Source organism: Xenopus tropicalis, chromosome 2 (genome assembly GCF_000004195.4).
Source record: "Xenopus tropicalis strain Nigerian chromosome 2, UCB_Xtro_10.0, whole genome shotgun sequence".
Lineage (NCBI taxonomy): Eukaryota > Metazoa > Chordata > Amphibia > Anura > Pipidae > Xenopus > Xenopus tropicalis.
Genome location: NC_030678.2, coordinates 109,315,892 through 109,460,070, shown reverse-complemented (window position 1 = coordinate 109,460,070; position 144,179 = coordinate 109,315,892). Strand labels below are relative to the sequence as shown.

The 144,179-nt window shown below is 38.9% G+C and overlaps 2 protein-coding genes across 6 annotated transcripts; both read left to right on the top strand.

Annotated features, from left to right (window-relative positions):
• Positions 1-29,390: 29,390 nt before the first annotated feature.
• gcc2 (GRIP and coiled-coil domain containing 2) lies at positions 29,391-66,912 on the top strand. The gene is made up of 23 exons (XM_002937664.5): positions 29,391-29,494; positions 36,545-36,601; positions 36,971-37,055; positions 38,236-38,303; positions 39,347-39,451; positions 40,369-43,392; positions 45,293-45,365; positions 46,696-46,796; positions 47,875-47,973; positions 50,025-50,144; positions 50,770-50,934; positions 52,238-52,342; positions 55,303-55,465; positions 57,526-57,626; positions 57,724-57,801; positions 58,067-58,204; positions 58,895-59,016; positions 59,587-59,763; positions 60,332-60,549; positions 62,819-63,004; positions 64,020-64,159; positions 64,792-64,993; positions 66,455-66,912. Exons 1-23 carry the CDS (start codon positions 29,489-29,491, stop codon positions 66,523-66,525), a joined length of 5,604 nt encoding a protein of 1,867 aa, XP_002937710.3. The 5' UTR covers positions 29,391-29,488; the 3' UTR covers positions 66,526-66,912.
• A 12,655-nt stretch (positions 66,913-79,567) lies between these two features.
• Positions 79,568-139,598, top strand: lims1 (LIM-type zinc finger domains 1). Of its 5 annotated transcripts, none has more exons than XM_012956571.3 (11): positions 79,568-79,705; positions 122,955-123,114; positions 126,464-126,530; positions 128,267-128,387; positions 129,445-129,594; positions 132,390-132,540; positions 133,866-133,958; positions 134,130-134,178; positions 134,634-134,709; positions 135,820-135,995; positions 137,265-139,598. In XM_012956571.3, the coding sequence occupies exons 1-10, from the start codon at positions 79,641-79,643 to the stop codon at positions 135,959-135,961; spliced, it is 1,074 nt and encodes a 357-aa protein (XP_012812025.1). In that variant the 5' UTR covers positions 79,568-79,640; the 3' UTR covers positions 135,962-135,995; positions 137,265-139,598.
• Positions 139,599-144,179: the final 4,581 nt, after the last annotated feature.

Here is a 144,179-nt window from a genome sequence, read left to right as displayed (position 1 = left end):
TGAAAAGGGACAATCAGGTTTAGGAAATTTTAAGTAATTATTTACAAAAGCAGACCAATTAGTAAAAAAGGATGACCTTAAGGTCATTAATATATTTCTTTTGTGTCAGTATCACTTTAAATCACATGAAAAAAAGCCCACCTTGTTAAAAATCATTATGTTTTGTAACACAAATTGGTGGCTTACAGATTCTTTTACCATATTTCCTTAATAAACTAGTGTAATAAACCTAGTATAAATATAAAAATTATTGAGGAATTCCTTCTATTGCTGGTATTGGTCATTTATACACAAATGTGTACATTTTGACAAATATATTATTTTATGACATAATAATAGAAGCAGTGTACAGCTATTTTAAATGAATTAATGTTACGATCAACAAGATCAGGAGCACATGCTGCCATCTACTGCTGCTAGAGAGCTTTGGCTAAATGAAATTAAAGTTAAAGCATAGCTTTCACTTTCACTGCCATTGACCAATAAAACTCCAAGAGAGGAATGTAATAAAAGTCAATAATGAAACAATTATTCACATTGCAAAAATGTATGCCTCTGTACAAACACATCTGCCTTTGCGCAAATTTTATTGAGCTTTGCGAACGCGGAAACTGTTTAGAAACCACTTCTGACAGAGGGAGAAAGCTTGGGAATGTTATTGTTTGCGACAGTGCGCTGTGCATGTAATAAAACTTCTTTGCTCCAAAAGATTACGCCACCTTCAAGCATGCCTTAGAAAGTTTGCAAAGCGCAACTAATATTCACAATGCATTAACAGTCTAATGAACAATATTACATTGCAAAATGCAATTTTTTTTTCTTATTTGTGCATCTTTTTTCCGTTTATGACTTTAATTACATTCCCCCATTAGTGTGTTGATTTTAGGAATCATGGAATAACTTACACCCATGCTGGACTGCGTTTGGCATTTACTTGGATTTGTTACATACGTATTGGGTTAGCATTGTACCCTTGCCCAGTTAATATATTAGATTCTAGCGAAAAACAGCAGCTTCTGTATAAATTCCTCTTCTACTGCAGTAGGATACTGTTTATATGTATGTTTAACTTGCTTTATGCCTGAAAAGATAATATCTATAAATTACCTTAACGATCCTTTCTAACATAGTTCATGTTTAAAAAAGTATGATTAATCTATTTCAGCAACTCATACATACACTAGATTCCAGCAAATATTTTTACTTTTATCACTAAATACCAAGCTTTCTAGAACTGTACTGGCATGATATGCAGCAGGAACTACAGGACCATCTCCACTGACATATCACCCAGCAGAAGCTTACTGGTCCTCTTAAATCTGGACTTGTGAGAAAAAACACAAACAAAAAATGTCCTATTATCATCCTTTATTTATATAGCACCAACATATTCCACAACAGTTTGCAGATATTATACATCATTCAAATAATTGTTTAATACTATATATTTTAGTTTTGCCATCAAATGTCTTCTGCAGCCTTCCCTGGAAGTGTAGGAACTAGAAAGAAACATTTTTGAAAGAATGTCTTTTTCTTGACCCAAGCTAAACCTCTGATATACAGCTTGAGCGGCCTTAAAAAACATCTGTGTCTTTGCAGTTAGTGAACATGTTCTGTGTGGTGGCTGTACATTAATCATATACCTGATTTTCCTAGTACACATATGCAAAAATGCCATATATTATATCTTTAACAACGAGGCACAAGTGCTGCTGATACCATAAGAATGCCCAATGGGTCACAGCCTCAAGGATGTTTCCCATTAATATTAATTAATTCATTATTTCACCATAGGGCTACATATCACCTATAACATTTATCATTTTATTTATTTATAAATTATGAATCCAAAACCTCTCTCGTTTCTGGAGTTGTAGATATAGAATACCCATCGTCCAGGGTTCCCTCTTCAGAAAATAAAAGTGCATAACATTGCTAATATAAGCAAATTTGTAACAACAAGAAAAACACACAATCTTCAATATAGGGGATCCATATTGGAAACAACATGCAAGATGACACATGTGCTTATAACCTCTTTACAACACCATAGCCATCCCCTTTAAGAAAAAATGGTTATATAATACTGGAAATACTTTCTTTAAGCAATGCTTCCTTTTAGATAAATGCATACAGGTCATATTGTGAATCCAAAACTTCTCTCATTTCTGGAGTTGTAAGGCTGATGCCACACGTGGCGTTTTTACGCTGCGTATTTTCTCAGCCTAAAAACGACGCACAAGCCACACAGCCCCTGAATATGGAGTTTTTCAGCCTAGTACTGGTGACGTAGCAAATCCCATTTCCATGGTGCTAATAGTGCGAAATAGTAAAAAACGCTACGTATTTCCGCTAGGTCTGGCAGCTGCCTTTGTGTATACATAGGAATAGCTTGCTGTGCAAATACTGGCGTATTTCGGCAAACGCTTGAAAAATCCGTGCTAAGGCGTTTTCTAGCGCATTTACGCATTGTGTGGTTTGCTTTGAGCCTTTTCACGTTATTTCAATGGATGATGATATTGGGCGTTTTTCAGCCGCTGAGAGAATTAGAAAATACGCAGCGTAAAAAAGCCACGTGTGGCATCAGCCTAAGAGTCTGTTTAACTTAAGTGATTTTTTTCTTTCAAGATCTTACAGAAAAAGCCATACAATGCAGCAGTCGATTGGTGGTCATTTGGCATCACCATCTGCGAAATGTCCACTGGAATGTCTCCATTTGACAAGGGTTACGGTGAGGAGCTCCAGTGTTCCCTTACATCATGTAGGCCTAAAATACCTAAATAGCTAGTTCTAATAGATCTGCTGAAAAAGGTAGGTAATAATAGATAGAGGGATAGAGGTACAGTATTGTAACACAAATATGGTTATGCCCCATTACTGCTCCATTGCCTTGGCTAAAATTAAATTAAAGAATTTGATGTTTTTTAGAGTTTATCATCTTTGCATCAACTTTTGGATATGCAGCAACATGAGCACAGTAAATAGAACTTGACTTGAAAATGCATTTAAAATCCACATTTTAATTATTTGCCATTATGTGTTTTGTTTTTTCATAATTTACATTGTTCTAGGGATAGGCTTACACTGCCAAATTATTGCTAATCAAGAGCTTTTAGAGTTGGGCTGAAGGCAATGCACCAAAAGACAAGTTCTGGAATATAACAAACCGATTAGAAATGCGAATATCTAACCTACAAACCTATAATTTCAGCAATATTTGCAAGTCATTTGTAAAATGTATCCTTTGATGCTTTAGCTCCTTTAAAGAAAATCCAGAACAACGAATTGGTGCATAAGGAGACATCAGGCTCCACCCATTCTATGAGTCAATTGATTGGGTGGAGCTGGAAGAAAAAAGATCCCAACCAACTTTTCAGCCTGAAGTAGTAAGTACATAATTTGTGAATACCAATTAGAAATGATTGTAGCCCTGGGAGAAAACACTGACTAGTAAAGTAGGTGGATCAGAAAGCAGCGGGTTACACTTTTATTTAAGCATTAAACAAACAATTCTCCATAATCACACAGCCATGAGAAACCTATTCATATAAGAAAGTGATATGGCACTTCCATTCCTAATGGGCATTTCAATTGTAATCTTTATTAAACAAGGATGTCACATTCATGGCAAACTAAAACACCAACTGCTCCAGAATTTAAACCGTACATATGGACCTCTAAAAGCAAATACAGCAACTACTTTTTCCTTATAATAGATATTTTGTAACATCTTGACTAATATAATTTATTTTACCTTTAATGCAGCCATCAGCTGAATTTTTCAGGCCGTATGATGGAAAGCCCCCGCTGTCATATCTTGACTTCTCGTTTTTACAGTCCTCCTGGCTGCAGTAGGTACGTATTTTTATATGTAATCCAGCCAGTAATACCAACATGCTATTCCATCTAGCATAGGTATATAAGATCAAAGGACAGGGGCATATATGTGGGCTTCAAGATCAGCGTCACTTGCGGCACAAAGGGCATATCATCTCTTGCCTCTCTGGTTGCACCATCAGCTTCTCCTTCTTTAGTAACATCAGATTGTGGAATCCTGCAGGGCAGTGGCTCATCTAAATACGGTAAGTAAAGGGGTAAGTATAATATATGTGAGCGAATGGTGCGTGACTGTGTGAGAAAATGTGAGATTACGAAAGGCTAAGGGTGTAACAAGAAGGCGAGCAGTTGCTAAGATCGCAGCCTGCTTTGCCTTCCTGCACATCATGTCTATAGAACCCATACCTGTTAGTTATGCATATAGTTCTGTAGTTTTTCCAGGTCTGGGGTTTTTTCCCTATCTGCAGGCCCGGATTTGTGGAAAGGCCACAAAGGCCCGGGCCTAGGGCGGCACAAGTTTAGGGGCGGCATGCCGCCCCGCCGCAACAGAATTTTTACATTTGGCTCCCATACGGAGCAGTCGGGACCTCTCCCCCCTGCTCCATATGGGAGTTTAAATGTGCGAATGCGCATGCGCATTGATCGCGCATGCGCACTCAGGGGGAGAGGGCGCCGCGTGATTGCGCATGCGCACTCGTGGGGGGCGGCCTCGGGGCGCCACAAAGTTAAATCCGGCCCTGCCTATCTTAGGCAAATTGGCAGCTGCTTCAGATGGGGTTTTTTTTTACCTTCGCCTTGAAGTTTAGTAATATTAGTTAAAGTTAAATGAGCAAAGGGTGGGACTCATAGACACGTGCAGTTTAAGATTCTTTTGTCTTTGTGTTTTGTGTTACAAGTGAAATGACATCTCACTAAGGGGAATCAGTGGCAATTTATTCACATTGGATCTCCCCCGAGGCGTTACACCCAGCGTGAATGGTATGTGAATGCCAGTAACAGAGTTGAAGCCTTGACGTGCCGTTACTGCTCACATGTAGAAACGTGCTAATTCAACCAATGGTATAACTGTGAGTGAAGTGTTGTTTTATTACCAGAAGTTGAGAACTAGATTTAATTAGGTCAAAACTGTGTTGTGATAACATGGGTGTGGTTTGAAGTGGGTGCAGTTTAAAAAAAGGGGAGTGGTCAAAACTGGCCTCTATTATCGTCCCTCCACCATGCAGGACAGAAAAATTCCAGCCCTCGGTACCACAGGAGTTGGACAGCACTGTTGTAAACTATAAAAAATAGTAGACGCAATGTTCTCTACAACAAGATTCCTGTTGCCTCTTTATTGTCAAAGACACCACAAGGTTATTGTTGTCAAATACAGTAGAACACTGTGGAGACACTAGGTAGGCAACTGCTGAAATGGACACTAATGTCCTCGAGGTAGTCTGGGAGCAACTGAAGAACTCCTCTTAAAGGCCACCAGCTAGTGGTCTAGGTCCTTACAGCAGAGATAGTACAGCTATCAATCCTCAGGTGGAGCACAAAACTGCTCTTTCTAGCTATGCCACTCTTCTGTATCTTACCTACACTGTACTCTGGTCCTTGTTGACATCAAGCATATATCTACCTGGGGCACAAGATGGAGATGAAAGAAGAAGAAAAACTAACTTTCTCCAATCACTATATTAAAGTGTGTCACAGGAAGTGGTTACCAGGGTCGAACTGGGCTGGCGGGACCCCAGGGAAAAACCTGGCGGTCATAGGCAGATTTTCCATAAGGCTAGGGGAGGCTAAGCCTCCCCAAACCTGCTTGGCACATTAAAAAAAAAAAAATAAATAAATAAACCTTACTCCGTTTCTGCACTGTCCTGGAAATCTGTTTCTGCAAGCCCGTTTTGCTGTGCTCCGATTGGATCTTTCTTCTTGTGGATTCTCCAATCAGAGCACAGCTTTCTTGACAGACAGTAAAATTGACCAATCAGAGCACAGATGCACACAGGGATCAAGAGATTTTGCAAACTGGAACAGTACAGAAATGAAGACTGAAAAGAAGAATCTGCAGGCTGTAAACTTTACCTAAGAACCAACTCTCAACTTTTGCTGCAGTTTTCATCCCACAGGTACTATACAGTTCTAAAGAATCACTAGCTGACATTAAATTGTTTTTTTGCCTGACCTGACATCTATAATAATTTATAATCTATCACCTACCCTAACAGATGGAGGGTAAGTTAACTCTTTCCCACTGAAAAAGCTCATTGTGTGTTTATATATTTGTTGTTGTTTTTTGCACTTACTATTTTTTTTTTATTTTTGTCATTGTTTTGTTCTTTTGTAGTTACAGTGGGGCCAATGTTGTGTATCAGGCCAGTGTTATAGTGCCAGGGCCTGAATATCTGCCGTCCGTACCCACTGTGTTTCACTGTATATAATGTGCTGGTTTTGTAAATACGGACTGCGTCTCACTGCCTATAATGTGCCTGGGGAGTCAGTACCCACTGCCTTTCTTGCTATAAAACTAACATAAACACAACTAAAGGGGTGGTTCAGTTTTAAGTTAACCTTTAGTATGTTATAAAATGGCCTATTCCTAGCAACTTTGCAATTGGTCTTCCTAATTAATTTTTTTGAATAATTTGCCTTTCTCTTCTGCCTCTCTCAAAATGGGGGCCAAAAAATATTGCTCTGTGAGGCTACAATTTTATTATTATTATAATTTTGTATTACTTATTTTTCCAAGTAGGCCCCTTAACTATTCATATTCCCATCTCTTGTTTAAACCACTACCTGGTTGCTAGGGTAAATAAGACCCTAGCAACCACATAGCTGCTGAAATACCAAATGGAGAGCTGCTGCTGAACAAAAAGCTAAATAACTGAAAAACCATTACAAATAAAAGTGAATTCGAATGCAAACTACAAATGTTTGCAGATCCACTCACAGAAGTGCACGTATGAATACTTTTACATCCTAAACATTTTAGGGTAAAAAAAAGCCCCCACCCGCACTTTTGTACAGTATCCCTGGGAGTCAGTGGGAACGGCAAGAGGTAGTTGGGAGGTTAACTTTTTTCGCTAGCAGCGAATCCACTAAGTCTCACATTAGCTGTAGGTCAGTCTGTGTAAGGACCATCTTTAGCCTCCCCAAACAAAAAAGTCACCCTCCGCCTATGCTGGCGGTCCCCAGGCCTTATGGGCCCCGCCAACCCAGTCCTCTCCTTGTCCCTGGCGGAACTTTCTGCGGGCACCCTCCATCCTCGTTTGCATCAATAAAGAGGCGTGGGCCCCATACACCAATGTTCAACAGTGGTGGTCACTAACTCTAAAGGGCTAACAACATGGATATGTAAATGAGATAACAGATACAGAGGCTTTTGCATAGGGACTCTATGGGTCCCTACAGAAGCATTCCTCCTTTAAGCAGAGACCTGCAGCCAGAGTGGAACCAGGGCACAACATAACTCTCTAACTAAACTGAACATTACAAAGTTATCAATTTTATTTTCTGCATTTCAAAAAATAAAATTTATAAAATCTGTTATAAATGCACATGTACTGTTGGTAAAAGGGAGTGACCCGAGTGTGCCAGAACTTCCCACATCATTTTTACACTAAGCCATGCAACAGAATTGGGCTTTGTACATAAGTACCATATATGCCTCTCAGATGTTTACATTTTTTTTCAGTTTTTCAATTGTGATTTGTTTAGTTTTTGCAGTTATGAGTGAAAATAAGTGAAGAAGACAGGAAGAATCTGAGCATTGTATAACTATACAACCACATCTGATAAATGCTGGAAGTTACAGTCACCATCTGGAATCATACCGTGGCGTTCACAACAGATATAAATTTGCTCTCTAATTCCAAACTAAAATCCCTCAAGCACAGTTGGGCACGCTAGAAATTCAGGTTATAACTAAAAAGTTAAAATAAAAACTATAAAAAAACAGTTAATCCCATGCTATCCAAATGGGAAAACAGTCATTCTGGAGTTTACATTTTATTGCATTGTGTTAATATTTTTACTCATTTACTAATGCAGCTCAAAACAGCTTATAAAATTGGGTCCACTTAAATGTTATTCGAAAAAGGTACTGGCCTGGTGAGGTGTGATGTCCCAAGCTCCTTTTGCATTCCACCACTAGATGGCGCATATAGGTTCAAAAGCCTAATTGTTCTGTCATGAATTTTATGGTATAGTTTTTATTACATTGCAAATTATTTATTCTACCACTTAAAATTGTATTTTGAACAAATTAATGTATTTTTCTTTAGTTGTAATATGAAGTTAGCTGGGACATCATCAGGTACAAGGAAGCAAAGAAAGCATGCAAAAAGCTATCAGGCAAGCTAAAATAGAGATGGAAAGGGGCATTGCAGCTCGGAGTAAAAGGAATCCAAAATTATTTTGTAAATATATAAATAGTATAAAATGAAGCAAGAAGGGATGGGAACCTTATTATCACAGGTGGTCAGTTGATTGATGAGAACAGGAAAAAAGCAGAAACCTTTTTATCTGTCTATACAATTGAGGAGCCAGCTAATAAAGGCTTCCCTTTTAACAGACCCAATTTTAGTAATATAACTACTGATGCATGGGTCACTCAGGAGGAAATTCAAAAGAGACTTGAACATGTAAAGGTAAACAAAGGTCCAGGACCGGATGGGATTCATCCCAGGGTATTAAATGAGCTGAGTGCTGTGATTGCCAAACCTCTTCACTTAAGTTTTCAGGTGCCCTGAGGTCTGGCATGGTGCCGAGAGACTGGCGAATTGCTAAGGTGGTGCCATTATTTAAAAAGGGATCCTATTTTCAGCCTGAGGTGTGCATAGAAAGTACTTTTTCTATTTTTGCGGATGATACTAAATTGAGCAAAACTATAAGTTCCATGCAGGATGCTGCCACTTTGAAGAGCGATTTGACAAATTTGGTAAACTGGGCAGCAAAATGGAAAATGAAGTTCAATGTTCAAAGTTATGCACTTTAGTAGACTTGTATACTAAATGGTAGTGTGTTGGGGGCAGGGCCGGAACTAGGGGTAGGCAGAAGAGGCACCTGCCTAGAGCACAACAGTGAGGAGGCACTAGGCAGGTAACACTTTTGCTAACCCCTAGTCGCCATAGCTGATTTCCCATCACTCCCCCACTTCACAGTGTGTTCTTTATTACTTAATTTTGGTGTTTCTACATGCCACATAGTTTTGTAATGTTATGCATACTAAGCATCAAACTGTTCAGTTGACCCTTGCCATTCATATATATGATGTTTTAGCTTTATATCGCTTTTTGGACAATAAGAGGCTGCAAATCTAAGCCTTGGTCGTGATTTTTAGAAATGTAATAAATAACGCTAACTTTACCAAAGCTTCGAAGTTTGGAGTAAAAGGACATATTTACCAATTTTAATTACATTAGAATGTTTACTTGTGTCCAAAAAATATAGGACTTACTGGGGTAAATTTGCTGTTAGTGGTTCTAATGACACAGTCATTATGTCACAGTAATATGCAGAGAGTGTTATTTTACAGCACATTCACATGCGCTATTCTCATTATGGGGTTGCATACTGGCCATCAAACTATTCAGAAGACCCATGGCATTCATATCAATGATGTTTTATCTTTGTATCTAAATACAATTTATTGAGAGACTTGATGCAGTAAAAGTCCAATTCCATAGTAACAGCTTCCATAAATAAAAAATGCATAATAGTTTATATCAAGATATAGTTTAACTAGATCTCATACATCTAATTAAAGCAAGTTTACCACAGTCCCAATAATATTAATATTTTATCTAATCTAGAGAATATGCCAGATGTGATGAAATGTAAAGTATATTCTACATGAAGTTTCCTTAGGGTTATATTTCAGGGCCTTGGTTCTGATTCTAAACATTGATTGTAGCATTAGGGCTAAATAAAACAGAAACTGAAAATGTCAAAATAAACACATTGCTACAGATCATTACAAAGTCCTTTAAACCCACTGTCAAGATTATCTACTGGCCTTGTAAAAGTATCACATTTAAAAAGAAAGTTTAAAGCCTATGGCACAAAAGGCATTTTGATCACAGCAATTGTCGCATCAAGCAAAGCACCCACTGCTCAATTCATTCTGACATTATCAGTACTACTTCTATTCCATAATACATGCCAGTATAGTTCAGGAGTTGCAAATAGTAACAGAATACCCTGGATTTACTTGCACCTAATGAACACAGTGCTGCAGAATGCAGGCATTCATAGGCCAACACAGATCTCTGCACTCCATTCTCATACCTCCCAATTTTTGAACAACATTCACACACCCCTAAATACCACTCCCATTTGGCAGATTATGTAAAGTTGAACAAATTTCTGGGGGTTCTGGGGTCTTGTTCTATGTTATTACAGTTTTGCTAATGAAGGTGAGATTGCCCTTTAAGATGCAAGTCTCAGTTCCCCCAAGAGGCCTGTTTATCTTTTTAGTTACAATTGTATCTAAGTGCAGGCTCTGCCAAAAGCCTCCTTATCTAATTAAGTTTGACCACGGGCTGTTAAAATCGGGATAGTTGGGAGTTATGCATTCTGGAGCACAGAGGCCTCCACTAATCTATTCACATGGTGTAAATTGCAAAAAGCATAGATAGTATGATGATAAGATGATAAAACTACAGATATTTAGCATATGCAAAAATATATATACAAACATAAAAATAGTGTACAATACATACCACTTGACAAAGCCTTGTGCCCAGTGTGCTGAAACGTTAGAGAAATTCACACTTGCCCAAGAGTATCTGCTTTCTAGTAGTCTATCTTTCTGTGTTTTGATCCTGACTGTATATGCAGACCAGTTATTATAGGTGCATGTTATTTTTTTCCTGACAGAAATAGAAAATAGAAATATTTACAGGAAAAGGGAAATTCGAAACTCAATTATTGTTCAAAGTTAATTACCGCATAACATTTCACAATGCTATAGGTTAAGTAATAAGTAAACACTTTTTAATTAGATGACATAATTTGCTTTAAAGGAGAACTATAAGTATATTTTTATCAAAATGGTTTATTTAGATGAAGCAGGGTTTACGTATGAGCATGTTTATGCAATCTATTTTTATAGAGACTTCATTGTTTGGGGGTTTGTTTAAAAAAAAATCTACAAACCAGTTCACTGCCCCATGTGGCCTTTGGTTTAGAGGTGAGCCCTAGTACTCTGATGGTAACAGGATTTACTGCAAGGGAATGGGTTGAAACTGCTAAAGTGGAAATCAAATTAGCATTGAAGGATCAAGTTGAAATGGGCAGGGCACAGCAGCATTTAGCAAGGCAGAGACAGTTTATGTTGTCACTGTTGCTTACTGCTCAGGAAACCAAACGGTAAGTCATATTTGCTCACAATTCTATAAATGTATCACAAATACACTTTTATTATTTAGGACAATTCCATTAGACTACTGCCCTGGATGAAAGAACAGTTATTGAAAGAATAACATCTATGTCTTTCAACTTGACCATTCAGTCATGAGACTTTCTATTCATATGGGAACAAGTTGTTTATGCATTTAAGACATGCCATATATGTTTTTCCATTCATTTTCAGAAAATTAAATAGTTTTTGTTTGCTCAAATATCATATCAGGATTAGGTAGTGATGTGAGCTGCAGACAGACAGACATTAAGGAAATTAAAACTGATCTGTGAACCATGCACTTTCTAGTAACTATTGTAGATATAATAAATGTCCTTTAATGATAAAAAATCTAGCTGTGTCAAGGGAATTCTATAAAGTGTTGCCTGAGAGTTCAATTAGTCTGTAGGTGATTAAAGATGAATGAATGATGTGCCTATCATACAGCTTCGAGAGTAGGAAAAAAAATCAACTTTGTCAACCCTGTAGAAGTCATTTTTTAAAGATAGCCTTGGCAATTTAAATGCCAGAACTAGATGGACATGAAATGTAATTCATGTTACAGTAACAATGTGTCTGGTTTCACAATGATTTATGGATCTGTCCCTGTATTTATTCTTAAAGCTCTCTTATGTGATATATATATACAACCAGTTTCTTTTGGTTTTACAATAAAATTAAAAATACTCCTTATTTCTTCTTTATGCTTTCCTAAATCTATTTCTTAAAATACACCAAAACCATGTCTCACTAACAGAATGTAAAGTAGCAAATTATATTTTTCATAGAAAAAGATTTTAAAGCCAATATTGTACAGTATATTTAAAGCAAATACCGTATATACTCGAGTATAAGCCGAGTTTTCCAACACTCAAAATGTGCTAAAAAAGGAATTCTCGGCTTATACTCGAGTCAAGTAGCTGCGCATCTGCTGCGCAAGGCTGCAGGCATGTTGTGCCGCCGATCAACCCCCCAGAGCCCCCCCCCTGCGTCGCCCGAGCACTCTCAATCCAACAGCTGCATGCTGGCATGTCACACGCACGCAGAGGGGGGTTAGGTACTTGCGCGCGATGTACCAGCATTCGCTGCAACTGATGTTCCTGTACCTAGTCTGTATGACTGTGACAGCTCGGGCCAGCGTCCAGCAGCCCGACGTGGACTGGTGGATGCCGGCAGCGCGATGGAGGACTGTGAGTACTCGGGGCGGGGTGTTGGTTGCCGGCGGCGCGACGTCGGACTGACAGTACTCGGGTGACGTTGTGCGCCTGTGCTTTGGTTCGCTGTCACTTCCGGCTAGAGCGCACGGATCCCGGGACTGGGCCTCACATTTGCACAGGTCGCCACCATGGCCCGGGATCTCTTCAAGCTGCTCATAATCGGAGACAGCGGTAAGAAGCATTTGAGGGTTGAGGGGAATTTGCCATGAGCTGGGGAGGCCTGGGAGGGATACGAGCAGAGAAAAGCAGCACAGAGTGGGATGTTGTAGAATTTGCATTCATTTCTCTTTCATTATTTAGCTGCACATTTGTCACTGGCGCTCTTAGCAATGCTGCTTGTGTCAGCTCCTATGTGTGTGTGTGACCCGGCAGCGCCCAGTAGCTGCTCTTGTGCTGGGCACTGTGACGTCAGTTGGCTTGCTGAGGACACACGGGAGGGGTAAGGAGAGAGTGCTAGGGTGACACACGGGAGGGGTAAGGAGAGAGTGCTAGTGTGACACACGGGAGGGGTAAGGAGAGAGTGCTAGGGTGACACACGGGAGGGGTAAGGAGAGAGTGCTAGGGTGACACACGGGAGGGGTAAGGAGAGAGTGCTAGGGTGACACACGGGAGGGGTAAGGAGAGAGTGCTAGGGTGACACACGGGAGGGGTAAGGAGAGAGTGCTAGGGTGACACACAGGAGGGGTAAGGAGAGAGTGCTCGGGTGACACACAGCGGGGGGGATTTTGACAAAGGATTTTGACAAATCCTTGTGATAATTCCTTTTTAGGTCATTTTCTTTATATTTGCTTATTGAAACTTAGCAGTAGCGGCTGCACCCTAGGCTTATACTTGAGTCAATAAGATTTTCCAGTTTTCTTAGGTAAAATTAGGTACCTCGGCTTATACTCGGATCGGCTTATACTCGAGTATATACGGTACATACATTTCTTTGATACCTACTAACCCCACTCACAATCCTCTCTTTGTAAAATGCTATGGTTTCTCTCAGAAAGAAATAGCATGCACTGATATATATCTGGTAATACACATATATATATATCCAAAAAAAGACCAGCAACACCGAGTTATATTCCAAAAAGATCAATCCTGTATTAAAAAAGCATGAACAGCCAACGTTACCTTTCGGTCCCCATCGGGACCTTTCTCGAGGCCTTAAAAAAGGTCCCAATGGGGACCGAAAGGTAACGTTGGCTGTTCATGCGTTTTTAATACACAATTGATCTTTTTGGAATATAACTCGGTGTTGCTGGTCTTTTTTCGGATATTTAAATCATTTACCTTGCACCCGAGGTAAGAGCTGAAGCAGAGTGCCACCCTGGGTTCGCTATATATATATATATATATATATATATATATATATATATATATATAGTGTTTACAGTGTTTATATACAGTCAAATGGTGCACTAATAAAAACCATAGATGTGTGGGTTGCTTAAAATATAGTAAATAGAAAAAAAGGTTGGCACAACACAGAACTTCCCATTCAGTATCAATGATTTATTTAAGAAGCGCATTACAAAAAGTAATGTTTGTCCCCACTCCAGCATTCTTGTCTATATATATTATATATATGCACAGATTGTACTTTACAAAGGTTACAAAAAAGAAGGTACTTTATCAACATCAAAAAATAGTATCTGCATCATGAGCCAGTAGGGAGGGTAAAGGGAGTAGTAATGTAGAGTGCCCCGATAAACCTTAGGCCTGGGAGCCTGAATAAGAATTAAGTTTTTTTTTTTCAAATAAAAACAGCCTTGCCAATATTAGTGGCCCCAAACTTCCTTGACAAGAGAGAACCTTTCATACCCCCTGTGACATTAGCTAGGGCTGCAGTATGTAGAAGCTTAGTAATGAAGTTGTCTTTAATCTACTTTGAACCTGTGACACTTACAATTTACCAGCACTGGGCAAATTTAAAGTTGGACAGTAAGCCAAGGCAACCCATCAGTGATTAGAATTTTTCAGATATTTACAAGTAGAACAATGATAGCAAAAATGTTATTGATTGTTATGGGTTACTGCCCTGGTGTACATTTGATTTATGATTTGATAAATGAGCTCCACCTATCTCAACCAATTTAATTTATACTTCCTGGAAAGCTGGAGGTGCTGCTCAATTTTCTAGATTCAATCTGCTCTCAGATTTAAGACTTGGTTCAGCAATGCAGGCAGCAGGTCAGAACACCAGAGGGTAGGTGAGGGCATATATGTGCATGTGAGTGTGCCTGCATACGTATGTGCATACATGTATAAGTAACCATACTCAGGTAGTTTGTCAGCTGTGATCCTGATGGGCCCCATGTATCCAGACCAACACTGAATTCAGTCCAAGCTCTTCCAATAGCCTCATGTCTAATGATAAATGTCTGTTCTGATAAACTCTTTATTTAAAGTCTTACCCCCATATGTAATAAAAGACATTACTGTTCCCAGGAGCAGTAACCCATAGGTACCAATAAGATGCTTGTTTTTAAACAGGTGACCAAAAAATTCTACCTGCTGATTGATTTCTATGGGTTACCGGGCAAATTTAGTGCTTTATTACATAACCCAATTATACTTTGAGAATAGAAAGTAGAATAGATCAAAACAAGTAGCACACGGAGCCTAATAGTATGTAGAAACAAAAATGTATGGGTAAAGCAGTAAGCTTGTCACCTGCAATGTATACTTATTTAGCAGAGCCTAACAGAAATAGAAAGAAAAGAGAAGAAAGACAAGCAGAAAGGGAAAGTGGATGATAAGGACGTTGAGAGGAAAAACAAACAGAAAGACAGAAGAGAGAATTGAAAAAAAATAACAGGCAGAGTTGGGCCCCAGACTGGATAGGCTAATGGTTACCATAGGAATAATTATAGCAGAAGCAGACCAGCCAGCTACTGCCACCTCAGAGGCATTGGGCAATAGGTGGGATTGCTTTCTTTTTGCAATAAGAGGTTAGAAGAATGCACTGGCACCGAGTGCATCTATATGGAAGCACAAGGGGTGACTTTGGAAGCAAGTACTGTTAATGAAAGCCATCAATTCCAGCAATGACTGCCTTCATTTAGACTAGAGCAAACTGTGGTTGCTGTCATATATCAGCCCTCCAGAGTTATTGACCTAATTTTAATTATATTATAATCAGGGGTGGGCCAAGCCAACCAGGCACCCTAGGCAACCCGGCCAGCCACCTCGCCCCTGCGCCACCCCCACATGCACGCACAGTGATGATGTCATGGGGGGGAGCCGCACTGAAGTAGCAGATGGGGCAAAAGAGTGCCTACTCCTAGTTCTGGGCCAGATTTGAAACTTTTGTGGCCAGCTAGGCTATGTTTGAACCAGCTGCATCAAGCAGTTTCCCATTATATCATCTTGTGCAACAACAGAAAAATCCTTAGCAGAAGAGCAGCAATAACATGCTGATTTTCAATTTCTGTACTTCTACAGCGTCTTTTACCATCAGATAACGTTCATAACACTGTAAAGAATTTATGATGTTGTTTACTATTATCCTTAATATAATTATGGGGCCAATTACAAATGGGAATTATGCATGTTTGTATCATCTACTGTGTCTTAATTTAGGCCCATGTGGTTTATGTCATTCAATTAACTGCTGTATGTAATGTACTTATTTGAAACAGACAGAAAACAGGCTCAAGTATCAGCAATTCATGTGCAGCTTACATGAAAACAAGGCCTCTATATCATGCAAGACAGTCCAGACTAGGAACACTGACAGCTGGCAAGAAAATTATGTGTTTTTTATAGAATTACACTTAACATCCTACTATATGGCATGACTGATTTTACTGGTATAATACCTGATTCTGTAATATAGCTATGCTATGACAATCTGTAAATCATAAAATATTATTTTAACAATGATAGATGAAATGAGTTGTAGGGTCCCATAAGGTTAACAGCCCTTATTGCTTTAATCTATTAACTACTAGTCCTACTGTTACTAGGCAAAATTATTTGATGCCACTTTGTTGTTATTTTACATATGTTTTTCTGTTGGCTCAGGCTTTATGGCCACTTCCTGCAAACTGTAATATAGTGTTTAGCAGGGGAAACTTCCTCTATGGCCTTCCTCTCTTGATCTACATGGTTGTATTCCAGGGAGCCTGGGACCAACATGACCAAAAAGCATCTAGCCCTAGAGAAAATCAACATCTCTAGAGATGGGGAGCAGGGACCTTGTGAATGAGGATTAGTCAGTGTGCAGGATATATTTGTAAGAGCATGTTCTATGAACATGATGCAGCTTAGGTTAGATAGAAAGAGCAGCTTGTTTGCTCCAACTAGGAGAAATACTGGGAAGTAGTTCTCCCGGAGGCTTTGCTGCCTTAGTGAAGAGCCAGCAGCAGTGGCAAGAGAATCAGGATATACTTTAATCACTGACCCAGTTCTGCTGTTGGGATCTGGGCCATTTGAGGTGGAAGCCCTAGAGACTTTGTTTTAAATTCCCCAATTGGTCTCCACAGTAGTGTTACAAAGCTTGGATCTTTTTATGACTGTAACTGACATTTTGCTGCACTACCCTAAAGCTGTGAGTATTATAAACCCTGCCCTGCATTGTTTTGCCCAAATACTTTATTATTGTCCACTGGCAGCGGAGAGGTGTAGTGCAACCACATCATTCTCATATACGGTTCCACATAGCAAAGGCCCATCCTAAGAAAGAAAGGCCAGCGTACCCTATGCTGGACATTTTGCCTCTTTCAGCCAAAAAGAGGTTACAATATTTTATACTCCTATAGATTGGTAAGTACTGTACATTACTCTGTAATGTAAACCGATCAGTGCAAAGACAGGAGTATATATATACAAGGGTATACTAGTTTCTACAATATGTGCCAAACAGCTATACATAAAAAAACACAGGATCCGTGGACAAGGAATTTAGTGATGAAAAATGAGTCTGTTTTGACAGTAGGAGGAAAGAGATGCAATAGCTCTACTGGAGATGATTTTCTTTTACTCCACACTTCTATAAGTATTGTAACGGTACTGAATGCAGGTTTATCTGTGTTCTGCATGAGCAATAGAATATAGCAGGGATGACCTTCTGAAAGTCTCCTGTTAATAGTTTGTTTCAGAGAGATAGGGCAACATGTTAGCATAACTCTAGAAAAAAAGAAATCTTGTTTTATGACACAGAACCCAGCAATTAGGGTCAGTTATTTGTAGCAGCTAATGATATATTAGATTTTATTGTCAAAGTGCAGTTTGAATAATAAGATGTCTGCTTTCTTACCATATGGCTGCACTACATGTTAGAGGTCTTATTTGAATAAACATGCCACCTTTACTAAGTTCTTCATGTTGTCAGAGCAATAAATATGTCTACCATAACAAAAGCATGGTGGCTCAGTGGGCAGCAATTCTGCCTTCAGTGCTGTGGTCAGGGCCGGATTTAAGTTCTCGGTGCCCCGAGGCCGCCCCCCCCCCGAGTGCGCATGCACGAACGCGCGTCGCCCTCTCCCCCCGAGTACTCATGCGCGATCAACTCGCATGCGCAATCGCACATTTAAACTCCCATATGGAGCAGTGGGGAGAGGTCCCGACTGCTCTGTATGGGAGCCAAATTTAAAAATTCGGTTGCGGCGGGGCGGCATGCGCCCCTAAACTTGTGCCGCCCTAGGCCCGGGCCTTTGTGGCCTTTCCACAAATCTGGGCCTGGCTGTGGTCCTGAGTTACATTCCAGCTTGGGCCTTATATACAAGGGGTTTGTATGTTCTCCCTTTGTCTGTGTTTCCTCCCATTCTCCCAAAACATACAAGCAGGTTGACTTGTGATAAAAAAATGACTGTAGTGTGAATGGGATAGGGACTTGTAAGCTCCACTGGGCAGTGTTGTATGTACATTTTTATTTATAAAGTGCTACTTATGTATGCAACAATAATAGATAAATCCAAAGTATGATAATAAATACAAATAAATACAAGGTTCAGTTGCAATAAGCTAAGAATCAAAGAGACTAGAGACTGGAGGTCCCTGCCCCATAAAGCTTACAATCTAAATGGTGTAATATAAAAAGCAGGAAAAAAACAAAAGAAAACCAGGACTAATGAAAAAATATACAGGTGTGGTACATGTTATCCAAAATGCTCAGGACCTAGGGTTTTCCACATTAGGGGTCTTTGCTTAATTTGGATCACCATATTTTAAAGCTAAATTACCATATTAAAAAAAATTTGAAACATTTAATAAACCCAATAGGTTTTGCTTCCAATATGGATTAATTATATCTTAGAATCAAGTTTAAGACACTGTTTTATTATTACAGAGAAAATAAATAATTTTTAAAAATGACTTGCTTAAAAAAGACTCAGTGGTTGATGGCCTCCACGTAATTCAGAGCTTTTTGGATAATGGGTTTCCAGATAAAAGATTCCATAAAATTTTCAATGTAATTGGAAGTACAACCAACTTTTCTCAATATATGTATACATGTACTCTACCCTCGCTCTGATTGATTTTAATAATAGAAGGGCAAGGAAAGCCTGATTCACTAACAGTATGTTTTGGAATTATTAACAAACCTGCAACCAATATAACTGCACCACAAATTCGAGCATATGTATTTGTTTGTATATATATATATAAGACCCCAATCCTAATCTGAGGTGCTGGTAACATCTGCATTAATTGGTGCAACTGCAGTCAGTTTGGAACAGGAGCAGGAACAGATCCACACTGGCAATCTGTGGATTCTGGCAGATGCCAGTGGGGTTGCCTAACTATATGGACAATGAATACCATCTGGCCTAGTTTTCAAATGTTGTCATATTTAGGGATGCACCAAATCCCGGATTCGGTTTGGGATTCGGGCCGAATTCAGCCTTTTTTTGATGGAGTCGGTTTTGGCCGAATCCACGGTCCTGGCCTAACCGAATCCAAATTAGCATAAATTAGCATATGCTAATTAGAATCCTAAAATGGGGGAAACATTTTTAGCTGCGCGTGCGGCAACTTTTAACCATTCGGTTCGGGATTCAGCAGAATCCATCAGGGTGGGTTCAGGCATACCTCCCAACATTTGAAAAATGAAAAGAGGGACAAAATTTTTTGGCCACGCCCATTTTGTGGCCACGCCCCAATTGCCACACCCCATTTTTAAAATAGTGCCCACGATGGTCCAATAGACAGCACCCCATAGAAAGTACCCTCCATACACAATGCCCCCATAGAAAGTGCCCCCATACACAGTGCCCCCATACACAGTAGCCCTCCTTACACAGTGCCCCCCCATACAGTGCCCCCAATACACAGTAGCCCTCCTTACACAGTGTCCCCCCATACAGTTCCCCCCATACACAGTGCCCCCCCATACACAGAGCCCCCCATACACAGTAGCCCTCCTTACACAGTGCCCCCCCATACACAGTAGCCCTTCATACACAGTGCCCCCCATACACAGTGTCCCCCATACACAGTAGCCCTCCTTACACAGTATCCCCCATACACAGTAGCCCTCCTTACACAGTGTCCCCCATACACAGTAGCCCTCCTTACACAGTGTCCCCCATACACAGTAGCCCTCCTTACACAGTGTCCCCCATACACAGTAGCCCTCCTTACACAGAGCCCCCATACACAGAGCCCCCCCATACACAGTGCCCCCATACAGTGCCCCCCATGCACAGTACCCCCCCAATTGCCCCCATAGTGAGTACCTCATACATAGCGGCCCCCATTGGGGCCCCCATAGACTTCTTGGGCTCCTGCTCCTTACTCGGCTCCTCGTAAGGCGGCGACAGGTCCTTTTATAAGGTTGCGCCCGTGCGTACGTGTGTGTAGCCAGCGCATCCCACTGGCCTGGATAGTTTAATGAATTCATTCATTAAATTCATTCATTGAACAATCCGGGACAGCGGGACGCGCTGTAAAAACCGGGACTGTCCCGCGAAAAGCGGGACAGTTGGGGGGTATGGTTCAGGGGTTCGGCAGAACCCAAAATAGTGGGTTCAGTGCATCCCTAGTGATATTGCTCTAAAAAGTAGCAGCATCCTGCATGGAACTTATAGTTTTGCAAAATGTAGTATTGTCAGCAAAAATAGAAACAGTACTTTCAATGGCCACCTCCAGGTCATTAATAAACAAGTTAAAAAGCAAATGTCCAAGGACAGACCACTGCAGTACTCCACTAACAACACTGGTCCAATTAGAAAAATGTTCCATTTAACACCACTCTTTGTAATCTATCCTTCAGCCAGTTCTCTAACCAAGTACAAATATTATGTTCCAGGCCAATATTCCTCAATTTTATAATTAACTTTCTGTGAGGTACTGTATCAAATGCGTTAGCAAAATCCAAGTAGATGACATCCACTGCGAAGCCACCATCACGGTTCCTGCTCACCTCCTTTTAAAAGGCAATTAAATTAGTTTGGCAAGATCTGTTACACACACCCATAAAGCTCCAAATTACAGAAGGGTCATCTCCTGTAGACTCCATTTTAAATAAATAATTCAAAACCTTAAAACATATTTTCTTTTTCTCTGTAGTAATAAAATGGTACCTTGTACTTAATTCCAACTAAGACATAATTGATCCTTATTGGAGGCAATACATCCCCACTTGGATTATTTATTGTTTAAATGATTTTTTAGTAGACTATGGGGCAGATTTATCACAATTTGAGTTTAGAGCTTTATACATACAAACTCACCCATGTTCTATTCATTCCTATGGGATTTTTTGAAGCATATTTATCAAATGGTGAGTTTGTATGCATTAAACTCTAAACTCACACTTTGATAAATCTGCCCCTTAAAGTATGGAATAGATCCCATACCTGTAATTATGACTTGCAGTGTATTCAAGTATACTATCCACTCATTCAGATCTCTATTCATTGAGATCTGGCATGAAGAGAATGGCGAATTGCTAATGTTGTGCAATTAATCAAAAAGGGATCCAGTTCTCAGCCTGAAAACTATGGGCCTGGTAGTCTGACAACCATACCCCATACCTAGCTTAATCACTCCTCCAGCCTCTTAGCCATTCTTTCATTTAGTACAGTGGACTCCCTTACATTGAGGTGCAATCGGTCACGGCTACTGCCATTACTGCATTTAGCTCCTGCTAAATGTATTTAGTGCACGCTGTCTTCCTAAACTTGCATGTCGCACAAGCAAAACTTCAGAAAAAATGTACAATGAAGGACCTTTCCTTAATCTTAGAGCCTAGATCCCTGAACTCATTCATTAAGGTCCTCCACCCACCATTAATTTTGTCATTAGTGCTAATATGTACCAAGACAGTTGGGTCGTGCCCAGCCCCAGCCAATAATTTGTCAACCCAATCAACCATATGCCAAATCTTGGCACCAGAAGGACAGCAAACTGTTTGCTTGTAGGGATCCGGGTGAAAGATTACCCTACATATTACCACTTTGCTAATAATTGAATCCCCTACAACCACAATCTGTCTAGGCTTAGCTCTGCTCTTTTCCCGCCACTACTAGAAAAACTGGTCTACCAGCTGTCAGAAATATCAGCCCCAGCCATCCACCAGCCTGTTAGTAAGCTGATGTCATAATCAGTCATTATTTATTGGGCCTGTGGAGGGCTGGTTAAACCTTTGCATACCTAAAATGCCAGGGCCTATTTTGAATCCCAGTCCAGACCTAGCAGGAAGGACACAGCAGCGCTGAGCGGTACTATATGAAAATGCAAAGAGCAACCTTTGATGCAAGTACCTTTAATAAATAGGGTTTAACATACAAGCAATTGCTGAATTGTGAAAATGCAACTGGGGTATTGGACTTAAAAGAGCCCTATTTTTTCTACATCTGGATGGCATAAAAACATAGCACAAATTTTTCTTTTCTGCATTTTCCGTTTATTCCACGTGTTCTTTATAAATAAATGACATCTACATGCATAAATCAAAGCATTTTCTGGAAGGCCTGGGACATTTTCCAAATATAGAAGGCAATCAGTAAATAAGGACTGTATGTTCCTGTCTATTTGTTGGATGAGAAGGACTCTACATATGCACCAAAAAAAACCTTTAATTTCCTGCTGAAGGTCAAAGAACATCATTATTCCAAAGCTTCTGTTACATTATTTGTATTGTGGATGTTAAATTTCCCCTGTCTACAAATGTTGAAAATTATTTAAAGGGATTGTTAACCTTTGTAGAAAAAAAAATGGATTTTGTAACACGCTAAGGGGCACATTTATCAATGTACGATTAAGCCCGAATACAAAAAAATTCGTATTTTTTTCGTAAGTTTTAGAACTGTGCATATTTTCTACAATATTTTCATTAATTTGTGCGACTTTTTCATTCTTTGTGACAATTTGTCCGACAAAATCGTATTGTCGTGTTGAGTACAAAAGTTTCGGATTCATTCAAGCTTCGGCATTGTGACTTTCCTTGGGCCAGGTTGGAGCTGCAGAGTGTCCAATTGAGTCCTATGGGAGGCTTCCAAAATCATGCACTGAAGGTTCAAAGTCTGAAAGATTTTCACGCCGTTTACGATCGTTCGGATACGAAAATTTCGTATCACCATTCGGATCACCATTCGCAAAGGATTGTTTCAATGTGGAAATTTCAGAACTTTCGGATCGTAAGTAAGAAATTTTCGTATTCCAACGAAAATAATTTTTGTGATCATAAGAAATGATCAGATTTCGTGAATTGTATTCGTACCTTAGTGAATTGGCCCCTAAGAGCATTGTCGGTGGTTTAATAAGATTTTAACATTGAATTGAACAACCCCTTTAAGACTGTTCTTTAACAGTTTATTTTCCATCTATTGTAAAGCAAGGGGGCACTGAAAGTAGTACCTGGATTAAAACTCTTTACAGTAGACTGAATTAAAAGTTTAGTTACCCTAAACTTTAATCAGTATAACTGGGTAAGAAATCACCGGCTCAACAACTCAGTTTTATTTTGTGTTACAATTTAACTACTTCCTTTTAGTCTTGTATATAAATCAACTAAGTGTGAGTAATTGTTTGTGTACAAAAGGATCTATTAAATATTTAGCCAACAGAACTATTGTAATGAATAGAAAGTAGAAAATTGATTTCAAACAAAAAATAGTTCAGTTTATTAATACATTAACAGTGACAAATTAGAGGTATCGCAAATATGTTATAAAGTATAAAATAATGTGGATCCCATATCTTTTAGATTGAAAGCAATTTGGAAGGGCCCTCTTTACCTTTTATCAGTTGTATTCTTGAATGTAATTCGTCTATTCAATTTATACTCTCATTTACTGTAAAGCACTGTGGAATGTTGGCACTTTATAAACACATTATTAATAACAATCATTCATTAGAAGCTGGGGCCATGTTAATCAGCAACTCTCATAACTGACAGATACAATAAGTGCCTTCCCAGGCAGCTGTTACTTTTCTTAAATAGGATATAAACTCAATACAGGTATGGGACCTGTTATCCAGAATGCTCAGGACCTGGGGTTTTCTGGATAAGGGATCTTGCTGTAATTTGGATCTCCATAACTTAAGTCTGCTAAAAATCATTTAAATATTAAATAAACCTAATAGATTTGTTTTGCCTCTAATAAGGATTAATTACATCTTTGTTGGGATCAAGTACAAGGCCCCTTTTATTATTACAGAGAAAAATGAAATCATTTTTAAAAAATTGAATTATTTGCTTATAATGGAGTCTATGGGAGATGGCCTTTCCGTAATTTGAAACTTTCTGGATAACAGGTTTCCGGATAAGGGATCCCATACCTGTACTAGAACTGTGCCTAATAATAGAGGCAATATGCATTAATTGCAAGCTTGCAGTTGTATAAAAACATTTTTAAATGCAATTGTTATTGAAAGCAATCTCTTCTGACCTTTCAAAACAATGTGACTTTGCTACTTACTTTCCAGAACCAGCAGTGCGGAGTGAAACAGAAAATAGTGCTTTTGATAATACTTTTAATAAAAATTACATTTGAATTTTTTTTTAAACCACTTAAAATATTTCATTAATGTTTATTGCAAGATTGGTTAGAATGGCATTTTCTTTGATTAGCCAAAATTTTGGGTTTACAGCCCCTTTAAGGGTGGTAATAGTAATGTTTCAAATAGCGGCATCCAGGGTAACTTGAAACAGATATCCATCTGTTTTATTCATAGCGGAGCTTTTGTAACAGTGTAACAGTACATAGACAGGTTAATCCCCTGTAATCCCCTGTAACCATACAAGCTGGTTTCCTTGCTGGCTACAATTTGCTCCAGACTTGTTACTCCAAAGGAGTTTTTTGAAATTTCACTCCCTCTCGCACACTTCCTATTTCCTGCTTCCCTTGGCAGAGAGCTCCCTTCCCCCAGACGATGACTCCATCACTTACATCATTTGATTATATGCAGCCTCTGTTATTCTCCTCTTATGTTGCGTCTCATAGTACGTTTCGGAAAATATGTACCTTTCCTCTAGTGTTTCCCAGACACTGTGCCACAGTACATATACATACATTATGATAAAGGCCGGTATGATAAATTTTTCCCTGTATTGCTAAAGAAGCTTATTTTCGATTCAGTTTGCACAGGTTTTCCAGTATTACAGAACTTTCTTGTTTAAAGGAGACATATTGGATAAATGGGAAAAACCCTAGTTTTGTAGGCAATTATGAATAATATATGGTGCTGGTTTCCCTTTGTGCTAAACATGAATCCTATCTGTAAAAATGGCCCCTTTATTGGAGCTGCCTATAGATCCTATTTCTTCTCTGAACGTGTTTGAAATGAAGAGTGGGCGTGTCCCAATGGTCCCTGCCAGAAGCACAGTAGGAGGGGGAGAGCCAATCACAGCCCTGCAGTCACACAAGCACAGACAGGCTTCAGTTCCCTATCAGGTCAGCCTAGCTGCTGATTGGTTCCTATCCTACAATGCAGTGTACGGAGGGCCGGCGGCTCCCCAGCTCATCCAGAGAATTCAGCCAGCAGGAAGTGGGACAGATGGGCTGGGCTAGTGGGGTTTTGGTGGAATTTCTCAATAAATCAGTCTGAAATACAACTTTTTTAAGCACAATCCTTCTATATCTAGAGGAGAATAATTCACTCGTACATTCATAATTTTTATAGGATATGTCTCCTTTAAAGGAAAACTATACCCCCAAATAATGTTGATCTCTATAAAAATATATTTAATAAAACAGATCATATGTAAAACCCTGCTTAATTTAAATAAACCATTGTCATTAAAATATATCACTTCAGTAGTATGTGCCCTTGGATTATTCTAAATAGAAAATTGCCATTTTAACTTCTAAGGGCCACCCTCTGGGATCATATGATTCACAGCACACACTAATGAACCAAGGGCACACATACATGTTAGGTCCAGGGGCACAACTGCTGTGAGGCAAGTTGAGAAACTGGCCTCAGGCAAAAAGACGCTCCTGGTAACTTCAAGATCCAAAATTCAGATTTTTTTAAAGTTGCATTCTGGACAGTGTTTTTGAGTCGATGAAAATATAGTTCTGCTTGATAAATTATGACAAAATCTTTTTAAGCAGTGCTATTACTGGAAGATTGTTGAATACCTTGAATTAGAAAATTATAGGTATTAGAGGCATTCAAACAGTTACAGTGCCAAGCAAAGGCATTCAAAGGATTTAAATGCAGAGGGGTTGGAAGCTGCCCTCTCTGGCCACTTCACAGGATTATGCTTACTAGAAGCCTATGTGCAGCAATCTCCACCAGAGAGCTGCTAAAAGGACATTGAGGGGGAAGACATGATGCTCCAACTCTGTTGCTCTAGTATGCATTTTATTATTAGGTTGTACAAATGGGGCAGCATTAGGGGTTGTTGTGTGGTGTAGTTAGGGCAGGAGGGGAGGCCTCTACAGGGGGGCTAAGATTTAAAAAAAAATCCCTTTTAAAGGAGAAAGAAAGGTAAAAACTAATTATGCTTTATCAGAAAGTTCTATGTAAATACAGCCATAAGCACTCACAGAAACACTGCACTGAGCCCTCTGTCAAAAGATTTGTTGTGTCTGTTTTCCTGTGCCAGAGATACACAGCTCTCTCCTCTAGCCCCTCTCCTTCTCCCCCCTCCCTCAAGAATGCTAAGAGCTCACTCCCCCCCCCCTTAGGAATGTGGATCTGAGCCAATCAGCAGGAAGCTTCCTCATAGTCTTACAAACTGAGCATGTACACTAGTCTGGGTCTCGGTGCAGGAGAAAGGCATTATGGGAACTTTCTTTACACAGCTCAGCGTTTTTTCTTCCTGTTTGGCTTCTGATCATCTGAACAGGTGAAATATGGGGAGACTTAAAGGCCCTATTGAGAGAACTGAAGGTATGCCTGCAGCTGTAGATTTACTCTTTATTAGCCTTTCCTTCTCCTTTAAGTGTTACATGTTGAGACACAAGAGTAAGGAGGTCCTTGCCACATAGAGATTGCAATCGAAGAGGGAGGCTAGTTATACACAACTTGGAGGACAACGTGTGGTGTAATTCACAGTGATTAATAACTGCCAAGAAAAAGATGTTATTCCAGTGCCCCAAGGGGCACTGCAACATTCTGGGCTGTAGACAAAGTGTATTGGAATTAGGTACAGCCCTTAGCTGTCCTTGATTTTTCACATGATATGGAACCATACCCCAGAGCCTTTACATCCTCCAATGAGAGTGAGAAATGCTTACAAAAGCTAATTATTTCTGTGCACCTGTTACTTAAGTTGAAACAACCACTGAACACTCTGTACATCAACTGTTATCATTTCAGGTCATTCTGCATGGCTGTTTAGAAACCAGAGAACAGTGTTGAAATGGAATCCATCACAGTCATGCATATTTTATATGTGCACAATATGAATAAGGTGGATACTGTTCTCTGAAAAAATCTCTTGCTTAAGTGTAATAGTTTTTATTTATTGCAAGGTACTGCAGTTTAAAAAAACAAATACAATTAATCAAATTAATCCCATGATCTCTGCAGTGTATCCCAGTGATCCAAGAGTTTCTATATTCCAGTTGTCTCTCCCCTTTTTTAAACCTTTAAATCTAAAATCGTGGAACCCTAGGGGCCTATTTACTATGCATTTACAAAAAGAAAAGCCTGCACACTTCCATCTGAAAAGCACCCACATACCCCCCAACATTTCATTAAGAGAAAGAGGGACAAAAATATGTGACGCGAGTAGTGCGGCAAAAATGTTTTGGCCACGGCTGCTTTGTGACCACGACCCCACACACCACGCCCACTTTACATGCCCCAGATGTGCCAGTATAACCACTAAATAAAAAGAATAAAGGACATATTAACTTCAAATGTGCCAGTATGACTACATTAAATTGATAAAGGGCATATTAACCACAGACATCCCAGTAAAATTACTAAATGAAACTGATAAAGGGCATATCAACTTCAGACATGCCAACAGTTCTGTGTATTTGCCAAGTTATAACCAGGGCCAATTCCCCGGAGCAGAGCAGGCACAGCAATCAATTAAATGGCAATGCTGAGAAGTAGGACATCTAACAATGAATCCGGGACAGCTGGCAGTGCTATAAATATCGGGACTGTCCCACTAAAAGCGGGACGGTTGGGAGGTATGCACCCAGTTGTGTGCAGGTAGGCACCACAATCCATACCACAGTTGCACCAAGGTCAAAAAAACATTTATATACAAGTAGGAGGACAGAAACACTATTAATGTAGGGTGATTAACCTGAATCTTATTCTGGCAACAGAAGAGAAAAATTGTTTACAACTGAATCTTTATTTAATCTTTTTATATAAAAAAATATAAAAATCTTTTGTGTATAAAAATACTAAAATACATAAATCACAACAGACCCATTTTGTCACCTGTGGTTGCACAGATTTACCTTGGGTGACAAATCTAGTCTGCCATCAAACATTAAAGGATATGTAAACCCCCACACAAAAATGTAATCAGTGAACAGCGTCTTTGGAATCTTTAAATACTTGCCACTCCTGTTATTCAAAGGTTAATAGTAGGGCTGCAGCATCTCTTTAATCCAGGGGTCCTCAAACTTTTAAAGTAAGGGACCAATTCATGGTCCGTCAGACTGTTGGGGGGGGCAGCCTATAGTCTCTCTCCCCCCCCCCCCCCTTCAGCTCCAGCTCCCTGCTGGGTCAAACTAGTGCCCGCTCCTGCATCATCCCTCTCCTGCATCTTCTCTCTTCCAGCTCCCCCGCTGGTTCCATCTGTCCTCCCTCTCCCCCTGCTCCTCCCACTCACCAATGCGTCCTGTCTGTTCTAGCTCCCCCGCTCCATCTGTCCTTCCTCTCCCAGCTACCCCCTTCTGCTCCCTGCTGAGACCTCCCTGTTCCAGCTCTCCCCACTCTGTCCATCTGTCTTCCCTTCAATAGAAACACTGGTCTAGCTGTGCCTCTGCTGGAGAAACATGTTTTTTCTTCTAACCTCCTGTCCTGAGCTCAGCTTAACCATTACAGTGCTCAATTCAAACAGGGCTTTTTATCAAAGTAAGCTCTGCCTGTGTAAGCCTGCATTCTTCATTGCATGAAGTGGACATATGCATTTGCAGATGTAAATGTCACTAACAATGTGTCATAGCGAAAATAGCCACTGGGTGAAAACTGCTATTTATTTTAAGAAAATGTTATGGTATTGGCAAAGGAGGGGATAGGCAGTATAAATGGTGTCATATAGGTGGGAAGATGTGCCCATCTTATTTACATGGTAGAAAAATGTGGCTTTACATGTCCTTTAAATATGACTAAGGGGATATAGTAAACCCTATTTGTTATAAAGTGGCTAAATTGCGATTTTTCTAGTACGTTTCATTTCTATGCAAACATTTTGAACACAGGTAAGTTTTCAACCATTTTGCTGGTACCAGAATAAGAGGCAGGTTAATCACCCTCCGTTAATATTTACCATAGACTATAAAATTATTTACGCCAAGGAAACGGATACTAATAAAGCGTACCATTTCTACGCGTCAATGCCAGCCAATTGCTTCGGGGAGGCGTTTAGATATTGAGAGATGCGTTCCGTGGGGCGGGGTTTCTGCTAATTTGTGACGTTTCTAGTGACGAAGACGGAAGTAGAGCGGTTCCTGCTGATGCAGAAATGGAGGTGAGAGCCGGGGTTCTGTGAGGAGATGTAGAATAAAAGTAGACTAGAAGTATTCAGCTCACTAACGTGTAGCGCTTGTGTGTGCGGTGGCTCTAGTACTACTTACACTGTTAATTTGATAAGCTACTTGTGTATAGGGGGTGGGTCAGTGTTCGTACAATTACTTTCATTCTCAAATATGTGACTTGTATCAGTGATAAAGTCTGGTCCATTAATGGTTTACAGGAAGAGACATTTGGAAAGCTCCCAAACGTTCTATATTTTCCCTTTCTGAACATGTTAAATGAAATGTGATTGTGGCTGCGGTGTAAATGTGCTGTACATTGTAACTGTGTTGGTATCTTGCAAGCAGTGAATCTCTCAGCAGGTATATCCTGAATATCCGGACCTGTAGGTATGTTTGCTCTATCTGTATTAACAGGAACAATAGCTGGCCTGCTTGTGACTGACACAAGACTGACTGCTTACTTGGGCACAATAAATGGAATAAAAACCCAAATATACACATTTGCCACATGAAAGGAAACATCTTGCTTAGGATTACAGTTTCTCTCTCAAAATTTCAAATCTATCCTAAAAATATGTTTTAAACAGCTTTTGAGCTTATTTTGAAATGTTTTGTTGTTAATTAACCTAAACCCCTTAAAGGAGACATATCCTATAAAAATTAAGAATGTACCAGAGAATTATACTCCTCTAGATATAGAAGGATTGTGCTAAAAAAGTTGTGTTTCTGACTGATTTATTGAGAAATTCCACCAAAACCCCACTAGCCCCGCCCATCTGTCCCACTTCCTGCTGGCTGAATTCTCTGGATGAGCTGGGGAGCCGGCGGCCCTCCGTACACTGCACTGTAGGATAGGAACCAATCAGCAGCTAGGCTGACCTGATAGGGAACTGAAGCCTGTCTGTGCTTGTGTGACTGCAGGACTGTGATTGGCTCTCCCCCTCCTACTGTGCTTCTGGCAGGGACCGTTAGGACACGCCCACTCTTCATTTCACACTGGAGGGAGAAGTGATACGACCTATAGGGAGCTCCAATAAAGGGGCCATTGTTACAGATAGGATTAATGTTTAGCCCAAAGGGAAACCAGCACCGTATATTATTCATAATTGCCTACAAAATTAGGGTTTTCCAATTTATACTATATGTCTCCTTTAAACATTGTTAAAAAAGCAAGAGTTCCCATGTTTGCAAGCATCGTCTGTATGTAATAGTTCTGGATGCAGCTATTTAAAACAATGTGTACATCAGAGTTTTGCCAGATTGTATGCAGATTATATCATTTTATATCACTCTAACAGTGGCAAAGTCTGTTAAAAGTTAAAACATATGAATAAAAAGTGTAAAAATCTGGTGTAAATACTACACATTTATAACGCATTTTTTATGACTATGCTAGTTTCTATGCAAGGTTTTTTTTTCTTTTCTCATTTTTTAGTTTTTTATTATCCATTTAAAATATTGATACAAAGTACAAAAGGATAATACAACTTTAGTTCAAATTGTTAACAAATGTCATATTAGAAAATGTAACATTAATAAAAGAAATTATTAAGGTGCTTGTAGCCCACTGGATTTTTTCTCGGTGCCCCGCTGGCCTAGTCTGACCCTGGACACCAGCAATGTTCAGAGATATAGTTTCCTTTAAAAAAGATGCCAGCAACATACATTGAGTCATATAGTCATCAGACAGCCCATTGTTGAATATATCTTATGGTGCAAGTAATGTTCTTATTCCATCCTGGCAACTGAGGCCCAAATATTGAATCTCATTCAGTACATGGACAGACCCCCCCCCCCCCCCCAATATGCAACACATTTAATGATATCATGAATCAAGTTGTTCATTGCCTAAAATAATCAAAACAATGATAAAAATAAGCCAAGGTCAGGAGCAGTGTAACTAGTTTAACAACCACAAAACAGACTGACCAACATGAGTGGCAGTGTCAGAACAAGGAATCGGGATCAGATTAGAACCCCTTAAAAACCAAACAAATAACAGGATTAGGAACAGGACCAGCAGCACTGCAGAAACACAATCAAGCTGGGCATACTAAATATCCACTCATGTGGCCACCTTGCATCTTGCCCAATTTTTCCAACTACATGCTGGGCCAAATCAGGCTCATCTGGCTGGGATCATAACAGAGGCATATAAGGCCTGTTGGGAGAGGAACACATTAATGCCCTCATACAAGATTCACTTACCACATGCATCTATCTTTTAAGACTATAGTGTGGAACTGGATCTGCCTGGCTGACCAAAGCCCATTCATAAAAGACATAATAACTCATTAGATTAATAACTCACAAATGGTCACTAAACAGTTTTCTGTTTTCACAAAAGCCATGTTATATTTGCAATTTTGTTTGCACATTGTCACGTTGCAATTTTTTTTCCCTGTTACCGACTTTTATTACATTTCCCTTTATTGCATTATTTATCCCCTGTATTACATTTGCAATTAATCGCCTGGGAATCTGTCCCTGTCTGTTTTAAGCCAGTTAAGGTGCCCCAACACGGGCCAATTCAAGTTTGTAGCTTATCAGCCTGTGTATGGGGCCCTCAAATGGGCCTACCAGCCAATACCATGCCGAATATTGGCAGATATCGATTGGGCAGATTTAAAATCCTGTTGGGACAAGGAGCACATATGTGTGTTGATGCAGTTCTTGTCCCAACAGCCTCTATACCGGTAATGTGATCCGATCTTTTGGTCTGAAGACCAAACGATTGGATCAATCCGATAATGCTCACCTCAAGGACCTTGCCAAATGAGTGGATCTTTCAGTGAATGGCCAGCTTTAGACCCTTGAAAGTCTGTATTTAGACATCTGTGCTCTCAAAATGTGCATAGTAATTCAGCACAGATTATTAAGGAACTGACTATGCTTTTAGACTGATTTTCACCATTTTGTTCTTCTCTACAGCTATCTTTTTTCAAAAAAATGTAGTCTATTCTTTAATGAATTACATCAGCTAAAAACAGTTCACATCAAAAACATGGGAAAAAGCAAAGCATAGATTTTTCTTAATATTTTTTTTTTTTTACTTTATTTGTTGTGCAGTTTATATATTTTTGTGGGGTTATAAGCATTTTCTTTGCTGGCATTCTTTTGTTAGTGGAGAAAATGCATAGTGTTACATTATCCCTAGGTGTTATGCTCTGTGTCACAGAAAGAGCTTTTATTTCAGAAGCTCCCAAGCAATCTGGGTAATTGATCCTATATCTGTACTTGGAATTCCAGGGGAAAACGCATGCTTTTTAAAGAAAAGTTCCACACATTAATGGATTTCAATATATTTCAATATATTTAACTTATTTACTGTACATAAGTATTTTACGTGATATTTATTTTTTCTTTATTCACACTTTTAAATAAATGGGCAAATGTTTTTGCTGTCAGTATATTTAACAATTATTTAGACTTTTCATACAAATTTTTATTATACATACACCTTATAATTGTCTCTTTATAAATTATGCATAATAACTCATTATTTTGGTATTACTGGAGGAATAACTTTTGCAAAGGTGCAGGGCTATCTTAGTAGATGCATGAATTGCTTTCTGTCTTTACATTCCAGCAGCTAAAGTAGTAGTCCATACTAAAAAAGTTCAGCCTGCCTTTACATATGTTGCATAAGGAAGAGGACAGAAGTGGGTCATATCAAACCATATAAACAAATAGCTTTTTTTTATCGTTCTTGAAATTTTTATGCATAATTTTCTCTTTGTTTCTACTCACAATAAGTGCAGTACAAAATTTAAATAGTGCTTCTACCTGATTACAGTAACTGCTGTAAATTTAACTGAATGAGTAGTGCCATGTGTAAAGTGCAAAGGGGTAATGGGTGGACCTCCTGTCAAAAAAAAAAAAAAATGCTTAGGTGATGCTTGGTAAAGGTTTGCTTGTTTTATACACAATACATCTCATTCAGTATCATTAGCAGAGGTGAAAGGCAAACAGGGTGTTCTTTGGAGGAGGGCAGCAGCAGTCAAAAATCCTGTGTACAAAAAAAAAATAGTGCAGTGAAATTAGTTTCATGTATTCTCACTTAGCAGTCATGTATGCAGTTCTGACAGCTGCAGTGCTGGAAATTTTAGACTGGTAGAAGTTGCTAAAAATGCTAACTGTTTAATGTACTGGTTAAACCATTTAGATTGTGTACTTTCTAAACAACATGGCAAACTTACACCTATTATAAAAAAAAATAGTAGTTGTAACATCTAGTTAAATGTACACCTTTCCTAATTTAGTCTACTTTAGTGTACTTTCTAAACAACATGGCAAACTCACACCTACTAAAAAAAAATAGTAAAAAAAAAAATAGTAGTTCTAACATGTAGTTAAATGTACACCTTTTCCCATTTTAGTCAGAAAAGAATATGCTGTGTTGTGTAAAGAAAGTTTTCCCTTCGGTTTTAGGGCAATTGCACATGATGGGGAGTTTTGTTGCACGCAGTTAAATCTGCACTACCGCAGATGACAATTCTCCCTAAAATAATTTGCCATTGAATAACATTATGATTGGCACAAGTAAAAATTAGCACTTGCAGTGACCCAGCTTAATCATGGGAAAATGTGAAGGGAGGCATATTCCTGCAAAGCCGGATCACTGCAAGTTTTACTTGCGCCAATTGTAATGTTATTTAATTGTGTTATTTTTGGAAGAATTGTTGGCCAGACATATGTTCCCTGTGCCATCACCCTTGTTTTATCTTGTACACAAAAATGTATTTACTCTTCTGCCATGCTTTAAAGGAACAGTAACACCAAAAAATGAAAGTGTATAAAAGTAATTACAATATAATGTACTGTTGCCCTGCATTGCTACAACTGGTGTGTTTGCCTCAGAAAGACTACTATAGTTTATATAAGTAAGCTGCTGGGTAGCCATGAGGGCAGCCATTCAAAGGAGAAAAGGCACAGGTTACTTAGCAGATAACAGATAAACCCCCATTATATGGGGCGTATCTACTAGTTATCTGCTATGTAACCTGTGCCTTTTTTCCAGCTTGAATGGCTGCCCCCATGGCTACACAGCAGCTTATTTATATAGTAGCTTTTCTGTAGCAAAAACACCAGTTTTTTTCAGGGCAACAGCACATAATATTTTAATTACTTTAAAACGCTTTAATTTTTTGATGTTACTGTTCCTTTAATAGGAAAAATGTAGGTTAAAACAGAGTCTTGCAAACATGGGCTTCTCTTTTACATTGCCCTTGATCAGTGGTTTCCAGGCTGCGTGGCTTGAAGTTGTGGTTGGGGGCTCAGTTTGGAGTACAGTAAGGGTACCGGCACATGCTACCATGGGTGGCTAATCTCCCCATTATGTTTTCCCACTTACAATAAAGTGAATCACCCGAAGGAAAATATACATGGCGCTTTGAACTTTTGAAGTTGCCTCTCGAAGAAACTTCAGCAGATGTTTTTTTTTTATTGCTGATTTACTTTGCCAGTGTGAGCGCATTTGTAGGAGATTAGCAGCCCATGGTGATCAAGATTTATTGTGGGCAATTCATCTTCTGGTGTGCCAGGGTGAGATCTGAGAAGAATAGTTATTTGCTCTTTTATTTACTCTTGAAAGCTTAACATGAAGGTCAATTTGGCATGAACACTTAATTGCTTTTCTAGAGTGGTGGTTGAAAGCTCATGAACCCACTTGAATGTAATATTTCTGCATGACCTAAGGGTAAGAACCCACAGATCGGTTGAGTTACCCGTGATTGATCTCAACTATAGCGGGTAGCAAACCGATGCGAAAGGACTTTCCAAAATAATAGTAGAGTAGAAGCTTCAGTAATCAGAAGTCGCACAAAGTTTCCTGCTGCAGGTAACGTTCCATGACTTTGGAAAAAGAATCAATGCAAAAACCTTTTCGGAGTGGTTTGTTGTCCATGATAGCAGAGATCTATCACAGGCGAATAAACTGCTCTTTGGGTTCTTACCCTAAAACATATGTATCTGTAATCTGTATTTCAAGCAAGTCCTAAAATTAGATAATGAGAATCCAATTAAATGCAAAGTTACATATTTGTGTGTGGCAGATGTTACACTTAATTTGATTAATTTGGACCTGCAGTTACTTTGGTAACCTCTAATACACTGTTCTAAACTTTGCATAAATTATTTTAAAACAAAGACAGATTTAATATGAAGGAACCGTTATTACCTCCCGAATGCCTAAAGATGATGGGTGTCTGTTCCCATTGACCAGCTCCTTCATTTCCAAAGCTTGACCAGCTTTTCTTTCTGCTGAGCAAAACGGATGTAAATTTTTAGATGTTCTTAAAACTGAGTTTTCTGTAAGTAAAGGTCCCCATACACGGTAAGATCCGCCAAGCGAGCAGATCTTCCCCCGATATCCCCACCTAGGGTGGGCGATATCGGGGAGCTTGAAGTTAAAAAAAAAAATAATCCGATCGTTTGGCCCTGGGGCCAAACGACCGGATTATGTAGGCGGCAATGGGGCAGTCGGATCGGGGACCGCATCAACGAGCTGATGCGGCCCCCGATCCGACTGAATCTTTTAACCTGGCCGATCGATATCTGGCCAATTTCAGGCCAGATATCGGTCGGCCAGTCCGCTCGTTTCTGCCCCTACACGGGCAGGTAAGCCCGAGTCGGTCCAAGGGACCCATACTACCATAAATGTTTGTCTAAGGAGATTTCACAGCTATACTGTATGTTTGATTTTATTCACCTGCTTTTGTTAGAAAGCATCCACATACTTTGGCCATGTCATGTATTTCAGTGTAAAGTTGCTATAATTTAGATTAAATGGAAGTATATTTTAGGGTGGTTTAGTCAGCAATATCTTGTGATAATTTGCTAATATAACTAAGTTACTTATAATAGTACAGGTATAATCAATTATTGGTTTTTAACAATGGTCTTTGTACTCACATTAAATCCTCAAATACTTGACACATAGTATATACAGCATATTTAAATGAGTGTGTGGTCAATTAAACATGTGATGCATTTATTTATCTACTTTATTTTTAATTTTTTAATTTTTGTATGTTTTTCCTTAGGACACTGGTCAAGATGGAGTTTTATCTCCAGCCACTCCAGGACCAGCTAAATCAAAGGTATCATTGTGCTTCTGCATTGCATTTTTATTCACTTTTCCATTAATATCATTTTCAGTTATTTCTGTAAGCAGTCCTTTCCATGGATAGGGATATATTGCAGTTACATCTGGTCACCCAAGCTGAAAGCATGATATCTTCCCTGCTTTCAGATTACAGTGCTCCAAACATTTTTTGAAGGGTTTTGTTTACCACCTTTTAAAAATGTTAATATAACCTAATGTGAGTACCCCTCATAACATAAAGGAGCCACCAACCTAGTATAAAGCAGAATAGTTTTTTGCAGTAAACTCTGCATTTTTTAATAGTACATTGTATTAATGTTCAGAGGCCACAGACATTTCTCAAAGAATACATGTTGCCTTCTAGCTGGATACTTTACCAAAAGAAGAACTCATCAAATTTGCAAAAAAACAGATGGTGATGATTCAGAAACTCAAGACAAAATGCACAGGTAAGAATGAAATGTGTATTGTTTGTTTTGTCTTTAGGCATGCTTGCCTAGACATTTAAATTGTCACATTATTTCATAGCACATTTTGTTCGGCAAACCCATTATCCAGAAAGATCCAAGCTTTGGGAAGGCTTTTTCCCATAGTCCATTTTACAGTAACACCAAAAAGTTTGTGTATCAAAATAATATATTATGTACTATTGTCCTGCAATGGTAAAAGTTATTTGTTTGCTTCATAAACCTTACTAATATAAACAAAGCTTCTGTGTGTAGACAGTTATTTAAATTGAAATCAGGAGAAAAGGCACAGGTTACAAAGCAGATAACAGATAAACTCTATAGAATTCAATGGGAATCTACGCTGCGTATCTGTTATGTCACCTGTGCCTTTTCTTCTTTTTTTCCAGGTTAAATGGCTACCTCCTGTGGCTAAACAACAGCTTTGTTTATATAAACTATACTAATGTTTTTGAAGCAAATACAAACTTTTATCAGCACAGGGCAATAGTACATTATATTTTAATTACTTTAAAACATTTTCATTTTTTGGTGTTACTGTTCCTTTTGCTATAATGATAAAATAGTACAGGTATGGGACCTGTTATCCAGAATGCTAGGGACCTTGGGTTTTCTAGATAAGGGATCTTTCAGTAATTTGGATCTCCATAACTTAAGTTAAAATCATTTAAATATTGAATAAACCCAATAGGCTTGTTTAGCCTCCAATAAGGAGGCTATTGTGATACTAATATCTACAGTTAGTACTAGTGGTTGTATTTATAGTTTATGTATGTGAGTGTATAGATTGGTAGGTGTGGGTTGGTGTGCTGGGTTTACTTGGATGGGTTGAACTTGATGGTCACTGGTCTTTTTTCAACCCTATGTAACTATATAACTATATAACTATTAGTTGGGATCGAGTACAAGGTACTGTATTATTATTACAGAGAAAAAAGGAAATCATTTTCGGAACTTTCTGGATAATGGGTTTCCGGATAAGGGATCCCATACCTGTACCTTGTATTGGATGATAACTAAGCTATCATAATTGGTAAATATAATTATCTTAACAATACTTAGCAGTTACTTTTACATTTGTAAAATGTATGACTATAAAGACTGATTATTAATAATGCTTTCCTTGGCAAATACTCATTTACCTATTTCTGCCTGTTTTCAGATTTAGAGAAGGAAATCGAAGGGCTCAAATCAAAACCCACTACAGAAGGTGTAGATGATGTTGTGCAGGTAACACTGTAATATTTCCAGTTCCAGATTTATTCTAATTCGGTTTTGAACCTGACATGCCGGTTTCCCAAATTAGGAAAACCGGGCAGGACTCGGTAACATTGACGACTAATTGCCGTGTCATAGCCCCGTCCCTGTGATGTCATGGCCTCGCCTCTTCCCCGCTTTTTGGGGAGCTGGTGTGCCAGCATGCTTTAGGGTAGAATTCTGTAATCTGTACTGTTTATTTGACGTGATGAAGGTGGAAAGAAAAGTTTATTACTTTTTTTGTGTGTATTGCTGGGTGTGGGAAGGGGAGGGTGTGGAAGGAGGGGCTTGTGCCTGCTTGAAGGAGGTCTGACACAGAGGGTAGAAGGCAGGGAGCTATAATGTGAGAAGGGAGAAGTCTGTAATTCACATGAAGGGAGGAGGGGTTTGTGGAGTGCCTGTATGTCACTTGGGGAGAGGTGTACGCACCAGAGGTCACCCCTTTAGATTAGAGGAAAGGAGCTTCCATTTGAAGCAGCGTAGGTGGTTTTTCACGGTGAGGGCAGTGAGGTTATGGAATGCCCTTCCTAGTGATGTGGTAATGGCAGATTCTGTTAATGCCTTTAAGAGGGGCCTGGATGTTGATCAATCAGAATATCCAAGGCTATTGTGATACTAATATCTACAGTTAGTATTAGTGGTTGTATTTATAGTTTATGTATGTGAGTGTATAGATTGGTAGGTGTGGGTTAGGTGTGCTGGGTTTACTTGGATGGGTTGAACTTGATGGACACAGGTCTTTTTTCAACCCTATGTAACTATGTATGTAATGCTTTCAGGTGATGTAAGTTTATTTTGCGTGTTTTGGCACCATGCTTTGGGCACCACAGATAAAGCTCCCAAATCATCCTGTATTTAATTTCCGTGAAGGTGCTTTACACCATAAATAACATAATACAAATCACAGTCGTACACTTTTACACTACGATTATTAAATGTCTTTAATTAAAATTGGCTAAGACCACAGTTAATAAAGATTGAGTTTCATGTTTTTAACATAATTTTTCTTTTACCAGGCCCTCACTGATCGTTTAGATTCTGTTCTTTTGGAAAAAGCAGAAACTCAGCAGCAGCTAGTTAAGCTTAAGAAAGAATATGCTAAAATTAAAGTGGAATCTGAGGTACGTGTTTTTACTTGCATAGCAAGAATTCTGGTTTCTTTTTTTTATTTTTTATTTTTTGTTATCTTTAATGTTATTGGAATGTTAAAAGAAAACAAAAATAGTTTAGCATGACTTAAATGAATAGGGCTTGTACTGAGCATATTTTTGCTTATTATTGTAATCATGTTGTTATTTTTTGAGCTACTCCATATTTGATTATAGAATACAAAGTGTTCACAGCTGCAGTCACCCTTTAGAAAAATTCCTGTGGTGCCTAGTCAGCTAGAAGTATGGTGATGTCCCAAAATGCATGTATTATTGGTGGAGACCGCACACAAGGTTTTGGCTGGGGAGGTTACCCCATTTATTCTGCCAGTAAAACTACAAACATCACTGTTTTGGGGGGAAAATCTCCTCTCTTCTCAGGACTAACTAGTGGCCAGTTATTTTTTACTAGGGATATATAAGATCCCTACCAGATTCAAATTTTAATGCTCACTTAATTATAATGGACACAATAGTGAAGGATCATTTAGGTGACCTTTTAAATTAATAATCTTTTAGGTTTTATTTTCTTTACAGTATTTTCCCCAGGTGCTTTAAGCTAGCTGCTTTGGCATTATTTTAAGCTGTCTGGCCTTGCTCCCATCTCTCCTACCACAAAGTCGACCCCAGGCTTATAGAACAATAAAACACAATGGGGCTCATTTATAAACACTGGGCAAATTTGCACCTGGGCAGTTACCCATGGCAACCAATCAAATCATTGTATTCATTGTTTAACCTGCAGCTTGCTAAAAAAAAAACTACTAATGGGCAAATGTGCTCAATGTTTATAAATGAGCCCCAGTATGTCTGCCAAGAGCCCTGCTGTATAAGATTCTTTTAAATGTTAAGACAAAGTAATTATTTCTTCATATTATTATATTTTGTAGGATGCTGCAAGGAAAGCTTCAGAATTACAAAGTAATTATGAGCAATCAAGTAGTTGTTTGTCAGAAAAGATTGAAAAAATGCAGGATGAAATAAATCAAAACCAGACCAAACACAAGGAAGAGGTAGAAGCGCTAAAAAGGGAGCTAAAAGAGGCATATTACAAACTGGAACTCCAAGGCAACCAAGAAGGGGAGATTAAAAAACTACAAGTAGATGTAGAGCAAATGCGTTCATCTTACGAGGAGCAGATTTCTAATTTGCAAAGGGGCTTAGATGCAGTTATTGAAGAAAAGAACCAGGAAATAGGCAATCTGAACAATTCTCAGTTATTGGTTCATGAGCAGCATCAACATGAAATTCGAAACCTTAACGAAGAGCTTCATAAATTAAGGAATGTTCACCAGGACAAAGTATTAGACCTTAAAAGTCAGCTTGAATCTTCAGCAATAGAGTATGTGAAACAAAAAGAATCAATGCAAGAGTTACTAAACCAGTACAGGGAAAAGGAGAATATGTTGTTGGAGGAAATGGAAACAAATAATAAGAAACATGCCCTTGAAGTAAAACACCTTAAAGAAAAGCTTGAGGAAAAGAGTATGGTTCCTGAAGCCCAAGTAGTTGTACCTGAAGTTATCGATGATAAAGTATTAATTTTGGAAAATCTTTTGACAGACCTAGAGTCACAACAAAGTATTGTACAAGAAGAACTTACATATACTAATAATGTGAAAGAAAAGTTAGAAATTGAACTTAAGAACATAAAGAGTGAATACTTTCATGAACGAGAAGAATTAGAATTTAAGATAAATGAACTGCAGCTTGCAATTGAAGATTACAATGGATTGATTGAAAAATTAAAATGTGAGCTTCGGATTGCAAAGGAAGATTTTGAAAAGTCAGAAAAACAGAACAGTGTAGATATCCAGGCCATGAAAGAGCAGCACATAAAAGAAATAACTGATCTAAAACAATCAATAACATCACAGTTTGAAAATGAAAAATATTCATTTGATCATGAAATTCAGCTTCTTAAGGAACAAAATGACAGGCTACATAAGGAAAAATCTGAAGCTGTGAGAAGTTATGAGAACTTGAGGGAAACGCTTGTTAGCCTTCAAGAGGAATTGGGGGATTCTGCTGGAAAGATCAGCAGGGAGTTTGAAGCAATGAAGCAGCAACAAGCAATAGATGTCCACGAGCTACAGCAAAAACTGAGAGTAGCATACAAAGATAAAAATGATCTACTTGAAACTGTGAACCGGCTGAAGGCCGAAGTGGATCTTTTATCAGGCAAGCAAGCTGAATGTGAAGAACTTCAGCTTCAAATTACTACCCTGCATCACAAGAATGAAGAAGTGGTTGCCTCTCTGCACAGACAGGATGAGATGTTAAAAGACATGGAGATAAAAATGGGACAAACAACCATACAAAATGAAGAGGTCTTTTCTACCATAAAATCATCCACTGAACAAATCTGTAAATTGCAGGAGATATGCAACAATGAAAAATCTAGAGCTTTGAGTTTGCAAAAGGAAACTGAGGAACAGGCAAATCTTATTGCTGAATTGACACAAAAAATCGATAAGTTGACAGAAAAACTCAGTGGATCCGAAAACTTTTCAGCTGAACTTAAACTGCAACTGGAAAGCTTACTGTTGGAGCGTGAATCAAATGCATCTTATGATGAAATGTTAAATCTTAAGGAGGAAAAAGAGATGCTGAGTAAAGACTTTGAGAGACTTATGGCTGAACACAGTAGTTGTCTTATGTTACAAGAGAATATTAAAAATATGAATGATCTTCAGGAGAAACTGACAAATGCTTATAATGAGAAAAATGTTCTACTTGAAACTGTGAATAACCTCCAAGAGGAAGCAAAAGTGTTATTATCCAGGCAAACTGAATGTGAAGAATTACAGCTTCAAATTGAAAACTTACAAGAAAAGAATGAAGAAGTAATGACATTGCTGCACCAAAAGTGTGAGTTGCTTAAAGAAATGGAAGAAAAATTGGGTCAAGCTAAGATGCAAAATTCAGACGTTTCCTGTGCTTATCAATCTTCAGGCGAAGAAATAAATAAATTGCAGGATATGTGCAAGTCTGAACAAGACAAAAATTCATGTTTACAGAAAGAGTTTGATGATCAGGAACAGCTTATTGCCAACCTTAAGCAAAATATTGAGGAATTGACAGAAAAACTTCAGGACTCCATAAAACGTAACGACTATGCTGGTAATGAAAGGGACAATCTACAACAGCAAGTTGAAAGTTTACAAATGTGCAAAAAAGACCTTGAAACAGAGTGTCAGAAGTGTCAGAATGAAGTGCTGAATGTCAGTAAAGAAAAGGATGTTTTGAGAAGAGACTTTGATAGGCTTTTGTCTGAACACAGTGAATGTTTTTCTTTAAGACAAGAACTAGAAGAATTAAGAATGAAGTTCCAGTTGGTTGCAGAAGACAAAGAACAGGTGACAAAATTTCTTGAAAGTGAACAGCACCAAATTGAAGCAGTAAAATGCCAGCTTATTGTTCTTAGAGAAACGTTGTCGATTGATGATGCTGAGCAAGATATTATTCATATGCTGCAATCCATTAATGAGGCAATGTCTCAGATAAATGAAGAGAAACAGAATATGATTTTACAGAGGGATGAGAAATCTGTTGAACTTGAGAGACTTCAGGAAAAATCTGAATCTCAAAGTGCAGAGTTAAGAGCAATATTAAATGACTACTCTACAGAGAAGGTGCTTCTGAAGGAACAGTTAGATGAAACAATAAGAGACAAAGAGACTTTGCTAAATGATTTAGTAGAGATGAAAAATGCACTGGAGAAATTAAAGCTTCAAAACCAGGACCTCGTTACAGATCTTGAAAAGTTAACAGCAGACCTGGAAACTGTAAAAAAAGAAAAAGCGGAAATGCTTGTGCAGCTCAACCAGGAAGGTCAAATGGATTTGCAATCTTTAATTGAAAGCAAGGAGTCTAATATGAATGCACTCACACTGGAATTAACCTCTGTAAAGGTAAGCATATCATTCCTTTTTACATTTTTTTTTAAATCTAATATTGTAGGATAAGTACCTTGCAGGCCTCAATATTGTTGATCTGCTGCTGTCACAACTCCTAAGACTCCTAAACCTTCAGTATAAACTGAGAAAATGCACACATGTATGGAGAGATCCATATCTCTGAAGAAAGCGGCTCGCAAAGCACCATGGTCAGCCAGAGAATGGATAAAACTCGAACTTTATTTACATTCTTAAAAACCCAGAACACCTGACGCGTTTCGTGCGTGCCCGCACTTAATCATAGGCATACATTCTGAGACTGTAACATGGTATATAGAGCCTATCAATTAATGACATCACTAATTTTTTTTTTTTCCTCTTAACTTTATGTGTATAAAAATGAAACAGAACGAAATAAAGAAAGATAGACTAACATAACATATACAATTCTCTGGCAACATCACTTTGAGGGAACATAACAATTAATATCAAATATAGAATTTAAACCATGTGGTTGGCGCGTGCCCAATGTAAAAATCCATTTTACTTCCCTCTGCAAAAGTTTTGTCCACAGATTCCCACCTCGTTCATCTGGAAACACCCTGTCAATAACCTGAATCTGCAGCAAAGCAACATTACTACATTATGGAGAGATCCATACAAAACTTAAGCATACCTGCAAAAATAGCAAACTGTGTTGTGCATTGTTATTTGTAGATTTGTAGATTTGTAGATTTGTAGATTTAAAATAAATTGCAGGGGCGAAAAGGCAATTTATCCAAGAAAATGTGATCAAATTACTTGCCAATGGCAGTTAATCACTCCATTAGGATTTGGTTTAAATCAAATTTTGAAAAATGTTTTTGGGATTAGGCTGAAATCCCAACCAAAGTTTGGGATTCGGTATTGCTCTCATTTGTAGGGATGCATCCTTTTTCAGCAGGACTCGGATTCAGCCAAATCCACATGCCTGGCCAAATTGAATCCTTAAATTCACATGATTTTTTTTCACATAAACACAAACCTTCACAACTGTGCGTGCAGCGTGTGGTTCGCTTTAGTCTTTCCGTGGCCTAACTTGCAGTTGCAAATTCGGATACATTTAGGTTCAGTATTCAGCCTGCATTTTTCACAAAGCATTCGGGTTTGGTAGAATCCCAAAATAGTGAATTTCGAGCATCCCTGCTACTTACATAACAGAAATCGAATGTTAAATGTCATCTTAGTTGTTTTATATGTAACTTCTGGGGTTTACAAGAATTCTCTTATTTTTAAGTTGTAAAATAAGACATTTGTAAAATTCCAATGGGAGGATGTTTTTGTTAGGCCAAAATGTCAGGCACCCCCATGTGATTATAATCACTTACCTAATACCCTAGGCCAGTTCTTCTATTCACTGAAAACTACTACTACTTGAAACCCCTATTGATTGTATTTTTCCTTTTCCTTTAAGGGCTTGTGAAAGCCTGGACTGCATTGAACTTACACTTGAGCATACTGTATCTTGCCAGTGTACTGCTCCTAGTCTCTGCCACATTAACATTTTGCTATATATTTAGAGAAAAGAAGCTTACAAAAAGGAGCAAATCCATGTTTTAACACAATCCTTTACGCAATATAACACAAGGTTTTAACACATACATATGCTACCTGCTTGTAGCAGTGGCCAGTCTCAGAATTGTTTGTTACTGGTATTTATTCTAGAGAAAGTCACTTGTTCAACAAAGAAGTAGTTACTTTAAAGTTTTTAAATTTAGTGGTGTTAAGTAATGTAACACATTCATAATGTAATGGAAAATTAAAATGATGTCAATGGTTGCATATTCCATTTATTTGAGACACAGTCAAAATCAGCTTGTTTTCCAGCAAAAAATATAATTATTTTCTGTGTTTCTTTTGTTGTATTTTCCTATAGGATTCACTTTCAAAATCAAAGGCACTGGAATTTGAGCAACAAGCTCATATATCAGAACTTGAAACTAAAATAGGTATTGTACATCTTTTTACTACAGAAATTCTTTATGATCTTGCCACATTTACAGTTGTTGTAAAATTCCATGCTTTGCTACTTTCTCGGAGAGTAAACAGTGTGATTCCCCAGAACTCACTCTACCCAACTGACAGTTACATTAGTGTGATCTGTATGTAGACAATTAACAAATGCCTCAGGACTCCTAAAAGGACCCTTTGTTAATGGTTGCTTTATGACCACTTATTTGCTCTGCTTAACAAGACTGTCAAGCTATTCACAATAGGGCTTATTTATGAATGCAGTGAAATTGTGGTTGAACAAAAATGGACAGAGTCATTTAAGCCAATTATTAAAGGTACTTGTGCCTAAACTCAATCCTTGCACTTGTACATATTTGTGTGTGGCCACAATTATGCTGGCATTGTAGGAAAAACAATGCATTATGGGTAAAAAAACATGTTCGCCTCAAAACTGCTAATTCTGCTGATAGAAGGGGATATTTACCATGTGGTGGGGCAGAGCGCAAATTGCAAAAAAAACTTGCCAGCTACCATGTGTTTTACACTTTGCACTGTGAGTGAGCACTCAGGAGCTGGGAGCCTATCAGGACCTGTGCAAAGGGGCAGTTCCAAAGGTTGAAAGTGTTCTGTTTTATGTACCATGGGCAATGCCTGTATGTCCACCTTGGATAGCCATCCATTCAATGTCTTGGTCTGGTCCCAACTGGTCCTAATCCAGTTGTCCATGAAGGGGCAGGAGAAATTCCCAAGACTTCGATGAAGTCTGACTTCATAGAGAAGGGGGCGGTGGAATGAAACAATGTCATTTCTAAAATTTCTAGGAAGTACATCAGGGTAGTTCAGGATTTTCTGATCAGCGTTTGTAGGGCCAGGAAAGTATGCAAAATAGAAGGAATTGTGGGAAAATGTATTCCTATAAAGCCAGATAAAGTATATGCAAATTGGACTATGGTATTACTAGAATGCTCTGGTCACAAGTATTTCTATTCTTTACTGCTATAAAAAAAGTCTTTCTTCTTGCCTTATTTGTACTTCATCTTAAGGATTTCGACAGTGCCTTTTAAAAATTAAAAGAAACTAATTTAGAATATATACAACACGATAGCAGATCAGATCTCTTGCTTTCAATGTTGCATGCTGTTCCAGAGTACAGAAAAACCCTGTTTTCTGTAAAACCTCATTGGCCCCATACCTGTACTGCTTAAAAACCTTAATTATCTGTTTATTTTCATTTGCATTGTATTTTGTAATGGTAATGCTGTTTCAGTAATGTATAATTTGTATTTTACATTATGATTTGGTTTTCATGTTCTCTTTCTCTTTAAGCAAATCTGGAAAAACATTCTAAACAGACAGAAGAAAAATGTAATAAAATTAAAGCAGTTGCAGTTAAAGCCAAGAAGGAACTAGACAGCTGTAAAAAAGAGGTAGATTTCTGGATTATATATGCATTTATCTTTCTCGGGCAGTATTTCTTTATAGTAATGTTGATACTGACTTATATATGCGTGTTAGCTTGATGGTAGTTTGTGGTAATAGTCTCTCTTTATGTATGAAAAAAAATGAATCTCGCGAGGCAACTTTGGTGGTTTGCCGAAATCGCCTGCACAGCGTGTGCTATCCCACCGGTGATAGTCGCCCGCGAACAGGGAGATTTGTCGCGGGCGACTAATTTGCCCATGTGCCAGAGCCCTCACAGACAGCTCTTATCATTTTACAGGCAAAATGTTCACTCCGGTATTCTGTAATATGGCTTTCAGCCCTGAATTAAAATCCATAATGAACTGTATTGCATGGGGGGCCCTATTATTCAGTCATTGAGCATGACTGGCTTGTTACATGCTCCAGCATTAAAGTCATATGTTTGTTGCCAAACAGTTTGGGTGCCACTTAAAGGACACCTATCGCCGTCAAATTATTTTCCCCACTAGGTGCAGACTAATAGAACCCACACTCCGGCTGTAACTTATTTTTTTTTTTTAAAAATAGCCCCCGCCAGCACTTTTCTGCCCACACCAGGAGGCAGCCACGTTGGGACACTCTCATGCACATAACTCACTCAATATGCGCATGCATGTGATGTAGGTGGGTGAATCGCATCCACCGCTCCTACATCAGGGGCATGGGCATATTGAGCAAATGTGGAGACTCGCTCGTTATGTCTGGCAAATAACATAGGGGTGATTGATGGGTGCACTTTAAGTGTCTCACATCAGTGTCATAATTCATTAGACAAGCTGAAAATATTGTAATAATTAGATTGTGGTATTACATGGTCTAGCTGTGCCTTTCATAAATGTCACATATTTGCCTCATGAAGTCTATGGCTGCTAATTTGACATGGCCAAAAGCTGTATATGTATCCTGAAAACTCAGACCTGTCTGCCCATGTAACTTATAGTAAGGTTTAGGCAAGTGAATGGGATTTGTGTAACTGCTTTTTGTGTATTTGTAAATATTTTTTTTTTTTTAATTAAATTTTGTTTTCAACTTTATTCTCTTAAGAATCAGTCAATAAAAGCAGAGCTGGAGAAGAATAGATCAGAAAGAGACCAGTTTACATCTTCCATGAAGGATCTTGTTCAAAGTGCTGAAGGATACCAGGTACATCCTTTGATACACATTAAGAGAAATAACCTTTATAACAGAAATACACCAGTGTCATGTTTTGTGTATCATAGCCATGCACATGCATATCTGTGATTGATACATCACACATTTTCAGTGCAACATTCCTGTCCCATTAGGCTAGACAGGGGATTTCAACTGCCATTGTCATTAGGTGGAAACAGCAGTGATTAAAACTCCCCTCTCTGCTTGTCAGTGCTTTCCATGGAAATGCTTGTCACCACTGTGTGTCATTAAGGCTAAGCATTCCTTATATATTTAAAATTAAAATACAGAGAATAGTATTTTGACCACTTCTACTTTCTGCCTGTTGACAGTAGCAGTTGAAACCTCCAGTCTGATATTTGGCGTAAAGGGGTTGTTCACCTTCCAAACACAGCAATCTGGGGGCACTCTAAACTGTTACAATTTGCTATGTGAGTTGATATATTTCTGATCATCATCTGCTGGTTTGTTAGCAACTACTGTATCAATGATAACAGAGGCCTTTAAGGAAACTCCAGGATTATGCTCAGCAGGCCTAATGATAAGAAATGTATCAACTAATGTAGTAATTAGAACAGGTTACAGCAGGGGTCCCCAACCGTTTATATATGCATGTGCCACATTCAAATAAAAAATTTGTTAGAGAGCAACACAAGCATGAAAAAGTTCCAGGGGGTGCCAAATAAAAGCTACGATTGGTTATTTGGTAGCCATCGTGTGGACTGGCAGCCTACACATGGCTCTGTTTGGCATTACACTGGTTTTACACTGCTTTAATTGTTCAAAGATAAAAAGACATTTTTAACAAGTTTTAATTTCTGGGGTACTTTCTGAAAACAACTAAACTGGAAAAAGTGTATGGAAGGTGAACAGCCATTTTAAGGATGATTATATGCCCATAAATTCCTTACCAAGTTCTGAAACTCTGGTAGTTTTTCAGAATCACTCTCCTCCTCAGAAGAGATTTTCTAGTTCTTGAGAAGGAGTCTTACAGTTTATATATCTACGAATCCATTTGGTGACTGCAGTGTAATTCCACGTGCATCGGTGTATTCATAGCTCTTAACATTTCTTTCCTTGTGTCATGACAAAAACCAGAGCAAGAGGCAAAATGACTGAAAAGAAAACATTGTTAAATAATAAGTAAAATCACATTGTGATATTTTTTAACAGTATGGTAAGAATAGTGTTAGATCAGACTTTTTTTTAATCTATGCTCACTATAAACAAAGATACATTTTTCAGGCCAATAAATAATATATCAAGTTTATCATTCAGCTGTGCACAGCTGAATCAGATGACGGTAAACACCTATTATCCTTTCCAGTTTGCCTCACAGTACTGACAATTTTTTTCCTTGCTTACTATAAAGTCAATGGCACACAGGGAGATTTGCAGGAACAACTTTGGAAAACGAAGCGCCGTGTATGATCACAGATTGTATTGCCAGTGGCAAAGCATTCTGGGGAGATTTTGTTACCCACAGCGCCTTATTTCAAATCACACCAGAATGCTTTGCCACTGGCAGTACAATCAATTGGCGGTGTGCCAAAGCCCTAAGAGCACTCCTTAGCTACCACCTTTTGCTACTACTGGATTCAAGGCCTAGATAGTTACTACCACAAATATTGTTATTCATCATTTCTTTGAGTTGGGACTCTAAGTGGAGAAAGGTAAAGTTTGACAGGGGACTTCATATTCTATTAATTTTTATGGTTCTAAATTGGCTTTGTACTGATACTTCATACACTATTTCCTGCCTTTTATTTTCACTTTCTCTGCTTTAATGTTGAAACTCTATTTTGTGGTACAAAATGCCATGTTAATTAAGTTCAGATTTGGGGCTCCCATAAAGTATATACATTTTTGGTGGTTAAGTTTAAGAAGCCTTGATTTAGTATGTTTGAAATCAATATGCAGATATTTTTACATATATATTTTTTAAATATGTCAAAACAGGTGATTTTTACATTGTCTCCCATTCTACATTAACTGAAATAAACTGGACACACAATGTTAATATGTCATTAATGTATTTCTAGAACCTCTTACGAGAATATGATAGACAAGTGGAGCTGCTGGAAGTGGAGAAGGAGAGATCTAAAAATGTAGAGCATCAGTTGGCAGAGCTTGCAAAACAGATCCAAGCGTCTACTCTTGAGGTGAGTTGTGTACACTATACATAATAAATACACTATATATAATATATATATATATATATATATATATATATATACACATGAAATAATCCATGGCCGGCACACCCTTAAAATTCAAAAAAAATTTTTATTGAAAACTCATTGTTTAAAAACCAACGTTTCGGTCCTCATTAGGACCTTTATCAAGGACCGAAACGTTGTTTTTTAAACAATGAGTTTTCAATAACATTTTTTTTTTAATTTTAAGGGTGTGCCGGCCATGGATTATTTCATGCTAAATACTCAGATTTTGGCTGTGCACCCCACAGAATACTAAAGCCTTGGAGTGCAGACACCATCAGGACTGATATATATATACACATATATATATATATATATATATATATATATATATATATATATATATATATACACATATATACATATATACATATATATATATATATACATATATACATATATACATATATATATATATATATATATACATATATACATATATATATATATATATATATATATATACATATACACACACACACACACACATAGACCGAAACATTAGCTTCTACTTTTCAGTAACACAAAATATTGCATAATATAATAATGCAGCTACTTTTTATTGCAGAAAGAAAAGCTAAGCCTTGCAAATGAAGATTTGGTAGCCCATATGGAGACAATGCAGACCAACAATAAATTGTATGAGTCACAGATACTAGAACTGCAGAAAGCCAAGTTTGCAGTGGATAAAGAGCTTGAAGCTGAAAAGTTGGTAAAGGAGCAAAAAATCAAGGTAAACCAACAACAATATATGTTACAAATATTTATGAATGTTATAATGTCAGAGAAGTAGTGCAATCCATAGGAATTCTTGAAATATAACATTAAATAAAGGGCTATAAATGCCCTTTACATTTGTCCTAGTGCTTTACATGTGCATACCACACATTCGCATAAGACAGCTTAAAGGACATGTAAACCCCACACACAAAAATTTTCAATCAGCCTCTTTGAAATCTTTCAATACCTGCCACACTGGTTGTCCAGAGGTTAATAGTAAGGCTGCAGCATCTCCTTAATCACTTAGATTTCCTTTTGCTGTAACCCCCTCTGCCCCCTCCCTCAGGAATTAGCTTTGGCTTTTGGCTTGTGGGCATGCGCAGTTGTTCTAAACTCAGATTACTAAACACGCCCCCCAGTCTAGCAGCCAGTAAAGAGATGGCATTGCTGGTTCCCATAGAAACTCAGCTCTAGCTGTCTGCTTCAGTTTTTTTCTCCTAACCTCCTCTCCTGAGCTCAGCTCAAACAAAGCAGAACTTTTATCAGAGACAGTTCTGCCCGTGTGAGCCTGTATTCTTGATGAAATGTATGCTGAATAGTGATGAGCGAATTTTTTCGCCAAGCATGGATTCGCAGTGAATTTCCGCATTTCGCCATTTGCGAAACTTCTGTGAAAATTTGCAGCGAAAAAAATTTGTTGTGTGGAATTTCTTTTTCTTGCGCGTCAAATTGGTCGCGGTTGCGGCAAACGCAGCTGACAAAAAAATAGCTGCGGGCGACATGCGTTTCGTGAATTTTTCGCCGTTTCGATTTTCTTGCCATTTTGCGATTTTTATGGCAAAGCGAAACGGGACAGATTCGCTCATCACTAATGCTGTATAAGGGTATGTGTGTGTGTATGCTGTTTGCAGATTTAAATGTATCCAATTATGTATCAGAGAAAAAATGGTCACCGGGTGAAAGCTGCTATTTGTTTAGGAAAATGTGATGGTGCTGGCAAGTGGAGGGGATATATGCAGTACAAATGATGTGCCCAACTGATATACATTGTAGGCAAATGCAGGCTTTACATGTCCTTTAATAGGGCTGCTTGTCCTGTGATGTTATACCTGATACATAACTTACAGGAGCTCTAGAAAGTTTAGTGCCACTAGACAGAAGCTAGTTTGGGATTATCCATATTGTTAGGTGCTTCAACAGTAAATGGAATCAGGTAACAGACTCATATGTATTGAACTGTTAAACAGAACTTCTTGTATAGCCCTTTTATATATTCTTGTTCAGTATTAAGTAATCAAATCTCCTTGTCCATATAGGACCACTCTTTGTCTCTAAGCCAAGTACAGGATCTTCAGAATCAACTTCAAAAGGAAAAGAAACAGCTTCAAAAGACTGCACAAGAGCTTGAACTTGTCAGGAGGGTAATTACATTTTTTTTTTTTTATTAAACCGCAGTTGAATTTCGGCAAAATCACAGATCTCTAAAATTATTGAATTTGCCCCAAAGTTTGGTGCTTCTGGTACTTTTATTGCAGGGGGCATTTCCTGGGGAGAAATTTCAGAATGCCTAGGAAAAATATGAATGATTATTCTCAAGATGACCTAAACTTTCAAAATATGCTATTTTTGTGTTTTTCCACTTCTGTAACAATATATATAGGCTTCTAAATGTCTAAAAAAATTACAAGAAATCATATTTTACTTGATATAAACATATATATCAGAAACATAATTTATTGTATACATGAAAATACAACTGATTTGGAAAGTTCATGTCTCCTGAACCAGCCAATGCCAAATATGTATAGTTTTATGGACTTTTTTTGTACTTGTGGACTTGTATACTGTAGGTCAGAAACTTCTAGCAGTACCCTACTTCAGGTTTTAAAGGAAAAGTAAAACTAAAAATTTTTAAGTAAAAAATCTCTACCCTGCACCAATAATTGCCCTATCCTGCAAATCATTTAGTATATTGAATGCTTTATTAGAAAATATCTGCTAAAACTTGGCTTCTGGTCATTTGAAATAAGGCGATACGGCGAAGGAAGGAGCAGCATCCACTATGCGATGACAGCCTTCCTTCTGTATAAAAAGGAGTCAGGCTAGGCTTGATCAAGTTTTAGCAGGTATTTTCTAATAAAGCATTCAAAATACTAAGTGGTTTGCAGGATAATGCAATTATTGGTGCAGAGTAGATTTTTAGTGTTACTTTTCCTTTAAGGCCAAAACTTCCATTAATAGTAGGTTTACCCTAGCATACCATACATTTTTGTATAGAACAAATCCTGACAAAGCCAAAATAAGTAAATATGTTGTAAACTAGCGGGATCCACAACAGACACTTTCTTATCTTTATTTAACACGGGTGCCCATTCCAGCATACAAAACAAAAATCATAAAAATAAATCCTGCCCTCTTGTTGCTACCTTCACACATTAGGTGAGTTCCCTCACTAAACTGGGCCCCTTGTGGACTACCAGTGAGAAAACAGGTTGGGGTCACCCCTGTACTCACAGCACTTCTGGGGGAATTGCTCATCCTCCTGGCTTTCCTCTCAGCTACTTAGACGCTCAGTCTCTTGGTCGCTTGTTAAGTCTCCCTGCTCTGTGGCCTGCTCCGATAGAGCGGTACACACTTTTCTATACAATTAAATACCTTTCCACGGGACAGCCTTTCTGTGGAATGTGAGCTGGACTACTGGAATGGATCGTTTGGTCCGCTTGTTCCTTCCAGAACACTAGCTTCCAGGGCCAGACAGCAAAACCCTTTAGGGCTTTGGCACACGGGGAGATTAGTCACCCGCGACTAATCTCCCCGAAATGACATCCCACCGGCAAAAATATAAATCGCCCTGGGATGGCATAGGCGGCGGCGCGATTGGCAACTTCGGCAATTTCCGCAAATCGCGCTGCCGTGTATGCCATCCCACCGGCGATTTACATTTTCGCCGGTGGGATGTCATATCGGGAAGATTAGTTGCCCGCAACAAGGGCTAATCTCCCTCGTGTGCCAGAGCCCTTAAACAGAGAAAACATCTCACTTAAAGCCATTTGTTGGCTACCAGTTCACCTACCCTAGCATACCATCCATTTTTGTATAGAACAAATTCTAACAAATCCAAAATAAGTAAATATGTCTTTCTACTCCAAACTACCAAGTCACAATGCTTTCCTGAATTTATCAGTTTTTATAAAAATTTCTGAAATTTTGGAATAATTACCTGAAAGCTTCAGTTTACAGCATCTTATCTCTCCTATAGGTCATTTGGTAACTAGCTAAAACATCCTAAATATGAATGCCAGTTGTCTACTAAACAGTTTGATGCTGACTATGCATAGGTTTACTGAAGTATGTGGCATGTCCAAAATCAACGCATTTACAACATTTTATGTGGGGTAAAGCCACAAAAAAGTACAATGACCCCAGAAAGCCATATATTTTTACTGTTTTTTGTAGAAAGAGGGCTTCTGGCAGCAATGAAGGGTCCCTGGGAGCATGGTTGGTCCTGATGTTGCACAGAGTCAGTGACAAGAAGTTAGTGGACGGAGCCAGGAGGAAGGAGTAGGACAAGCAGCAGACACCGATCAGATTGTGTCTGCTGCTTAGAGGTGCAATGTGATCATCTCAGGGCTGACACGGCTTGTCTCCCAGGGGGCTGTCATTGCTACTAACCCTCTGCACTGGCGGAAAAAGCCACAATGCAGAGGGAAATGCTCCAACTGCAAAGCACATATTAGATACATGCTTGGCAGTTAGAGCCTTTCCTGCCACCACATATATTATATGTGCTTGGCAAATAAAGTGTGGCTTACTAAGATCACATTATGTAGTACCATATTTATTGACGACACTCTACCTTATCATCTTGTAATATTATTTACATTATTAACTTCTATGAATGGATTTTCTTACCTAAGGCTTTTAGTGATACTGTATTTTCCAGTAATCCAATTTGTCTTTTTCTGCCATAAAAAAAACAGGCACAATTAATAAATAATTAAAATTGTCATTTAAGTAACTTCTCCTTTAACAGTGAAATGTATCCATTATCCAGTTGTTTGCAGGACCAAGTAGGCAGCTACCCACAGGTTTTCCTAGTTTCAGCTAGAAATCATTGCTTGAAATGGTCATTTTCGTTAATGGACAAATTGTACTTTCAAATGATTGTTTCAAGATAAGCTTGGTTGTACAATAACAAAGATTTTTTTTAAAAATCTACATGTGTATAGCCATGTATGTATATCACTGTAAAATTCCTTCATTCCGTACAGTTCAACAAAAGATGTTGACATTAAATCTGTATGTATTTTATAGTAGGGTGACCATCTACTCTCAAGTAATAAGTTAACAAAATGCTTTTTCATATACCCATTCCAATCAGGATGCACAGAAGAGCACACTGATGGATATGGAAATAGCTGATTACGAGCGCTTGGTGAAAGACCTCAACCAAAAAATTTCCATTAAGAGCAGTCAGCTGGAAGATCTAGAACAAGAGCTACAGATTCAAAAGCAGAAACAGGAAATGCTACAAGAAGAAATATGTAAGCAAATGTACTTAAGAACTATAAAAAACAGTAGGAATGTAGCAGAAATTTAAATTAACTCATTCTCTGCTTGCCTTCTGTAGGGGTATATATCCACAGTACAACCAACAACCATTGAATATTACAGCTGCATTTTTATTCTGAATTCTGCATTTTTATTATTGTATTCTGAAGTTTTATTTTTAGGAAGAATGTGAAATATATTCTATTAAATTCTATCTAACAATAACTCTCCCTAGGTTTCCAATGTGTAGATTTTATCCTTGGAAATCAACCCTTTGCACAGTTGTATCATTGTATGCTTATCTCTATTTTATGTAATATTATTCATTTGCTTACATTTATGCATATGCTGCTTTTTGTGTCATTGCATACAAGATTGCATTTTACCCCCACTATCAGGGCCGGGCCAAGGTATTTTGGCACCCTAGGCAAGGGCTTCAATCAGCGCCCCCCCCCCCCCCCATTACAATTTCACACCTTACCATTATATGGTTTCAACTTTTTTTTTTAACTTTTTTTTTTTTTTTCCAGCATTTTAGATAATTTAATTGGTAGCAATACAATGAATGGTTGATGGTTGACATACAGTTAAGGGGGGGGGGGGTCACTATATATAAATATATAAGGGGGGGCAGTAATGGAATAGAGGAAGTACAGAGAAGAGTGACTAAGCTGATAAAGGGAATGGGCTCAGTTATGGGGAAAGGCTGGCCCAGTTGGGATTGGTTACACTGGGAAAGGGGCAGTTAAGGGGGGGTCACTATATATAAATATATAAGGGGGGCAGTAATGAAATAGAGAAAGTACAGGGATATTTGCTATCTTCAGAAATTTTCGTTTCCAATCCGATTTTTTCCCATTCGTGATTCAGATTCGTGGATTAGTAAATGTGCCCCTAAGTCTAAATGTTACTTTAACATATTTAAGTCTATCACGCAAAACACTACTTGGTTGCATAAAGCTGCTGGAAATGTTTGGAGAGCTGCTAAACAAAAATCTACATAATTGAAAAAAATCACAAAGAAAATCAAGACCAACTGCAAATTGTCTACATCACAGAATGGTAGACACAACACAGAGCAGGACAGGCATAAAAATGACACCCAGAGCCACGAGGCATCATCAACATTATAAAGGCACAAACATCACCATCTGTACTGTGCCAGCAGCCAAGCCCCCCATCTGTACTGTGCCAGCAGCCAAGCCCCCCATCTGTACTGTGCCAGCAGCCAAGCCCCCCATCTGTACTGTGCCAGCAGCCAAGCCCCCCATCTGTACTGTGCCAGCAGCCAAGCCCCCCATCTGTACTGTGCCAGCAGCAAAGCCCCCCTTATATTGCGCCCCCAGCAAGGCCCCAGCATCTGTACCTGTGCCAGCAGCAGCAATGCCTCGAAATCCCAGTCCCAGTCAGCCAAGGCCAGCGCCCAGCAGTCCTGCTCACAGCACAACCGACGGCCACCGCACCCAAGCGCCTTCTGCGCCTTCTGGCGCCTTGTGTTTCAATAACACGCATGCGTAGGGGGGGCGTGCCCAATACGCATGCGTGTCATACAGGCGCACGGAGATAAGCGCCGCGCCAGTATAGGGAAGGGAGGGAAGGATAAAGGAAGGGCGCTCGGTTCCTGGCTGGGAGGGACCTTAAAGAAAAGGTAATTATGCCAGAGGGGGGTTTGGGCGGCGGGTTAATAATGGCCAAGGTGGTAATAAATACTGTTACAAAAAAAAAAAAAAAAAATTTTTTTTTTTTTTCTTTTTCCCCTTTAAAATGCGCCCCCAAGTGATTGCGCCCTAGGCAGGCGCCTACTCTGCCTACCCCTAGTTCCGGCCCTGCCCACTATTGTGTCTGACCTTTTGCTGGTTGATTATATAATATAAAATATCAAGCAGAAATGTACAGTGCAATCACATCTGACATGCAGTGGGCTCCAGGTATGCTGGGCTTTCGACTTATGTACTTGGTTGGTCAGCACTTGGACTGAATGTATGGCAGGCAGAGTTAACATTAATACTTTTTTTGGCAGTCTAATTCAAGCTTTATTGTTCTCTTTACACAGCGTCATTGCAGGCAACTGTGGAGCAACATGAGGAGAGAAGCACAAAAATGAAGCAACTGTTGGTGAGAACCAAAAAAGAACTTGCTGATGCAAAGCATGCTGTAAGTATATTGGGTATTTCAGTTATGTGTCTGTGAATGCTTGCTTTTATATTTATTGTATTTTTCCAACTTACAAACTTGCTGCACCCAAATCTAGGAATCTGATCAGTTGATTCTTCAGGCCTCTTTGAAAGGCGAGTTAGAAGCAAGTCTGCAGCAAGTGGAGGCATTTAAGGTAAGAGACTTTACCAGGTAATATATTGAGTTAGGCTAATGACACACTTGGCATTTTAACATCAGTTGCCATCTGGGGAAGGTCCACCTGTCAGGTCTTCTGTGTGGATCAGACAGGGTGCTTTTCATTCAGTAACACTACAAGCCATGTCTGCTGTTTCATGCCAGCGACATTGACAGCATCTTGTGATGTATTATGGAGACTCATTTCTTTGCTCATATTAGGTGCCTCATCCCTACAGTCTTTGTCTTTTTTTGTTTTTTAGATTCAGGTGGCTGAACTGACATCAGATAAACACAAAGTACAAGAGCAGTTGAGGGCACTAGCAGAACAGCAACAACGTGCAGCCGGCACATACCAGCAAAAGCTTTCTACTCTGCAAGAAGAGTGTGCTGCCGCTAAGGTTTGTATCCAAGCTTCTATCCTATTTAATATTAAATAAGTTTTTATTTAATTGTTCTTTAGAGAGCCATGAATTTCATTTGACTCCTGTATATTTCTTATTAAGGCTAATGGCAAACATGGCTGATGATTGGCTTTTCTTTACCTGCACTTTTTACAGTAAAAAAGCCAATGTGCTCCCAGTGTAACACAATAAAAATTTTTTAAAAATTTATATATATATATATATATATATATATATATATATATATATATATATATAATATAAACAAAAAAAAGTGCTAAATTGTGTGCTGTATGTAGGTATAAATGTATGCAAGTGTGTGTAATTGCAAAAAATTAAACACACTTACCTGTCCAGAAGCATGGATCGCATGGCAGTCCGTCCTGCTGCAGTCCTGGTGAGTGGGGGGTGGAAACCGGAAGCGGGGAGGAAGCAGCAGACGCGATGTGATCACATGTGCTGCGTGGGGGGCGGCCCTGCAACGATCATGTCGCAGGGCACAAATGACAGCCCCCCTGGCTTGCTGCCCAGGGGGCTGTCATTGCTTAAAAGAGAATGTTTATCTGCCAAAAGACGTAAGGCGTACGTCATTGGAAGATACAGCCTTTTCCTGCAACGACGTACGCCGTACGTCGTTGGCAGTTAAAGGGTTAATAGATGCTGCAAATAAATGTGTTTATGTTGCAGGCTGAGCAAGTGTCCGTGACCTCTGAATTTGAAAGTTACAAAGTACGTGTCCATAATGTTTTAAAGCAACAGAAGAATAAATCTACATCCCAAGCAGAACATGAAGTTTACAAGCAGGAAAAGTAATTTTTAGACATTTTATACATTCCCATCATTGTGCTGTAGATGACCTGTATATTTAAGAAAGTTTTCTTATTGGCTACATGCTGTACACATGATTGAAATTTGTGCAAATCCAAGTTAACCAACAACACTTCTGTAGTTATACCAAACATACCATATACTTTTTTGCATCAGAAAAAGTATCCTTGACTGAACACTGTTGTTTGGCATAAGCCTCATAAGGATGAGCTCTTGCTTTGCACATCACTTTTTAGAACGTGCAGTCTTATCAATGCAATAAATGCTGCCACTGTGTGCAAACTTTATTTGGGCTGGGCAGTTAGTGGCCCTTGAGCCATAGAGGGCCATGCAGGGGGAGTTTATGGCTGCCTCATGCTGGGCAAAAAGATTTTTGTATCTTGTTATAATATGGGCTATGTGAAATCTTTAAAGGTCCACTTTTGGAATGTTTTCCTCACTTTAAAAGTAGATTTAATACCATTCCAGTTCCCCAGAAGAATTTTTTTGATGTTTCATTTAGAAAATGTACACCCTTCAAATACATATTGTTTATTTTTGTCTTATAATAGGGAACATCTGCAAAGCATGGTGGACCAATTGAAAGCTAAACTTCAAGAGACCCAACACAACCTGCAGATTAATGCAATAGAGCTTCAGTCATTGCAATCTGAACATGACACACTCTTGGAGAGGCACAATAAATTACTTCAGGAAACAGTCACTAAAGAGGCAGAGCTTCGCGAAAAGTGAGTTACACATTTCGAGTTGAACATTCCTGTTATTACAACATGTCAGGATTCTAAAAACTTTTTGCACTATATACATTCATTTTCAAGTCGGCTCTAAACCGGGTTGCCACCTTTCTGGTTTTGCCCCGAGTGGCCTGGTTCTTGGAGGGGCTGTCAGGGTCAAAACTGCCTGTCCAGCTTTCCAAACAAGGAAATCCAGACAGGCATTATCTTTGGTAGATAAATTCCATTTACATAATTCCTTAAAGTTTTTGTATAAATATGTATAAAAAATCATAATATATATATATATATATATATATATATATATATATATATATATATATATATATATATATATATATATATATATATATATATATATATATATATATATATATATATATATATATATATATATATGAAAAATCCGTCTCTGGAGTAATTTGGCATGCAAACGTGTATCAACTGCTTTGTGGCACAGCAGCAAAGTAAAGGGGATATATGTTTTATACTGTTGTGGCTTGTGACTGCTTTATTTTTCTCTTCAGTAATTTTATTAACATTTAATATTTGTGTTGCTCAGGCTTTGCTCTGTGCAGTCGGAGTACACTGTTCTTAAGACGGACCATTCACAAGTTGTTAGCCAGCTGAGTGCTCAAAATGAAGCTCTGCAAAATAGTTTCAGTGACCAAGTGAGACGTTTACAAGATGATCAAAGGAAGACAGTGGAAACACTGCAGCAGCAGCTTTCCAAGGTGGAAGCTCAACTCTTCCAAATGAAAAGTGAAAGCAATGTGGCAAGTAAGTCTACAAAAAAAAGACCTAAAATCAATTTATAATATAATCTCTGGTAAGGAGCTGAGAATTTCTCATTGGTGCTTTTTTTTCTTTATGTTGCGTTGTATTTTGATGCTTTTCCATTATGTCTTAATATATATTTTAAAATCTTTATAGCAGTTACTTATCGGTAACATACTATGATTACAACCATCCTGGTCTTGATGTGCCTATATACGTACTCTTGGAGCCATGTTTTATTTTAGATTTTTAGTATAAATAATAAAATTTTACTTTTCTACATTCATCTAGTTATTTCACATTATTGTTTCATTTGCTGTTCATATTATTCACATAGAGCAGTGAGCTAAATTGTGCCACAATATGCACCACATGTGCTACACTGACAAAAAGTATGGGAACGTTTGGTCAACAACATTAATTCTGGACACACCACCCACTTGACTCTCAAGTTTACTACATACCGAATACATAAATCCTTGAGAGGCCCTCTTCAGGGTCACGAGCAAATTCTCTCTCGATCAGATCAGCCCAGAAAACCATTGGGTTTGTTTTTTCAAATTTGGTTTAGTTTTTTTTGTGATCATTGATAAATTAAGGTTTATATGGTGTATACCTTAAAGTTACCAGTTCATATCATAAGTACTTCATGCTTTGATCATTATTGATAAATTGGACATAGTAGAAGGCAACATACAGTATCTTCAACACACTCAGATCGAGCACTTTGCATTTTAACATCATGAACTGTTAAAGAAATACCAGGTAGCAAATGCCTTACACATTCTCTATCAATCTGGGATAAGGTGGCCACACAAATTACGTCTTACACACCAGCAGCATATTGGGAAAACCTTTATTCCATCCAAGTATCTTCCAGTCTCCGTTCACATGGAGGAAGCAAAAGGGTTTCACCTCAGTAGGATTGCTATAGACCCCTAGAGGAGCATACTAATTAGAAGCAATGCCAATGAGATTTTTTTCAGTCGACAGTGCTCTACGTATGGTGAACTTGCCCACTTGGATAAGGCTTTAAGCCCTAATATATTTTTTTCTGCATATCAATCTCAAAAGGGATCCATCCGTAGCCTTACTACAAGCAACCCCAACCGCGACTAAAAAACAACAAAGTACAAACGAATATGAATTATTTTATCAGATTTGGCAACCATGGATTAAATATAGGTTCATTATAAAATTGGCCCCCTTTCCTTTTAAAAAAATAAGTACTTCTTATTCACCCGTTGGCCCCACTATTTATCAAGAATGGGACCACTTCTCTCTTCCTTCTTCTCTCTTTCCTCTCTTCTCTCTTTAAGGATATAGATTGTTCAATACAAAATGACATTATATTGATATCCAACCTGTAAAAGTTAAAATGCAAATAAAAATCATTGAAAAGAAAAAATAAGTACATATTTAAACCCCAACAAGCAAATATTGAGTACTACTTAAACCACTGTGGCAAGGAAGCATTCACATGACTATTTGGGGAACCATAAGTCTAACACAATTTGGTATTTTTTATCTATCAAAAAATTATTGGAAATATATTGTTTAAAACCGACGTTTCGGTCCTCATTAGGACCTTTTTTTATCCTTGAGAAAGGTCCTAATGAGGACCGAAACGTCGGTTTTAAACAATATATTTTCAATAAATTTTTGATAAAGCATTGAAGGGTGTACTGGCCACGGACGATTATTATTTTCTGTATATACATAATTTTGGCTATGCACCCCGCAGAATATTGAGCCTTGCAGTGCGGACACCATTTGGATTGATTTGGATTGATATATATATATATATATATGTTTAATCTAAAACATACTTGTGTTGTTTGCAGGCTGATTAAATTATGTTGTTGTGTGGAGAACTCAAATATATGAGCAACTGACTATCTGAGTACCTTGTGAAAACCCACACAGATATGGTTATCTTACACAAACTTATGACAGATATTGTCCAGGTTGGAATCAAACTCACAACCCCAGTCATGCAAGGCAGTGGTGTTAACAGGAACAGGACTGTCCAGCTAAAGGCCCACAGCTTTTCTTTCCCTAGGGCTAGGGCTCAATGGAATTATTTGTATGACATCATTAACACTGTATGCTGTAAAAGCTTAATACTGTCTAGCCCACAAACACTGGGTTTGTGAGGCAATGGTCTCACTGCATGGATATAAATGAAGAGCACCGCTAGTCTGCCAGGTTATTGCTGCACTTAATTTAAACACCTCATTGATTTTCTGCCACTTTTATGTAAACATTTTAGGTTCTCATCAACCTTTGAAGGGTTTGCGGGAAAGGAGGCCAGTCGATCTTCCTCTCTTAGACATGTACTCTGTGGCCAGAGAAGAAGGAGAAGGAATGGAAACTACTGATACAGAATCAGTCTCTTCAGCCAGCACACACATTGCATCATTTGAGCAACTTCTCAGTTCTGCTGAAGCAAAAAATGGTAATTATCATTTGGTAAATTTGTAGAGGAAAAAAAATGTAAGCAATTGTAATTTTTTCAGGCTGATGGAATTCTAAAACAAATGGTATATTAAATACCAAAACTCAGTGTTCTCGGTGGAAAATCTTGAAAGAAGAAGTAAATCTTCAGTGCTGTTTAAGGAGTTCAAATAGATATGCAGCTCCCTCTTTAGCCAACCCCTTTAAATGGGTCTCAGAAATGTAAACAGATATGATGATGGAAGTACATGAAAGAAATAAAAATTAAAAACATCTAGTGCAATACGTATATAAATTAAACAGAGCAACCACAGTGCAAAGTGTAAGTAGTGAGTCCACTCCCACTTATACTGTCACTCTTACCAGATAGCAATGAAAAAGAGGCAAATGTACATGGAATAAACCTTTGCTTGAAGGGAATGCCAGGATCCTCAATATAGTGAAATGGAGAGGGAAAACAACGAATAGTGTGATATCATTTATTAAAAATAAATCTTTCATACAACAGGCTACTCACAATTTGAAGTAGTAAACAGGGCAAAAAGCAATATAGCTCAAAATAGAATTCTAATGTTCAGATCTAAACTGTAATAAAAAAAAATATTTGGCTTTCTATAAAATACTACTTTTACTGAATGCAGAAACGGAGGGTCTTGACTTTCTATAAATATATATTGTCAGATTGTTTGACCTAAAAACCTAAATCTTTGAGAGACATAGGTTTGTGGTCAACTTGCCTAAGCATAATTTGATGCTTCTCTATATCTGACATTTTCATTACTTGACTAGTTGTTATGGTAAGACAGACAGACAGACAGAAAGACAGACATATTCCCCCCTGATGAACTTCGGCGAGCTCTGTTATCACCCTTTTATAAATATGCCCTTAATTACTTTTGCTGTGGTGATAGTGGAACACCAGTGGGGGTACACATTTATATAACATTTACTGTCATTACTGGAATATTTAATGTTTTCCCCTGCTTTTCTTTATCATGCATTGTATTATATTTCAGACCCTCCTCAATGGCATCCAGAGCTTTCCAAAGAAGAACTGACCCAGAAACTAAACACCACTTCAAAAAGCGTTGATCATATGAGTGGACTTCTTCGTGAGACAGAGGCAACCAATGCCATGCTGATGGAACAAATCACAGTAAGGTTTTCAGCTACAGAGCTTTTCACTTCAGAGATCTGTTGACATTAGAACTGCAGCCAGTTAAATAAGCACATAAGCAATATGCTAATATAGCAATCCTGTTTTTAAAGGGGAAGTATTTTATACATGAAGAAGGGGTAAATCCATTTTAAGAGGATGTTTGGAATCATCAGCAGAAACAGGAGCTAAGTCATATGAAGGTGGATATAACAAGTGCTTTGTAGTTATTAAGAAGATCATATTAGGTAGTGTGGTGGATACGGAGAGTCCAGAAAGAGACTTCACAAATGTGTAAGCGTGCAGAAATCATTAAGAAATAAAAGTGATCTTAGGAGTTTAAATAGATTATAATAAAACATGGGAAGCTGATAAGTCAGTTAGAAGCAAGGTGCAGTAGCCAACAGATCATGAATTATTAGCTTGAAAAATGGAAATGTAAAATGGTAAGGATAAAGTCAACTATAACCCTCTTGCAAGAAGTCAACTAATGTGATCGCTGTTCTGTCCACCATAATGTGCCATTGGCCAGATCTATCATGTGATATGGATGATACAGTCAAATGAGGTAATGATTTTGCAAGCACGTTCATACTTAAATAACACCTAAATCTTTTTTATTTGCCTGATAGCTCCTCAAGAATGAAGTTAGACGCCTGGAAAGGAATCAAGAACGAGAGAAGTCTGTGGCAAATCTGGAATATTTGAAGAATGTCCTACTACAGTTTATATTCCTTAAGGCAGGCAGTGAAAGGCAGCGCCTTCTTCCTGTCATAGATACCATGTTGCAGTTAAGCCCAGACGAGAAAGGAAAACTTCATGCCATTGCTCATGGTAAGTCTAATGTGTTAGCTCCTTAGCACCGATTTTATTTGCCATTTAGGTGTGCTTTTGAATAAATTCTAATCCCTTTAGAATTTATTTACCAGCAAATATTTGGCCTTGCACTTTTTGTAATAATTCATGGTGATAACATGATAGGGAATCCTTTATAGAGAGCTTTATATAGAGCTAGTGTCCCACATCAAAGGCAGATAACCTCTAGGCATTCTCCTCCTCCCAAGCACTTTGTGAAATCTAAAGCTAGAGGGATGATGCAGCTTCTACTTTAAAATTTAACTTTGGTACTGAAAAGAATTGTATTTTCAAAGGGGACCCCCGCCCAAAATGTATTGTACATAGTTTTAGTTGTATGTAAATGTAATGTTGTATGTAATGTAAGCTGTAACTTGTCTGGTTGTTCGTATTCTCTGCAATACTGGTTCTGACTCCTGAAACAATATAGCAGAAGCCAGCTGAATAGCGGATCGGGGGAGAACTGACATCTGCTACACTGTCTGAAGAGTCAGAACCAGAAAGAACAGAAAGGGATCAAGAAATAGTGCTTTCAAGGGCAGTTAAATGTAAACATAACTATAAACCAATTAAAATAGTTAATGTATACTGAAAAGTTTCTTGAAGGACATGTAAACTCCCCACAATTTGGGGCAAACGGAGGGGATATATGCAGTGGGCGAGGTGAGATGGGTGGGGGGTGGGTTGAGATGTGCCCAACTTATATACATTGTAGGAAAATGTAGGGGTTACATGTCCTTTTGGGAGGCATTTACTATTGCTTAATTTTTTTCATTTCAGGTTTTTTGTTGCAATTTATTATGCAACAAATCTGAATTAAAAAAATACACTAGCTAAAACCTGTCAAGGTCATGTAGAAGTCAGTGGCAGATGTCCCTTTTACAACTGGAAGATATTTCTTTGCTTTGTGGTTTAAGAGGCTTTCAGGATTTTTTTGATGCTGGTGATTTTTCCACAACTTTCTTCATTCCTGCTTTTTCAATTTGGATTTATTAATAAATGACTGACATTCATTGAAATGAGTTTAGTCATGGTTTAAGAAATATAAAACCATGAAAATCCAAATCCCCCTACGAATTACAATTTCTTTCATTTAGGTAAAAAGCCATAGACAATACTGATAATTGCTTCTGCTAAAACAGCAAATGATCAGCATTGTCTGTTTTTGTAGTGATGAAAAGTAGCTGCAACTCTGTGTGTCTTTATCATTACACTGCTAGTTGTAAGTGAAATCAACTGGTCAAGCTGTATGTGGAATGATTCGATGGGACTGTAAAGTATTTTATTCTTTGTATCTAGGCGTGGCCTGCAGCATTTGCCACAAATAATCCCTGTCCAATTAACAACAGGAATCTATCTAGAAATATTGCCCCATGTTGTTTCAGGATTTTGATTGCTGTAAAAGAGAAACTGTTTAATTTGCATTTTCTTTTCATCAAGGTGAAGAAGATGCAGGTTCTCGCCCTGCTGGGTGGTCGTCCTATCTACACAGCTGGTCTGGACTGCGGTAGTACCAGGATCAGCACACACACACGCAACATACATTCCTGAGTTGCACTAATCACAGGAGCAGATAACATGTCTTGTAATTTAGTTTGTATAATGAAGTAGTTATTTAATTACTTTTATCTTATTATGTATATTGTATTGAATCCAAAGCTTGGGGTATCACAAATTTCTCTCCAATCTGTGCATATTTCATAGTGCCTTGCAATGATTGTCAGAAAACAAAGTTTCTTCCTGTCAGATGCTTCCCATCCATCACTGTTTGATCTTTTTCAATTTCATTTTAGCCTGGCTTTCTCCTTTTTGACATGAGCTCAGTCAGTTGGGCTTTTGTATAAAAGGTACATAAACACTGTGTGAACTTCCAGAAATAAATATAAATGCATACTTGACTAAAAGGAAACCAGGTTAGTTATTTAGGTAGGTAGGTTATGTAGTAAAAGGTGTAGGTCTAGTCATCTATAGCAACCAATCGGTAATAAGCAATTACCGTTCACCTGTTTAAAGTGATACTGACACCAAAAAATTTCTTATAAAAATATGAACCTACTTCCAAACCTACCTATAGGTCATGTTGACTGTTTTTTCCTAAAAGTCCTGTTTCTCTACATAAATTCTACTGAAGATCCTGAACCCGACTGTAGCTTCTCAATCTGTCAAAAGGACTACGTCATAAACTGGGAGGATTCAGCTTTACTTCAAAGAGTTCCCCCTTCCTCACATAGCATTGCATGGCGTTGTGAACTAGATAGCAGGCGTGATCTTCTACTTCAAAGGGCTGTGCCCCCACTCTGCTCTTCCCACGAAGAATTAAATAGCAGGCCAGCTTAAGCTTTCCCTTGCCTCCCTCCCGTCCCCCATTACACATAGACAACGGGGCGTTGCAGGTTTGTGATTGGGCATATTTATTCACTTGGGAGGCATTTAAATTAAAACCCGGAAGAGGGGAACAAACATGGCTGCTCCGTGGGTCTGTAATTTGTGCTACCATAATTATGAATCGAAAAAACTTTGCAGATTTAGTTTATAAGGAATTTAAAGCTGATACAAATTAAAACACAACAGCGGGCGTTAAAAAATTTTTTAAGTGGCTGTCAGTATCACTTTAAAAGCAAACATCTGGTTGCTATAGGTTACTGCACCTGGACAAACGTTGTGCCTTTTATTACTTATGGGGGTGAGGTTGTATTTAACAAACATTTATTTTAGCACACCTGTTTGTCAGCTGCTCCAGAAATCTTTCAGTTGTATCAAATATTTTTTTCATGGATTATAAAAACAATCTAATACGAATGTGCAATATGTAGGAAACACAGAACTGTTTGTGTTTATGAGACATTGGTATAAAAATAATTTTATTAGGAAAGATATTATACCCTCAAATTATTAGTAAAAGTGATTTAGAGGGATTCATATTGTTAGATATAATCATTATCTTATTTATCTTGAGAACCTTAATATTATATTGATTTTTGTTTCATATGGACAACATTTTATATCAAACACTATTGCTATTGATCGCTGTATTCTTATTATTAGGTTGCTAAAGTTTCCTGTGCTTTGCTCTCCCACCTTAATACTGTACTCTTATTCAGCCCCAGTTTGCCATTTTTGTGGTTGCTCTTAAAAAGTCCTCTCACAATGCCATTTGGGCAAAGGGTTAATGTTTTATGAACAAATGTTGCTTTCATTTATTTTCTAAAAGACGGGAAAAAATATTTACATTTAAATTGGCAAACTGTTGGTCAGATCAGTGCTAGCTGGCCATCCAAAAGCACGTCCAGGTGGTCAGCTGACCGGATGGACTAGTAAATAACCCTCTGTACAATTAGTATATCACCAGCTTATAGGCAAGTAAATGAAATATAAATTGTGTACATATATTATGGTCATATTTTTCCTTTACATTTCTACCTTATATGGTAAAACCCCTGTGCTCTGTATAGGACATACTGTATTGTTCCTAGGGGATAGCAGGGTTAAGTTGAATAATTTTATGCTACTAAACATTAACACCTAGTTGGACTTTGGAATAACAAACAGCTTTTTGTTGTACAGTGTATTTTGCACAGTGCACAACAGTACTCTGCCAAAACATAGTCAATCACAGCTCTTATTTTGCATCCCCAAAGATCTTTTTAGTGTGGCTCACGAGTAAAAAAAGGCTGGGGATCCCTGCCTTAGAGATATGCAGGGCTGCAATTTCTGGCACAACTATCACTCGCCTGTTTATTATTTCAGGTTATACTGTAATTAAATGATGTGTGTACCACTGTCCCCTAATTCTCCTAATGTTTCAAAATCTGCAGCCTCTATGCTAGGTGATATTGAAAAAGACCACAGGTACATGAGCCTTATGATTGTAGAAGTGAAGCCCCTAAGACACACCATAGACAAAAACCTGGCCCCTTTATCCCTTTGGGGCTCTGTGACCCCAAAGCTTCTGCATTGGTGGTACTTGCTTTTATAGGTACTGCTGAATGCACTGGTTCCATTACCAGAGAGATGGCTAAACATTTCTGATTAAGAGGAGGTTGAGCAAATGCTCCAATGGCATGGGTGTATTACATAAAAGAATTGTTTATTGCAGGTTTCGGCTGCAAATATAAATTATGTTTATTTGATTTAAAATGTAATCTAGTTATTTGGTTTCATTGTCCTCACAGCGTCACACTGAAAACAAGGTTGTTCAGCACCAGTGCAATAACCCATAGTAACCAAACAGCAATTAGCTTTAATTGGTTTTCTGCAGGTAGAATAATGAGTAAACCTCTGAAAAGTGGGGGGTTGGTTAAGGAGACGCTTTATGGTTTGCCTTGATTTGTAGCAGATTGGAACTTACTCATAGAGGTTACAGCATCTACTTTGCTTGTTGTCTGTGGTGCTAATTTGCATACATAGGTGCAAATTGCAACCAATCAGCAATCAGTTTAATACAAAAACAAAGGCCTGGGTTGCTATTGAAAACTGCACTTGTACAGTTTAGACCTATGTTCAGAACCCTGCCTAAAGGTCCCCATACACGGGCCAATTCTAGCTGCCGATATCGGTCCCTTAGACAGGTTCGGCAGCTAATCGGCCCGTGTATGGGGGCTACTGACAGGCCTGCCCGACCGATATCTGGCCTGAAATCGTCCAGATCTTGATCGGGCCGGTTAGAAAATCTAGTCGGATTGGGGACCGCATTGGCTCGTTGATGCGGTCCCCAAACCGGCTGCCCCATTGCCGCCAATATAATTTGATCGTTTGGCCTCAGGGCCTTCATGCTCCCTGATATCGCCCAACCGTAGGTGGGGATATTGGGTGAAGAATCTTAATGTGTATGGGCACATTTAGAGTATGCTTTGGCTGCAAGTTAAGTAGATGATTGGTCTTCTTTTACCTGTAGCAATTTCATGCATAATTTGTCTTCCTTTTATGAAGTATTTACTCTTTTTGTAAATACCTCATTTGTACACCTGTGCTATATTTGAGGGGCTTTTCGTGGATATTTGTTTTTTTACCTTGTCATGCTTTGTCAGCTTACTTGGCTGGTTAATTAAATAAACAAAGGCAATTAATTAGTCAAGTGACAGGAATGAAGATAATATTCCCTATGGGAAATCCAATTAGAATCTTATTACTCATAATGCAGCTCTCTTGTATTCCTAGGCTCTGCATAACTGGATAACTGAAGGATAATCGCTTGTGTTTTAATGCTTGTTGGATGGTAACATTCAACAATATATTTCCAAATATTGCACCAAAGGAATTCATGTTCCTCCAACATTTTAAATTCTGACGTCAACAGAATTTCTAGTAGGAACACAGATGTGTTGTGTTGCTTATTTACATTTAAAAACACTTGTGGTACCATTTCCTCTTATGAAAATGACCCCGACATTTCATGAATATCTGCAGGCTCACATATAATACTTGAAATGTGCAAATTCTAAATGTGTTTTTCTTATTAATGAAAATAAAGCACAGTTGACATGTATTTTGCATTACCTGAGCATGGACAATTTAATTTCCAGTAGGAAAGGGCTGGGTTTCATTTCCAAAACTTGCTCGGGATTTTTTTGTAATGTATCCTGTGTTACTCTTTTATAAACTGTCTTCAAACTTCCCTACATGTTTTGATGTATGGAATAATCCTACCAGAATGTACTGAGCTGAAACATTGGAATATTCTGTAAACTGTGAATAAATGATATGCACTCCAATAAAGGTAATTTTAACTTCTCTGAATGCTCTTCTTGTGAGTTATGATTTCTACTATTGTCCTGTATGCCAAATAAAAGTGTTAATCTGAGGTTGCCAAATGAGCAGATGTTGGACTACCCCAGAGGCTGTCTCCATTGTTTATTCCATAGGCCAATGACTGCATTACTCTATGTAGACCTGTTGGGAGAGGTCTGCATCCATAGCCTGACAGCACTGTCAATTCTTCCCAAGGCCATCATTTTGGCCCTACACACAGACCAATAATTTGCTAAGTGGTGTAGGAATGGCAATTTGGCTTACATATTTGCTTTAGCGCATCAAAGGGTGCAGTATACACCTATGTTTTTCAGCATGAGAAAATGTATTCGTCTTTATCCTTTTAATATAAAAAATATTAAAAAAACATGTTTTCATTATAAAGCTATGGATCATTATTTTGTTTTTGCACTTACCTTGCCAACTCCTCTCCCAGTAATCCTTTGATGCAGTACAAATAGAGATGAGTTATGTTAAAATAGTTATGCAGGAGGTTTATCTAGGGATTATTACAGCTGTAGAGTGACAACGCATGTAAGTAGAGTGGGAAGTACACAAAATCCTGCCCCCTAATTGTGACACACAATTCCCAGCAGCCCTCACAGAATGAGGTATAATATTACATATATATCAATTTGCGTGAACTCCACATACTTCACTATTGTCCATAACTGAAAATATTAGAATATCCTTAAGTGAATGACCATATACGTACATCATAGAAGATCAGTGGTCTCTATTATTTGTAAATATATTGGGTTAACATAATAAAAACATTTTTGTTGACTTGCATAATATCTGCTCAGTTCCTGGGCCTGAATGTCTACGTATCATAGTACACCAGCAATTCCTAGGAGAGGATCTGTAGTATTCTAAAAAACAAAGAAAAAGAAAAAGTTACACAAAAAAGCACAGTTAAAGGAAACCATAGTTATATAAATATCATAGGAGTATACTCCCAGTTAAACCCCCCAGTACCAAAGTGATGAATCTAATTTATCTCAAGTTTCTCCAAGATACACTCTGTGACCACCACATCTCACAGGTTCTACATTGTCAATTACCTGATCTTAACTGACTAACAGTGTTCAAACTCTGAAAAATGTGCAGGAATAGGCAAATGTATGTAGCCACAGTATATTATGGATTGATGTTCTGTGATGTCTCTCAACATAGGCTAGGCCACAGGGACACTTTATCAGATATACCCGAAAAGATGAATTGCAAGTGCAACTTCCTGTATGTGTAGAAAAAGGAACCCTTAATGCTATTGTTACAGCTAGTGCAATTAATAAAAGGAAAACAACACAAAGTTTGGCTTTATTGAGTGTGTCCCTTTCTGTTGGAACTTTTCACATACTGTAAACCCACTCGAAATAAGTAAGAGAACCCCCTCAGCTTCCAGAATGGTGGGATTTATTATTATTATTTATATAGCGCCATCAATTTACGCAGCGCTTTACAGAATTGAGGGGTACAAAAGAGATATCAGTTAACATGTACATATAAACAATACACAAAAATGGTTTGCAGTTACATTGGATGAGGATCGGAGACACTAGGGGGAGGGCCCTGCTCGCAAGAGCTTACATTCTAAAAAAATGTAAGCTCTTGCGAGCAGGGCCCTCACCCCGAATGCACAATAATTGATGTCTCCTTATGATAGATAATGAATACTTACCCTTTCTACGTTTCTTAAGAACTTTTGCTGCTTGAGTTTGTTGAATAAGCCTGTTCCTGTGCCAGTACATGTAAGGACGAAGACACACGGAGCTACTTAGTAGCAGCTACTTGTCATAGCTACTAAACGCCAGAAAATATCCTGCCAATAGACAATACTGAGAATTGCTAAAACACACATAGAGACAATTATCAGTAAATTATCAGCATTTCGCGCAAATCGCCGAAAAAGACTCGCGAGGCTTTTTCGGCGATTTCCCGAAATCGCCCCGCCGCGTCTGCCATCCCGCCGGCGACTTACATGTTCGCCGGTGGGATGGCAGAGGGAAGGCAACTCGGGGAGATTAGTCGCCCGCGAGCAGGGAGTTTTGCCGCGGGCGACTAATCTCCCCGTGTACCAGAGCCCTAACAAGTAGTTATGTTATGTATCTTCACCCTTATTAGTACTTGCTTGCTTCATTGTATTCTTACACAACAATTAGCTCTTGACCTTTACCCTGACTACTGATTGTGGTATTGCTCTTAATGTGCCTACAAAACCATATTTTGTTGCCATTCTTGCCTGACTGTAGCTGCTGTAAATAAATAAATATAAGTCCTAAGTCCATTGATCTGCTCCTTGACCCAACTTTCTTCCACCCTATAAACAATATTAGAAGAGTTTCTGGGACACTCCACTTAAAAGGGGAGCAACAGAGAACAAACTGCAAATAAATGAACATGAATAAAATAAGAGGAAAGAAAAGAAATCGAAAAAATAATAAAAAAAAAGATTGAAATAATTATAGTGTTGTACTTTCTACATTTGTTTAAAACACCATTATTCAGTTAAAAAATTTTTTTAAAAGTGCATTAATATTCGCCCCTTGTTTCATTTTTGCAATAGTCAAATGTGACAACAAAGCCCATCTCATGGGCGAGATAATTAAACTTAAACGTGTCCTGAAGTCACAGTGCCTAGTGGCCTGTCAGCAGCCAGGGCCGGATTTCTGAATTGGGCTGCCCCCGTTCTGCCACCCGCCCACTTCGATCGTGCATGCGCGCACCCACAACGTGTGCGCAAAATAACCTTCACTTACACTATATATGTAACATAAATCTTGTTTCCTTCAGTCCTGGAATTACACAATGACAGCAAATAGGCAGGAGCCATTTTGTGGACACGGTTATTAAGGCGAGCTTTGTATCACCCCAAAATCTTGTGTATGTGCCAGAATGGGGGCCTGATGCCCAGGCCCATGCACTGGCTAAACAATTAAATGGTCAGGAAGGAGGGGGAAAGTAAGAGCTGAATTGGAAGTTAAAGTACTTGTCTGCCCTGCCTCTATGCCTAAGGTATAGAGGCGGGGCAGGCAATATATGATTGACAGCTGGGATTTTTAAATGCCTTTATAATGGGTTTGGATGTGTTAATAGAGAAATGGATTTGGGTTTCTTGTTTAACTTGAAAAGTTCTTTTATTATACAGCTTTTTATGTCTGGGTGAAAGGTCTACTTTAAATCATATGGAGCAGTGGGGTGAGGACTCACTAAAGTTTCTGCACATCCCCTCCCCATTGCTCCATATGCGGGCAAAATATTCCGGTGTGGCTGGGCGGCCCTAGGGCCCTAGGTGGCAGGAATTTAGCAATGACAGCCAAAACAACAAGAGGTGAGCCTTTTAGCAAAAGCCTTCTAGATTCTGTTCCTAGACCGATTCAGCAGCTTATGTGCCCGTGTATGGGAACCTCAGACAGACCAGATCTCGATCGGGCAGGTTTGATTTTCGTATTATCCCGATATCGGCCACCTTTATTTAATCAGAGATTAAATAAAGCCCCTCCAAAATGTGCTGCAGTTGCAAAACTCTTCAGCTTGGTCCTTAGTGTTGGCTATTTTCCTTGGGAACCAAGGCCTCATGACACCGATCTACAAAAGTGAACACCAGTATGATCCAGCCAATTACAGAGGAATCTGTGTGGGCAGCACAATGGGCAAATTGTTCAACAGTATTCTAAACAGGTGAATCCTGACCTTCCTAATAGTGGACTATCACTTGCAGGTCGTCCTCCCCACCCGCGACCTAATACTGGCAGCTACCTCTTCCAGCTTCTGTATTTATAGGCACACTCTGCCATGCCCCGCCCCTTTTGTGACATCATTGCGGGGCAGGCGCGGGTCTATAAAGACAGGGGAGAAGCCGAGTCAGGTAAGGGTTGGGAGGGTCGAGTTTTTCTCAATCCGCACATCACTACTTCCTAACACAGCACAATGTCCTCAGCCAGAGCCAAGCAGGGTTCATGCCAAACCACTTCACCACAGACCATATTTACACCCTGCACAGCCTCAACAAGAACCACCATATTACAATACATGGAAAAATGTTTCCTGTTTTGTGGACTTTAAAGGAGAAGGAAAGGCTAATAAAGAGTTAATCTCAAGCTGCAGGCATACCTTCAGTTGTCTTAATAGTGCCCTTAAGTGTCCCCATATTTCACCTGTTCAGATGATCAGAAGCGTCATAGGAAAAAAAAAACACTGAGCTCTGTAAACAAAATTCCCATAATGCCACGCTCCTGCACCAAGACCCCTGCACATGCGCAGTTAGACTATGAGGAAGCGCATGCACATTTTCCACTGTGTGTGAGCGCACTTGCAATCTTTAAAGCAGGAGCACACTATTCTACATTGCTCTCGCGTCTAGGGGGAAGAAAGATATTCGCTCGGCAGGTGAAGGTGGAATTTCTATTGTTTCTACCTCCATATCTGACGATTCAGCCCTGAATGTCAGTGGAGGGTGGGAACGATCTTTCGTGCGAAATCATTATTGCTTTGTGTATGGCCACCTTTAGTTACTCATCCACCTGAAGTGATTGGCAGTTCTGAGAGGGTGGGGAAGAAAAAAAATTGATGGCTGCCATGGAAGACATTGAGTTGGGAGTGGGATTGCACATTCCTGAAATCCTGTCCATCCTGCTTTCACAGGTAGGGAATGAAATAAGTACTTGGTCCAACACTTGGCTCTTGCCTCCTGTTGCAGCCAGGGGGAATCATAGTGTGATGGAATATAAAGCTCAGGGCCTCTTGTGCTTGTTTTTTCAGTCTCCAGTGAGTGGGCGAAGCAGCGCAGGGTATCCATGCAGGGAAGGGCTTTGAGCTGTGCATGCTGGGACTCTGCATCCTCATGGAAGTCTGCCAGCTGCTCTGTTCTCTGCTGTTCTCCTCCCAGCAACGTCATCCTTGGTAGGGAGGGGGGTCACTTTAGCTCAACAGGAAGCTGCTGTAAGGCCAGGGGGCTGCTATCTGACATCTGTGCTGGGCCCCACACTCAGGGCAGTCTTTTCTGAACTGATAGAGTACTTGGGGAAGCTGTCTTTCATATACACATGAATAACGTTGCCCTACACCAGGATATCTAAGAGGCTGTTCTTCAGTTGTTACTTTAAAACTTTCCCAGCATATGATGTCTTTTGGGGATGGTGGGAGTTATAGTGCAGCAGCTGTTAGAGCATTACAGATTGCACATTAGGGCAATGACAAATGGGGAGATTAGACGCCGTGCAACAAATCTTCCTTGTTGCGGGCGACTAATCTCCCCGAAATGCCATTCCACTGGCTAGAATGTAAATCGCCGGTGGGATGGCATACACGGCGCCGTGATTTGCCGAAGTTGCCTTGAGAGGAAATTCCATCTAGCCGGTGGGATGGCATTTCAGGGAGATTAGTCGCCCGCGACAAGGAAGATGAGCTCCCCGTTTGTCACTGCCCTTATTAGCCTTTTTTTATATAACATAAATATAGTCTGCAGCACAGAGATTAAAAATAATTAATTCCCCAGTGGAGCTTGGAGAGAGTGATATCCTCTTCCTCAGGGGACTCTTCTCCTCACAGACCTTAACAGGGTAATAAGCATGTTCCAATTTCTGCTACCAAACATGCACAGAAATGTGTATCAACACATCAGGAAAATCTCCAGCAAGCACAAGAGACACCCCTTCGACACCGTCAAATTGTTTCCCCCATCAGAGGTGCAGCCTAATAGTGCCTGCACTTCATTTGGGGGAAACAATAGCTTTTTTAAAAAAAAACAAAAAAAAAACAGGAGGGAGCTTGCGCATTATGCACTGCAAACAACATGTCAGCCCATACTGCTCCCTCTCTCCCATTGTGGGCAGCCTAGCAATGGCGAGGGCTGTATTTTTTTATTTTTTTCTATTGCCCTATTAGCCCACATTTCTGGTGAGAGAAAAAATTAGAGTGTCATAGGTGCATTTTAAAGAGACCCAGTTGGGAAGCTCAAGATGTGCCTGTTCACCTGCTGGGAGTTCAGTCTCCACAGGCTATAATATGTCGGATGACAAAAATTCAGTCGTCACTCCTCACTTTTTAATGCTCACTAATTTAGTCAAAATATCTAACCTGTGGGTCTGAATCCCTTTGGGGGTTGAACGACCCTTTCACAGGGGTCGCCTAAGACCATCAGAAAACACATATTTGGTTGGGGGTCACCACAACATGAGGACAATGAAAGGTTAATATAAATTAAAAGTAAGTCTAAAGGCATTCTTTTTAAGTACTTACTGCATATCTAAATTCCCAGATCCCTGCTTGCTTCTCTGAGATATGGTGCTGGCAGCCTACAGCAGTGTGAAGCCTACAGTGACATCACTGAAATCTCTCTGTCCTTCCTGTAGCTGCCACCGGCAGCCTTCCTATTCTCTGAGCATGTGTGTAACTTGATCCTGTCTCCTGTTCTGAGCTACACATGCCCACCAGCCAATCAGAAGCGGATCTGGCAGAGGGGAGGGGGGGGGGAGGGAATGAAACACATGTGCAGTATGAAGCAAGGAGGGAAAGGAAGGGAGAATACCTTTTTAGAGATGGCTGCCTGTTCTAGAAAATGTGAAGTAAGTGTGACTGAGTAAATATTTGATTAGGTGAGCCAAAAGTGTGGGGTTTTTACTAAACAATAGGAGGACTATTGGGCAGTATGCTTTTTAAATTTTGACTTGCATTCTCCTTTAAAGGCTTGCGGTGTTAGGAAGGTTGAGAACCACTGATATAAACTGTCCATCATTATATATACTTCAGCAAGCACAGTGTCTCCTATGCCTCATCCCATGCGATTTACTTTATTGCCGATGGGAAGGCATTTTGGGAAAGATTAGTCACCCACAGTAGCCAAGATTTAACTGCGGACTAAACTCACTGTGGGCCATTGCCCCTTAGGGCAATGTCACATAAGATTAGTCGCCTCACGATTAATTTCCTCTAGTGGTTTTGACTAACATCCTCTGAATGCTTTCCTACTGGAAAGAATGTAAATCACCGGTAGGAAAACATATATATATCATTTTTATCATGCTATGCAAAAAGTGGAGTAAAGTATTAGCTGTGATGTTGCTGAGGGCAACCAATCAGCAATTAGATTTCAACTTTTAGAAAACCAAAGCAAAGCCACTGATTGGCTACTGTGAGCAACATTACCGGTAATGTTTCACTCCACTTTTTAACAAAGAAGACTCTTCAGCACACCATTTACATACATACTCTCATAGGGTGCTTGACTTCCTCAGCCACTCCCCAGCCTCTTGCATGTATCTTTGTAGAGGGAAAAAAAGTGCTTCTTCGCTCCACTTTTTACACAGCATGATAAATATACACCTAAGTCTTTCCAAAGTCACCCAGAGTTGCCTCATGAAGAAACTTTAGGGCAGTGGCACACGGGGAGATTAGTCGCCCCGTGACAAATCTTCATTACTGCAGGCGACTAATCTCCCCTGGTGAGACGGCATACATGTCGCTACAATTTCCTGAGCACCCAAAGTACTTTGGGAAATCGTAGCGACGCGTAGGCCATCCCAGCGGCAATTTACATTGTTGCCGGTGGGATGGCATTGCAGGGAGATTAGTTGCACGAAGATTTGTCGCAGAGCGACTAAACTCCTCGGGTGCCACTGCCCTCCAGGTGACTTCTGAAAGCCGAAGCGGCGTCTCGCTGGTATAAAGGCACATTGTGACATTGCCCTTAGGGTAGGGGTCAGGAACCTTTTTGGCTGAGAGAGCCATAAACACCACATATTTTGAAATGTAATTCCGTGAGAGACATACAATATTGTCATGTCTCCAGCACAGCTTCCATCATTTTTGCTGTTTATTGTGCTCATTAGCAGTGAACTCCCTCTGCTGACTGCTGCAAATGCAGCCATTCATTTTCTGTAACCTATGACCTCATGGAACCACCACACTTCCTGCCATGTGATGTTTGCAATGCTTTGTGGGAGTACAGACATTTTGTAGATCATGCTGCACAAGAAGCACACACTATCCATCTTCTCCCCATGGTAGCATCGCTGGTAAGGATTATGGTCATAAACCCTGGACTGAGCCACCATTAAAAAGCTGCAAGCTCCTCAGAGACACTGTGGCATATAATCAGATCCAGAAATGTTTTGTATGTTGCAGTTGTTTTTGTGTTAGTGTATTCCCCATATACTCATTGTGCTTTATCTCCTTTGTATTACAGTTTTACCACTTATTTCCACAATCACCCAGTAAAGTTCTACAGATTTAACCCTTTGTCTCTTTATTGGAGTGTGGGAAGGTTTAGCTGTATGTCAAGCTACACACTACCTCAGGGTAACACGTGGTGAGGACAGAACAAATATGTTTAAGCCAGGGCCTCGATTTGCGGCAGGCTGTGGAGGACGATGCGGCTTCAGGCCCATTCAGCTGCGGATGCTGCGGGGCAAGGTAGGGTGGGTCCTAAGGATGCTGGATGCGATGCGGAGGCAGGCCACTCCCCCCTTTATTTTTTTTATTAAAGATTTGGTAGCGAACCAGATGCAGGCATCAAAAGAGCCACATCTGGCTCACAAGCCATAGGTTCCCTGCCTTAGGGCATTAACAGACCAGGGGATTATTAGCCTGTGCTAGAGTAAATTTGGTGGACAACCGATCTCCTCCTCTGTCATTTCCCTTATAGTTAAAACTCTGAGCAGAAAATATAAATAACTCATGAGGAAATATTGGGAGCAGAGGTGGCTGCAGAAGCAGGAGAAGCAAGCAAAAGAAAAAGGCTGGCAGCTGACGAACCGCAACTTACTAGCAGCTTTAAAAAACGCTGAGTTCCGCCGGCTCGTCACTCCCACAAGGCGGCGATCTAATGTGTCACTGCGCTTACGTGTAGCGGTGACGTCAGTCTCGCCAGAGAAGACGTATGGCGTTGGGAGTCTCTGTGAGACCGGAGGCTTGGAGCCTGCAGTTATCAGCTTTTCGGGAGGCGTAAGTAGCGATCCGGGACTGCGGGCTGTGTGAGGAACAGCGGGACTGTTACAGTATGCACTTACTTGGGTGACTTGGCCCCCTGCTGCTATTGAGCTGCACACTTCGGAAGGCAGGGCGGGAGCTTGGGTGTGTAGGGGGAAAGAAGATGCAGGCACCCCAGCTCCCGCCCTCCCTTCCGAATTTTTCATCTCTGTCTTCAGGCATAAAGTTTCTGAACATTATTGGTTACTGTTTCCACATCTTAATTAAGAGGTCCTCCTAGAAATTTGGGAGACACATTTTCATTTTGTGACTTCTTTATTTCTTTTTTGTAAGGAACTTCAAAACAATATTAAAACAGTTAATGAATAAGTCAAGTTCAGTTTTATCTCCTGGCCTGAAGGTACAGTAAACAGAACAGGCAGTTACTGTACTCCTAGTTGTCAGTTCCATTGTTATCCATTCATTTTGCCTTAGGGCTAAATGGTAAAAGTGCATATGGACACTGCACCCAATGTAATGAAGCACCTACAGGCCAAAGTGTTACCTTCTGGCAAAACTGCACCCACTGCCGACTCGTTCAAAATTTTGCTCCAGATACAGAAATTGCAAAAGTGTGCACTGCTTATAAAATTGCATGCTTTTAGGTGCAGCTTATTGCTGCTATATAAGAGCAGTTACATATGGGAGTTTCTTCACTTGACTTTTTACAGTGTATCTTATTGCATTTGACTGCAAAAAAACGCATTAAGAAATGTAGACTCTTTTTAGTGAGGTTGTTCGCTGCTGCAGGGAAGTGCTGAATGCAGGTGAAAGGCAATTTGATGCACATCCCTGCGGCATTGAAAAGTACAGGCTGTGTTCCTTTCTGCATTCTCCTACATTGGAAAGTATGAAAGATCCACCACAGGGGAACACCCATGTGTCAGAGGCCTATGGGTGGCATGCCAATGTGACACCTTTGAGCAACTTCAGGGATCCTTGAACTTGATCATGACATGTCTAAAGCTGGCCATACAGGCACCGATATTATTGTACGATATTCGGTGCGTGTATGACAATTGACAAGACAACCGATATTGCAAGGCTTCGGATATCGGTTCTCTTGTCAATCAGGCGGGACAAAAGATTTTGATCAGGCGCCATTCTGCGTTTAGGGGGCCGTCAGGTGGAGGTAGAATCCCTATTGTTTCTGCCTCCATATCTGACGATTCAGCCCTGAACGTCAGTGGAAGGAACGAACGATCTTTCCTGCTACCAGTGGTACATAATTGGTACACGCATGGCCACCTTTAAGTACAGGGCTCACTTGCACTCAAGTACTTTATGCGTTGAGCCTCATGGACCAAAGCGGAGGCAACCAGGTTATTGGTGCAAGGCACTAGTAGGTTCAAATGCACCCATTTTTGAACCTATCACAGTGCTGGCTTATAGTAAATGAGCTCTCTAATGTCATGGCATGTAAATAATAGAATTAAAGGGGATGTTAAAACAACAATTAAATTGTGCCTTATAAAGGAAATTGAAAATCTAAGCAATGTTACAATATTCATTTTTTAAAATGTTGATTGTTTTGATGTTATTTGTTAATATAATTGCTACTGAAAGCAGTTTCTGTTGGCTCCTTTTTTATCCTCTGTCCTGGTAGCTTTAAAACAATGTAGCAGAAGCCAGATTAAAGTTCAGTGTTAAAATGAAACTGGGTAAAACAGACAGACCGTGCAAAAGAAATTATATTTCTAATACAATTAGTTAGGCAAACATATAATCTATAAAGGCTGGTGTGGGCAGATGTCTAACATAATAGCCAGAACACTACTTTCTCCTTTACAGCTGTCTAAGCTGTTCTGTAACAAATTAGTGACTGGAGGGGGAAGGGGGCATATGGGACACAACTGTTCAGTTAGTTTGCTTTTGAATCTGACCTGTGTGCTCACAAACTAACTGAACAGTTATGCCCCATATGCCCCCCCCTAAAGTCACTGACTAACTAAGGGGTTAGAGAGCTGAACGCAGGACGTAGTGTTCTGGCTATTATGTTAGACATTTCTCCACTCCACTTATAGATTACATGTTTGCCTTACTAACTGTATTAGAAATATAATTTCTTTTGCACAGTCTGTCTGTTTTACCCAGTTTAATTTTTACCCTGCACTGTTCCTTTAACAGACCTTGTTAGACTTTTGCTATGTTGTTTTAAAAAGAGAGCGAGAGAACCATCAGTACCAAAAGGGAAAGAAAAACAAATATTAAAAAATAAAACTTTGAGTAAACTACATTTCTTAATAATTTTAAAGCCATTATTAATATTTAATGTTTATGGTAAATGTTTTTCTTGCCTTATTTCAGTAGGTGTAAATGTATTTTTTAGTTTACATTCCCTTTAATTTTTTTTATATTGATGTTGTGAATAAGCACACTCACTTATACTGAAATTAAATACTGTTTCCTCCTACCAACCCTACTAACACTTTGCCTGAAAGAGGGTGTGGATGTTTACAAGTAAGTTTATTCAGTAAATCTAAAAGTTTAGATCAGTAGGGAATTGAAAAGAAAACTGTTTTGTACTGTTTCGGGGTGGGACAAGTTTAAGCAGATATTCTTTGTCTATTAATATTACTACTGTTGGTCTTCTATTATTTTACCATACAAGGCACAAGAGTTGTCCTAAACAGGAAGATACAATGAATGTGTGGAATGCATCTGATTTCTTCAGTTTGTATGTTGTGCAATGTATATTGTAACACCCCCAGGAACTGAGCAGAGTAATTACAAAACCATATGGTAGATACAGCAGTCAACTCCCTTCAGTGCTGTTCTCCGTCATGTTCATCCCTGTACTATGTGACCAGCTTTTCTCAATTAAGTGTGTAGCAAAGCAAACTGGTTATCATTTACAGCACTGGGGTTGCTATATACAAAGTGAAGTAAAAATCCTTTTAACACTGATTTGAAACAGAAATTGATCAAATTTTGTTATTTGAAATACATGCAACATAAAATTACAGTGTAAACAGTAGGGATGCACCAAATCCAGGATTCGGTTTGGTATTAGGCCAGGATTCGCCCTTTTTTGGCAGGGTTTGGATACGCTAATTAGGATTTGGAAGGGTTAAAAAATTTGCCTCACATATGCTAATTAGGATTTGGATTCAGTTTGGTGTTCGGCCGAATCCCTTGGGATGGATTCGGGGGTTCCGCCAAACCCAAAAAACTGGGATCGGTGCATCCCTAGTGAACAGATTAATAATGATAATATAATAAGTGAATGTCTCTAATATAAAATAATTGTAGCCAGATAAAATAAACTTTAAGTGGCTGATTTATCAAAAGGTGAGTTTCGAGCTTAATCCTATTGGATTTTTAGAAGTGTATTTACCAACAGGTGAAGGTTAGAACTCACATTTGATAAATATGCTTTTAAAAATCCCATAGAAATGAATAGAACCTAGGTGAGTTTTTATATATTAAGTTTGAAACTTACACTTTGTAAAGTCTGCCCCTAAGGGGCACATTTACTAAGACACAAATCTGAACCGAATTGGAAAAATTCCGATTTGAAAACGAACATTTTGCGACTTTTTCGTATTTTTTGCGATTTTTTCGGCGTCTTTACGACTTTTCGGAAAATTGTTGCAACTTTTTCGTTACCAATACGATTTGCGCGAAAAAACGCGAGTTTTTCGTAGCCATTCCGAAAGTTGTGCAAAATCTGGCGATTTTTTCGTAGCGTTAAAACTTAAAAGGTGCGACGTTTCGTGCAAGTTTTAACGCTACGGAAAAATCACAACTTTTTGTGCAAGTTTTAACGCTACGAAAAATTGCCAGATTTTGCGCAACTTTCGGAATGGCTACGAAAAACTCGCGTTTTTTCGCACAAATCGTATTAGTAACTAAAAAGTCGCGATAATTTTCCGAAAACGCAAAATACCTATCAATACGAAAAAAACGCAATCGGACGCATTCGGCCCGTTCGTGGGTTAGTAAATGTGCCCCCAAGTGTAGTTAAACATAAATTGGCCTTTACAGGTATTGATATAAAACCTAACAGTAAAATCCATGTTCAAACACATTGTTCTAGTTTATTGGAATCAGTGTTTCATATTGTTGTATATAAGATGTTGTGAGGTGCACATGGGATGAGATTTTGAACATGGTCAACGGAATGATGCACACGTTAAAAAACAAAAACAAAAAAACCTACGCATTAGTCAAAAGTCGACGTGCACGTCATAGAAAGCGACGCCCGTTTCAAAGGAAGTGATGTGTGGTGAATTTTACTGTTGCACAAATCGTTTTGCCCCTCCCTAGTTATCGGCTGTCTTTTTGCTGCATCAGATGTAACCAGAGAATCTGTTTAAATGTTTGTGTGTGACCAGCTTTCACATTCTTTACACCCAGTAAAATGTCAGTGTGTCACTGTACCTCACCTCACTGAAGTGATTATACACTGTGTGCTTACATCATATACACTTGTCTTGCTCGTGTGCATAGTGTGGGAGGCACCTAATGTGTGCTTGGTGGACTGTGGGTTGAACACAACTGTTGGCCATAGAAGACCTCTTAGTGTGCAAAGGCTTTATGTGTAAGGATAAATAAACTGACCTGTTGTTTGCTGAAAAATTGGACCAGAATGCACCAAACAAGAAAAATCGAGAAACATAGATGTGCATTGGGCATACTTAAGGTGTTTTTTTTTGCAGCAGTTGGCATGTGATTCCTTTGGAATAAAGCTGTTCTGACTCTGCTTGCCAGAAGCAGCTCATAAAGCAGGAGAATAAATTGTTCTTTGCCTCAGATGTGTTTTAGGGAGTGTTATATTGACTTTGTTCCAAAGAAGCAATCACCCACTTCTGTCTTGTTTTTCTTTGTGTATTTTTAAGTGATACACATAACCACAAAATGTATTAAAGTAGGCAATGTCTAAAAAGATCTGTCTGTCTGTCTGTCACCTTCTTCGTAACTGGTTCTTCTTTTACATAGTGGTTTCTGGCACCTTTTGAGATCACGCAAGCTGGCCATACACGGTTTTAAGGATTTATAAAATATATTTTTGTTATATTAGGACCAAGCTTACCCTGAACTGATCGTTTAAAAGTGCAATTTGCCCATCAACGAAAACGATCATTTCAAGTGATATTGTCTAGTTAAAGCTAGGAAAACTGTGCGTAGCTATCTGCTTGGCTCTGCAAACAATTGGACAATGGACAGATTTATTTGTAATGATGAAAACTTTTAAACCTGCCCGATTGATTTTTTTTTTTTTTTTTGTCGGATGAAAAATTACTAGATGTACTATCGTTCAGTGTCCACTAACTACAGTAATTTGACCCATTTGTTGGATCATGCTAAAATTGGTAATTAGGGAGAGAAAAATCTTAACGTGTGACATCATTTAAGGGCAGCTTTACCAAAATGTGAGTTTAGAGCTTAATACCTAAAAGCTCACCCATGTTCTATATTTTTCTATGGGATTTTTAGAAGCGTGTTTATCAAATAGTGAGTTCTTACTTTCACCTTCTAAAGTAATGAATAGAACATGGATGAGCTTTTATGTATTAAGAGCTAAAATCACATATTGGTAAATCTGGCCCTTAGGGCCATGGCATACGGGGAGATTAGTCGCCCGCAACAAATCTCCCCGATATGCCATCCCACCGGCTTGAATGTAAATCGGTGGTGGGATGGCATACGCGCCGCCGCGATTTCCCGAAATCACAGAAGTTTCCTCTCAAGGAAACATTAGCCGGGCATTCTAGTGCATATAGCATTTAGTTAGTTAAAAATTAGGGACACATCAAATTAATGGAAGTTGCTGCACCACAATAGTTACATGTAAATTAAATGCTTGCTCTTCATATGATCTGGGAACCTTAAGGACTAGGTTACATGTGACATGATTTGCAATTATAACATGTATAACTGAGAACTCTGTTGATGTTATTTATGAATTGCAAAATGACTTGCACCAAAACACCCACAATGAATACAGGGAACTGAACAAAAGGCATTTAATAGTGGTATTGCAGGAATTCCATTCTAACGTGATGTAATGATGCGAAATAAAAATTTCATGCATAATTTCAGCTACTGTCTTCTTATATGTTTGGTTTATAAGCAGCGATTTAAACGTTCATTTGTTTTAATAGATTTTGATTTGTTAGGCTGATGCCACACGTGGCGTTTTTACGCTGCGTATTTTCTAATTCTCTCGACGGCTGAAAAACGCACGATATCATCATCCATAGAAATAACTTAGAAGACTCGAAGCAAACCACACAATGCGTAAATACGCTAGAAAACGCCTTACCACGGATTTTTCAAGCGGTTGCCGAAATACGCCAGTATTTGCACAGCAAGCTATTTCAATGTATACACAAAGGCAGCTGCCAGACCTAGCGGAAATACGCAGCGTTTTTTACTATTTCGCACTATTAGCACAATGGAAACGGGATTTGCTACGTCACCAGTACTAGGCTGAAAAACGCCAGAGTCAGGGGCTGTGTGGCTTGTGCGGCATTTTTAGGCTGAGAAAATACGCAGCGTAAAAACGTCACGTGTGGCATCAGCCTTATTGCGTGTCAGCTTCTCTGCATGAAAGACCACATTCTGCTGTTTTTTGATGAGCATGTGAAATGTATGTGTTTTACAACATGTGTATTACAGTGTTTTGTATAGTGATAGTGGGACATAAAAACACCACATAGCCCTGATGTAGCATGACTAATCACTAAGGGATTGTGTAATTGCCACTGAGGCTGCTTATTAAACATACCATTAAAAATGTGAATGTAACAAACTGAAAACATGTATGTTGGATTAAGCTCTGCTTTATTTATATATTATAAAATAATTACAAATAATTTATAAATAAATGTTAATACACATTAGGGGTCCAAAAGGAAGAAAACCCTGCATTGTAGTTTGTATACATTCTCAGTACATCATGGTACTCCCTCTTTTAGCATTTTAGATTCTAGCTCCATCTGAGGGAGTGGAAAAAAAAAAAGGAAGTGTGGGGTATGTGGGGTTTAGCCCATGTATTAATATATATATTCAATACATATTAGTTTGTTTGATATGGTATACTCTGTTGCTTTGCATTTCTTGCTTATACAGCAACCTGATTCAGCCTTATGAACACTGGCCTTTTGTATTCTAACTGCAATTGGACCAACTAATCTTGTACTTGCAACTGCTTTCCTATAGCAGTTTTATACACACGTATTATTTAGCTGCAGGAATTGCAGCATGCAGCATACGTGGTCTGATTACTGTTGTGCAAGTAAGGCCGTCTCTGTGGAAGAATTGATTCCCACGCAACCAGTGAATTTGATTTCAGATTTGGGAGTGGCTTACGCCTTTAGAAACCGCACCAGTCTGTGTGAAATAGAGCACAGTTAAACTTGCATTGGGTTTTTGCTTAACATGTAGCACTGTGCCAAATGCCAATGTACAAAGAACCTTACCATAGGCCAGATTCCATTAAAAATATACCCTGTGTTTTATTAAAGGGGGCCAGTTCACCATTTCAAATGGTATACCATAAACATTTTTTTTCTCTGTTGTACTCTTGTAAACTTTGTCATCTGTTTAAAAGCAAATATCTTATTGCTTGCTATGGATTTCTGCACCTGGGCAAACTTTGAGCCTATTATTAAATAAAATGGTATATGTCTTCTAGTAAAACCTCAGACTACTTCTTTTGAAAGAGATTAGCCAGTTTGGAGTATATGATGACTGTATCCCTTTAATTTGGTTGCTGGTATAAAAACTGCCAACGAAAGCATACATTACAGTTAACTATTTGGAATGTCTGGTTGGCAGAAGGAATCATCAAGCCAGACATATGACTATTTCAAATTACTATGATTCACAGGATTTGAGAAATGGCTATGGTAAGCCCTTTCTTACTTTATTTCAAGCAGAACATTTTGTTTTAAAAGTAATAAGCAGTCGAACTTTTGGCACAAGCTATCAACAAGAACAAAATTTAATTGGTACAGAGACATCCTAACTTATCAAAAGTCAATGCAGTTTGGGAGTTGTAAAAATGCATCAAACACCTAAGAATACTTGTTGTAAACATTTTACACAGTCTGTTTTAAATAGAAAATCATTGCTTTGGGTGGTATTTCTCCTTTAAAACTGAATACAATTCACTGTTGATTATTTGTTCATATATACAGGGCTGTGGAGTCGGTAGATAAATTCTCCGACTCTGACTCCGACTCCTCAGTTTCTGATACTTCCGACTCCACGACTCCGACGACTCTGTTTTTAATATGCTAATGTATTTTATACATTCATACAGTCAATGAAAAGCATGCTTCATGGTCACTCAACGTGTTCGTTTATGCACTGTGTGCATTGGGCTTTATTCTTATAGCAGAGAAGTAATTAATTATGACTGTTTGTGAATTGGGACATTTAAACTTGCTTTATTTTTTTATTTTTTTTTATTCCCATTTAAATTTAGTCGGAGTCGGTTCATTTTTTTTCAGGTACCCAAAATTGCCTCTGACTCCTCGATTCCGACTCCACAGCCCTGCATATACTGTAAATATGGGCAACATATATTTAGAAATATTATTTACTGACATATGAATGTAGTTTAAACAACAGTTAGTCGTACAAATCATTGAGCAAGGGTATTATGACTTTTCAGTATTTAATTTAGTGAGTTATGTACACCATGTTGTAAAATCAAGAGATTAGATGTCAGCAAAATTTTCTATGGCAATGTAAAGACCCCCAAAGTCCAGGCTGAATGCTTTTTGTCTGGGCTGGCAGGCTGTCATGAGCAGGAAGTAAAAAGACTAAGGAGGAGCAGGCAGAACAGACAAAGGTCAGTTTTTAATATGCTTACATATATTAACAGAGTGTGTTATTGTGATTATTTATTTATATTGCATCAACATGTTCAGCAGGATTTTACAGACATTAGGCAATGTGATTTGTTTTATAACGCACAACGTGATAATTGGTAATTATAATGGATGATATTACTGTGCACCGTTTATATAATAAATAATATAGCCGCTAGTGTAATATATGAGGATGTTACTATATAGGTCATGGAACTCTGAGGTGACTTCTAATACCTTCATATTTACAACTGGGGGTGCATTATTTCTTATAATACACAAGTTTCAATGAGTCATGTGACAGTATTTGTTTAAATATATACAAAAAAAACTATGATTGTATACCTGCAGCTTTCTAAAGACCTACCTACCTACTTTGCCTATGGCTGCTTTATTAAATAACATTTATTTATATATGCCCATTCACTTACTGGGGAGTTGCCAGCTAGCAATTGTTGTTGTAACAAATACTGAAAATAAAAGCTCAAAACAGAATTTTGAGTGCCACATATTTAGGATGTGAAGCTCAGAATGTAAGGCTATATAATGAGCAAAGAAATGTTAAAAAAAAAAACAAACTGATGAAGTAAGCTTTAATATTTTAGAGTCCAATTTATTAAGCATTCCCAACAATTCTAACGGTTTTTGATTAATTAAATCTTAACATTTACTTCAGTTACTTATGGAATTCATATATTGTATTTTCTGAAAAAGAGATTAAAAGAGGTGTTTTCCTGTTAAAACCTTTGCAAACTCATGCTAGCCAGGGAGGGCTAGTAGAGCCTAGGCGGGGCTTCATGGGAGAATGTCAAGAAGAAATCATGACAGACATGAAATTGATTGAGAACAATCTTAAGACTTCCTTGGCCAGAACTGTCCACAGCAAGTCTATGGAGACTTAGGAGGATCTGGGGCTTTCACAGAATGTTTAAAGCGGACCTGTCACCTTAAGAAATAATTTCAAATTGTTTTCTATAGTGTTTGTCAAACAAAATAAACTTTGCTTACACTATATATATTATTTTAATCTTATTTTCTTCAGCCTGGAATTCACAATTGCAGCCAGCAGGCAGGTGCCATTTTGTGGGCACTGTTATCAAGGCAGGCATTGCATACTGCCAATATCTTGTTTCTGTGCCAGTATGGAGGGACCTGATACCCATGTCCATGCACTGGTTACATAATTACATGGTGAGGAGGGAGGGGGAATGTGAGGAGTGCAGCAACATCTAAGAAGTTCTGAATTGAAAGTGAAAGTAACTGTCTGCCCCACCTCTATGCCTAAGGCATAGAGGCGGGACAGGCAATATATGATTGACAGCTGGAATTTTAAAATGCCTTTATAATGGGTATGAATGTGGTAATAAAAAAATTATTTTGGGTTTCATGTTTAATTTGAAAAGGGCTTTTATTACACAGCTTTTTATGTCTGAGTGACAGGTCCACTTTAAGGAGTGTTCTAGCGCATGTTGCAAATTTGCTTCACCTTTAAATTAACTTCAAGTTAACTTTTCAATTGATCTCCATTTATTATTTTTTAAAGTTTTTAAATTTAGTTTTGAATTATTCTCCTTTGTCTTCTGCCTTTTTCCAGCCTTCGAATGGTGGTCACCAACCACAGCCGCCAAACTATTGCTCTGTGAGGGTACAATTTTCTATTGTTGATGTTACTCTTTATTCCCTTTTATCTGAATAAATGAATGAATCCAAGTGCAGATTGGTTTAGAATATAATTGTCATCATACTAAAATGTAATATGAATCTATAAATAATAATATATAAAAGACAAATTTTAGGTGCAGTTTTTCACAAGGGTAGATGCCTACTACCCCAAGGGTAGCCAACTACTAGTAAGTGGTTTTGTTTGTTAGGATTTAATGCCCCATGCAAAATCTTGAATTTCTAAGTTAAAGATACTGTTCTTGCTTTATTTTCTCACATAAAGCCAAGGAATTTTACTTAAGATTCTTTTTGCCATCCAGAACTGGGACTTTTGCCACAGTATCCTATTTTTAACATCTGTTTCATAATATACAGCCTCCAACAATAAAGTTTTTGTCTAATGTACTTTTAGTAGCCAACTCGGTAATTTCGATGTATCTTGAATGCATTTAAAGGGGCAGCTGACTTTTAAAATGAACATTTAGGGGCTGATTTACTAATCCACGAATCCGAATGAGAAAAATTCGGATTGGAAAACGGACATTTTGCGACTTTTTCGTATTTTTTCGTCGCCATTGCGACTTTTTCGTAAATTGTCGCAACTTTTTCGTAACCGTTACGACTTGCGCGAATTGTCGTGACTTTTTCATAGCCATTACAAATTTCGTGAATTGTCGCGACTTTTTCATAGCCATTATGACTTTCGTGAATTGTCGCAACTTTTTCATAGCCATTATGACTTTCGTGAATTGTCGCGACTTTTCATAGCCATTATTACTTTCGTGAATTGTCGCGACTTTTGCATAGCCATTACGACTTTCGCGAATTGTCGAAACTTTTTCGTATTGTGCGCTCGAAAAAAAACGCATTCGGACGCTTTTCGGACGTTCGTGGATTAGTAAATGTGCCCCTTAGTCTGATGTAGACAGGTGGGTTGTTTTTTTATTTTTTTTTTACACTTCTCTTTGTGGTTCAACTTTTGTTTAAATGACAGACTAGAAGATGAAAAGTAAAGGAGTACAAAGACATGTAAAAATAGTTTTTTTTTAAATTGACTTTGACATCCAGTCTCAAATGGGCTAGTTTAATTTTAACTTTGAAATCATTATGAATACAATGTCACATTAAGTGAAGGCTTCATCTGTATTTTTAAGTTGCTTTATGCACAGAAGGTCTTAGAGTGAAGACACACAGAGCTACTTAGTAGCAGCTACTTGTAACAGCAGAACGCCAGAAAATCCCCTGCCATAGACAATACTGAGAATAGCCTCTGCTAAAACACATATAGAGACAATTATCAGCAAGTGATCAGCGTTGTCTATTTTTTTAGCTGCTACTAGTAGCTCTGTGTATCTTTACCCTTTGGGGCGAAGACACATGTAACTACTTAGTAGCAGCTACTTGTCACGTCTACTTAATGCCAGAAAATACCCTGCCATAGACAATACTGAGAATTGCCTCTGTTAAAACACGTAGAGACAATTATCAATAAATGATCAGCATTGTCTGTTTCTGTAGCTGCTGCTAGTAGCTCTGTGTGCCTTCACCCATAATGTTTTAAATATATTGATGTGGTTGAATGCAGATTTATTGTCTTTGTCAGCATGTACTTACTATTCTGGTAAGAAAGTTAAATGCATGTAGCTGCAACACATTAATGAGAAAATTGGTGTCCATTGAAACTTGTAAAATGCTACAGAATGTGTTGGTGTTATAAATAACTGTTAATAATAAGTACAACTAAAAAAGAGTATTCCACATCTCTACTTCAGCTACACGTGGCCATCTGTGTAACTCCGGCAAATAAAAATAATGCCAAATTCTGTTCTTCTTTAAAAGCATGTTTTGCACAGCGGCACAGCTAAAATTCTACTAAATGTGCAGTAGAGTGAAAAAGCTGAATTTCCTGTTAAAGTGTGGCTTTTCACTTTACTGCGCATGTGCAAATGGCACAAAAGCAGAAGAAGGAAGAAAATCGCTTGGTCACAGGTACCCCAGGCTGGTGCATTTTTTCTGCTAACAGTAGCACCAACCCGGGGTATCAGGTCAGTGATTACAATCACTAGTGGGTGCCTAACATTTTGGCACCCCCCGTGATTAGACCTTTCCTTCTCCTTTTATAATTGTAACAATGTGGTGCCTGATCTCCTAGGCATATGGCAGTGTCACAATAAACATACAAGACAGAAACCACCACAGTGAAACCACAAAAATCTGCGTTTCAAAGTGGGGGGACCTCACCCTCTCCTGACGAAGAGAGGGCGAGTCCTTCTCTAAATGTTGATTTTTCAGTATTGTGCGGTCTCTGTCTTATGTCTTCCATGTGACAAGTGTATAATTAGTGTTGATGGAAAATTGACTTGATCTTTTAGCGCCCTCTTTACCTCCTGTGCAAGTCAGTATTTGTATGTAATCTGTATGTTTGATGTATACATTCATCTCTAGAAAGTTGCAGGGAGTCATTACATGTCGTATAGCAATGTGACAACTTGGCAATGGGGTTTTAATAAATAGCATTTAGAGGAGATATATAATGAAGGGAAAAGTAGAAACATGGTTTAAGCTTCCTCTTTCTGCACCTTGTGGCTCTTAGTGGCTTATGCACAGCAACTTCCCTGCCATCTCTGAATTACTACTGCATTACTGGAAAACTGCAAGTAATTACTTTGCAAGTAATATCTTTTGTAAAGTTTATAACAGAGTGAATAGCAATCTATAGTGTCATGTTTACAACAGAATGCATAGCAATCTATAGTTGGTGTGTAAGCGTGCCAACACTCAACATTATCACTGCATTGCAGAAGCTGCACTCCCCAGATTTACAGGCATGCCTGGACTGAGAATCCAAATATACCCTATTAGTTTAAGGCTAAAACAGCCACCTCCACAAACCCAATAAAAAGAGTTGGTATGTGGCAACTCAATGCAGCCCCTCTGGCATTTGGCAGAATATCCAGATTGCCGGTCTGGACCTGTTTCATGTCCTCCATATCCTATGTATGTCAGTTAGCAAGCATAGTCACTTAAATGGTTAAGAATTACAGGAACAATTAAATGCCTTTCTTATATGATGATTTTTTTTTCATATTTTGATGAGGGATGCCAATACTATAATATATTCAAACTTTCTTTTCTGCCACCGGATTACTGACTGGGTCAAGATTTCCATTTAAGGCAGGCAGGCAGGCTTAGTAGTGTTTTATATTAGAATTGTTTGCAAGCTGATCTCCTCTCATACTGGTGAGGATGAAGATCTGTTCTCGGCTTTTCAGAGTTAAACTAGACAAATCTTTGTTCTCAAAATAACGTTCGGTTTGGCTGCAAAGATTTGTTTAATACACCCCATATTAGGCTTTCTCTCTGCCTCTCATAGTAAAGTCAATGATCACATTTGCAAATGGATTTCATATGCCTGTTGTTTGGAATAAGAATGGTTTATGAAAGCAGAATCTGCTACTTTAAAATCTTGTGGTTAAATAGAGAAAATATTTTGTGTGCGTTTCTGTGGGTGCAAACCTCTCTAAATGCCAGACCTAGGCATCACCTTTAGTTTCTGTATGTGACTGTTACTCGCAGTCTGCATGCAATAAAATACTTGGGCTTTGCCTCTTTCTAAACACTGCTTCAGTTGTTTAAAGGATAAGGAAAGGCTAATAAAGCGTTAATCTCCCCATATTTCTCCTGTTCAGATGCCTCATAGGAAAAAAAAACGCTGAGCTCTGTAAAGAAGATTCCCATAATGCCTTGCTCCTGCACCAAGACCCCTGTACATGCTCAGTAAGACTATGAGGAAGCTTCCTGCTGATTGGCTCAGATCACACATTCCTAGGGGGGGGAGAGTTCTTAGCATTTTTACGGGAGGGGATTGCAGCGCAGACTCTGGCACAGGAAAAAAAGGAGACAACAAATCCTGTTTCTTTTGACAGAGAACTCAGTGCAGTGTTTCTGTGAGTGCTTATGGCTGTATTTACATAAACCTTTCTGATAAAGCTTACTTAGTTTTTACCTTTCCTTCTTCTTTAAGTATTCTGTCCATAAATATTACAACTATGTTTTTGTAGCGATTCATAGTTGGTTATAGGTTATCAAGGTCACAAAATGTGCATTTGTGGCTGGCCAATTATATTCTCATACACAGGCTTTGAGCTGTGTTTGCAGTGGACATATTTATTTTTTGGCAGCGTTTTTGTAATTATGGGTCTGTGTGGGTTTGCCTTGCAACAAGGCACAGACTGTGATAGCCGTCTTCAGTTCAGATGCTTTAAAGCAGTGCTGTCCAACTTCTGTGGCACCGAGGGCCGGAATTTTTCCGACCTACGTGGTGGAGGGCCAATAATGGAAGCCAGTTTTGACCACTCCCCTTTTTGAAACCACACCCACTTGAAACCACACCCATGTTATCACATGACCATACCCATATTAAAGGAGAAGGAAAGGCTAAGTCACTTGGGGGTGCCAAAATGTTAGGCACCCCCAAGTGACTTAGAGCGCCTACCTTGTACCCCGGGCTGGTGCCCCTGTACGGAGGGAACAGCACCAGCCCGGGGCACCTGTAGACCCGCTTCCTCTTCCTTTGCGGCTGCCGGCGAAATCCGCCGGCCGGCGCATGCGCAGTAGAGTGAAAAAGCCGACTTAATGTTTAAGTTCGGCTTTTCACTCTACTGCGCATGCGCGCGCAAGCGAGGAGGAAGGAGGAAGCGCCGGCAGCTACCCCGGGCTGGTGCTGTTCCCTCCGTACAGGGGCACCAGCCCGGGGTACAAGGTAGGCGTTCTAAGTCACTTGGGGGTGCCTAACATTTTGGCACCCCCAAGTGACTTAGCCTTTCCTTCTCCTTTAATGCTTGTAGTACAGCAAAAACCTGCCATACTCTGCCTTCCATACCCTGCCTGCATGTGCCATACTTTGACTGTGTGTGCCATTCTTGGCTGGTTTGTGCCATACTTGGCCTGTGTGTGCCATACTCTGCCTGCCCTACCAATGCTGCCTGTATGTGCCATAATCTGCTTGCCCTATGCTGCCTGTGTGTGCCATACTCTGCCTGCCCTATGCTGCCTGTGTGTGCCATACTCTGCCTGCCCTATGCTGCCTGTGTGTGCCATACTCTGCTTGGCCTATGTGTATGGCATACACAGGCAGCATACAGTGACACAATGCTGGCACTGCTCCTACAGTCTGCACAATAACTTTATATTAAAAAAAACTTTTTAATTGCAGTACCACTTCAGTATATGTTCTCTTTGTAGTGTGCAGGGATTATTTGTGGGTTGTCTGAGGTGTGAACAGGTAGACAATGTGGGTGATTACAGCCTGAGCCTGAGGTGTGAACACTGCAGGGGGTGAACAATGCAGAGATTAAAAGGTGTGAACAACACAGGGGATTACACATTTAAACAATACAGCCTGACTACAGCCTGAATCTGAGGTGAGAACCATGCAGGGGGGGCAGTTAATCACAGTACTGATACCATTTAAAGCTTACACAAAGGTAAGCCATCAAAGCAGCCAGACAGGTGGGGGGCCACACAGAGGGGGGTCGCGGGCCGCATGTGGCCCGCGGGCCGCCAGTTGGACAGCACTGCTTTAAAGGACAAGTCAACCCAAAATAATTTTTGGCCAATAAAAGAAAACATAATTCTAAGCAACATTTCAATATACATTCATTACATATTTACAATGGTTTTGGACTTATTGGTATATATAATTGCTATTAAAAACAGTGTTTGCCTGTCCTTTCTATTCCCTGCCCTGGTGGCTATGGCTTTTGAAACAATGTAATACAAGCTGCAGATTGACAGACTTGCCTTGCTGGAGGAGACTGACCTTTGCAACATTGTTTTAAAAAGTAACTATCAGGAGTTAATCAAATGCTGCTTTCGATAGCATTTACATTTTATTTACAAATAAAAATTTCACATTGGAACGTTGCTTAGAATTTGGTTTTTTTTAGTAGGCAAAACATTATTTTTGGGGTTGAGCAGTTAACTTGTCTCACTAGGCTCAGCCCAGGAAACAGACTGTACTGATAATATGGGTGTATGTTAGTCTTTAAGGAGTTCTTCCTCCTTTTCTGTTGTTCGCACTTATGAAAGATAAGAGGGAAGAAATTTACAGGTTTTTTTTTTTCAGCACTGGTATAATACAGAAAGGTATGTCATTCATGGCTTATAACTATCAGATATTTATAATAATTGTCAAAATAATCTGCTTATAAATGCATGCATTTCCAATCTGGTAACATTTTATACATTTTTATCAGCAAATGCTTCTACTTCGTGACCTCAGTTTAGGCTTCTGTGTTTAATTTTGATTTCAGCAGGCTGGTGGGACCTTTATGTTTGCATACCTCACTTTCTTGTCATGCACTTTGTGATTAGTGTAAGTGGTGGGATACCTAAAATGGTTCCTCAAACTATAGCACTGTATTTCTTCAGTGATAACTATAGCTAATATGCATTTTATTAACAGACCCCTACCATAATCTTTCCCTGTGGAAAAGATCTCTCTTACAAGTGACTCAACTTGAAAAAGATAGCATTAATAAAGATTAACCAAAGTTTCAGAGACATTTGATTTATTATATGGGGAAATAAGTCCTCTGAGCTCTTAACCATTAACAGTCAGGTTGATTTCGGTTCCTTGTTAGCAGGGTCTGAAGTGGAGAATATTAAACAGTCAATGGCCACAGAAAATATGAGTTTACAAATCTGCATTCTTGGGTACCTTCTCCCACCGTGATACCAGTGCTAATAGTGTTTGTAGCTGCATTTGGAAAGTGATTAAGAAGAGTGAGAAAATCTCTCCGCCTGGAGGAAAAAATGTGAAGAAGAGAATCAAGGGGTGCATCACAGTAAACTGGGGTGGCTTATTCACTGTATACAGCTGTAAGCAATAATAGTATAATTTGCTTGAAAATGTGAATGATTATTTATGTACTGTACACTCTTCTAATTGGTGCTTTGTGTTGAAGCTGTCCAGCTAAACTGATATTGTTTTGGTATTAGGTTTTGAAGGTTGCTTTAAAGGGAAGGTCAATCTTTAAAGGGAAAATATACTCCTGTGTGTTAGCGAGCTCATCAGTTGGGCTTATGTAGTTTATGCATAAACACCATCTGAACTTCCAGAAATACATATAATTTTTCATTCTTTTTACACAAACATAGCTGATTCCCGTGATTCAGCTTAATCATGGGAAAATGTGAAAGCAGGCATTTCCCTGCGATTAAGCCAAAATGATGTGAGTAGTGTAATTTACATGTGGTCATTCTAATGTAAGTGTAGGGCAAGGCATTTTAATGAAATTTGTTACCCTTGGTAGTGATCTTTTTTAACACTGGCAACAATTCCCTCCCTAGCCCTAAAGGTGGCCATACACGGGCCGACTATAGCTGCCGATATCGGTCCCTTGGACCGATTCGGCAGCTAATCGGCCCGTGTATGGGGAGAGCAGATCGGCCTGGCCGACCGATATCTGGCCTGAAATTGGCCAGATCTCGATCGGCCTGGTTAGAAAATCTGGTCGGATCGGGGACCGCATCGGCTCGTTGATGCGGTCCCCGATCCGACTGCCCCATTGCCTCCCACATAATCCGATCGTCTGGCCCCAGGGCCAAACGATCGGATTATTATTTTTTTTACCTAAATGGTCCCCGATATCGCCCACCCGTAGGTGGGGATATCGGGGGAAGATCCGCTCGCTTGGCGACATCGCCAAGCGAGCGGATCTGCTCGTGTATGGCCACCTTAAGGCTATTGCCACACAGAGCGGATTCTCAGCCTGTGGATAAATATAGGCTAAGTATCTGCCCCAACGCTTTAAAAATCTGAAAGTTTTCCATGCACTCGGAAGCATTGCTTCAGCCTGGGTGTAGGAACATGCAGTGTATTTCATCTGGAAACTGCTTGAGTATGCTGTTTCAGGCTGGAATATGCCGTGTCTCTGCCTGCACCCGGACCAAAGCAACGCTTCTGGGTAATGGGACAACTTTGAGACTTTTAAAATGAGAAGAAAAGGTAAAATCACTGGGGGTGTAAAAATGTTAAGAAACCCCCCCCCCCAGTGATTGTAATCACTTTATACACAGGCTTTTAGGAGAAAACCGCACAGCCCAGGGTAGCTGCAAGATGGCAGTCCTCTGATGTCTGCCTTTGTTCTTTCAAATCCCAGAGCCAGCGCATGAGCAGCAGGGTAAAACTGCAGACTTTCTTGTTTAAGTCATCTTTTTACTTTACTGCACATGTGAAAGCGGCACAAAGACAGAAGATGGAGACCCCTGGCTGCCACTTTGGCTTTCTGATGTCACAGGACGAAACTTTGTGCAACATCAGAAAGCCGAAGCTGGTTCATCGATGTCTGGAACCTTTGCAAGCGGTCACTTCCCAAAGGATTTTAGCAGTGTTTGCGTTCTGTAAAGTACAATCTGTAGTGTGAATGTATGTAAGGCTAATGGGGTGATTTACAGTGTTTTATCTCCCCAACAATTTATCACTCAATTGAAGGGTGACAAAATGCTGCAAATCTCATCACATTAAGTAAAAATGGGAAAAGATGGTAATTGTATTTGTCCTGCTTAGTGACAGGCATGTATTGCTGGAAAATGAGAAATGATTAGCCACTGGTGATTCACCAGTGCAAAGGTGTTTTATGGTGATTTGTCACCTGAGCTTAATCTCCTCCAGCGCAGGCAACAAAATGTACCATGGCCATTGCCCTAAGGCTAATGCCACACGTAGTGTTTTTCACTTATTTTCTGCAAGCCGAGAATACGCGCCATACGCTTAAAACTCCCCCTACTTGTGCCTGCACCCGAATGAATTGAATACCCTCGGGTGCAGGCACATGTAGCCGATATCTGCATAAAAACGGGAGAAAATGCAAAGTCTCGCGTTTTTAGGCGGACAACGGCGGACAATGTGCCTGCACCCGAGTGTATTCAATTCATTCAGGTGCATGCACAGGCAGGAGCGTGTGTAGTGTATTTTCGGCAAACGTTTTTGTCTTGCCTAAAATATGCACCATACCTTTTGTGCGGCATGAGTCTTAGTCCTTAAATTTACTGGCCAGTCCAGGCATCTGATTGTGCTTATTGATGTAATCAGAAGTTTCCTTAAAGTTGCCTTGTGTTCATATTTGCTATTTCATCTTTTTTCTGCTTGGTAAATATTACTGTAAATATTTGCAATTATTTTTTTAATTCGCAAGAAACACTACAGAAAATATTTAGAGAATGTTACATCACTTCAGAAGGCTTCACTATCTGTGTAAACCACTGTGGCAAATTCTGCAATGTTGATATACTGTACAGAAAAAAAATCACATTTAAACCAATATAAATTTATTATTATCCTAAATGTATGATAGCACATTCTTTACAGAGACTATTGATCTTTCTTTGAGCTACAATATAAGCTGTTATTCATATTCACACAACACATGCTAGGTTTCTCACCACAGATGAACTCTCTGATCCTTGTAGTGTTTGTGTAGGAAGATCTGGAACTGCAACCCCTGCGGTTTTGTTTAAAAGAGCATGTTTAAAAAGTACTGTAAATATTGTTCAGGTATGGAACCTGTTATTTAGATTGATTGGGTTCTGGGTATTCTGGATAATGGGTCATTCCCTAAATTGGATTTCCATACCCTAAGTCTGCTAAAAAATAATTTAAATGTTAATTAAACCCAATAGGACTGTTTTGCCTCCAATAAGGATTACATTATATCTTAGTTGGGGTCAAGTACAAGGTACTGTTTCATAGCCTGTGGGAGATGCCCTTCTGGTAATTTGGAACTTTCTGGATAACGGGATCCCATACCTGTATCAGGCTTACCTTAGCAGATTTTTTTTTTTAATTTATACATTTTGGGTTTCCACTGTACGGTCCACCCCGTTTGCTGTGCTGTGGTGAACAAGACCAATGACACTATTTGGAACATTTGTATAACATTTATGGTAAATGTACCAGCCACAGCAGGAAATGACACTTAGGGGCACATTTACAAAAGCACGAACGGGCGAGCGTTCGTGCGAACGCTCCGAGCGTATTTTCTGCGATTTTTTCGGGCGTCCACACGACTTTTTCGTACCGCGCACAACTTTTTCGGACGTTTGCACGAAAAAAACAGAAAGGTTTTACCGCTGTTTACAATTGTTTGGTACGAAAATTTCGTGACTGTCGGATCGCCAATACGATATTATCGTGACTAATACGATTTTTTCGTAAGCATTTTCGTGATATTTGCGATCTTACGAAATTTTCGTTTCCAATACGGTTTTTTCCCATTCGTGATTCGGATTTGTGGATTAGTAAATGTGCCCCTTAGAGTAACTATAATTAACTTATGATCTTAAATGTAAAACATAACTACTAGGTTATTTTAGCTACCCAGGGTGCAGAACGTTGTACACTATAATAATTTCCTTATATTACATTTCCTTTCAAGCCTCCTGCCCTTGAGCAAAATGTACAAAAGTGCTTGTGCTTAAAAAAAATAAATAAATAAATATATATATATATATATATATATAAATATATATATATTTATAGCGAACCCAGGGTGGCACTCTGCTTCAGCTCTTACCTTGGGTGCAAGGTAAATGATTTAAATATCCAAAAAAAGACCAGCAACACTGAGTTATATTCCAAAAAGATCAATTGTGTATTAAAAACGCATGAACAGCCTCAAAGAGATCAATCGTGTATTAAAAACGCATGAACACTGATTGATCTTTTTGGAATATAACTCGGTGTTGCTGGTCTTTTTTACACACACACACACACACGTGTACAGTTTAGCCTTGGGATCCTTGCTTCCTAATGTAGAGCATGCAACAAGTTGGGAGGAAGTGATAAAGTTGCTGTAAAACTAGTTTCCTTTGTATTTCAGGGCAGGGTTTGAAGGGGTAATTCATTTTAGTATGATGTTACCAGTGGCAATTTAAGACATTGTAGCTTTTTTTTAATGTTTTTTTGTGTCTGTTTTCATAAATGATTGAGTCATTTAATGTGCTAGTCTCCAGTTGACTTTGCTTTGCTAGTTCTGGCATGATAACTTGTTCTTGCACAAAGCCACATAATGGTTAATATTTTACAAGCTGCAGTAGATGAGTAATATAAGTTAATGCATTGTAATGGAGAAAACCTTTCATGTTGTGTTAATGTATCGCTTTGTGTAGGCTGCATACCAACAGCCAAGGCTTTCTTGATTGCACCCATCTTGCTGTTATAGGGGCCGTCACTTTTTATATTAAGACTTATTACTATTGTACAGTACCTGAAGTATTATACATTTTCATTTACTACAGTCATAAGCCTTCCTAAAACAGAAGTTATTCATATGCCTTATGCTACATAGCTCTACCTTAACACTAGTAACTCTCTCTAACTTGTGTGTCCTTCAGTAATTGCTTTATTGTTTAATGTCCCTGTGGCCAAATATGCATCCAGAACCCCTAGTTTAATAGCACAAATGCAGCCTTATATTTCAGAGCCATATATCAAAAACTTCAGACAGTCCAATCTCATTAGTGCAGGATATTGCAACATGGCTTCTGCATGCCTTCACCCTTAAAGGATAAGTAAACCTTTAAAAAAAATTGACGTGAAATTACACAGGGTGTTTTTTCAAGCATGTTTACTGTTTAGATCAGTTATTATTTTGACTTTTAAGGTGGCCACACACATGGCGATTTCCAATCTTTGGTCGCACGAAAGATCGTACAATCGGCCACTAACCATTCAGGGCTGAAATGGCAGATAAGGAGGTAGAAACAATAGGATTTCTACCTCCTTCTGCCGATTCAGCCCTGACGGCAGATTTTGCTCAGGCGCCTTCTATGGCGCCCGATCAAAATCTTTAAACTGGGCCGATCGGCGAGTGGACTGATATCAGCAGCTTCCTGCGATATCGGTCGACTCAACGACTTGCCATACACGCACCGAATATCGTACGAAACGAGGTTTCGTACGATATTATCGGTGCGTGTATGGCCAGCTTTAGAGCTGTTTAAGTTTTAGTAACTGCTAATATAATGAATTTTAGAACAGTAGCATCATCTGCTGGTCAATTCCTGTAACTGTACAGTCAAAGAGATACAGAGAGCAGAGAAGTGTTCTGATGTTGCTCTGCTCAGGGAAGAGCCCAAGATGCCCTTTCCCATTTTCTTCCTGAGCAGAGCAACATCAGAACACTTCTGTTTTCCTTCTGAAGGTATATCTATTTGACCTACAGCAACTGACCAGCAAGTGGCTCTGTTGTAAAAATGTATTATATTGGCAGTTGGTATACAGGCCCGGATTTGTGGCGAGGCCACAAAGGCCCGGGCCTAGGGCGGCACAAATTTAGGGGCGGCATGCCGCCCGCCGCAAAATAATTTGTACATTTGGCTCCCATATGGAGCAATGGGAACCTCCCCCACTGCTCCGTATGGGACTTTAAATGTTTGTGCATGCACACTTGCGCTCGCAGCCTGGGGGCACGGGGTGGCCGCGCGTTTGCGCATGCGCACGGGGGGGGGGCGCGTCAATGGGGGCGGCCTAGGGGCGCCGGCAAGACAAATCCAGCGCTGTTGGTATAAACTTAAATAGCTACGAAACTGGCATTTTACATTTTTATCAAAGTGCTTAGAAACGCACCCTGAGCAATTTTAATATAAAAAAAAAAAAAAAGACATACATATCCTTTAAGTGAAAGTTAAAGCCTCTCATTTTTGGTTTTAAGGCAGTGCTATGCATGAAGCATGTGAATACCTTCTGTTTTAAAATGGAAAGGCCTCTCTGGTTCCATTTAGCTGTTCCTATCACCTATCCGTGATGGTTTCTTTGCTTTATTTAATATGCGGGAAAACTTTATGTTCATTTAAAGCATTTAGTCATAGGACTCATAAGTGTGTGTTAATTTCTGCTCAAGCCAAATCATGTTCATAAAACCTTTGCATTCTTATACCTGTACTGAAATGAAGTACTTTACAGTGCTAAGATCCGTTATCCAGAATGCTCAGGACCAAGGGTATTCCAGATAAGGGAACTGTCTGTAATTTGGATCTCCATACCATAAGACTGCTAAAAAAAATCAATAAAACATTAATTACACCCAATAGGATTGTTTTGCCCCCCAATAAGGGTTAATTATATCTTAGTTGGGATCAAATACAAGGTACTGTTTTATTACTACAGAGTAAGGAAATCATGTTTAAAAATCCAAATTATTTGATTAAAATGGAGTCTATGGAAGACAGGCTTTCCTTAATTCGAAACTTTCTGGATAATGGGTTTCTGTATAACAGCTCCCATACCTGTACTAATTATACAGACCTGGGCTTCCATGCAATATAGTGATCAGCTGACCCCAAACCATCACTTCATTCATCACAATAAATGCTGATATTTATTTATATAGTTATACTTTATGGTGCATCGGGAAGGGAAAAAGAAGAATGTAATACAACGATCCAGTTGTTCAAATAAGCACTTTTGCAATTTACATTTATTCATTTTGAGGATTTACATTTCCCATGCTACACATGGGGTGGATTCTCAGCCTGCAGATAAGCAGAGTCTGAGAATCCGCCCCAATGCTTTAAAGGACAACGAAAGGTTAACAGAAAATAAATCTTAATATAAAGGCATAGGTTTTTATCACTTACAGCCCATAGTATTTCCAAGCTCCCTGGTTGACTGTATGAGGAATGGCGCTCTGTGCTGACAGCAAGTACAGAACTCCTATAACTTCACTGAAATCTACATTCACTACCTGTTGGCTGCCCTGAATCGCAATTGGGGAATTTGTAATTTTGGGAGTGCCGAGTGGGGGTATGTTTATCTGTGGTCTATGAATACATTAAATGCAGAGTAAAGAACGTGCACCTTGGGTCAGGGGAGGTATGGTTAAAGCATGCGCATTATCAAGCAGCGAGGGAAAGGAACAGGGGAATACCTTTTCCAAACTGGTGTTGTTCAAAAAAAATAACTAAGGAAAACTTTTATTTGGTGAGCCAAAACTATAGCAATTTTATTAAACCCTAGGAGAACTATTGAGGAGTATGGTGTGTTAATTTTCACTTGTGTTCTCCTTTAAAAACCCGATAGTTGTGCCCACACCTGGAAGCAGTGCTTTGGCCAGGGTGCAGGCACACACAGTGTAGCAGCTACTTGTCATGGCTACTAACATAGACAATGCTGATCATTTACATTTTAGCTGCTGCTAGTAGCTCAGTGTGTCTTCACTCTTAATATGCTGCGTGGGCCTGCACCTGGGCCGCAGCAGTGCTTTCAGCGGTCACCCGCAGTTAAATCTTGGCTACCGTGGATGACAAATGTCCCCAAAGTGCTTTCCCACCAGCAATAAAATGTATCACCAGGGAGGAAAGCACTTATGGTGCTTTGTTTTCTAAAGTCTCCCAAAGTTCCCTGTGCAGGTGCACGAGATTTAACCACCAGCGACTAAGCTCCCCCTGTGCCACTGCCCCTAAAGTAGCTCATAATACATTTCATTGAATGTGTTGATTTCTTATTGCAAAACCATGTTTGTGAACAAGGAGTGCAGAAAATATAAACACCCATTGTAAATTTTTCATTAATATTTACTGCAAAGTATAGAATGCCATTATCATAGGGCTAAAGAGCAGTAGTAATAATTGTAGATGACCTCAAGGTAAGCTGTGTGTCAAACATTCTATTGTTTCCAGTACTCAGAGTCCATGTAGGGGTGTGCAAATCACTCACACCTAAGCTACTACTATTAAGGTATACCATTCATGTCATAGGATTAGTTAAATGTTGTGGTATATATATATATATATATATATATACAGTGGTGTGAAAAACTATTTGCCCCCTTCCTGATTTCTTATTCTTTTGCATGTTTGTCACACTTAAATGTTTCTGCTATCAAAAACCATTAACTATTAGTCAAAGATAACATAATTGAACACAAAATGCAGTTTTTAAATGAAGGTTCATGTTATTAAGGGAGAAAAAAAACTCCGAATCTACATGGCCCTGTGTGAAAAAGTGATTGCCCCCCTTGTTAAAAAATAACTTAACTGTGGTTTATCAATTTCAATTTTCAATTTCAATATCAATTTCTGTAGTCACCCCCAGGCCTGATTACTGCCACACCTGTTTCAATCAAGAAATCACTTAAATAGGAGCTACCTGACACAGAGAAGTAGACCAAAAGCACCTCAAAAGCTAGACATCATGCCAAGATCCAAAGAAATTCAGGAACAAATGAGAACAAAAGTAATTGAGATCTATCAGTCTGGTAAAGGTTATAAAGCTATTTCTAAAGCTTTGGGACTCCAGCGAACCACAGTGAGAGCCATTATCCACAAATGGCAAAAACATGGAACAGTGGTGAACCTTCCCAGGAGTGGCCGGCCGGCCAAAATTACCCCAAGAGCGCAGAGACAACTCATCCGAGAGGCCACAAAAGACCCCAGGACAACATCTAAAGAACTGCAGGCCTCACTTGCCTCAATTAAGGTCAGTGTTCACGACTCCACCATAAGAAAGAGACTGGGCAAAAACGGCCTGCATGGCAGATTTCCAAGGCACAAACCACTTTTAAGCAAAAAGAACATTATAGCTCGTCTCAATTTTGCTAAAAAACATCTCAATGATTGCCAAGACTTTTGGGAAAATACCTTGTGGACCGACGAGACAAAAGTTGAACTTTTTGGAAGGTGCGTGTCCCATTACATCTGGCGTAAAAGTAACACAGCATTTCAGAAAAAGAACATCATAGCAACAGTAAAATATGGTGGTGGTAGTGTGATGGTCTGGGGTTGTTTTGCTGCTTCAGGACCTGGAAGGCTTGCTGTGATAGATGGAACCATGAATTCTACTGTCTACCAAAAAATCCTGAAGGAGAATGTCCGGCCATCTGTTCGTCAACTCAAGCTGAAGCGATCTTGGGTGCTGCAGCAGGACAATGACCCAAAACACACCAGCAAATCCACCTCTGAATGGCTGAAGAAAAACAAAATGAAGACTTTGGAGTGGCCTAGTCAAAGTCCTGACCTCAATCCTATTGAGATGTTGTGGCATGACCTTAAAAAGGCGGTTCATGCTAGAAAACTCTCAAATAAAGCTGAATTACAACAATTCTGCAAAGATGAGTGGGACAAAATTCCTCCAGAGCGTTGTAAAAGACTCATTGCAAGTTATCGCAAACGCTTGATTGCAGTTATTGCTGCTAAGGGTGGCCCAACCAGTTATTAGGTTCAGGGGGCAATTACTTTTTCACACAGGGCCATGTAGGTTTGGATTTTTTTCTCCCTAAATAATAAAAACCCTCATTTAAAAACTGCATTTTGTGTTTACTTGTGTTATCTTTGACTAATAGTTAAATGTGTTTGATGATCAGAAACATTTTGTGTGACAAACATGCAAAAGAATAAGAAATCAGGATGGGGGCAAATAGTTTTTCACACCACTGTATATATATATATATATATATATATATATATATATATATAAAATATAATTATTGACATTTATTTAAAAAAAACAGAGACATGATTTGGATCACCATAAAGAAAGCCAACCATTTTACTTCAGCATGCCATCCTCATGTTTAAACACTGTGGGAAGAGTGACTACCAGTAGATGGAGCTATTTGAAAATAAATCAGGAGATGCAAAGCTGTTTGAACGTTAGACAACTAGAATAATCTAAAGTTTACTTTACACTGATTTGTTTCATTAAAAAAAAAATAGAACTATGTCTAATTATATGTATTGACTGTTGTCATGGACACAGCAAGCAATACATTATCAAAATAGCACAGAACTGTAGTTGGCTTAATTAATGCTTACCCTTTCACACGGTTTCTCGTTCACTTTTTTTTTTATCAATTAAAGACTACTTTTTAAGAGACAGTATCCCTTTAAATCTCCTAAAATATAATTTAAGCATTAAATAAACCCAGTAGGATTGTTTTGCCTCCAATAAGGATTTATCAGATCTTAGATGGGTCAAGTGCAAGGCACTGTTTTATTATTACAGAGAAAAAGGAAATCATTTTTAAAAATTAGAATTTTTTTCTTAAAATAGTCTATGAAAGCTGGATTTTTGTAATTTGGAGCTTTCTGGATAATAGGTTTCCAGATAAGGAATCCCATACCTGTATCAGTGTTTGCAGATGACACAAAACTAAGTAGCCTAGTCTATGATGTTGCATTCTTGCAACTGGATCTTGACAAACTGTAAGTCTGGGCGGTAAATCTAACATGCACCTGGGATATAAAAATATGCAAGCCATTGCAGGCTTATACCCTTAATGGGACTGCAATAGGCAATGGAGTCCTTGTAGATAATAAACTTGGCTGTAGCAAGCAATGCCAAGCAGCATCTGCAAGGGCAAACAAGGTTTGGGAGATGTATTAAAATAGATTCAAGCAGGGGATGGACGGCTTTTTAGGAAATGAGGGAAAACAGGGTTTTTGAAAATAGCAGGGAGTGGTCCGATTGCCATCTTGGAGTCTGGGAGAATTTTTTTCATAATATTGATTACATGTAAATTCTTAGAAAAAATGGCTACATTTCCCCTGAGCTGCATACTATCATAACAAGGATCCAAGCAGCTATTCTCCTGGGTGCCATAAACTAGACATTTTCCTAATGCTTCTAACAGAATGTAATTCCAGGCATGTGATGGCCTAGATTGCTGACTGCAATATTTTGGCAAATTGAATGGTTCCCACAAATGGTCTGGAACTGAGATAAGCACAGTTTTTTAATAGTCGGATCATAGAGTGCTTTTTAGTACTTTGCACCTGAGATCTTATGCTGGTGGTGGCGGCTGAGAAGGTATTTCAAGGCTAAATGTGCCCACTTCAAGCCCACGCAAGGACTTTGGTGCTGAAGGAACATTAAATAACCTACGCTGATTTTGCTTGTAATTTATAGACGAGGCACAGAGTCTTGTTTACTGAGTGATCCCTTACAAATTGCCCCCCTTCTCCAGTGAGTATAATTTTCTTTAGGGATGTGTCCAATTTTTGGATAATTGGATTTCCATGATAATATTTGGATCCCCTTTCTTCTGTTTTGCCCATGTAGGGGCAGAAACGAGGGGCCTGCCCAACTGATATCTGGCCTGAAATTGGCCAGATATTGATCGGCCAGGTTAGAAAATTCAGTCGGATCGGGGACCGCATCGGCTCGTTGATGCGGTCCCTGAACCGACTGCCCCATTGCTGTCAATATAATTTGATCGTTTGGCCAAGCGAGCAAATCTCAACGTGTATGGGGACCTTAAGGGTTTTTTGATTGTAAGCTCCAGTTGAGCAGCGACTGATTTGAATTATAAATAATCTCTTTAAAGGTCTGAAAAATATGCTGGCGTATCAAATAATGGATATTAGTCTTTATGTTGCAAGAATAATCAATCAACTTAATAATTTAATTTCCACTCATTCTAATATGTTGTTAATTTGCACTTTACAAGAAATCCAATCTCTGCCAGAATAAACTCTGAAGATATAAAGTTTAGACTCTGCTGAGGCATGTGTTTGTGAAAGGGTCTTGATGTTTAAAATATCACACTTGCCTCTAGCCTACCTTGCAGATTGTCAGAATATTTCAAATACCAATACACTGAGATAAGCAGAATCACTAAATAGTATGGCTCTTCCCTGTGTTTTAAGGATACCTCACATTAAAGTTATAATTCTGAATTACTAATTTTAGTAATATTTTAAATTGTGTTGGGCTCAGTCTGAATTCTCCATGTAATAGAAAAAAAATTGTTATTACATTGTCAAGGTGCTGGCTGCACAAATTCAATACAAGAGCACACCCTTTAGTGCTCATTTACTAGAACTTGTGCTCCCCAGGGTTGTAACTCTCTGCATGGAGGGCTGGACCCAGCGGTTTACGCCTGACAAAGAGTTCTGTCCATACTGCTTGCCTTTGGGCAGACGGTAAGTACAAGGCCCCAAATGACATGCAAGGTAGGGGGCAGGAGGGGAGGATACCTTAGAGCCTCCCCTCGCCACCCCTTTTAAGTTTTAAGTCTAGTGTGGCCTGTGGCTATGTAGTGGGCAAAGCATGTTTTTTAATTTTTTTTTTTGCACACTGTGTGAGGCCCTCCTAATGTGTCTATTCTGCTTATCTTTGCAGTGGCGGTCTATGTTTTTAATTTAAGGGGGCAGTGTAGCTTCATTGAATACGGCTTGTGCTTGTGCCAATTATTTTTATTTAGTAGGGCAATCTCAAACGGAAATTCATATTATACTTCCTGTTCTTCTAGTCAGTGGTCCACTAACAAGCCTTTTCTGTAATAAGCTGCTCCTTATCTCAGTGCCTAACAGGCTGTTGCCTGGGGAAGGGAGGGATTTGCCCTTCTGTGGGGGAACAACACATAATTTGTCAAAATCAAATTTTTGCTGATTTGAAACGTTGGGTCTCCTCTGAGACCTGGAAGGGCATTTTGTTATGAGACATAGGGGCTGCTGTCTGTGGGAAGCAGCACACATAGGATTTAGTTGCCTTTCAAAGGCATAACTGTGATCATTTAATCAACAATAGCAAACTATGAAGCCACTCTGCATTGGCCCAGGTGCAGGCACACTAAGAGGAATTTCAAGATTTTTTAAGTGATGGGGCAGTTTCTCTCAGCAAAATCCTTCAGGCCATGGCATGAGGCTGCTCAGTTTGCTCCTCTTTCCCATCTCCTCCTCACCCTTCCCAACTCTGCTGTAATCTGAGTGCTGTTCTGTGCCTGCATGTTGCTGCCTGGAAATGAAGTCAGACCAAGCTAAAATGGCAGCTGCTATCTTAAACAGAGAGAGCCTCTGGTGCTTTTTATTCTGTGGAATGTTTTACCATACCTAAATAAATATAGCGTTCTAGCTTGCACTATTGTGGTTAATCCATTCGCAATAAAGTGCCTTCAGACGCTTAGTCGCCTGCAGTAAAAGATTTATCAAGGGCAACTAATTTCCCTGTGTGCTACCACCCTTATGGTGGCCATACACAGGCTGATTGTAGCTGCCGATATCGGTCCCTTGAACTGATTCAGCAACTTATCGGTCCGTGTAGGAGAATAAATAGCAAAGAAACAACGACTGGCCTGCCCGACTGATATGTAGCCTGAAATCGGGCAGGGTCAAAGATTTAGTTGGAACCGACTGCGCCTATTCCAGTCATTATAATTTGATCGTTTCGCCCCAGAGCCAAACGACCGAATTAGCCTAAATTCCCCCGATATCGCCCACACGTAGGTGGGGATATCGGTAGAAGATCCGCTCGCTTGGCGACCACGCCAGGCGAGCGGATCTTTACGTGTATGGCCACCTTAAGGCTGATGTCTTACACAGAGATTAGTCACCCACAATAGATCTCTCTTACCACGGGCAACTGATCTCTCCTAAATGCTTTTTCACCGTGATTCCCTTTGTTGCCAGTGGAAAGACATTCAGGAGAGATTAGTCGCCTCCATTAGTGGGACATCAGTGTAAGGGTGGTGGCACACAGGGAAATTAGTTGCCCTTAATAAACCTTTTACTGCAGGCAAGAGGCAGAGATTTATCACTGGCGACAAATCTACCACCAGCCTAAGCCTTACACCTGAATATTGCCCCTTTAAACTTTTGATGCCATAGAACTTAGATTTACCACATCAGTATAATTTTGCAATACTGCATATTTAATGTTTCTTTTCTGACTTTCCTTTGGGCCACAACATGTGTCTCCTGGCTATGTGTGGTGTGGCAAAATGAAAAAATTGTGGCATGCAAATGTTTAAAGGAAATTGATATCTCTGCTCCTAACAATGGGTACATTCCATCCGAAAATATCACCATATGCTCCTACCTGTGCCTGCACCCGAATGAATGGAATATGCTCGGGTGCAGGCACATGTAGCCGTTATCCGCCATTATCGTGTCTTTGGCGGATATCGGCTACATGTGCCTGCACCCGAGCGTATTCCATTCATTAGGGTGCAGGCACAGGTAGGAGCGTATGGCGATATTTTCGCAAGCTCTTTTCCGCTTGCCGAAAATATATGCCATACGCTGTGTGTGGCATCAGCCTTAAATAACAACATTTTACATGTATTGATTCTAACATGGGGACATAAGAAATACAGAATGTAGTGTGTGTTGAAATGAGTGCAGTGACATTATACTTCTTCTTGGCACACTTGTGATAAAAGTACTGCTCACAATTATGCTAAAATCACTGCATCTTTACATTCAGCTTGCTGTGTTTAACACACAAATGGGGAGCTCCTTATGTGGATCTGTAGAGATTTTGGTACTACCCTGCACCTTCATTCACACATGCATCACAATTTCATGGAGAATGTTGAAAGTACTAAACGATATTTTTTACTGTCCCTTCCCAGAAGCAAATGTATGTATTTCAGTTCCTCGGGCTATTAAGCAAAGCTCTGTTGTCATAGTCTGTGTGGGATACTGTCTCTTTTGCACAACAATACGTGGTTGTGTGTGTTGTAAGTGGAATAGGACAAAAGGCAAGTCAGGCCCACCCCCCTCCTGCAAGCTTTTCAAATAACTTCTCTGGGCTGTCCCATAGGTGTGTAAACTGGTGATAAGAGGAACATACCGGAGTGGCCTTGCTGTAGGGTGTGTGCTAGTGAGAAACAGGAAGTGGATGACTGCTTCTGGCAAAGGATTCCTCATCTTGTATTAGTGCAGGTGTGCAGGCACACGACTGATCTTTCTGCAGGCTACACCTTTTCTATAGAAACAAATACTTTGGTAAGGAGATATGAGCGCATTACAGCTTAAAGAGCTATCACAGTCAGACTTGTACAGGAGGAGAAAGGAGCGTCCTGACAGCCTGGGACTCAATGGCATTCATGCAGACAAACTAAGGTGAGCTGGAAGGGGGTTATGTAACCTACCTCTGTATCTACCTATTTCTTTAACTGCTGATCATCCCAATCTGGGTTACACAGTTAACATACAGTATATAGAGTGAGGCTGCCTTTTGGGACCTTAGATTGAGGCAATTGGCACTTGTTGGATTTTAATAGAGGGGGCTACAGAAATTCAGTATATACATGCATATAAATAGTCATACATACATATAAATAGGCAACACAATAGAAGAATATTTTGTTTTCTCATTGTAAAATCTAGTTGTAAAATAGATACTGAAGTGTCAGGCTTATATTTGTGCTGAGTTGGTTAAAATATCTGGTGTCTCCATTTGAGTTTTCTAGGAAAGCTTTACACTGAAATGCTACATGCCTGACACAGCGGTGTTAGTGTGATGTTCGGAATGTCTGGTGCCTATGACCCTGCTGTTGTGTCTTGGCACATCCTCTTTGTGTGTGTTGATAGTGCAAGTTGGATCCTGTTCCTTCTCCTATCTCCTCATGGGGCGGTTGTGCTGACTGAAGGGGCTTAAGACAGAAGAATGCGGTAGAACTGCTCCGTGACCTCCAATAGGCAGCCAGCAGTGAGGGCTTTCTAATGCAGAGCACACTGATAAGGAAATATTGGTTGCTGTGCTGTACATATTGACTTTGCATCTGGTGTTAATTTTCATACAAAATCCAGTTGCTGTCTGTATGTACTAAATAATGCAGGCAGGGTTGTGTAATCTTTTCTACTAATGGTTTCAGTAGGTAACCAGACGCAATGCATCATGCCATGTTTAACTCCTGTTGGTCCTTATGAAACAGATGCTAGCAAAGTTCAATCCATTTAGGGCTCTGGCACACGGGGAGATTAGTCGCCCGCGACAAATCTCCCTGTTCGCGGGCAACTAATCTCCCCGAAATGCCATCCCACTGGCGAAAATGTAAATCGCCGGTGGGATGGCGTACGCGGCGGTGCGAGTTCAGTTACGCGGCGGTGCGAGTTCAGTGAAATAGCGGAAGTTGCTTTGAGAGGAAACTTCCGAGATTTCACTGAAATCGCGCCGCCGCGAATGCCATACCACCGGCGATTTACATTTTCGCCGGTGGGATGGCATTTCGGGGAGATAAGTTGCCCACGAACAGGGAAATTTGTCACGGGCGACTAATCTCCCCGTGTGTCAGAGCCCTTAGGCGTGGATACTTAAACAGACAATGCTGATCGACTTGTGTTTTAGCAGAGGCAGTTCTTAGTATTGTCTATGGCAGGGTATTTTCTGGCATTTAATAGCCATTAAAAAGTAGCTGCTACTAGTTGCTCTGTGCGTCTTCACCCTTTAAAAAGAATATTAAATTAATATGTTTTGGCTTGATCAATAATTGATATGACAAGCGTAGTCTATGTAAGCTGTTACTTGTATTTTTGTAAATATACCAATATGTTTTCTTATCTGCATCACTTGCTGTCCTTCCAAGGAGTAAAAAAAAGCTTAATCCCTCTATAGATAAATCATTGCCAGTAGCATTTGTAATGACTAGGCCTAAGTGTTTGAATTCAAATTTACATAGTGTAAAGGTGGCCATACACGGGCCAATTGTATCTGCCGATATCGGTCCCCTGGACGATTCTGCAGCTTATGGGCTCGTGTAGGGGCAGGAATGGGGGGTATACCGCATTGCCTTGTTGATGCGGTCCCCGAACCGATTGCCCCATTGCGACCATTATAATTTGACCCTGGGGCCAAACGATCGAATTAGCCTACATTTTCCCCAATATCGCCCACCTGTAGCTGGGGATATCAGGAGAAGATCGCCAAGCGAGCGGATCTTCACGTGTATGGGCACCTTTTAGTTTTCATCTGAAGCCAGAGGGTTTGACAGTTGGCAATTAACACATTTTTGTAAGTTTTAAATCGGTGTAATCCCACTTACATTCTACACGTCCAGCATCTATGCAGGGACGCTCACATACTTTTGGTGCATGTGCAGTACCGAGTTGGAGATGCTAAGGAATTGAAGACGTGCAAAATATATATATATATGTATATATAATATATTTTATATATTAAAGTTTATAAAACATAAAAACATATTTGAACATGCCGCTTTTAATGTTCAAAAGGATAAGGATTACTTTACTGTATATCTCCTTTTTTGTATGTAGTGCTGTGTTAAAATCTCCTTCTTCAGTCTGTAAATATAATGAAACCCTAAAGTTAGAGAGGAGATTTTAACTTCACCTTGATCTCTCTACCTCCTTTGGGTATTTTGAGTGACACTAGTGGTGTGATGAATGTGTGAATTTGGAGTGATTTTGTTGGGGGTGCAAACACTTTTGGTTAATCTTACACAAGTATGAGAGTGGTTTCACAGAGGTGAATAATTGTGTACGCTACACTATATTTTATTATTTTTGTTTTTTCACATGGCTTCTTGAGGATTTTGACAATTGCCTGTCAAATACTGATTGTCACAAGCTGTGCTTGGGGTTAGCAATACCTTCATAAACAATAGCTCAATGCCCAAATGTTTGTCACATAATGACAAATGACTTTTGCTCATCTAAAGATTGCTCAGATTTGTTCTGTCAACAGAAAATTTGTCTCTTTCTGATTCATATATTCAGAATATTCTCAAGCATTACATTCTCGGAAATTGAAAATTAAATGTGGCATTGTTAGATAGAAACAAAGATTACATTTAGACTTGACTAAATAGCTGAAACTAGTGTGACAACAGCAGTGTTCTGAAACAGCTTGGAGTAGGTGGATTCAGTATAGTTTTTAGTCATCCGTGCCATTATGCAATTAGTAACTGGTGAAGTATTCATATCTTTAACAACGCTGTATATTTTATTTGTCATTTCATCGGACAAACTGCTGGGTAATATAGCTGAGGATTACTGTTGCAAGCCTCTGTGTGTTGCACGCTACTTTCTGGACTCTATCAGTGGAAATCATAGAAGTTTCCAATTAACCAGAACCAAGGGATCAGAGGCGGTCTTTTTAGATGAGTGTTTATAATATCAGTTAAGAACTTGTTAAGATGGATAAAATTATTATTCTTTAAAAATTAAAACTATAATAAAGGAAATGTAAAACAGGTACTTTTAACTTATCCAGACACACATTTGCAGTGTCTGCACTCTGATCCCAATTCAGAAAATGGGTGCTTGACCAATGTAGATAAATACTTGCAAGGAGGATCAGTACACCACATGAATAGTGATAATTTATTTCACTGTGCATATCCCATATGCACCGTAAAATATGAAGTCAGCATAATTGAACAACTTAAAATAGAGTGGTTAAATAAGTAGTTCCCCTTAACTAATAGTATTTATTTAGTTATTTTTACACTTTATACTAATGATACATTAGTTAGTGCCATTTTCCAGGGGCAGCATTTAATTCCTGCTGAGTATGACCATAATTTGCATTTCTTAAACTTTACATAAACTAAGTATACTGTAGAGTGTGCTATTCTGAGACAACTGACAATTGTTCTTCATTTTTTATTATTTGGGGTTTTTGAATTATTTAGCTTTTTGTTTTGTACCTCTCTATTTGGAATTTCAGCCATCTGGTTGCTAGGGTCCATTTTAATCTAGCAACCAGTCAAAAGACAGGAATATGAATAGAGGAGGGCCTAAATAGAAAGAAAAGTAATAAAGGGAAAAAACTAAATGTAGCCAAAAATGTAGCCTCACAAGGCAATAGTTTTTGGCTTCTGGGATTAGTGGACCCCAATTTGAGAGCTGGAAAGAGGCAGAAGTAGAAGGCAAATAATTCAAAAACTATTAAAGATAAAAAATGAAGACGTGTAATGAGGTGTAATTCGGTTACATAACAACTGTTTTATTATGTATGCAGAACAAAACTATATCTAATAATGTCAATAAATATAAAACTCTGCATAGAAAGTGTATTATCACGTAGGTAGCTGCACAGTACCTATTGCATTATAATTGTTTCCAACACTGGAGGTACAGCAAACACAGCCTGTACTCCTGTTGGAGGAAACAATAGTATTACTTCAGGAACCCCCCCCCCCCATCCCCACTGGGAGGAATGGAGGTTCTATTGACATGTGTCCCCACAATCCAGTCACATATGTGCATATAATATTTAGACAGAGACACTCACTCATTATGCTCATTCATATGTTTCAATATGGTTGCCCGCACTGGAACATCCCAGCTTGTGAGGGTAATTATCTATGGAGGAAATTAATTTGATAGGATCTTTGTAAGTGTGCCAAAATGTGTTGCCAAAGCAGCAGAATCCCGCACATTGATATGCATGGTAACTGCCTTCAAGTTACTAGAAAAGCTTTCTGACATTTTTGGGCTACTTTGGGAGACTTTGTATTCAGCTCCCAAAGGTGCCCTGTGTAAGTGATGCATGGGTTAGCCCAGAAGTCACAAGGTTCAGGGGGTTCAGGCTAACTTACTACATTTTGGGTGGGTAGTGCATCAGGATCCTCCATCCAACCTTCTCCTACTACTTGACACCTGCTGCAGCATTTAATTTATATACTTGGTGTAAGAACCCACAGAGCGGTTCAGTCGCCCGGAATAGATCTCTGCTATCGTGGGCCACAAACTGCTTCGAAAAGTCTCCTGAAATGCCATCCCACTGGCTAAAATGTAAATCACCGGTGGGATGGCATGTGCGGCGCGGCGATTTGCCGAAATCGCTGAAGTTGCCTCGAGATCGTTGATCGCGCCGCCGCTCATCCCATCCCATCGGCGATTTACATTTTAGCCGGTGGGATGGCATTATGGGGAGATTAGTCACCCGCGACAAGGGAGATTTGTCACGTGCCGACTAATCTCCCAGTGTGCCACAGCCCTTAACGTGCCAATCAGAGGCTAAATTATCCAGATGGATGTCCAGCAGTTCAGCCTGTTTTATAACTGTCTGGAAAGTACGAGCAAATAGACACAAATATCAAATTAAATAGATATGTTGATTCACCAGCATGTGTGCAGCTGCTTTGAGCAGCAGAGTGCCATTCTGCTTTGCTAGCGGGTACTACCATATTGCTTGCCAGCAAATTAGGACAGCCTGCTCAGCTGCTGACCTCCATGTTTGACATGTGGGCCAGTCATATGCTTTATGTATGATTTGGCCACATGTGAGTCTCCCACTTCCTTTTTCATGTGACCTTTTAGGGTTTCTGCTAGTAATATTTTCACTGTGTTAAAATGAACCCAACACAGTGCAAAATATGTTGACGTTTTGGCTGAAATGGCAAACCTGCCTAACAGACCATGTATGATCTTTCCACTTGAAGTTACCAGATTTCTCATAAAATTACAGTTAGCAGTTCTATGCTAATTGCAAATTGATGCCATAAAAATATCATATATTCAGTTTTAAAATGTAGCCAGCTCAGTTATTTTTAATGTTTGTTTCCAATATGTCTGGCAATCTGACATATTTATAGTGAAGAGATTTTGAAACAGAAGCTTCTAGTGGAATCCAGTTGTTGTCCCTTTGGTTAATACTGCTTTATACATAAAACTATATTAGTTCTCACCCAAAGGCTCAAAACTTTTGAGTTCTTTCTTTATCACAAACTTATCTCCTGTATACAGGTATCAGACCCCTTATCGGGAAACACGTTATCCAGAAAGCTCCGAATTATGGACTCCATTTTAATCAAATAATTCACAATTTTAAAATTAAATTCCCTTTTCTGTGTAGTTATAAAACATTTTTTAGCAGACGAGGTATGGAGATCCAAATTACGGAAAGACCCCTTATCTGGAATACCCTTGGTACTATACCTGTAGTACTTTTTGTATTCTTGGATTTAAAATGTTAAGCTGTGCATTCAAGCAGCTTGTTTATAGTGCTTGCATTGTAAGAGTATTGTTTCATCTGCCTCTTGGATTTTGTTTAAATGCCAAATACCTGGATTGCTATGAATTTAAATTAATATTTCTCTCTGAATTAATAATTGGCTCAGCCTGGGAGTTGCAAACTAATTGCACATTTAAAAATGTAAAATCACCATACTCTGTAAAGAAGGCAGAATTATAAGTTCCCTCTCCTACTTTACTATTTCTGTTAAAGGTCAGGCCAGAAGGTGACATTTCAATGCAGGCATTTCTATAATAAGTATGCAGTTCAGTGCCAGAGAGTCTGGTGTCGATGGAGGATACAACCCTATAAGGATCTTTAGGCGTGGAAGATGATTTCCAACAGAGACTGACACTTTGTTGTTAGCCAGTTACATCATCTGCTTTCTTTTTCATGTCACAATGTTTAAACATCATTAATATTTCTGCACGGTCTTGTCCTAGCCCAAAGTAATTTCTCTACTACTGCTTGAATTAACGCAGACTATCTATATTTTGCTGTGTGTTAGAAACTTAAGTACACAGATCAGTAGAGGGCAACAAGCAACATTTTACTGCCCTTTATGTGTGGCCCCTGATAACCTTTCCGCTCACATCCAACTACAGTAACTCTGTAAATATTAAAAAACACTTGATTTCTTTCTTATTCTTTGCTTTGTTTTGCCCTTTATGCAGCAATTTGCGTGCATTCAATGAAGTGCCATATTAGAAAACTTTGAATGTGGTAATGCAGGCGTTACGTTTGTGGTGCTTAGAAAATTAGTGCAGACAGCACAGCTACCTGGTGGGCCCCTTTTCTGTAGCGGGACATAAATTGGGCATCACTGGCGCACATTTTTACTGACGAGATGATATTATTGTTTAAATTGGTCTCCATGCATGCATCATTTTTTGCCACCTATACAGACCCCCTGGTGCCTGTATAGAAAAGAAACACTTTTTTGACATACACTAGGGGGCAGATTTATCAAAACACGAGTTCGAATCCCGAATTGGAAACGAAAATTTCTGAAGATCGCAAATATCACGAAAATGCATACGAAAAAATTGTATTATTCATGATAATATCCTATTGGTGATCCGAAAGTCACAAAATTTTTGTACCGAACGATTGTAAACAGTGGCAAATCCGATCCGATTTTTTCGCTCTAAAAATACGAAAAAGTCGCACAAGCGTCGCAAAAAGTTGCGCAAGGTACGGAAAAGTCACGGAAAATACAATTGGACCGATCGAACGAACGCTCGGAGCGTTCGTGGATAAGTAAATGTGCCACTAGGTGTCTTGGTCACAGTTACCTTTCCTTGAAAAGTTAAGGTAGTCATACACAGGCCGGCAGCTTTTCAGCCTGTGTATGGGGCCCTCAGATGAGTGTGTCCGAAAATTGCCCATATGTCAATCGGGCGGGTGTAAAAATCTTATGCAGGTGACATCCAGATGAGGAGTGAATTGGCTAATTGATTCATCCCAATGGCCTGCATCCCATCAGTCCCATGGCCAGAGGGCTAAAGGATTGAATCAATCTGATATTGCCCACCTCAAGGAGGGCATATTAGTGAAAGATCTGCTTGTTTGGCAACCTTGTCAAACGAGCAGATCTTCACATGTATAGCTTTACAGGGACCACAAATTCCATAGGCCAGACAATAAAAAAATAAGACTGTTTCTAAATTAAAGACTGGTTGCAACTGTGTAACTGCAGTGCATGAGTGAAACCTTTGTTTAGTTTGTAATTTACTTTCTATAACAAGGTTCTTTTTTTCTGAGATTGGGAACCAAAGAAAGATTTGTCTGTAAAAGGCACAATAAACACTTGCAGAAAGTATGCTAAGTATAGCTTCTAGTCAGTTGGCTTGCCCAGAAGCTTAAAATCTTGTACTCTGGTTTGAATCAGCAGTGTTTTTATTGTGCTGGAAGTTATAGCCCAAGTATTGCTGGCTACAGAGCACTAAATAATAATGCAGTGCAGTTTAACAGTTAATTTTCCACTCTGTGGAGGGAATGGAATTTTTAAAATCAACATGAGGGAGCAGCTGAGTCCCACCTATCATATGTGACGTGTTTATACTTCACAGCCATAGTTGGAATGGATGCTGTGGAATTTGCTTGCTGCCTAGTAATGTATTCCAGTGTGACTCATTGTGTCAGTCTGGAAGAGCTGTAGTCTGAGAGCGGTATTAACTACAATTTTTATAAAGTTTAGCCCAGGAACTAGTCACTTTGCTGGAAATTCTACGTTTCTGCTGAGAATATCCAAAAGGGTCAAAAGAATGGAATTTCAGACTAGGATTCACCCAGATATTCCAGAAAATGGGGAACTGCCTCCCATGGAAGTACCAAACAATTTTGTACCCCAGGAAGGTGGAGGAGAAGATGAAAAGCCAGTATCAAACTTGCAAAGAAGGCGCAGTGATGTCAAGGTCTATAAAGAAATTTGCGACTTCTATGCTAGATTGTAAGTGATCATGTCTTGTGACTTTTTGGTGGCATTGGTTTGTATACTGATTTAAACTCCCCATGATAAATTTTGGGGTGCTAAAATCATACATATAATTTTGAACACCTAGCCTAAAAATCAGTTATGGTGATTGCAGTCTTTTAAGGGCAAACCCTTATTAAATTGTGCCTATTGGTATTTCAGAGGGGTATACTGCTTTATGTTTTACCACATTTACTTCAACATTTTCATTATTATTATTATTTTATGTCTAAAAATTGCTGGTAACTATATGTAGGTTATGTCCATATGGGCAAATGTATTTATTATTTTGTTTTTAAATTCTGTATACATCTTTGACCCAAAATGTTGAATTTTTGTGTTTAAAAACCTTATTACTGCCTAGAAATATGCCAACTTAGTTTGATGAGCCCCATAATGAAACCTTTAAAGCATAAAGGTAGCTATAATGGAGTAGCTGAGCTGTTGGAGGTTAACTCTAACTAAGTAAAGTAAGACTCAGGGCGTTATAACCATTACTGCAGTTGGGCAGAAAAAAGCAGGCATTGCAACACCCTGTCCACCTGTCAGTGTTCTTGCTGTTATTAAATGGAAGCCATCCAGGCTGACACATGCAAAGCAGTGAAAGGCAGACCACCGTGAAAAAAACATTCAAGCAAGTGGTCTGTACCAGAGGGCATAGGCAGTCATACCATCCCCTGTGCTATTAGCCTGTAAAGTATTTGAGGCCTTGTGCATTTCTGTGGAATAGCCATGAGTCTAATAATGGCCTCTAAGACAGCTGAATCAGAAGTACAAAATGCAGGCCTAGAAAGGAGGTTAACTAGGTCAGCCTGTAACATGAATTGTATATGATTTATTTAAAACACTCTGAAGTGGGAGTGCTTATCTGCATTCTAAGTTTCTTTGAAAGAGCTTATATGCTATTTACAGTGTCTGTCATAATGTTTCTTTTCTGCCATAATAACATAATTGTTAATGACTGCTAGGCACACTAATGCCTAATGCCATTGTAGAATCACCATGTTTACTTCCCCAGTAATAAGATCGTTTCATAGGAGTAAATTTAAGAGGGGACAGGAAAATGTTCTGTGCATAGAAATCAAATTTTCCATGCAAATAAGCAAAGATATTTTGCTACAGTTTCTCTGTTTCCAAGCATGTTTCCAGTAGTGTCTGTGTTACTGCTTTTGGACTGCAGTTCTGACCACTTGGAATGTGTGCTACATATATTGGCAAATATAGGAAGGGGAGTGAGGCTAGCACTCAGTCAGTGAGGGGTTAGGCTGTTGTCACACTGCTGACTAAATGGGGAGGGCATTCTGTGACAAATAACAAATAACTCATCATAACTGTGTCACCAGAAACATTAATCCACCTAGAAGCTCTCCCTTTATTTCATATAGGGTCCACTGGTGCCTTTTAAAATATTTCCTGCTTATTGTTACTGGGTGTGGCATTATACTGTTTCTTTCATTTTCCCTAAATATCATTATTGTAGTTTTAACTTATATTGTTGCTTTTATTATTTTAGTAATCATTGTTATTTTATTGTTACGCTGCATTTCTATACTGCCTGTGCATTACACAGCTCCTTACAAAACGTATTCTCTCATTCACATCCATTCATTTCCTCAGTCTAATTTCAGTCTAATTTCCTTACACATACACAATACGATTACTTTGATTAGGAGACAGTTAAAAATATCTAGTAAATGAAAATGTAATTCTAAGCAACTTTCCAATATTTAAAAATAAAAGGGGTTTAGGCCGCCTCTTTGCACTTCCTATGATTAAGAGTATAGCCAGCTTGGCTTTTCTTGCGAATTCCTATGATTAAACCATTGTTTTGAATTTCAAATGTTTTTAAGTCATTTGTAGTTGAAATCCGTATTTGACTATCCCTTTCTGTCTGTCTGACATAATGTAGCAGAAGTCATTTCTCCTCAAAATCTGTTTATCTGTTTACATTTTTTCAGTCAGAATTAGAAGTGGAGGGAATATAAGCCAACAGACAGATATTGCTTTTAATAGCCAATAAATATACAAACAAATTTAAACTACTGAATATTTTTAGACAATGCTTTGATTATCCCAGACACTATACTTGTGTATATTTGTTTGTCAGTGGGAGTTACCATGCTTAACTCAAATAGAGTTGGCGCTTGCTTAATATAGTGAAAAGTTACCATGCTATTTGCCTTACTTGTTGAATGTATGCTAGAAAATACTAATACATGGCATTTTATAGGACACATTATCCAGAATGCTTGGGACCAAGTGCTTTCCATAAGGGGTCTTTACATAATTTGGATCTCCATGCCTTAAGTCTACTAAAAAAATCAATAAAACATTGATTAAACCCAATAGGATTGTGTTGCATCCAATAAGGATTATTTATATCTTAGTACAAGGTACTGTTTACAAATATTTTGGCACCCCCCAGTGATTAGACCTTTCCTTCTTCTTTAACTATGCACTAACTCATGTGCAGTCTGTTACTACATGTATTGCCTACATAGATTGAACAGTTAAAAATCCAATTTAGGGGGCTGAACCTTGTCTCTGTTTTTGCAGCAACATGGCGAATGCGCTGGCCAATGCAATTTGTGAGCGCTGTCGATCTGGTTTTGCTCCTTCTGAAAAGATTGTCAACAGCAACGGGGAACTGTACCATGAGCAGTGTTTTGTATGTGCTCAGTGCTTTCAGCAGTTCCCAGAGGGACTCTTCTATGAGGTAAGGGCTGTGTGTTTGTTTTCCTTTGTAGTTCCGTGTGGGCTCTCTTGACTCACCTATGATTCTCTCCATACAGTCAGTAGTCAACATCCCCTCTGTCGAGTAATATTTTCCACAATGGGAATTATCCCTTTAAATTGCAGAATTTGTTGTTTTTGATTGAAAAGCATTTTTGTAACATTTAGAAATATATATTTTAATACATGCTAGTGGCAATAGCATAATGTATTTGGTGCTAGAAATAAACAAGCTTTGGAAACTGTACTCCACAAAGAATGAATTGCAGGGTTTTCACCCCCTGTTTCTAAACATTGCTACGTTATTGATACCTAATAGCCAATCTTAGCCCTTATTTAGCATCTCCATGAACTTTGATGGTGCTTGTGTTGCTCTCCAAGTCTTTTTACATTTGACTGTGACTCACGAGTAAGAAAGGTTGGGGACCCCTGCTATAGAGTAAATAAAACTTTAAATAAATAAATTGCTCCCACTACTGCCATATTCTTTCATACAATAGGGGTTAGAGGTAGGACTGTAAATTGCAACATTGTGGGCAGAAATGACGTCACTGCAGAAATATTTTGTTTTATTTAGCGTGCAGCATAGGTTTCAATTATTGCCCAAACATCTCTGCGGTCCCAGGCTCTACAGAATCCACATGGCTCATGACAGAAGTAAAGCCCTGGGGGTGGTGGAGCAATGGCAAAGGGGCTCAACCTGAAGGACAGTTAGGGTGAGATATGGGGATGATGCCTTTTTGTTATACTGCCTAAACTTTAAGGAGTATCTAGAAGGTAAATTAGGGTAATATTTGAGGTAAACATTTATTTGCTGTCCTAGGAAAGGACTAGGGCTGGTTGATACACCAACGGTCTCCTACATCTGTTACCTTGTTATTAGCTAATGGGGTGGGGCAGATGCCTCCAAGGAGGGCTTAAATTAAATAAGTCAGATATCAGTTGGCCTAAACTATACCATCTCTGAATTGTTGGTTTTAGTTTGCTGATTATGTGCTTAATAGCGATGTGCGATTCAGTTCAAAACCTGCAGTTCGGACTGGCCCATTCCTTCTTCAGTGGCAGTCAAATTTGCTGTTACCCAGGTGCTACTACAACCTCTTTGTTGTGCTACTACAACCTCTTCGTCCCATCACACAAGTGACGTGGGACGGCTCTAGTTTATATACTTATGCTTGCCATGCCCCCTCCAGTGGCATAACATCAGAGAAGGCTCAGGTACATAAATCAGCAGGCCGGGTGCAATCCACAGTGGCTTATGGTGGGTTAGGGTCAGGTGCAGATCGAATATTTTTCAACCTGCACATCGCTAGGGCTTATTATGTCAAAAACAAAAATGTTCCAGTGAATTATACCTTTTTAAATATAGAGGGAATTTATTGGATATAACCCAGAGTTAAACAAGCACTATATATTATTCTTTATTGCCTAAAGCTTAAAACACTCGTGTTGTTTATAGCAATTTTCACAAGCACAAGACAAGGCACGTTTTTCCTTTAAAGGAGAAGGAATTGTAAAAACTAAGTAAACTTTATCAGGAAGCACTCACATAAACGCTGCATCTATATCAAAAGAAACACAAGATTTTTTGTAAACATGTTCTTCTGGTATCTGACTTCCTCTCTCAGACAAATCCTTAATTCCCATGGCCAGAGTCAGCACAGCTGTCTCCTGCTCCCCCCTCCTGTAAGAATGCTAAGAACTCCCTCCCCCTTCCCTTAGGAATGTGTGATCTCTGCTATAACTGCTAGAGCTGCAAGCAGGAAGCTATTTAAAATGGCAGCTGCTGTCTTAAGCAAATGGAGAAAGCTTCTAGGGGTCTTTACTCAGGTTTGGCAATGTTTCCTGCAGAATACATATATTGGTCTAGGTGGCACTAATGTGGCAAATCTATTGGCAGTAAAATGCCAAAATGACTTTCCTTCTCCTTTAAGAATTTGTTGTGTATGCTGGTTTTGAGCAGATTGGGTGATTTAATACAATGTTGCATATATTTTGTTCTAGCTAGGGATGCACACAATCCAGAATTTGTTTCTGGATTTGTTTGAATCCCTGCAGATTTGTTGGTCCGGTTAAACCAAGCCCTTAGGGGCACATTTATCATAGAACTTGGAGTATTGGGTCAGGCAATTATCATTAGCGGGAAAAAAAGACGTTGTATATATTTTGCCCCTGGAAGTTCACTATTTTGTCGGTGGCAAAGCTTTCAGGGGAGATTTGTTTCCCTCTGTAGCCCAAATTTAACCTTGGGAACAAATCTCCCTGTGTGTCATTACCATTAGACACTAAATCTTGTTTGTTGATCTGTAAACAAGTTAGTGCAGCTTTTCCATATATTAACTATATGGGAAGTGAGCTGTGTCACTAAGAATATAAGGTAGCAGTGTCAGAATTCAAAACTCTCTGCTTGTGCTTGTGTGGGCAGATAAGGTTACTGTTATAAACCAGAAATACACACAGGTTTAATCACTAGCATGTTGCCTTCACAAAGAAATACTACTTAATTATTTATTTATTATTATTATTTTTTTTATTTTTTTTAATAGCAAAAAAAAGTTTTGTTTTGTACTCATGAAAAGTTTGGTCAGCACAGCTGCTGGGGTTACTTAGCCTGGCTGACTTTAAAAATTGTCATTTATATAATAAATGAGTTTTGGAGGTGAATATCCCATTAGTGTTCAAATAATCCAAAAAAAAAAATAATAATAATAATAATAATAATAATGGAAATATAATCCAATGGATACCAGATACCACTACAGGGAACAAATATAATACAGAAAGTGTTTCTGAAACTGTAGAGTATATCGCCGAAAAAGCCTTGTGAGGCAACTTCGGTGATATGCGCGAAATCGCGCCGCCGCGTGTGCCATCCCACTGGCGACTTACATTTTCGCCCGTGGGATGGCAGGGAAAGGCAACTCGGGGAGATTAGTCGCCCGCGAACAGGGAGTTTTGTCGCGGGCGACTAATCTCCCTGTGTGCCAGAGCCCTTAATGCTGTATAGCACATATCTTAGCTATTATCTCTATCCAAGCCCTGTCCAACACCAGCGGGATTTTGTTTCGAGGTCTTATTGTTTTGGAGTGTTAACCTGGCAAATGACAAAAACTTTCAGAAATATTTGCTTCACTCCCTCATTGCCCTCTCCCTGCTTCTGCTTGGATCTCTGCATCCAGTACCTTTCCACAGCCCATTTCCTGATCTTCATATACCTTGAGCAACACCTTAAAGGGCTATTTAGTATGTACTTCTTAGTGGTCTCTGCAGTCTTTAACTATAGTGAGCTTTTCATAAGCAATTACAAATACATTTTATTTTTATAATTGCAGTTTGAAGGCAGAAAATATTGTGAGCATGATTTCCAAATGCTGTTTGCTCCCTGCTGCCATCAGTGTGGTAAGTAGCAGTTTGTTTGTTTTTCAGATATGTGGCTTTCATTTACTTATTTATCAAATCAGCAATTAAAAGCATTTTTTTGCCTTTTAAAAATGGCAGTTAGACTGTGTAAGACATGCCTCTTTGTCCACATATAGTCACTGGTAAATAGTGTCATGCTTTGCAGAAATGAATGCAGACATTCAGTCTCAGATCGGCCCAGGATATCAGCTTTTACTGGCCATGTCAATGTCTGTAAATATTTTTTTACTGTAATGCAGTGAAGGTGCATTGTGGCATGTAACAAGTAAATCTGTTTCAAGTCATTATTTTATTTTTGGAAAATAGGATTTTACACATTTGTTAGGAACTCTTGGACTGAATATTGACAGATGTTTTATACAGTGTATTATCTTACTGAGTAAACTAAGGGATCTGTCACATGTACACAATATTGCTTGGTCAAACTAGGCAAACATCCTACCTTGTGATTTAGCCAATAAAGTGCAGTAACTTCATTGTTCAGTGTCAGAAAAGCAAATATTACATTCACCACCAACAGGAATAAACATTAATATGTAGATGCATATGACTTCTTGTGTATTATTTTGTCAGTATATCCTACTGAGTATCTGACTCATTGCTTGCTCATAGCATATATTTTACTTATAAATAGGCTGTAAGGAAGCATAGGTATTGCACTCAAATTATTGATGGGATTCCACATCTCTTTCAGGCAGCCATAACTAAATGGTGCTGTTCTAATGTTTTCTGGGAAAAGCCTTGATTAGAACAATCATAATGACATCTACCGTTTACATGTAGAAATGTCAATATGTAGAGAAGACATGCTCAGTGCAAAGAATACTTTGCCTGGAGTATGCAATGGAAAATAAATAACACACATGATTTTCTTGGACAGGGTAAGCCTTCTAGTCAATAATTACCCTTTTTACGATTCTTTTTTTTTTTCCCTGTGTCCCTTTGTGAGATCTCCATTAATTTCACTCTCTCCACCATGATGCGCATTCTCTCGCGTTTTCATGCGTATATCGGCTACATGTGCCTGCACCCGAGCGTATCCCATTCATTCGGGTGCAGGCACAAGTAGGAGGCGTAGGGCTGAATTTTCGGCAAGCGTTTTTCCGCTTGCCGAAAAAATCAGCCCTACGCCACGTGTGGCATCAGCCTAACCTATTGTTTCTCTTACACCCATGTAACTGGAGGAGTCCCAAGCCGGACTTGGATTTCTTACTATTACGAGTGCTATTCTGATATCTACTGGCAGCTTTTATCTTGCTACCTTCCCATTTTTCTGCTGATTGGCTAGTGGGGGGAAAGGAGAGGGAGATATCACTCCAACTTGCAGCTCGGCGTGTGACTAAAGTTTATCAGAGCACAAGTCACATGGCTGTGGCACCCTGGAAAATGAAGAATATGGCTAGCCATGTGAAATTTCAATATCAAATCTAAAAAAATCTGTGCTTTTGAAAAACAGACTTAAATTCAGAATGTTGCTGGAGAAGTTCTGTTAACTGATGGATTTTGAAAAAACATGTTTTCTCATGACAGTGTTCCTTTAAAAGGGGAGTTAAATAATGTAATCACTATTCACTGTTTCCATGCTTTCTATTAAAAAGAAAAGAATAAATGTATGGTTTTATAAATAGCCAGTGGTTCCTTTCTGCTGCTCAATACACAAACTCTAGATTTTGTAAATGGTAATATATCTAATGTATTTTATGTATCCTCCCCAGGTGAATTCATCATTGGCCGTGTCATTAAGGCAATGAACAACAGCTGGCATCCAGAGTGTTTCCGCTGTGATATCTGTCAGCAAGTCCTAGCAGACATTGGATTTGTTAAGAATGCTGGAAGGTGGGTTTGAGAGCGGGATCTGCCTGCCTCCCTTTAGGTTGATGCCACACTGAGCGTATGGCGTATATTTTCAGCAAGCCGAAAATTGCTTGCCGAAAATACCGCCATACACTCCTACCTGTGCCTGCACCCGAATGAATGAAATGTGCCTGCACCCGAGCGTATTTCATTCATTCGGGTGCAGGCACAAGGTAGGGTAAATCTAGAGTAGCGGAGCGTATCCTCAGCAAGCATTTTTCGGCTTGCCGAGAATATGCCCGTGTGGAATCAGCCTTAAACTATATAATAGTCTTACTTGAATCAGTCCATTGCCTGCATTTGTTTTCCAAATGGGCTCTGCAAATCCATTAAGTAAGTAGGATTGTGCATCTTTTGTATTGGACAGAAAATTTGGCATAAGTAATAAAATTATGCTTTGGTTGCCTTGGTAATTTCAGCAGATTGTGCGCCACTGTGCAAGCCCATCCTCATGTTCTAAATAAGTGAATTGTAATATGGCATATGTTATTACCTAAGCATTAGCAACGTCACAGTGTGCAATTTCCAAGCCTGCCCCTTAAAGGAACAGTAACACCAAAAAATCAAAGTGTATAAAAGGAATTACAGTATAATGTACTGTTGCCCTGCACTGGTGCAACTGGTGTATTTGCTTTAGAAACATTGCTATAGTTTAGTAAATGAAGCTGCTGTGTAGCCACGGGGGCAGCCGTTTAAAAGAGTAAAGGCACAGGTTACATAGCAGATAACAGATAAGTTCTGTACAATACAATGGTGTTTTATCTGTTATCTGCTATGTAACCTGTGCCTTTTCTCCTTTTTCCAGCTTGAATGGCTGCCTCCATGGCTACACAGCAGCTTTTTATATAAACTATAGAAGTGTTTCTGAAGCAAATGTGAAAATTTTACCAGTGCAGGGCAACAGTGCATTGTATTATGATTACTTAAAAACATTTTTATTTTTTGGTGTTACAGTTCCTTTAAACGTGTTCAAAAAATTGTATTTTTTTCTGTTTGCTTATATAAACCTTTAAATTGGTTTCTTGATTTTATTCTCTAGGCACCTTTGCCGTCCTTGTCACAACCGAGAGAAAGCCAGAGGCCTTGGCAAGTATATTTGCCAAAAGTGCCATGCTATTATTGATGAACAACCCCTTATATTCAAGAATGACCCATATCACCCAGATCATTTTAACTGTGCCAACTGTGGGTAAGTATCTGTCTTGCTTAATATAGTGCAACAATGCATGTCATGGTCTACAGTTTGGGTAATAAGATATACTTTTGATAATGTACTAGTACTCCTGTGGCTTGCTCTACTACCTGCATTTGAAAAAGAGAGTTTCTTCTTCTTTTGAAAAACAAAATATTTCTATTGTCAGCTCCTCTATGTACTTTTAAAACAGGGTGGTTTACAAACTGTGCCTACAGGGCTTATTTCTCTTGTGCACTTATTATAGATCATCTTGGATAAGGCAAGACTTAGGGGCTGATTTACTTACCCACGAACGGGTCGAAATGAGTCCGATTGCGTTTTTTTTGTAATGATCGGTATTTTGCGATTTTTTCGGATTCTTTACGAATTTTTCGTTACCAATACGATTTTTGCGTAAAACGCAAGTTTTTCGTAGCCATTACGAAAGTTGCGTAAAATCTGGCGATTTTTCGTAGTGTTAAAACTTGCGCAAAAAGTTGCGCTTTTTTCGTAGCGTTAAAACTTACGCGAAACTTTGCACCTTTTAAGTTTTAACGCTACGAAAAATGCGCAACTTTTCGCGTAAGTTTTAACGCTACGAAAAAAGCGCAACTTTTTACGCAACTTTCGTAATGGATACGAAAAACTCGCGTTTTTACGCAAAAATCGTATTGGTAACGAAAAATTCGTAAAGAATCCGAAAAAATCGCAAAACTTACGAAAAAGTCGCAAAATGTTCGTTTTCAAGTCGGAACTTTTCCAATTCGGGTCGGATTCGTGGCTTAGTAAATCAGCCCCTTAGTGTAAAACATTTTTTTATGAGATTAAGCTAATGTGATTGTGACATTTTCTTGCAGGAATGCATTTAGAAAAAGCCAATATACATGCTAGACACTGTGCATTTACAAGCTGCTGCTTGAAAATGCTGTTGCTGTTTGGGTTAGCTATGCTATTCAGGCCATAGTCCATGCTGGGCTTCTTATGAAGTAGGACAAGAAATAGGGAAAGAGATGAGGAAGATTATGGTAAAAAAGGAACAATACAAGATAGTATATGCAAGAACAATAACAGTTGGTCAGAAGTTTGTGTATTTTCCTAATAGGTATGGTGCATGTATACATACATATCTATAGGCTTGTTTACTATCTTTGATTTAAAACTATTGCCGCCCCCTTCCTTTACAAGTGACATACTGAATGTAGTATTCCTTTATATTATATTTGGCCTTGATTACATGAAGATACCATCTGTTATGTATCACAATATCTTTTTTTATTATTATTATTATTATTCATTTAGGTAGTTTGTATTGGACCTACAATGTGGCAGCTTTATTTGTATACAGCAAAAACAGATAGAACATATAAAACTTTAGCTTGACATTGTTACTCCACATTATTCTGGACTGGGTCTGTAGGATATATATCCATCCACAGGCCCCAGATTTTATAGGGACACCTTCGTGTTCATTTAATTGCTCAGCTCTGTATCTAGCATTGTTTGTTGCCAAGCAGGCAAGGGAGGGGGCTTTTACATTCCTTCAATTTTGTGTAATTTATCTTTTGGGCAAAAGAATCACCACCTGGAGAAGGAGGGTTGGGCACTGATTGAGTTTCAAATCCTATATCATGGCTACAATACATAGTTTGGGTGTTGTCCTACATATGAAAATTCCCAAAACACCCAAAGTGTCTAGTATTTTCACCTACTGGGGTGTAATCAGACTGCAACTCTACAACATATGTATAGAAGTCCTCGGGGCGCCACGTTAAGAAATCTGGCCCTGTATCCAGTTACTAATCAAATAATGTCACTTTCACCTAAGAAATATTTCCAAAATAAGATCATTCATTACCCAAGATGCTGCCAAAATTCTTATTCACTCTGTTATCATATCAGGGTGGACTACTGTATTAATTGGCCTTCCCCTCCAGCTGAATATGTTGGCGCTTTATAAATACGTGATGATAATATGCCATGTGAAAGACATATATTTGGATCATGTGTAGTCTGTAATTTGGCAATACCACTGCCACATCCATCAATAATATCTTCCAAATTGTGAATACTATAACTTACCCAATTATGCATAGTTCCACATTTTACAGTAAGAGGGTAGGTGTGTCACATTATCTTTAAATGTACAATATTGTCTCTCTTTCAGTGTAAGCACTTTGAATCAGTTGCTGTTTTGTTGTTCTCCACAGGGAGATTAGTCAATGAAATTTTTAAAAAGGGAGTTCCAGCGACTAGTTGCTCGTCTTTTCCTAACAAGCAATTACTAGAGATTTCAACAACGGAATGCTTCTATTTCACACAAGTCAGCACATCATTTTTGCATGGCAATGCCTTCTTTGTAAGATCACTCAAAAAAGGGTCTCATAGCTATATAGAGCAATATACGATTCAAAGTAGTATCGTTGGTTTAGGTAATGGAGATTTATATTGTTCTTTATGCAGAGACAAAATGAACGACTTGTCTCTGGAATTTGCTTTTTAAAAATCACAGCGACTAATCTCCCCGTTGGACATTAGCCTTATATGGCATGTTATTTCAATTCATTGTTCATTTTAGCTTATAGCACACACTGATTTTAGGCATTTTTTCCACCACATTCTTCTTCCTTTAGGTGTTTTATTTTTAAGTCAGTAGGAGGAACAAGGTGATTTCCAAGCTGTTTGTTACTACTGAATACACTGCAGACAAAATGCCCTAGCTCTTTCCACATTGTCTACATGATTATGCTGTGCTTTGTTCCTTTTAATAATTCTCATTATTCCTAAACAATATTTATTTATTTGTGTTATAGAAAAGAGCTGACTGCCGATGCTCGTGAGCTAAAAGGTGAGCTGTATTGCTTACCTTGTCATGACAAGATGGGTGTCCCTATATGTGGAGCTTGCAGAAGACCAATTGAAGGACGTGTGGTCAATGCTATGGGAAAGCAATGGCACGTGGAGGTAGGGCTGCAACATCAATTAAATGCTTACTGGTTGAATGACAAATTTTATTTGCAAAAAGTTTAATGTATTGTTTGAATGACCAAACTGCTCTAATCCTGGCAAAACAATTAAAATGTATGGGCATTTATGGAGAAGGGTGGTGCCTTTCACCCCTGCTGGTTCCTCCTATTAAGCACAGAACTCTGGATGAATCAAAGGTTTGGTACTGGGGAATAACTATCCAACCAGCTCCTTGCGTGTTGGTCCAGATCTTTACAAATTTAAAAAAGACTTGAAAATTAGTATTGTTAACCATACTCAGCATCCTGACAGTCTGGGGAGAATGATGGCACTGCAGTTCAGAAACAGGTCAAGTCTTGGAAGTTCATCAGTCTCATAAGATGCTGAGGCTAATGTAATAAACAGTCTAAAGTTTGCTACTTTGCTACTTGTCTATTGACAAGCAACAATTTAGCAGGTAGCCTTTTGCTGGTCAAATAGAGATAAAACAGTTAAAAGCACTGCTCGGTTCCAGGACTTTCTATGTTCTTGCAAATTGTTATAATTTCTTACAGAAGAGCAGTATATGCATATTTACAAGCCAGATGACGCCTGCTTCTTTAATTTACTCAAAATTCTATGGTCCTGTGTTTAGCTCGGCATACAAATCAATATTTATTCATTTTATAAGGGTGCTAAACAGTTGGATTTTTGATCAATTTGGCCACTTACATTCTGTTGCTAAATCAGGCTGGTGTGATTGTTTGCCCCCCACCTCCAGCCAAAGTTTGGATTATAATTGGTAGCACAGTGGCTCAGTGCTGGGGTCCTGAGTTCATTAAGGTCAGTATTGCAGTGCTGGGGTCCTGAGTCCAAGCCCAGCCAGGGCACTATTTGCAATGAGTTTGTATGTTCTCCCCATGTCTCTGTGGGTTTCCTCTGGGTACTCCAGTATTCTCCCACACTCCAAAAACATATGGGCAGGTTAATTGGCTTCTGACTAAATTGGCCATAGTGTTTGTAAATGCGATAGGGACCTTAGATTGCAAGCTCCTCTGGGGTAGGGACTGATGTGAATGATGAATAATCTCTGCTGAAATGTGTTGGAGCTATATAAATAACAGGAAATCAATGAATATAAAATTGTGGGCCTATCAGGAGACTGTATCAAGAACTCCCAGCAACCTCAGCAGAGAGCGATAGCTTGAGAGGCACTGGCATCATACTTCTACTTTCAAGCAAACTAATATGCAAAGACCATATGACCATGATGGTCTCTATGATTGCATTGCCACCCACATAATGCCTATAATCTTCTAAGGCATGTGATTTTGTTGTTGCAGCATTTTGTATGTGCAAAGTGTGAAAAACCCTTTCTTGGCCATCGCCATTATGAGAGGAAGGGGCTGGCTTACTGTGAGACACATTACAACCAGGTGAGTGGCTACATATAATATAATTGATTATTTTTTTTTGTTGTGTTTTTTCTCTTTTCTGTTATAGAAATTAAGGACATTTGGTTAATAGTTAACTGCTGTGATTGTCTTCTTAAGAAGTCATGTGATGGAGTTCTATGTTATTGACCTGTTTTGTTTTTTTAATTGCAGCTCTTCGGAGATGTCTGCTTTCATTGCAACCGTGTTATTGAAGGTGATGGTAAGTACTATCTTTAATGTTATTTGCTGAGCGGGCAAAGATATTTAACTGTTCCTTAGTGTTATGAACTGAAAAAGGAATGTTCAGCCTTTGGTCCTTACACTACAGGCTTTTCAGTTGAGAGAGAAAAAATAGTAGCCTATCACATCCGAACCCCGCCCCCCCCCCCCATACACACATTTTTCTTTTCTCCTTCGTTTACCCCTTGAATACATACATGGAGATTGTAGCTACTGTAAATCCTCTCTTTATACTACAATCCTGTGCGTTAGATGAGGATAATTGCACAGTTTTTTGCTCCAAGTTACACTATATAAGCTAAAATCCCTAGACTGACACAGGTGCACAGCTAATGAATCAGAAAAATTACTCGCTAAAGTCCAGTTACAAGGGTGCAGTAAGATTTTCAAAATATAATTTAGAATGTATAAATATATATTTTTTTATTCTTCTAGTGGTATCTGCCCTGAACAAGGCCTGGTGTGTGAATTGTTTTGCATGTTCTACCTGCAACACAAAGTTAACACTCAAGTAAGTGTTTGTTTCTGTGTAAAACATGTGCTGATCTAGCCTTCTCCATAAGGAAGTTAGTCTTAAGGTGGTTATACACAGGCAGATTGAAGCTGCTGATTTCAGTCCTTCAGACCAATTCGTCAGCTTATCTGCCCATGAATGGGGACCCCCGAAAGGCCCACCCAACCTATATCTGGTGGAAAATTGGCCATGTGTCGATCCAGCAGGTGTGATTTTCTTGTTGGATCGGGGACCATTGATGCAGTCCTCGCTCTGACGGCTCCTATACCCGTCTTCATAGTTCAATTGTTTGGTCTCTTTTAGGATGCTTTGGTTTAATTCTGCAACAGACTTAGAGCTGTAGAGTCACATTGATTGGAAAAGTATAGTTCTGCCCACAAAACGGAGTTTCACATTAAAAAATTTTTGTGGTACTCTGCTCCTGATAAAATGATTTGCTTCAGAAGCTCTAAAGCTATTGGATCCAGCAATGGTGTGTCCTGCAACCATTATCTAATTTAGGATACTGACTTTAAAAAGCAACAGACAGGTGAATATAAACATTTTCAGACAGTTTTGTATTTACTACTCATTTAAAGGGGCTGAATAACATTTTTTTAGTGATTAAAACATGTTTGTTGGCTATTGTTCTCATCCCCACACAGAAGTAAAATTCATTGCATTGCTAGTGAACTGCAGGATTCAACAGTGGTCGAATGTGTTTTTGTTGGTTTTGTCTTAAGTGCTTGATCTATTCCTTCATAAGCATACATACATTCTAATTGAAATATAGGGCTAGGTCATGCGATCAAGCACAAAATAAGAGTGGGCAACCTAGAACACCACTTATCACCAACCTATCCAGATGGTCCATACTAGCCATTTTTCCTTACCCCAGCTATTCCTGGAGTTGTAGGAATAAATACCATGAAGGGATTGCATTCCAAGCCAGCATCCTATATATGAAGGTATAGAATAGGCAGGGTCCCTTGTTACGTTTACTTTTTGCTGTAGTGCAGGGTTACAATGAGGCAGCACCTTTCTTTCTTTTTCTTTCTTATGCTTTGTTTTTATGTTTGCTTCCTCTCTGAGCTTTTACTCTTCCTTCTTTCCTTCATTACCCTGAAGACATAAGTTTGTTGAGATAGACCTAAAGCCCACCTGCAAGCACTGTTATGAGAAATTGCCGGATGAGTTCAAACGCCGCCTATCAAGGCAGTCAAAAGAGGCGAAGGACAAAGAGAAAAAGAAAAAGGGAACATGTCTATGAATTGTTTACATTCTACTGTGATTTACCCCCTTGGGTCAGTGACCTGCTTGAGTGTCCAATTTCACAGTTTACTAATCATAAAAAAATGGTAACTGAAGGAATATAGGTGTATCAATCTGTACAGTGTCATGTTTTTATGCCACTTAAGCCTTTTGTACAGAGCAGAGTGATATAGGTATTCAGGACAGAACATACAATGCAATTACTAATACCTGTTCATATCACACAAAAGCTTATTCACATAAAACCGATTAGAAGATACAAATTCAAATATATTTTATAAACCAACCGCTTCATTCTATATTCTAGATTAGTATGTGTTCTGCATGATAAACAGCATGTACTTAAATAGTGGTACATATATGGTGTATTTATTAACACTGGAAATAAACATCATTGGTGATGTTGTCCTTGCAACCAAACAGCAATTGTAGAAAACAAAAGCAAAGTTCTGATTGGTTGCTATAGACAACACCACCGGTGATGTTTGTACAGTATGGGGTGTATTTATTAACACTAGAGGCAAACAGAATACACTCTTGTGTGAAGTAGTGTGAATAGTTTACACTCTTTGGCATGTAAACTGAGGAGCAAAATGTTCCCAAATATTACGCACCACAGTTTAGAAAGATAAAAACCTAGGAATTAGGGATACAAATGTTAAGAGATTTTATTTTATTACTAGGATACATCTGATTGGTACTAGACACGGTGGACACTTTGTGACATTTATTGCATTGCCCTTATGGATTGCTAGCAATGCAGTCACTAATGCACTTTTCTATTCTTTAATAAAATGCCACATTGGTGATTTTTCTTTTTGTGCACATGTTAATGTGTGATTGTGCATACTATATATAATTTATATAATAATGAGCAAGAACCAAAGTCTAGACTGAGATTCAAAATAGGCCCTGGGATTTTACGTGTCTACATGAGGCCCAAACAGCCCCCCACCAACCCACTAAATATTGACTGTCTGTGGCATTTTACAGCAGCCCCTCTGGCATTTGCCAGAATCCAGATTGCAAGTCCAGGTCTGCTCTTGGTTAAAGCTTAACTTGTTGCATGTCCTAGATTAATATCCTATTATCTAAACTTTTCATGTTAAGGTATGATTTATATGTGTTCTGATTAACCACCCACTTTGCTGTCAACTGCTAATTGTCACAAAAAGGATTTTGCTTAAACTGTGTTCCAAGAAATAGAGAGAAAGTGCCATAGCATGGTTTGAGAACTGAAATCAATGATGCATGTAGAAGTGACGTTTATCTGGTATTTACATAAACTTTTTTTTTCCTAGGAACAAATTTGTGGAATTTGACATGAAGCCTGTCTGTAAGAAATGCTACGAGAAGTTTCCTCTGGAGTTAAAGAAAAGGCTTAAGAAGCTATCTGAACCCCTAGCTAGAAAATAAGTGTGTCTTACCGACAGCTGCAGGGTGAAGACTTGGAGGAGCATGCTACTTGACTTTGTCCTGTTCACTGAGGCTGTTATCTGCACTAACCTTCACAGCAAAATATGTATCTGCATGAATACTGCATTAAACTACCACATGTGCTATTTATCCTATCACCTCATCCTTAAAGAGAAAATACTCTGTTGCTCTTGTGCTACCTGCCTCAACTTGTTCTGTTAGCAATCGCTCTTCGTCAATAACTGAGCGGGGCTGGGACAATAATATTTCTAACCATCATTGCTGCTATTGATATTGTAACTGGGAGACCTTTTGTTTGAACCTAAATGCTCATTTGGTGTTTTAATTTGAGATACTGAAGCTACACAGCAGCTTAGCTTCAGAGTATCCCTTATAGATCTGATTTGGAAGTATTTTCATGGAAATCAGTGTTACCTTAGGTGAGTTGGACTTGTGCACCAACCCACTGAAAAAATTCTTGAGAAGCTGTATCCACAGAATGTCAAACCATATCAATTGTGTGATGGTACAGTTGTTCTTCTAATGTTACATATGCCCTTTCTAGCTTTATCACAAGTAGAACCTTTCGGCCTTCATTTGTGCCAAACACATTGCTTTGGCTCACACTGAAGTAACCAGTAATCTTTAACTTATTGGTCTCCAGAATGTACAACTCCCAGCATCCTTCAGCAGGTGGAAGATCTCTTACCTAAGGTCTGTACCTTGCATTATATAATGTTCTTGCATTTCAAGCAGGCTTTAGTATAGCATTGTTTACACATGGCCAAGCTATATGGCCACTGAAATGACAGTAATGCATGCCTGACACAAAAGCATCTATTTCATCTGTATGCATACTCAGCTTTGTTTCTGCAACATTCCCAGGTCTAGTCACAGAAATAGAATTCCTGAAAATGGCATCATGTCTAATATACAGAAAAGATGCAGATGTCTTAAGAGACAGTTATGGGTGTTTTATTGGCATTGCTTTAGTTGGGGAAAGCTGCAGAGTCAGTTGCATCAGTTTCTGACACCACAAGGTTGCTTCTGCTTTCCAGTGTTTCTGGCCCAGGTCATTAATATGCATTAGTAGAAGCCTTTGGCTGAATATGGTGGCTCACAGTAAAGAGATCTTTAATTACACACACAACCCTGTCCATTTGGAGCAGATCTTCCTACACACTACTAAACAAAACCCAGGTTTGAACTTCAAAAGAAACCCAATATGTATAAAAATATACATTTTTTTGTCTTTCTTTTTGGTGTTAAGGGTCTTTAAAATTCATGTTGTGCATTTGTCTGGAGAGTCAAGGGCAGCCTATCTTTTATATAAATATATAGAACGTGTATATATATGTATATATATATATATGTATATATATATGTATATATATATGTATATATATGTATATATATATATATATATATATATATATATATATATATATATGTATATTATGCTCTAGCCCACAGAAGTTATGCAAACAAGGGCTGAATTGCCCACATTCCAAATAACAGTAGGCAGTACGAGTGCCACTCACGCACTTATTAAAGAAGCATCGTGTTTAATTGTAACAACTTACTTGCACAACCAATGCAGAACCAGTGCCTTTACCCACGTAATGTGGAGCACAGAGACATCTCTGGTAGTGTAATATCTTTAAAGGGAACAATAGAATACAGACTTTGCAAAATATTGCTGATCTAACTACTTGAATTACACTCATCTGCAGCATGTTTCTTAATGTGCATGTCTCATTTATCCTGACTGCTTCATTTTCGTGTGCCTTATCTGTATTATTTCAATCTAACAGACCTCGTAGTGTATATTGCATATTTAATATTATACATATGGAAGCTTTTTTTTCTAATCTATGCAGTAAACCCATGCTGTTAATCCCAGAAGGCAGGTTTTTATCTTGAATATATGAAGTATTTTTATTGCAAGTTATAATCATAGTTATGGTTACATATTCATGAATTTATATCTAACAAATCCTATTCTACACTGTGTAGAATACATTTGTGTTGCCCAGTTAGCTGTAATATATGAATAAGCCTGAAGGTTTTACCATATGTTTCTTAAAAAAAATGTTTTATGGGAATATAACAGTCTATAATCTTATCCTTTAAATAAACAGTGTTGGCCCTCAGGTTATATTATGGAAACATTATTGGCACATTTTTTATAACATGGTCAATAAAGTCTATAAAAAAAAGAAGGTTTCTTTGATTTTTCAGTCTGACTGGCTCTAGTGCAGTGTGCAATCCATTTAGAGTTCTTATAAAGGTACCCAAAATGGCACTTACCTGATGCTGAATAGCACAGGGCTATATTTCAAGCTGCTAAATCTTGAGCAAGTAAGATTTAAGGCCTAAAATGCGGTCTGGTGGGATAAAATGCTGTTTCTCATGAAGAATGAATAAAGTTGGATATTTAATAAATGTTTGGAAATCACTTATGGAAGGGCAGTGGCCTTTATCGGTTGTGGTGCACACTGTGTATTGGGGGCATCTCTTAATTCTAGCATATATAAAGCTAGACGTGTGTGCTAAAATATGGTGCATATTAAGCGCAAGGGCTCATTTATGAGTATTCGTACACAAGTATTGGGGGGTAGAACAACAGTCACCAAGAGTGTGCAAGTTATTGAACAATCAGCTTTATGTATGATTGATAAAGCATGGTTAACCATTCCTCCACCAGTATAGCAAGGGCCCAGCTGAATAAAAGAGTTGCATGTAACTTGTGTTTGCAGGGAGTTGTGACTTCTCCAGCCAAGTCCAAGGCAATTACAGAGTTTGGGACCCCATTTTCCCCCCATTATAAAGTTTCAAGAGAAAATTAAAAACCAATTTTGCACACACTGAAGGAAAAATGTCTGCATTTTAGTGAAAAGAGACACATTTAGTTACAAGGTTTGTACAAAGTATGCATAAGCTGACGCGCCCCGTCAAGGCAGTGTCCTTGCATCAGTCCTAACCTAGCAAAAAAAGAGAATACATTTTCTTTGGGGGGAGAAAGACCATACCTGCTTTTCTCTTTATATGGCATGACCTATTCCAAAGAAACCATTCAGTGATAAAGCGAATAAATACCTTCTTAACTGCAAGGCTATCCTTAAAGGGGCGGGTTGGGAGAGCAAGTATTCAATTAGGGAAAAGCTTCTTCCCCTTACCATACAAATATATACAAAAAAATACAGCTCATCCCATGAATCAATCAAAACTAATTGGGTGCACGTAGATGAGCCACTCACCTACGTGCACCCAATTAGTTTTGATTGATTCATGGGATGAGCTGTATTTTTTGTATATATACATATAAATATATATATGTGTGTATATATATATATATATATATATATATATATATATATATATATATAACTGGTCCGATCGGCGAGTCGACCGATATCAGCAGCTTCCTGCGATATCGGTCGACTTGCCGACATGCCATGCACGCACCGAATAACGAGGTTTCGTACGATAGTATCGGTGCGTGTATGGCCAGCTTTATGTCCCTAGTGCCCCCCACTATTGTGTCCCAGACAAATAGTGATTTGCAAAAGTGATCTATAAAACAAAGAAGCATAGTATCAACACACAAAAGGAAAAAAAAGTGACAACAGAGAATTTTATTTTTTATTAAATAGTAATATTTAAAACGCTTTTTATGCATCTGTTATTTTTCCCAAATGTTGCCCATACATTAATTTTATAAGTTCAGGGGTTAAGGAGCCAATAAAGAGTAAGCAGGTGGGGAAGTACATTAGTAAAACATTTGGTGCCTTTGATCAGGAACAAGGGGTATATTTATTATACTGTTATAGTATATTACCGATGATGTTGCCCATAGCATCCAATCTGATCTTTGTCTTTGTTCTCAAATCTAATTGCTGATTTATTGCTATGGGCAACATTACAGGAGTTGATTGCTTACACACTATAATAAATATTCCCCATACTGTGAACAGGGGGGAAGGGTAGAACAGAGCAGCACACACCTAAGCCAAATATTCTTATCTGTCATTATTATAGTCATATTCCCAGTGATGTTTTGAGTTAGCCAGAAAATGTAGCAAGTTCTTCTATATCTGTACTTTGCTCCATCTGTCCCACAAGTCGGCTTGATTTACAGTGAATTTTCCACTTGCTCTCTTGTGCCTTACTGCTACCTTGACAAGTCTCCATTAACTTGGTAGCTTTTCAAGAAATATATTTTTTGAATAGGAATATCTGAGATATCAGTGGAAAAAATGAACCTAAGCATAACATAAATCATAAATCTGAGCAACAGAAGGGCATAAATCATATAAGAAATAAATTTACATAAAAAGTTACCTATAGATCATGGCAATTATTTTTCACAGATAGGTTTGCTTTTGTAAGTAATTGTTACTTGAAGTTCCCAAACCTGACTGTTTTGCCAACCTGACTGTCCCTTCTCAGCCTGTCAGTTATAGCTTCTAATGCTAATGGATTCTGCAGCAAAAATATGGCAGCCCCCTCATAGAGGAACATGGGGATCTGATTGGTAATGTAAAAGCATTGGGCAAATACTTTTAAGGCAAAACTTTACATATAGAAATACAATATTATGATAGATGTAAAAAAAGGTTACATTTTTGGTTTCAGTATCTTTTTTAGTACAGAACAAGTCAAGGGAAGGAAACTATAAAAAAAACATGTGCACTCACCCTAATTTTTTTTTTTTTTTTTAATTTTCATTGAATTTTAACAGGTGTCCAACTTAGACAGTAGTATCGGTTTAACAAATTATAATGTCATACATAGAATTATACATCTATATCAACAGATTATAAGTCAGTCGTAAGAAAAAAAAGAAAATAAGGAAAACAGAGAGCCCATGGGTCAAACTGCCTGTACGCTGTCTACTCACCCTAATTTTACGGGAGTCACTCTGATTTGTCCCTGTTTCATCCAGTTACTATCCGTAACAGCCTAGTTACCCACTGTCAGATATGTATTTGAAATATATTTACCCACTACCACTGAAAAGCATTGAAATGCACAGTAAATACGGAGAGCAGGGACAGGTGTCTGTGGGTGGAAAGGGCATGGTTTGGGTAGAATGGTGGCATAACCAGGACAAGCATGGTTTATAATTCAACAGGGTTGCCATTTGTATGACCCTGAGACTGCTGGTATGCCCAGTACGTAAAGGGTGCCCAGTAAGGCGCTGACTCATAAGCACTTTTATGAAAAATATCCTATGGGGGTGGTCCTGTATCTTTTAGTTACACCACTGCCAGGGAAAGCTTTAGAGCATAGTGGAGGATGGAATCATAAAGAACTTATATAAATATAAAGAAGAACCCCAGTACTGCAGCTACAAGAAAATAGCACGATGAAAAAATGTAACAAAGTAAATGTAATGACATAAATGATACAAAATAAGTGTAACAAACAAAGTGAGAACATTTTCTAGATACAAATTGAACAATGAATAGTATCTGATGGCACAGTGAATAGCAGAGCACGATGCTGAAAATACTTAAAGGAACAGTTCAGTGTAAAAATAAAACTGGGTAAAATGGATAGACGCAAAATAAAAAATGTTTGCAAAATAGTTAGTTAGGCAAAAATGTAATCTATAAAGGCTGGATCAGGCAGATGTCTAATATAACATAACAGCCAGAACACTACTTCCTGCTTTCAGCTCTCTAACCTCTTAGTTAGTCAGTGACTTTAGAGGGGGCCACATAAGACATAACTGTTCAGTTAGTTTGTGAGCACACAGGTCAGATTCAAATGCAAACTAACTGAACAGTTATGTCCCATATGCCCCCCCCCCCTCAATTCACTGGCTACTGACTGCTTACAGCTTAGAGAGCTGTAAAGGAGGAAGTAGAGTTCTGGCTATTATGTTAGACATCTGCCCATTCCAATTTTTATAGATTACATTTTTGCCTAACTAACTATTTTGCAAAACATTTTTCATTTTGCGCAGTCTGTCTATTTTACCCAGTTTCATTTTTACACTGATTGTTCCTATAACATAGGCAATTCACCACATAGGCTGACCGCACTGTCCTAGTAACACTCACTGTTTTGTAAATCCAGCCCTATCTACTGGGCTGTAGGGGAGACATTGTTAAAAGAGTGTGGAGACTTATTGCCCATGAATGTATTTAGGGCACAAAGGACAGAATGCCGATTACATAAAAGGAAATGTAGAAAGAAATCGCCAGCGCTCGGTCTAACCCACGCTGTAGTGTTAAAAGGATAAAAGGAAATGTGTCAGTTTGTTTTGAATCTATAAGGAGAATTGCATCCCCAATAGAATTGGTATTTGCCATATCGGGAGAACTGCATCCCCATTCCACTGTGAATTAATCTTATCAGGGAAACTGTGTCCCCATCAATGACATGAGATCTGTTAGTCACACAGAAATTCTTATTGGTTTGTAACACCTAAAACAGTATTTAAAAGCACGTCTTCCATTACATAGGCAACCCTAGTGGTCCTAATCAGGAGAACTGCGTCCCCATCATTGACACAATATATGTTTGTCTCATAGAAATTATATTGGTATGTATCGCCTAAAATATAAGAGCCCATCTTACAGTAAAACAGCCAGATTTCAACAGTTAGAAAACCAAAGCAAAGCACCTGATTGGCTGTTATGGGCAACATGACTGATAATGTCTTACTCCACTTTTTACACAGCAAGATAAATATGGACCCGTAACTGGATGCATACTAATAATAATTTTTATGAGACAAACATATCTGGTGTCAGTGATGGGGACGCAATTCTCCTGATACGATGTTT

Excerpts from the sequence above, each read along its gene's own strand:
- gcc2 (XM_002937664.5), top strand. Across the intron at positions 37,056-38,235 it reads ACTCAAGACAAAATGCACAG|ATTTAGAGAAGGAAATCGAA; the intron begins GTAAGAATGAAA and ends GCCTGTTTTCAG. Across the intron at positions 38,304-39,346 it reads GTGTAGATGATGTTGTGCAG|GCCCTCACTGATCGTTTAGA; the intron begins GTAACACTGTAA and ends TTCTTTTACCAG.
- lims1 (XM_012956567.3), top strand. The coding sequence starts at position 120,190 with ATGGAATTTCAGACTAGGATTCACCCAGATATTCCAGAAAATGGGGAA. Across the intron at positions 134,179-134,633 it reads CCGTGTTATTGAAGGTGATG|TGGTATCTGCCCTGAACAAG; the intron begins GTAAGTACTATC and ends TTATTCTTCTAG. Across the intron at positions 134,710-135,819 it reads AACACAAAGTTAACACTCAA|ACATAAGTTTGTTGAGATAG; the intron begins GTAAGTGTTTGT and ends ATTACCCTGAAG.